This window comes from Cricetulus griseus (assembly GCF_003668045.3).
Source record: "Cricetulus griseus strain 17A/GY chromosome 1 unlocalized genomic scaffold, alternate assembly CriGri-PICRH-1.0 chr1_1, whole genome shotgun sequence".
Lineage (NCBI taxonomy): Eukaryota > Metazoa > Chordata > Mammalia > Rodentia > Cricetidae > Cricetulus > Cricetulus griseus.
Genome location: NW_023276807.1, coordinates 39,556,919 through 39,678,814, shown reverse-complemented (window position 1 = coordinate 39,678,814; position 121,896 = coordinate 39,556,919). Strand labels below are relative to the sequence as shown.

Here is a 121,896-nt window from a genome sequence, read left to right as displayed (position 1 = left end):
TCTCAGTCCAACCTGTTAGGCCTGACCTCTTTGGACCCAGTTCTAGAACCTTCCCTTTGGCTCTGTAGCTCCTCTGTTTAACAACTTCTCCTCCAGGTGAGTGCCAGCCACCAACAGTTTATTTGCATTTGAAAAATAAAACAATAACACTTCTTTTAGGGCACATTAAGGCAAAAATCAATAGTGTAGACCTAGATAAATAATTTGTTTTTAAAGGCTATGGCTGTGACAAGAACACATAGCTCACCGTTGCCCGCATAAATGTATTCTCTAGTTTATACACTAAGAGTTTGGGCTTGCTAAATGGTTAAGTGAAGAGGTCAGAAGGTTTAAACCAGGCAGGACAATTTTAAAGACTTCCTGTCTCCCTGTCTCCTCCTTCCGTTGGTCAGCACAATTGTAAACCAAAGTGTCAACTTTGTCATCTTCTAAGACTATAAACATCCACTCTTGGTGAATGTTTATATTTATAGAACATTCTACTAAAAACAACGAGGTTGTGTTTTCTCCCTTCCTGTTAACTCTAAGGTGTTAGAGAACCCAGCCTATCCAGAGGTAGTCAGTCTCTGGATTTTGTGGGGGTGAGCAGAAACGTTTTTTTAAAAATGGAGTGCTGTTCCTTTAAATCCTGCAAGTGAACTTGGCTTGGGAAGAGCAGCAGCTCAAGGTCCAGCCCCAGAAGAGAAAAGAGCTCCAGGCTCCCCATCCTCAGGGTTTGCAAGGGGACAGTGGTGCCAGCTGGCTCCTGCAGGCTCCTGGCATCATGGCAGTAAAGCTTGGGACCTTCCTGCTGGTGTTTGGGCTCAGTCTAGTTTGGCCAGCTTCTGCCCACCGGAAACTCCTGGTATTTCTCCTGGATGGTTTTCGCTCAGACTACATCAGCGAGGAGGTTCTGGCATCCTTGCCTGGCTTCAGAGAGATTGTGAACAGGGGAGTCAAAGTGGATTACTTGACCCCGGACTTCCCCAGCCTCTCCTATCCCAATTACTACACCCTAATGACCGGTGAGTACTACACATTCATTTCTTAGAGGGGAGGTTATGGCTATCTTCTGACACTGGGAATCTTAATGTTCAGATGTCCCTAGTCTCTTGGAACATCAAAGATAGGCAAGAGTCTATGGTCCTAGCTAAGTCTTTAATTTTGTCACAGTTGTGTTTTTCCACAAATGTCCTCCCAAGGAACTATTTCAGATTGTCTGTAAAGGTAAGAGACAACAGTAACAAAAGCTGAAAGTTGAGATTTTAAAAAGTTGTTATTGTTGTCTGTTTCACAGCTAAAATTCTAGATAGCATCACGTTTTCTAAGTTCAGGTATAGAAGATGGACAGGTCTCTGTGAATCTATAACCAGTCTCTCTGTCCCTTTACTGCTGTTTGGATTCTTGCAGACTAACTTATCAAGGTGTAAGACTGTGACAACTACTCTCAGGATCCCTCTGTGGGGAACTTTGTTTCTAGACAACTTGGAAGGGGCACTTTAACTTGGAAGGGGCACTTTAGGTCACACTCTTCGGTGCTCTTCAGCAATGCCACTCTCTGTTTTGACCTTTTGGGCCAGGTAACATGATACAGAGACAATCGTTTTTGTTGTGGAATTGAGATTGCCCAGCATCTATGAAATGGAGTGGGGGAATAGGCAAAAAGTAAGTACAAACCTTAATGAAGTAGATGGAATTGCAGCTGCTCTTTGGGAAGAGTGGATTTGGCTAAAGATGACCTCCTTTAACCTGGAATTGCCAGGACGCCAAAGCTGATTCCTGAAGGCTGAGCCTCTGTCTGTGTGATGATTCCTACAGCCTCTTCCTGCTCATGCAGCTGGGTTTCCATCTTCTGTTTACTTTATCTAACCTTGCAAAATCATCAAGAAGTGTTTCGAAAGTTTGGGTTTTTTTTACAACCAGCTATCCAGGGAGGCTATAAATACAGTCATTGGGGGACATCGCTGTGTGCTCTGAACTCAGGGAGAACTTTTTAAGTACATTCCCAGACAAGAGCTGAGAACTGTGATATCTCATTAAATAGCTTTACAGAACACCAAAGCCAAAGGAGTCTGAAAATATGGTATTGGCATTTTTAGCTATGTGTTCGGGCCATAGAAACAATCCAATAATTGATGGTAACAGTAAGGGGCTGAGGACACTGGGATTTCTGCCCTAGGTGCATGCAAAGTCACCATGAGCTGACTCCCCAAATTAAAGGAAATATGTACTTTGGATAATGAGAAATGAAGATATAGCAGAGAAAACAAAATCAGGCTGCATACAAGCAAGGAATCTGTTTGTCTGTCGCCGCCCCCCCCCACTCTGTCCCCTTAACATACAAACCAGTCTCTAAGATAAACAGTTAACAAAAGACTCTCTGGCCTCCCCTTGGCCTGCTTGTTCATGCTCACTTGCTTGCTCACTAGGAAACAGTTTGCAGGCTTCTGGGTTACACACAGATGTTATTGTGTGTCCCAGTCCAGTTCTGCATGGGGAGCTTCACACACACTGGCCAACCCCTCTCCACTTGTCTTTCCGAGCCTGCCGGGAGACACAATTCATAAGCTGCCACGTGCAGCTTTTTCAATAGCAGTGGAGAATGAACAAAATCCAGTTCATAAAGTCTGACTCCAGTAAGTAAAAGGGGACTATTGCAAACCCCACATGGACATGGAGCCAGTGACATGGACATTTGTTTTTCAGACCCACATGCCTGACATGGCACAAGGATGAATTTTCATGATGCCTCTGCCAAACAAACACACACCTTCTTTTCAGGCTATAGGTCTTTAGAGGATATGGGCTGAGTGATCCTATAAGCATGGTACAACCTCAGGCTGTGTGTCTTAGTATTCTCAAGAGAGAAAGCTAGCCCATGGGGAAAGGCTAACTCCAAGCACACAAAAGCTTCACCCTAATTTTGACGATGAAACTAGCCAGACAAGGAAACCACATACACCTTCTGTCTATAGATTTTCAGGTGGGAAATGCATTGTCTGATTTGAAAGTCTGCTTTTCTATGTTTTTAGAAGTGATATTAGATGTGGGTGTGGCCAGGCAGACTCAAGTTTATGTACAGATGTCTTCGAGTGTGACTCATCTTGCACCTGAGGAGTAAAGTCATGGTTTGGGGGAAGAAATTCCAGACCATGGAATCTACCTGTATCATTTTCACTGTCCTATAACTGACTGAAGAACAAATATAGACTATTTTTTCCACTTGATGTTGAGAAATTCCATTTGCGCTTATAAGGAAGAATATATCCATTGAGAATTCTATTTAAACATATGGTTTGAGCATTTGAGTTTCATAATGACGGTTTCATAAACCGTCAAAACTGTTAGGTAGATCATTTGGTACCAAAAGATAGGTGAATTTCTCAGAATTCGTGAGAGAAGCTGTTCTTGCTTCATAACATGGATTAGTGTGCAGAAGACCAAAAGCCCTTGATTTTAATTTCACGTAAGGAGGGATAATGGGTTATGGGAAGCAAAGCGCTGCTGGCCTTGGAGTTAGAAGAACTTACTTGGGGTCCTTGCAGGAAGAACAGTCTTCCGACAGCCCCCAGCATCTGTGTCCTTGGCTGTAGCATAAGATGAGATGAACAGCCAGATCCAGATCTCACCTGGGGTCCAGGTGCTGCTGGATGCAGACACGGAAGTGAGTGATGTATGGGAGTTCAAGATGTTAGGACTGGCCCTTGTCTGTTGTTTAGGTGTGGTGTGTCCCACAAGGCTTCCTGTGCTGGCGCTTGAACCTCAGTGTAGTTATGCTAAGAACTGCTGTGGAGGCTTTCAAAGGTAAGGAAGACCTGGAAGTCCATAGCTCACTGCAGGGACCTGATTCTGGGAGACATATTGTCAACAGTTTTCATGAAATCCATGAGTTCTCATAAGATTAACTTGTAGAGAATTGAGTCTGGCCCCTGAATGCTCTCTGGATTTCTAATGTGAGATAGGATTGATTTCTTCCACGTGCCTACTTGCTGTCATGCCAAGTGTTCACAAGACTTCAACAAGGACCAAATCAATGGAACCACCTAACCCAGGATTTACAGCCTCCAGGACTTTAAAGCAAACAAGCTATTTTTTTTTAAATAAAGTCCACAGCCTCAAACATTTCATGATAGCTACAAAGGTCAGATTAATACAACCTTCTAAGGAGGCTTTCATATAGACATTGACAAATGGCTGAGACTCCCTAGGGACAGGATGTTCTAGGGCGGTCAGTGGAATGCCATGGTAAATAAACTTATTTATAAGCAACTTTAGAGATTCTCTTGTCCCACCTAATGGGAAGAAGCCACCATGCTGGTTATCCAGCCCTCCACTACCACCCAAAGGTGTTTCCAACAGGACAATTGTGCACAAAATTCTGACAGTGATTCAGACGATCACCAGTTGACTGCTGTAATCACTGCATCTTAAAACAAGGTCTTTCACCAAGCATGTTTACGCTGAGGTTGAGAAGAGCCACTCAGAGTATAGATCCCTACCAATATTCTAAAACATATGGCAATGTGTTGTGAGCGCAGTTGTCTGTACTGCCCAAATTCTAGGAGGCATTCCAGCCCACACTGCTTCAGAATGTAACTTTGGTTGTAAATAAGGTCTTTAAAGGGTGACATGTTAACATGAAGAAGCGTCAGTGTAAGGCCCTGTCACACCATGACCAGTGTTCTTAAAAGAAAAGAAAGAAAAAAAGAAGGTTTTTTTTTTTTTTTCATCCAGGTAATGGTGGCACATTTTAATCCCAGCAGAGGTAGGTGGATCTCTGAGTTCAAAGTCAGCCTGGTCTACAGAGTGAGTTCCAGGACAGCCAGGGCTACACAGAAAAACCCTGTCTCAAAATGAAGAAAAGAAGGAGGGAGGAGAGGAGGAGAAGGAGGAGATACTAGGTATATGGTGTGTTTAGAGAAAAGGCAAGGTTATGACTCAGCAAGGAAAAGTTCAGTGAGAAACTGCAGAAGAAACCAAACTGTGAATGAGTTTACACTGTTTAAGCCACTCAGCCTGCAGTATTTTGCTAGGGTATTTATTCTGTTTGGGTGTGAGCTTGTTGGGGTGGGGGTGGGGGTGGGGAAACTGGACTAATTAAAACAGAAAGGATCCAGAAGTGGTTTCTTGACATGCTGCAAAGGTCAGAGTGGAGAATTTCCTGCTTCGAAATCTTTCTGTTGGGACTGAGCCATGTTTAACTCTGAAATCCTGATCTTCTTGCCTCAGCCCCCTTCCTTGCTATTGGAAATACAAGTGTGTACCTCTATGCCTGTCTAGGAGAAAGCCATGAGGCTTAGATGTGAGAGGGAGTAAACGGCCAGAAGCGTGGCTTACATGGCTGGATATGCCTTCCTGCATAACCTTTCTGAAGTTCAGTGTGTTTGGATGAAGTTAACGGTAGTTAAAATGCAGCCACAGTTTAATGTGTTTAGAGTGCATTCTGCTTGAATTCGTTTTGCTGGGGATCTTTCTGGAAATCAAGAGCTTCTTTGGCAGGCAAATTCACATTTGACTTGGTGATTTCTCACAAAATTAATGGAGGAAAAAAATAGAGCGACCTGTTCAATCCAGGTCATTGGTCAGAGGAAATGCTATCCAGAGTGACATAACATTGTTTCGCTAAGGCCAGTAAGTTTTAGAAACTCCTGGCTAAGAAGTTGAGGTAACCCAGAAATGCCCTCAGTATCTGCAAAGCCACTCTGGAATTTTAGCTTCATTTAAAAATTCTGCCAAAGATATGAAAATGTGCTGAAGTGATCGTTTCCACACTTAAAAACTGCAAATAAGAAGCAAGGAAGGGTAGGGATGAGTGTTTTGCTCTAACATTCTCAGAATGCTAGCAGGAGAGTGGACCAGAGGGTAAGGATCAGAGGCCAAGTTCGCCTGAGAGCCAGGACAAAGGTCTCTTCAGATGGATCCAGGAGGCAGCAAGAGTCTGAGTAATGGTGCTTTGTAAACCCTTTGTGGGAAGCACAGCAAAGACCAGGATGTTAACTGCCCTAATTAGTATCTGTGCCAGTGTGGTCCCTACCACACTCCCGGAAATTGCATGTGATTCAAATTCTTATCCGATATCAAGGACACAGCATTCTAGGGGTAACTTTCATACATGCTTCCATACACTTTATAGAAAATGACTGGTGTAAATTAAAACCAGCCATCACTCGGGCCAAAGGAAATCAGTATAGGGAGTACCTAACCATATTTTGAGAAAAGCACACATTTACAGGCATTTGCAGAATTCAGGCTGTTGGGGGGGATAGGGCGTGGGGTCCATACCCACAAACAGCACCAGAGAGAACGAGACGACATCCTTGGCTTCCTCTCTTCACTGTCCTAGAACTCAGCATTGACACAAGACCACTAACCCCAGGAGTTAACCTCCTCAGATTTAAATACCTCTCCTAGTAAGGCTCCTGTTCTTGCCCTCGTGTCCCTTTCTCTCACACCAACCCCTTAAGGTTCTGTTTTCACAAGTGGCATCCTAGAAATCCAGGCTCCATTTCTCACTTCAGTGCTCTGGCCCAAGACCAGTATTTGGCACACCTACTGCTCCCCCTCCTGGGCATCCATTTGGGTGCCCTCCGCTCTCTCTACTCTTTCTGTTCATCGACTCCTGATCCTTTCTCCTGGCTCCTCCTCACCTTCCTGATTTTTCTCTCTCAAAAGCCCGAGTCAGCTGCGCTTTCAGGGAACATCCCCAGGGTGTGTTTCTTCCACCTCCACTGCCAGCGCCTGCAGGAAACCACTCCAGTGGTTAGCAGGAACCACTTCCCTGCCCTGGCTCTTCTTCCTTCTGTGTCCTATAGTCACATGACCGAAACCGAGGAGTCTTTGGAAAACATGCGTCCATCAAGATTTCCAGGAGATTCCACTCTCACTCCAAGTAAAAGTCCTTACAAAAGTGGCCCCAACCTGCTCCTGTTTTAACTTGTCCCTCACCATCTTCCCCAGGCTGGTTCATTGTCATTTTGGTATCCTGCTGAACCAGCTGTGTACCCATCTCAAGACACATTGAACTGTCTGATTCTTCCTGCACCGTCAGAGTCCCAAGAGTGCCCTCTGCCTTTTCCGATTTCTTCTTCAAAGCCCTGGTAGCAGATGCACCTTAACCTGCACTGGAATAGATGACCCCTACTCCATGACTCTCTATCCTTTATCTTCTTCCATTTTAGTACAGCAACAATGTATTTCTATTATTTCTATCTTCCCAAAGAAAACTTGTTATAGTGAAGAAGCACTATCCCAATGACTCAGACATTCAGAACCTCAGAGTCAATGTTCCTAATAAGGAGAAAAAAAATTAAACTCATGATTGTATGAAAGCAATTAAGAGCCATGTAGGTGCACAGTGATGTCCAGTCATAGATCTCAAAATATACCTTTCAGCTTTGACTGTAAGGTTGGAGCTATAAGATGGTTACAGGGAGAATTTCCTGGAAGAAGGGGTTGTGCCAAAGAAAGGGATCAAAGAGAACATGATGTGGGTAGAAGATTCAACCAGAACCTAAGTAGCTATCACAGCCCGAAGGAGAATCTAGTTGCAGTTAAGATTGCTAAAGCCAAGGAAGCAGATGAAACAGCAAGACGCAGACTAAGGGAAAGAATCCAGAACCAATGCAGAGAATTACAAGAGAAAAGAAAGGCCTACTTTGGTATGGTCCTGGCTGTCAGACTTAGAGATGCAGCTGGCTACTTCAAGAGTCTTCAGGCTATTCTTGTATTCTTGGGTTCCAGTCTTTAGTACTCTGGTGGCCAATCTGCACATTCTAGCACCATGAGAAACTCCTTAGAATCTTAAAAACATGAGGCAGTGTTAGGAGACAACTTGTATTCACTATAGTGATATATTATTTATGATTTATTAAAGTTTGCATGAGAAGCATCCTTACTACACTTTTTTTTTCTGATAGAGTTGTTTTTGTCACTAACTTAAAACACACCTCATTGTAGGCGATGTTAATAGTGGGCTGTGACATTTTCACTTTTTAAAAGTATGTTTCTTTAATCTGAAGAACTAGAGTAAGCCTCAGTTTTTGTGCTGTTCAGTCACCCGGATCCTTAAGCTTAACTATGGTATCTAACCTCCACAGTTAGAACTAACAGATGTTTTCTTGGTCAATTTAGTATTTAAAATAGGATTATTTATTTTGTTCCTTCCCTGCTGTATCTCAGCCTTCAAGTGAAGTTGAACAAGATAGTTTGAAACACCTTAGGGATAAGCACACTTTCAAGAATGTTTTCTAGCCCTAAATTTTAAGATATTTGGGTACTGCATTTGGAATACACAAGCTACTAAGAGCATAATTTGGGGTTTAGGAAAGGGATGATTGAGGCCATTATGATGTGGGAGAATCAGCATCTTAAACACTGTAAACAGAATACTTTCTTCTGCCTGCTGTTTGTAAAAGCTCTCTGGGAAGATCTTTCACAAAGACCTTTTTTTTTTTTAAAGTAATTTGCCTACCTAATATAAGTGTTCTGAGACATGTATGTAAACCTCCAAAACCTGTTTGTCTGTGTATTTAGAAAATACACAAGAATCTTTATCAAACTTAAAATATAAACTTGTGAGCACAAAAAACAAACAAACAAACAAAAAACAACAACAACAAAAACAAAACAAAACAAAAAGTTTGCCTGAGGATTCAAAAAGCAAAGTCAGCCACAAGCCATAGAAGCCAGGTACATACCTTTAATCCCAGCAGTCAGAAGCTAGGAGGTAGTAGTACACACCTTTAATCCTAGGACTCAGGATTAAGAGGTAGATGGATCTCTGTGAGTTCAAGGCCACCCAAATCTACACAAGATTGATCCAGTACTAAAGAGAAACAGCTCACATAGAGGTTGTCTCAGCACCTGGGATCATATGCCTTTAACCCCAGCATTGAGATGTATATAAGACACAAGCAAGGTCAGTATCAAGCATTCACTCTCCAGCCACATTAAGAATAGGAATGCCCCAGCCCTTTTAGAGGTAAGAACTTTCTGGTAGTTTGGCTGCTTTGTTTCCCTGACCTTCAGGTTGAACCTCAATATTTGTCTCTTGGTCTTTCATTTTTCATATTACAATCTACTATATTACAATCTACTATGACATTCATGAGTTAAAATCTACCCAAATACCCCAGAATGTGACTTGTAGGAGAGAAGGTCCCTGAACTTAGATAAATGAAAAAGGCCATTAGAATAAACCCTAATCTAATATCACTTTTGTCTCTGCATGAAGGTAAGACAGTTCTAAAGGGAAGACTGTGGGAAAGCACAGAGAAGATGGCCATCTCAAACTTAATAGAGAAGCCTTAGAAGAATGAACCCTATTGAACCTGGGTCTTGGACTTCGGGCCTCCAATAGCTTACACAGAAAAGAACTCTTTCCTGTGTAAGCTACCCTACTGTGACTTTGTAAAGGAACCAAACAAGATTAACGCTTGGCTGTCAGTGGAAGAACTTAGGGTTTTCAGACAGGCGGTATCCACCCCCAATCTTACTTTGTGAGAATTTCTGCAGTATTTGAGTTTCCTAGGACTTCCATAACAATGACTACAAATAAAGGTGGCTTGCATCAACTGGTATTTATCTCCTCACAGTTTTTGTGGCCCAAAGTCTAAAATTGAAGCGTTGGCAAAGCTATGTTCTCTCTTTAGGTTCTAGGGTGAGTGTTGCTAGGGCCTTTCACTCAGCTTCCAGTACTGCCAGTCATCCCTGGTATTGTTTGGTCTGTGAGAGCTCCACCTCTATTGTCACATGGCTTTTACCTGTTTGTATCTGCTTCTTTTCTTATAAGGGCTCCAACCTTGTGGAATTGGACACTTCTCTGAAGACATCACAATAACCTGAAAGATAGTGATGTTTTGGTTGTCATCTCAGGTTACTGTAGAATCATCTGGGAAGAGGATCTCAATGAGGGATTGTCTACATTGAGTTGTGGGCATGTCTGTGGGAGGTTGTCTCAATTGCTAATGCCAACTGATGTGGGAACACCCAGCCTACTGTGGGTGACACCACTCTCTAGGCTACTGGGCTATACAAGAGAAGAGAAATTGACCTGAGTATAAGCAAGCAAGCATGTACATATTTATTTTTCTCTGATCTTAAGTTGAATGCGATGTGACTAGCTGTTTGAACTTGATTTCCTCAAAATGGTAGACTGTGACCTGGAGTTGTAAATGGAAACAAACTTTTTCTCTCTTAAGTTGTTTTTGGTCAGGGTATTTTATCACAGCAACAGAAGTGAAACTAGGACAAAGGCCTTTTTCATCTTCAAAGCAAGGCCACGTTTATTGGTACTGAAGCCTAGAATGTCAACATATATTTTTGAAAGATACCTATAACACATGGTATAATGGAAAGAGTTAGGAATTTGTTACAAAAAATACAATTTGTTTTTGTTACTTTTTATTCCTGTGAAGAAACACCATGAAAAAACAACTCTTATTTTAAAAAAATTAATTGGGAGCTTGCTTACAGTTTTAGAGGATTGTTCCATTCACCCCATCATGGTGGGGAGCATGGCATCATGTAGGCAGGCACGGTGCTGGAGCAGTAGCAGAAAGCTTTACTTTTACATCCTGATCCATAGGCAGCAGGGAGAGAGAAAGAGAGAGAGAAGCGAGAGAGAGAGAGAAAGAAAGAGAGAGAGAGAGAGAAAGAGAGACAGAGACAGAGACAGAGAGAGAGAGACAGACAGACAGACAGAGACAGAGTCAGAGACAGAGACATGATAGCTATGCACATTATACAAACTATCAGGAAGGTCAACCTAAGGTATGTTCCATTGCAAGTGAATGCAAACAGTACCAGAAACACAACACTTATTCCTCAGTCATGAACATGGCTTAAGGAATTAACTCTGTCTCAGCTTTTCTGCACACTGGGACCCAGGCTGAAGATCTCTTCTAGAAGAGACATGGTACTTGCATGGAAGAGAAAATAGTGAACAATGCAGTGTTTTTTAAAAATTTCTCTTAGAGATGGCACAAATCACTGATGCTCACATTTCAATGACTGAAGTAAATCACATTGCCAAGCTTGATGTCGATAGTGAGATATACAATCCTCCCATAAGAAGGGCCAGGGATTATTCTTAACTTTAAAACAATGTGCCACACATACATTTAAAATGATAGAGCTGCAGCCAGAAATGTGTAACTCTTATTGCATTTAACAAGCTTAGAAGAGAAGGGGATTTTGAAGATACCTAAGATATCAACAATTAATTTATGAGTGAAATAACAAAATAACAGGCTTGCTTAGTTACTCCCCTATTTCTGTGAAGAGATACCATGACCAAGGTAACTCCTATAAAAAGAAAAGCATTTTGTTGGCGACTTGTTTACCGTTTTAGAGGGTTAGTCCATGATCCTCATGGTGGGAAGCAGTCATGGAGCTGTAACTGAGAGCTTTACATCCTGATCCACAGACAGCAGGGATGGATTGATGGATGGATGGATGGATGGATGGATGGATGGATGGATGGATGGTAAGGGAGGGAGGGAGGGAGAGAGGACGGAGGGAGGGAGGGAGAGAGGGAGGGAAAGATGGAGAGATGGATGGATGGAGGGATGGACGGATGGAGGGATGGACGGACTTTGGGTCTGGCAACTACTAATCCTATCCTAGTTCTACTGAATGGTTGCCAAGCATTCAAACACGTGGACCTATGGGAACTGTTCTCACTGAAATTGCCACAGACCAAAACAAGAGTTATCTTAAAGCTGAAAACGGAGTAACTTAAATGAACAACACAAAGACATGTGCCCAGACCTGGGAAGAAGTGTTATTGGGAGTTTAAAGGATCTTGGCCATTTTCATAAAGAAACAGGGTGGGTGTAGAATTAAACATTGTAAGATAGGCAGAAATACTTTTAAGTAGGGAGTTAAATTTGAGCCAGATATTCAAAAAAAAACAAAAAACACCAATAAAGAGTTTTGATGGGGGAAGTGCTTCTGTCTATGTATTTGTCTTATTGGATGATAAAAAAGTACTGTTTGGCCAATGAGGCAGCAAGTTAGGCAGGACTAGGAGTCAAGGAGGATTCTGGGAAATGTAGTAAAGAAGTGGTGATCTACAAGAAGTGACATGGCAGGGAGACTCATAATATAAACAAGGGCAAGAAGGAAGTGGGCTCCTTCTTTTTTCCTCCAGAGTCACCATGTGATCCCGGGATGAGGACGACAATGGAAGGCATCCTAAATAAGATAAGTCTTATAAAATATATAGATTTATGATAATTAAGACTGAGCTAACAGATGAGAAATCCTAGTCATTGGCCAAGCAGCATTTGTACCTAATATAAGTATCTATGTATTATTTTGTCCATCCACGTGGTGGGCAGAACTCAAGCAGGTGGCGGAAAGATGTATCGTAACAGAGTTTGGCAATATAAAGGCCATGACATAGACCAAGAGAAACAAACATTGAAGAAGACAAGGAAAGAGGTTAAGCTCACCTGCCATTTAGGTGTGGGCTAGAGGGATACAGAGAGATGAGTTTGCAGATTGATGTTAAATTAAAAAACACCACGTGTGACTGGTGGAAGACTTAGAAAACCCAAGGAAGGATAATGCAATGAGCCCACCCCTAGTTTCCCCCAAGCATTTGAGCACCTATTCTTTGTGAAGAGGGAGACGTGAGTTTGAGGACTACCTTTGAGGAAGGATTTACTAACTGGCTGAGGGGTGGATGTAAGAGTTTATGGAAGGGGGGTTGCATGTTTCCAAGGCCAAGGCATGTTCTTGCTGCTTTCCATGCATCTGAGAGAGGAGTCCTCACAAACGCACATCTAACACCTAAGAGCATCTTTTCACATCTCAAAGTAAAGCCACAGTCTCTGTGATGGTCCCTGATGAAACTCTGGAAGCACACTGGGCAGCTGAAGTGTTGGGCAACAGAAGCACTAAAGAGTTCTAGCCAACTTTTGCCTTGAAGGGGAAAAAAGTGTTGTATGTATTTACAGAAGTAATGTCTCCTGGCACATCATTACTTAAGCTCCCATCAACGACCTCTCCACACTGAAGTGCCACTTTTCCAAAAGCATGTTTCTCTTGGCCACCATGGTGATGAGAGGGAGTTCTTACTATATAGCATTGCTCTGCTAGAAACCTACCCCCTGAAGGAGGGAGCGGTGGGATAGTGGGAAAAACCTTAAAACATGCTGAAAGCTTTTGATTACAATAACAGCAGGCCCTTTTTACTCCTAGAAAAGTCATCCAAATGGAGCCCTTGTGGTCTACAAACCATGGTACATCTAGCCCTGGTCTTGCTAGTTCCAGCCCATTTTTGATTGATAGGACCACATGCCTTTTCCTAGGGCTTCTGGGAGTTTGGTTAGACTGTTCTGTTTTCAGGACCAACTTCATCCTGAAATCCTGTGCCAAAAAATGGGTTTAAATGACTTGAAATTAATTTGGAGGGAGCCTGACTCAGCAAGTTCACATTTCTTTCAGAGACCCTTTACCAACACCTACTCACATTTCCGAGTCTCCTTGGGTGAATAGGGCCATTGTCTCCACAGTCTAAACAGGCAGGGACCTGGGACGGGTCCAAGGCTCAGGTCCTGTGGGTAGCATTTGACTCTGGCTGGACACTTTTCTTAACTGTAACTAACACATACCTTCAGCCATTTTGAGAACAAGAAGAGAAGTTCCAATAGTCAGGTCTTGGAGTGACTGTTGGCAGATATTGAGACAGAGAACTGCAAGTGCTGGGATTATAAATGGACTTGTGGTTTGGAATACTTCTGGTACTTTGGCCCTGGAAGAAGAAACTCCTCACTGGGTGTCTTTGAGAGGACATGTCTCTGTAGTTGCTCAGTCTGTGGAAAGATATGTAGTCATGAGAATGTATGCAAGTGCCCATAACAGGCACACAAACTGTGTGCTATGACTTGTGAATGGGTTGGACCAGGTCTACTTGCCAGTCACCTTCAGCTGTAAGTAGCCGTGTTCTAGTTAGAGTGACCCATATGGGACAAGTTTGTAGACCAGAGAGGGCCCAGGAATAGGATTTGAAGGCAAGTTCTTGTCCTGATCATGTCACAGTTAGCTGGGATTTTGGATAAGCCACACTATGTTGGTAGTCCTGTGTTGAAATGATTGTCAGCTGTGTATTAGTGACTACCGGGTGTGTGCTAAAGGTGTTGTAGATGTCAGAAATCTAGTAGTGAAACTCTAAGAAGAGTCCAAGGGCTACAGTGGGAGTCAGGGGTATGGGTGTGCTGGCTAATTTTATGCTAACTCTATACTGTCCAGGGTCATTTGGGGAGAAGAAACCTCAACTGAGAAAATGCCTCTACCAAATTAGTCTGTGTACAAGCCAGCAGGGAATTTTACAGATAAATAATTGATGTAGGAAGGGCCAAGCTTATGGAGGTGGTGCCACCCCAAGCAGGTTGTCCTGGGTTCTACAAGCAAATAACCTGAGCAAGCCATGTGGAGCAAGCCAATAAACACCGCTCTCCATGGCATCCACATCAGCTCCTGCTTCCAGGTTCTTGCCCTGACTTCCCTCAGGGATGCGGAACCATAAGCTGAGATAAACTCTCCTGCCCAAGTTGCATTTGGCCGTGGTGTTATTATCACAGCAATAGAAATTCTAACCAAGACAGGGGGATGGCAATACATGAGGCTTTGTTATGATTGCCACAACTTCACTTTGACTTACTTCATGCTTTTAAAGAAAGCTGTTTGCAGTATCTCACTGGCACTGATGGTCTATGTCAAGGATTCTGGACTGAGGAAATGGGGCAGCAACTGAAGTCCACATATCTATAGATGTAGTGATTGAGACACCCCCAGAGTTTGCTGAAGGGGCTTCTTCCAGATACTGCACACAAATCAAGCAAATAGACTCTTTGGCTCCATGGCATGTCAGGATTTCCATGGAAAACATGTCCATTTAAACGCTTGACTTTCACAGGTGGACCTGAGAAAACATTCTGCTTTAATGATTGAAGACAAAAATCTTAAATAAATGTCAATGTTTTAGAGACAACCGCAAATACTGTATTCTTCAATCACTTACTAGCATAGTCTGGGGGCCTAATCTGGGACACACTCCTCAGACCCCTGCCACCTGTACCTGGCTGTTCAAGACTGGTCTAGATTTCCCCAGCCACATTCAGCATCCCTAAAGGTAACATTCAGAAAGCGCTCTAGAAGGTCTCTTCTGTCTGAACAGAACAGGACACAGAGGCCAAGACTCCTGCCCAAGAGCTGGTTAAGAGGATGAACACAGTAAATGCAGGTGAACTAGGGACAGGGTTGGAACTCCTCTAAAATCATGGCTGGAAGCCTAGCAACCCAATGTCCATGCCCCCGCCCCAATCATTGCTGTGTGCTCTTGTATGGCTAACCATCCCTGGGTTGCTGTTATTTCTTTTCTCATTCCCAAGGCATGCAAATTGAGATTTGGGTAAGGAAGGATGTGGAACCCTCTAGAAGGCCATACACTGCTTAATGTTCAAGTCAGGGTTTTTCCCCCTGAAGCATTCATCAGTTCTTTGTGGTGTAAACTTCCAGGGTTCTTCTAGTTGAAATTCTTTATTCTGGAGAGAGCTCTCACAGTTTCATTTCATACCTGGTCCTGCACACCACGAAGCCTGCTTTACCTTTTTCCTGTATCAATAGCTTTCTTCCCTCCCTCTCTCCCTCCCTCTCTCCCACCCTCCTTCCTTCCTTTCCAGTCAATTTAGTGGAAGATGAAGCAATATTTCATCACAATTTTGATTTACATTTCCCTAATGACTATGGTATTGGATATCCTTCCATGTGCTTTTTGGATATTTGATAACTTCATGAGAGAAATGTCTATTTAAATCCTTTTAACCTTTTAAAAAGTTGGATTGTCTTTTTAAATTTTTAGCTGTAGGAGTTCATTATGTATTCGGGGTATAAATTTTTTATGAGATATATGATTTATAGCCCAGGTTGTGAGCTGTCTTTGGCTTTTTGGTAGAATATCTTGAAGTACAAGCTAAATGTGAATAAAAGTCTGACTTACCAGTTTTTTAAAAATCACCATTATACTTCATCATATTTGGGAAGTCATTGTCTAACCCCAAATCATGAAGATATCTCCTGTATTTCCTTCTAAGAGATTTTATATCTAACTCTTCTTAAGTTTGTGAGTAATTTTGAACTTAAAAAAGAAAGAAAACATATAATATGTGGTAGTTCTTTTTGTACCGGTTTTACAAAAATAATTTTGCCAAAAAGTAAAGGTAACCATTAAATTTTAGTCTTAGTTCTCAATTTTATTCCATATACACTTGTGGTGTGTGTGTGTGTGTGTGTGTGTGTGTGTGTGTGTGTGTGTATTCTTATTATGAATAAATGCCACATGGCTTTGCAATTGGTTTTAAGAATAGTATGTGTAAAGCTTCCAATTTTGTTCTTTTTTTTTTTTTTAGTTTTTTGACTGTTTTGAGTTTTCATATGAATTTAGAATGAGCTTGTCAGTTTACACCAAAAAGGGGGGTGCCAATCAGAATTCCAATGGGGTTGTGTTGAATTTGTTGATTGATTGGGAGGATATCGTAATAAATCTTCAGATTCATGAACATAGGATGTCTTTTCATTTCGTTCGAGTTTCCATCAACAATACTTGATAGTTTTCATTGTACTAGTTTTGCATTTTCTGTATTAAATATGCCTATATATTTTATTCTTTGGATGTTGTACATGGAATTATTTTCCTAATTTCATTTTTCTAGTATACAGAGTACATATGATCTAGTGTAGATGTTGTGTCCTTCTACCTTCATGAATTTTTAAATTAATTCAAACATTTGTAAAGTTGCTTAGCATTTTTGTATACAAGAACTTGTTTTCTACAAATAAAACAGGTACTTCTTCCGCTCTAGTATTGATCTTTATAGGCATCTGGGAAGTTACATGGGATCCTGTTAGAGGGCAAGGCAACCCCAGAGAAGACACGTGACTTGTCTGATATCATGTAGCCAAAGAGTAAGTACATCAGAGTTGGGACAGAGGACTCCACCACCCCTCTGCTACTTTTTACCATGCCACTTCCAGTGGGGACAGTTATTATTAGAGGACAATGGACAGCCTATGTTCTTCAGCAATCTGATTTCTTCCTTTGTTATAGGAAGACAGCTTTAGTCAAGCAAGGCACAGAATTTCCAGAACATAACCACACTCTGTGCCATGCTAAGTACTATATGCATTCAAATATGGCCCTTGTAGGAACCCTGTAGGGTAGTGGCAATCATTCTCACCTTACAGGTGGGGTAGCCTCAGCTCTGAGTTACAGAGTTACCTGTCCATGATCTCAGAGCCTATAAGTGGAAAAAACGAGGGCACAGAATCCTATCCTCCTCCCATGGCATCATGTGACTCTTCCTTCTTGGTTCCAAGAACAGGGTTTGCAGGACAACTCTGTTCTAAGCATCTCTCCTTCAGATAGAGATCTTGTAGCTGCCTGGTGCACACGACATCTGCCTTTCGGCACAGATATCCTCTACTGTGTGCACAGTACGAGTATCACTGCCTTTCTAAGCTCCCTCCAGACTAAGCAACCTCATGGCTCCCTACATTTTAAACCCCCTTTGTGTGTCTCAATGGACAATGTGAACAATAAGTGTGCCTGGTGTTGAGTATAAAGAGAGGATTCAACCTCAGACACTCAGCTACTTATTCCTAATAGCCAAGGCAGCACAATTGTGAAAAATGGTTTAGACAGGCCTCTTTTGATAATCCACATCTGGGACACTGACCCAGACCACCAATATGCAGCTTTAGGTTGGTTGCTTACTCTTGTACTTGACCTTGGGGACATGGGATGGCAGAGTCTCAGTCAGGGCAACTCTGGACTCCACTTCCCACTTAGCCTGCCTCATGCTCTCTGACACTTTGTAGAAACTCAATAAAATAATAAAGCCTCTTTGCTTAAAACCCACACTATTTATTTATTTATTTATTTATTTATTTATTTATTTAGTGTGTGTGTGTGTGTGTGTGTGTGTGTGTGTGTGTGTGTGTGTGTTTAGATTAGGACTCAGTTCCCCCCTTTCATCATATAGGTCATTTGTAACAGTTTTACCTCAAAGTGGTCTCTTCTTCAGCTGTTCTTTTTCTCACACCTAGTGGAAAGAAAGGTCTTGCTACCCATACATTAAAGCAATAATTTCAGTTGAAGGAAGTTCCAAAGGAATGTGGCAAAAGGCCACCTCGCCCAGCTGGGTGATTCTCTTTGCCCTCTTCTCTCCAGTGCCAGCCCACACTCAACCCAGGATGCATTCTGGGATCTCAAAGCAGGAATCGATGTCATTTAGCGCTTCGCTAACTCTTTCAAATGTCATAAATAGCAAAACAGGGAAGCCCCATGATTTACCTTTATAGAAAATTCCAGATTGGTGAGCAGCCCAGCACTCTGGAGCTTTCAAACTACTCTTTCATATTACCCAAGAGATTTCTCACTTTGGGAGTTTAAGCCATTTGAAATCCAGAGCCTGGGAAAATCCTCTGAAATTGCAGTTCCCTGAGGCGACGTGGTGTGAGGTAGAAGACATTCTGTGTTCGTTCAGCTCCAACTTCCAGGTGGTTAGTGGTCAGCAGGAGAGTACGAAATTTTTAATAACATGAAATAAGAAGCCAATACTTCTGCCAAAACAAGTTGCCTCATGTTTTACTTAGCTATACTGTATAATCTCTCAGTTGACTGCCAGATCCAGTGATGGACCCCCTCTATTCCTCCCTACCCACTTTCACAGGCAGTCTAGTCTAGGACTTCAAACCGGTTCCTTCTTTGCCTCTTGAAGAAGTTCTTGTGATGAGAGCCACGAAGGATCAGAAACAAGAGACATAGGTTCTTTTCTGGGCTATGGAGCTATGCAAATTTTGTTTTCTAAAAGAAATAGTCACTTCTGATGCACATTTATTTCCTAAACCAACGAGGGGAATGAAGTCCAAGGGGAACGTTCAAAGACTATTGCCAAGGCTCTTTTTATCTTGATCCTTTCTGGTCCATTTCCTTCTAGAAACTTCTGACTTTTGCTCATGCTAATATTAAAGAGGTTGCTGTTTGACATGTGAATATACCCTTCTTGTCTGTCACCACTACACTGAGCAGGAACATCATCAAATAATCCCCATAGCTGGCCATTTACTTTTAAGACATAAATTTAGTTTGAGTGCACCTCCTTCTACAGAAAATTCAAGTTATAATTTAAGAAAAGAGGGGATGAGTTCTGGCTTGAGGTAGAATTTGTGGGGTTAGAAACCTAGGCCAAAAATTTCTATTTAAAATCACATCCTTCATTATCAATTTCCTAGAGGAACAAAGTTGAATCCTATTTGGGGGCATCAAATAGGTCAGCTACCATCAACCCCAGTTCACTGTGGAATTACCCCCACTTAGAGTCATGTCTATGAATCAAGGGCTGATAGGAGAAGGATCCCTTGATGTACACACAAGGAATTATTTATTAATCAACCCCATCTACCTCCCTAGCACAGCAGAGCTGTTCAGTTTCTACTCTCAGCTCAACCCAAAACCACGTGGACACCCTGGTGAAACCACTCAATTCAAGACCAAGTAGACACCCTGATGGAACAACATGGAAAGTTCACGAAGTTAAGTTTTAAAAGAGTGGCAAATACATTTGCTTACTCTCTTATCTGTCATTTTGCCCCCCTAGAATCTTCTGTTTCTATTCAGTTTGAAGTGGCCTTGTCCCTAGGCCAGCATCTGACCTCTGTGTGTAAAGGAGAGCCCCTTCACCCCAGAAAGACACAAGAAAAGGGGAAAAGGTTGTTTTATTCATGGTCTAGGCAGTTAACATTTAATGTCACAATTGTGGACTTACAGAATCTTTATCTTAAAATACTCTTCCACCTATAAAATTACTCATATAGTTTTCTAAATCTTTTCTGTTAAGAACCACTTTTTCTTCAAACTTAATTGTTCCTAAATTTCAAACATCTAGAGCAATTAGAATCAGTTTTCTTTCTGTGTTTTTGGTTTGCTTTTGTTTAGGTTTTAAAATATTTATTATTTGTGAGTGCATGTATATATATTCCATGTCTTGCATGCAGAGGACTTTGGATAACTTTGTGAAATCAGTTTTTCTCTTTATGTAGTTTTGTTAAGGTCTCCAGGCTTGTACACCAAGCAACTTTACCAACTGAGCCATTTTGCTGGCCCTTAGTTAGGTTTTTGGAGACAAGGCCTCACTCTGTGGCCTTGGCTGGTCTTGAACTCATAACAACCCTCTTGCTTGAACCTCCCTAGTGCTGGGATTACAGGTATGCACCACCACATTTCATCTGGCAACATTTTCCCCACATAGTTTCTTCTAAACTTACTTAACTCTTCCATGAGCTGAGCATCTGTGGACCCCCAGCAGTTATTCTCAATAACTTCAGCCTACAGACTTGCAAGACAGATACAAGTTTGGGATGAGAGCTTCTAGCCTGTGCTGCCCAGGGACACTGCTACTGGCATGGTTCCTAGAACTTTAAATAAATCTGGGGTGGAGAGTGTGTGTGGAAATAGTAAAGAAATTACCTTCCTAGCCTAAAACACAAACCTAGGACAATATTTGATTTAACTAAGTAGAAACGAATTGATATTTTAAGAAAATGTTTGCTTTCTAAGTCTTGAAATTTACCCCACAGAAGCCAACCTGAGATAATATTTTCTTAAGGAAACACCATTAGGAAAGGCTTAAGACACAATGTCAACCTAGACCCAGCTTCCAGAATTGAAACATAAATGCATGACTAAAACCAAAAGACCACTGAGTTTGTTCCACCCATTCCTCATTACATTCTTTCCTGAGATGATTTTCTGTGAGTGTGGGCTGCTTTAAAGACAGAATAAGTGGTCTGTAATGAGACACTCCCACTCCTATGAATGACTGATTCTAGCATCCAATATCCAATTTTTATTAAAGAGTTCAATGCTCCATGGGAGCAGGGCATACAACATCTTGCTCAGCTTTGTATTCCAGCTTCTGGACAAGTCCTGACCAGTTCATTCATTCATTCATTCATTCATTCATTCATTCAATCATCCACCAATATCTTCGGAGTGCTTGCTATACCTACACAATGGGTGGTCATAATTCATTTATTCCAAAAGTATCCATTGCCTTCTACAGATCAAGAAATATATTATTTAAGCTCTGTGTATACAAACAAACCAAGCAGGGCTAAGTGTCTAGTTTCAAGGAGCTTATAATCTTATAAAATTCTAAAGACAAAAATTGTAATTTCAAGTGGTAATTTAGTCTGTGGGGGAAAGTTAAAAATGAGCAGTGACAGTGGGAATGACCAGAGAGAGGGTTTTACGAAGCATGCTTTGGAGATGCCTTGACGAGATTAATTTGTGAGCCAGGATTTGAGGGAGGGAAGAGAAGTAACCATGCAGCTTTCTGGAGCCAATGCATCACAAAGAGGGAACAGGAAAAGCAAAGGCTATCAGACAGGCACACCCTTGGGACAGTGGAAGGACAGTCAGCCAACAACCTAGCAGCTACAGCAACAAGGAATGCTGGGAGGACTGGGAGATGAAGTGTGAGGGGTAACAGGTATGGTGGCTATGACAACATGCTGCCCAGAGCACCTGCCATGGGAGGAAGACTTGATCGGCAGTCATTGCTGTTGTCCCCAGATCTGTCAGGCTAATGCTGAAAACTCACACCCACCAGACTGAACATGACCAGCCACTGAGAAAAGCAGATAACTAGTTCTGACCAGTTCCTCCGAAAAGTGACCGGCTTCAGGGTGCCCAGTGGACATTTCCTTAGAGCTGCCAGGCTCCTTTTACCCATCATCACTCCCTCCCTTGTCTCTTTTTAACAGATTTGACATCTTCCCGAGTGAGAGGCTGTTCCTGTCCACTCTCCCTTTATCGATGCAATGTGAATCTTGTATGGCTATGCTGTCTTGGTCTCTATTTCTCAAAGGACTTGACCTAAGGAGCAAGTCACAGCAGACTTTGAGTCTTATTTTGAGTAAGAGGAATAAGTGGGGCAGCAGGGTGGTAAAAATTTCATATTAGGAAGGTATCACATGAGACTAACCATGGAAACCTCTACCTATGACCCAGCAATTCTATCCCTGTATTATTCTCCAAAGCAGGGGCTGTCAATTGTCACACAGTGTGACATCAATTGTGACACAGTATGATATCGACTGTCACACAGTGTGACATGAATTCACACAAGTTAATGTACTCTTTTTATGTGTTCATTAATGAGATGCTATACTTTTCTTTCCCAGAATCTTCCACCCCCCAGTGCAGTAGCTTATGGGTCACAGCTGTTGTAGAGAGATGAGGTCACAGCTGCTGTAGATCTGCCCACTTTTCTGACACTATGGGTTTGACCTCCCTATCAGTTTAAGTGGCATTGGCTTTTTCTCTCTTCCCTCTTCCGTTCTCTTCCTCAGGATAGCTGCTAACATTTATAGCTCACCTAACTCTAATATGCTAACTATATACATCAATCATAAATTAAAAATATGTTGAGCTTAAAAATGCATTTGATACACGTACCCTAGAGAAGAACATCATGGCTTAGTCACAACATGCTAGAGGGTGTTTTTGTTTGATTTTCTGATTGTGTGATTGAAAGGGAACTTTGGCCTAAAAGTCCTCCCCAGCCTGTCTACTGTGGAGAGGACTGCATGTCACCAGTCTAGCAAAAGCCCAAAATTGATCGTGAGGTTTCTAGTGAATGCACCAGCAAGAAGTTGAAAGTTTGTAAACCGAACTGTTGTTTGCTTGGGGACCATCTTTATGTCATCTTGGGAGGCAGAAGCAGGCAGATCTCTGTAAGTTTGAATCCAGCATGGTTTACATAGTGAGTTTCATACAAGTTAGAGGCACATAGAGCTACAGGGCTCCAGGTTCGTGGCTGTTAGTTCATGCATCACCACAATTCCCCCATTTTTTCTATTTTTTCTTAGACTTAACATAAAGTCCTTTAGTTCTAGTGTGAGTTTGTGAAAGTCACAGCAACAAATTACCACAAGTTTTGTGTGTGTGTGCGTGTGTGTTTGTGTGTGTGTGTGTGTGTGTGTGTGTGTAGAGTGTATGTGTGTGTGTGCGTGGTGTGTGTGTGTGTATGTGTGTGTAGAGTGCGTACATTAAAACAATAGAAATTTCTCCTCTTGCAGTTTAGGCTAAGATGGCCAAAATCAAGGCTTGTTTCCCTCTAAGTGTGCCAAGGGAGACTGCTCTGTGTCTCCCATATCTCTTGTGCTGTCCGGGTTACATAGCATCCTTTGGTTTGTAGCCTTGTTGCTTCCCTGCCTGCCTCCATTTACACTAAGCCTTCTTCTTTCTGAGTGCCATTAGGACCCACTGGGTAACCTAGCCACCTATTATGATCCTGTCTTTTATTTTTTATGATCCTGTCTCTTTAAAAATTAGTTTTCATCCCATCGGTGCTGCTGCTTGCCTTTTATCCCAGCACGCAGAGGCAGAGAGGCAGAGGCAGAGGCAGAGGCAGAGGCAGAGGCAGAGGCAGAGGCAGAGGCAGAGGCAGAGGCAGAGGCAGAGGACGTCTGTAAGTTCAAAGCCAAACTGATCTACATGGTGAGGTTCAGTGTCAGCCAGGGCCACACAGTAATACCCTATCTCAAAAAAATAGTTTAAAAGTGTACAACGTTGAAGGTAATGGGAGACTTTCTCCATCTATCTCCATCGGACTGGACTGGTTTCTCTCTATCCATCTGGTCCCGGCAGCCACTTATGAAATAGAAACTTAATATATATTTATAATTGTTTGGTCATTGCCTTAGGCTTCTTACTGGCTAGCTCTCTTTTAATTATTAACCCATTACTATTAATCTGTGTATCACCACATGGCCTTGTCTTACCAGCAATGCGGAGTCTCTTGGCTCCCCAGAGACTATATAGCATCTACCTTTGTCTTTCTTTTCCCCGCCTCTTTGTTAAGAATTCCCACCTAGATAAATCCTGCCTATCCATTGGCCAAAACAGCTTTATTCATCAACCAATAAGAGAAACGCATAGTCACAGCGTACGGCAGAGTCCCCCATCAGCTGAGTTTCCTTTGACATTGTCATTCACACTTTATCCTCATCCTCCGTTCCTCCCTCCAAAACTTCTGATGTCCTGCCTCTTGCTGGTCCCTTTCCTCTCCCCAATGGCCTGCCTTCTGCGCTCATGTCACAATCATTTCGCTGCCTTCTTTTTGTCCTTTTATTTCTCCTCTTATGATTTCTTTTCTTGGCTGATGGTTCCTTCTAGCTTTACAATCTATACTCATACTCACACATACATATGCGTATAAAATTAAAATCTAGGGTCCTCATCTGTGAGTCAAAATGCGGAATCCCTGTCCCCACCGAGTCTGTTTACTGCTGCCTGCGAGTCTACAAGTGTGAGCCCATCTACTGGAGCATGGATAGCCTCCTATGGACCAAATCCCCGAGGAAAAGTGGCTGTCCTTCCCCCAGCACCCATCAATCACCAATATATCCTCCAACAAGGATGGAACTTCATGAGCCCTGCCTCCATGCATGCCGGGATCATCAGTGGCACTTCTACATAAACATTTCTAATGTGTCTGTCAATGGTGGAAAGTATCTATACTCACAGTATTCTAATTTAATCTGCTCCATTAACTCTGCAACAGCTGGCAGTTAAAGATGGCAGTGGTGAGACATGGTCTCTCTTTGGAGTTCAGAGCGTCCTCAAAGCCACAGTCTTCCTAAGTGCTGGGATTCTAGGCCTGTCCCATCACACCCTCAATGGCTGCCAATGGAAATATACACACTTCCATGTAGTCGTAGCTCCTAATACAGTCGGATACTGTCAGCCTGAATGACTGGTTTCATACCAATGGGAAGCATAAATACAAAAACCATATATGTCATGCTTTCATTTTTGATGCTATTATTAAATACTCTAACAAAAACTGACTTAGGAATGAAAGGACTGGCTGTAGCTCACAACTCCAAGTTGTAGACCATCACAATTAAAAAAAAAAAGTCTTGGAGACAGAAACTTAAAACAGCTAGTCATATTACACCCAAAGGCAAGCACAGAAAGAAACAGATGCATGCGTGTGTGTGACTAGCTTACTTTGTCTACTTTTGTACAGTTTAGGACCTAAATCCAGGGGATGGTACCATCTAAAATGGGTGGGCCTTACAGCACAACTGATTGTAATTGGGACAAACCTCACTGCCCTTAGGCCAACCAGATCTACAGATTCCCTCATTGAGACATTCTTTTCTGGGGTGACTCCAAGGTGATTCTGTATCAAGTTGACAGCTAAAATTAACCATTGCATAGTACACATATGCACATTTGTGCAGGAAAATGAGTGCAAATGGAAACATCATGTGAGTGATGTTTGTGACAACTGTATGTTGTCTCTCATATGTGGATCCTAAACTTTAATTTTTATGTCTGTGGGTGGGTGGGGGAATGTATAGGTCATGAAACTAGAAAGAGGAGCATGAAAGGAATAAAAAGAACGAAAGGAGAGAATAATATAATGTGTTATACGATAAAAGCAGAAAGGGGACTTTTGTGGTGCAAAAGGAACCAGCTGAGGTGGGTATTTACAGTTTTCTCTTATATTTTGATGTTTCACAGGCCCATGCTAACTTACCTTATAACTTCTTCAGTCACCTTGAAAACATTTTAGTCAACTCTATAGGCTATCTATTACCCATCAGTGCACGAGTATCAAGACATCAACACCTCTCCTCATAGCTGGGTGGCCCCATCTTGTTGGTTCCCAGGAGTACTCCGATCCTTGGTAAAGTCCTTCCACCTTATAGATCAGTGTGGAGTAAGTTATGCTCATGTGGCTCCATGGAGTGGTCAGACATCACAATTCTCACTTCCATGTCACAACGGCCTCTGTTCTCCTAAAGATCTGAGCAGACCACTCAACTTCTCGGTGATTCTTTCTGCTTATTGATTTTTAAAAGAACATAAGAATTGTGCCTACTGCAAGAGAGTTAGTGGGAAAATTATACAAATAATTCTGAGTGTTTTACTCACATGTATGTCTATGAACTATGTATGTGACTAATGTCCACAGGTCAGAATACGGCATAAGATCCCCTGGTACTGAAATTATGGATGGTTCGAAGCCACCATGTAGATGCTGGGAATTGAACCTAGGTCCTCCAGAAGAACAGCCAGCATTTTCAAGCACTAAGCTACGTCTCCAATGCCTGCCCTGGTCTTCCAATCCCCGCCCCTTTTCTTGTGAAGCACAGCTTCATTCTACAATTGGTGTGTGGGGGGTGCAGAATACCTTTGTTGTGAGAGAGACTCCTATTCTTCGATAGTCCCAACTGAAAACACATCTCAAGCTTCCTAGTTGTTATTGGATTTCCCATTTAGAGACTGTCTAGTATATAGACCATGTGTTGACAACTTGTAGACTCAAAGTCTAATGAGGATTTTGCTCCTTCCCAGTTGTGCGATGAAATGCTTTCCTCTGGAACAGTAGGCATAAATGAAACTTTTCTAATACTTAACATAGGCTCCTTGGTGGAGTAGGAAGGAAGAAATCAGAGATCTGAGTTCTCCATTTATGAAAACAATAGCTGTCATTGAGTCAGCGACCATTACATGGCAATTTGCATGAGTTGTGCCCCTGATCCTCAGAGAAATAACAGTATGCCATAAATGGTTATGCTAGTCAGGTTTTTGTTTGTTTGTTTGTTGTTGTTGTTGTTTTGTCAACTTGACACAAGCTGGAGTTATTTGGGAACTTCACTGGAGAAAATACTAAATACCCCCTCCATCAGATTCCCCGTAGATAACTCTGAAAGACATTTTCTAATGGTGGGTGTTGTGGAATAATCCTTCTGTACATTGTGAAGAGGTGTTGCCCTCATTGTTAATAAAAAGTTAATTGGCCAACAGCTAAGCAGGATTTTCAGGGCAGAGAGAATAATGGTAGGAAGAAGAAGGGCAGATTCAGGAGTCATGAGCAAGACACAAAGCAGAAACAGGAGGTGCAAGTTGAAAGAGAGATAAAGCCATGTGGCAGAATGTAGATGAACAGAAATGGGCTAATTTAAGTTGTAAGAGCTGGTTAGTAATAAGCCTGAGCTATGGGCCAAGCATTTATAGTTAAGTCTTTTGAGGTTATTTGGAAGTGGCTGCTGGGACACAGAAAAACTCTACCTACAGGATATGGGTGGAACAGTACCTTCACTGGGCAGGTGGCCCTGAGTTGCATAATAAATCAGGCTGAAGAAGCCATCCTTTATGGCTTCTGCTTCAGTTCCTGCCTCCGGGTTCCTATCCTGACTTCAATCAGTGATGGAGAGTGAGCTGAGAGATGTGGAGTGAAACAAACCCTTTCCTCCCCAGGTTGCTTTTGGTTGTTATGTTCTATCATAGCAGTAGAACCACCAAGACACTGGTTGCATACTGACTTTGAGAAGAGGAGTGGATATTAGTTTGTTCAAGCATGGAGATAGGTGCGGGCTTGAGGGTTTTTTGCACACCTAGGATCAGAGATTTGATGACTACCTCTGATGAACCAAAGAGAGAATTGGGAGATTTTTGAGGCTGGGGCAGATTGGGGTGTGGTCAGGACCCTAACCTGAGCACCATAGGGTGAGGAATGAGAAGGGTTCTGGGGAGCACAAAGCAAGGGGACCTGGAAAGTGTACCCAGAGGTTTTGTAGCAAGTGGATTGTTCAAGTCTTGCATGATGACTCATGCGTTGCTCAACAATGCTTTGGGTAAATCATTTCCTGTCAGTGCAGAGAAACAATGGTTTTGGCTTCAAACTCATCCTGGAGTGGAAAGGAGAAGGCAGCAGAGTTAGCAAATGCATTGATCACATATCCTTCCTTTCAGGATGAAAAAACTAGGAGCCATTTGAGGTGACCAGCAGGTCATTGGTGAGACTGGGGTGCACTGTGGATCTCCTTCAAAGTAAGGCTTGTGCAGTAACACACACTCTGTGACATGGTTCAAAGACCACGGTGAACATCAGTCTCCTCTCTCAGGTCTCCAAACTGTATAAACATGTAGAGCAGTGAGGTCAAGGGCAGAGACTTCATTTTTAAATTAACATTGAAAGACTTAGGGGAGGAGCTTGGTGCTAAGCAGGTAGGGCACTTACACAGTGTGTCTGAGGTTTTCATTCAGCCTCCAGCTCTACAAAACAAACAAAATGGTGTAAAATACTTCAAGATACCATGGGGCTTGAGGTTCAGGGTACATTATTTCTAATCCTGGCTTCATCACTTAATGATGGGGAAAGTGGTGATTATTTCTCTCAAGTCTTAGTTCTTAGTTAAATACCTGCTACAGAATGCTGCCATCAGGCAATAATTCTAGAAATCTCTCAGCACAGAGCTTGGCGGATAGTGCAAGTCGTCACTGTCACCCGTTATTATTAGGCGTGTCCCCAGCACATCGCATCGTGCATATTTCACTAGCTTGGAACAGGGTTGAAGCACTATGCCATATGTTGCTTTGGAGGTGATCAAGGGTTTGGTTGATTCTGTATTATTACCAAAAGAATCATCTAGGAATCTTCTGGAGGCTTCTGGTCTAGGAAGAGCTGTCTCTTTAGTCCATTCCCTTTAGCTGTTTCTCTGAAGTCCTGCCTCAGTTTCACTAGAGAATGACTCTTCCCATCTGTTTCCTTCAGGGTTCTGAAGACTGTAACCAGCAGGGTGCTCTATAATGGGTGACCAGCTCTGGCCCTCATGCATACTGCATACTGTCCTGGCATTTCCCACATTATCCCTGGATAGCACTTTCTGGTACTGTACTGTCAGACCCCCTGAAGCTGGGATCCTGTCACCTGCCCCTTCTTAGGTTTTTCACAGCACATGACACCATGCTTGAAAATAGTAAATAGCACAGTCATGGGAAAGTGTTTAAGCAATGTCTCTAACAACTTTTTGGATGTTGACTCTGCTTTTAGAGACAGAGTCCCAGGGGATGTAACCTAGTCCCTTAGCAGAAAACTCCAGGAACGTGTTCAAATCTTCAGATTTTGCCAAACGAATCCTTTGGGAAAATAGTAAAATCCTCGAGTAAATTGCCAAGTGCCAGCTGCATACGGACAAAAGATCTATGCTTTTAGCCTGGTGATGGTGGTGCGTGCCTTTAATCCCAGCAGAGGCACAAGCAGGCCAGCCTGGTTTACAGAGAAAGTTCTAGGACAGCCAGGGCTACACAGAGAAACCCTGCCTCCAAAATTAAAAAAAAAAAAAGGATCTGTGCCATTAAGATAAAGCTCAGTACGGTTATGAACATCAAATTCAGTCTTCTACCCCTAACGCTGTGCCTAATCTGTTTTAAAGGAAATGGAAGTCCACCTTTGCCTTGTATTAACTTGTTATCTCAGCAGCTTGCTGGTTTCTCTTGCTTCCTGTTTCACCTCGGAATCTCCAAATGTACCTAATACATGAGTCAGATAGCAAAAAAAAAAAAAAAGAAAGAAAGAAAGTCAGTGTGGGCTAATGAAGATGACTCAGTCTGTAAGTGCTTGACACTGAGTTTGACATTTTAAAAAGAAGCAGAAAAACATGACCGGGTCAGGTGATATTAAGGACTGTGGTCCGTCTTGCTGAATGCAACCATGTTTGACTCTCCCAACCCAATCCTGCAGTACAAAGACAGGCACAGACAAGAATGTCATGGCTCTTATAGATGTATGTTCAAGACAGGCCATGAAAAGGCTGACCACAAGGCTGGCAAGGCTCAGCAAGCTAGCATCTGGCTACCAAAGGAGTAGTGGAGATTCTTTTTAGCACCAGTAGAGGGCAGTGTCAGGTCAGGCATTTCTCATGTCTTAGCAGACACTGTCTCAGCTATGCTGAGCCTGCTGGTCAGAGTCTAGCTGGCATCTTGCTCACGGGTCTGTCCACAGTAAAGTGTAGGTGGTAACGCTTCTTCGATTTGTCTTCAGGGAGATTGGGAAGTAAATACCGTGTAAAAAACACACTGCCTAGAAAGATACCATCCTTCCAAGGTACCTCTTACAAGTGTACCCTGCTCAATAAGGCAATCTTTTAATGGGGGTATATCAGTGTACATTTACCATTGGCCTGTGTTACCCCAGGCCACTACCAACCATCATTTAACCTTGCTAGAAGGCATGATGATATATATCCATTTCTTAAATAAGCAATTGGGACTGTGGGGATAGGTCAATGGTAGAATTATTGCTTGTGCAAGGCCCTGGGTTACTCAGAAAAGACCTCTCAGATGGGAAACTGAAGGTTGGTAAAGCTCAGCCGGCTGGGTGAGGTCCCAGGACTAGTGAGTAACAGGGATAGGATTTCACTTCAGTCTATTGGCCTCCAAAAGTGTTGTGAGGACACAGCCAACTCACAGGTCCTGAACGCCAGTTATCATACTTCCTGGAGTCAACTCGGCTAACTTAAAACAACAAAAACTACCACCACCACCACCAACACACACGTGCATGCACATACACAGAGTCCACAGTCCCCTTTTTTGGTGGTATGGACCCCTTAAATTGAAATTATCAATGCAACAAAAAGACATTTCTCCTACCTATCAAAGTGCTGAATTGCTCATTGAGTTTAGTCTTCCAACCCTGAGGCAAAATATCTTTCAGCACAACACCCAGGAAACACAATACACCCATGTTATTAACCAGGTCCCACGTCCATTCCAAGTACATTTGTTTGTAGTTTGGTCATTGCTGATCACTGACTGGGACATGTAAGCTGTGGCTATAATGGGATATGATGCTGACATTAGCTACAGGGATGCTGTTAAGTCCTGACTACACAGAGAGAGGCTAGTCTGGTGTATGGGAGTTTCTGGCCTGAGGCTGTATGCTTAGCTAGGCCAGCATTATGTCAACTTAACAGAATCTAGCGTCAACAAAGTAAATGAATGATGCTGACAAAAATGAGCTTTCCACTGGCCAGTGAGATGGCCAAGTGGCTGAGAGTGTCTGCTGCCAAGCCTAGTGACTTGAATTCCGTCCCTGGAACTCACATGGTGGAAGGAGAGAACTGACTCCAGCAATTTGGCCTCTGACTGCCAAATGTGAGAGAGAGAGAGAGAGAGAGAGAGAGAGAGAGAGAGAGAGAGAGAGAGAGCACACACACACTAAAATACTTCAATGAACTTTGTTTTAAACTGTGTAGGGTGCAACAATCTGGGTCATAATTAAAGCTCTGTGTGCTTTTATTTTTAAAGGTATCTGAAGCCGAGTCATCCGAGACTTGCTTTGAAGCTGCAGGGCCAAGTTCCCTGCTGCAGGCTCCCAGGTGAAAGAACAATGAAACTAACACAAATCTGGGCGTGTGGGGACTGCCTTTCCCTTTAGCACACTGAAAACCCTCAATTCACAAGAAGCTTGTCAGTGTCTGTCCCAAATCATATGAAATAGCTAACCAAGGCTGGCCACTGTTTTGGTCACAGCTCCCTGAACATTAAAAGCAAATTAACAAAACAAACAATAGTCAATCTCACAGAATGATGAAACAACTACAGAGACACTAAGTGATGACAATTTTTATGTCCCCTAAAGTCTCCACCTCCAAAGAGATGATATTAATAGATAGAGAGTTTGGGGGTGAATAGGTGAGGAAGGCAAAGCCCTCAGATATGATTAGTGTTCTGATGAAAGAAAGAAAAAACCCCTACCACCCTGTCCTCTGTGTGAGGAAACCCCAAATCTGCTGCCTTCAGTCTTGGATTTCTCAGCCTCCATAACTATGAGAAATGGTATTTCTGCTGTTCAGTAAACAACAAACAAAACTTTTCTTCGGCTTGCTTCTCTCTACAGAAGGGGGAGAAGGTTTGGCTGTTTGGTTGGTTCACAATACTTGATTGAAGTCATTGTTAGTGTACACTCCTAAAAGAGCTGGCTTTGATCTATCAATGGCTAGCATTGAGGGTTACTCGGGTGACAATTTGGAATCTGATCATCCTTTTTGGAGATCACCCATGGACCAATTAAAAGCTTGACTGGAGACCATGGCTTGCATCCAAGACTTAACTCTGCCTTGTTCTTCGTTAATTAAATTCCCCCATCCTTACTACTGACTCCTGCCCTAGGCCAGACAGCTGGATAACTCCTTTTGACTCTAAGTCTCTTGTCTTAGGGAAGAAAAGGAACAGAAGAGAGGGCTCCCACCTCCTGTAGCCAGGCAGTATTGGAGGGATAGGAGCCTGGTGTCTCTGAGTCTCAAGTCACCATCTCCATAAGTCTGAGGAACTCTGGGGAACAAAGAGTAGCTGAGTACATTAGAAAGGAAGCTGGAACCTTACCACAGGGAAAGGTCAGTGGCGGGGTTTTAGGGTACAGGTATAGGCTGAGTTCCATCTATGGAAGGAAAGGTGATCAAAATGAGCTATTTCTCCTTCCAAACCCCATACAAGATATTTGGTTATTTGACAAGATACCAAAAGATACAAAGAAATCCTTTTTCACTTCCTTTTTTTTGTTTGTTTGCTTTTTGTTTGGTTGGTTTTTTTGTTTGTTTGCTTGTTTTTTTGAGACAGAGTTTCTCTCAAACTTAGAGAGCCTGTCCTAGCACTGGATCTGTAGCCCAGGCTGGCCTTGAACTCACAGAGATCCACCTGCTTTTGCCTCCCAAGTGCTGGGATTAAACCCACGTGCCACCATCACCTAGCAAAAAATCCTTTTTCACTTGTAATGAACTCAGCCACTCGAATTTGCACAGAGATGGAAGTGGATTTTATCGACTGGAAACTTATTTATTTAGTTATGTTTATTCTTCATAGGATACATCTCAACTGCAGTTTCTCCTCCCAGTTCCCCCGACACACTTCCCATCTCCCCCAGATATTGTTTCTCTTTGGTAAAGAGCAGGCCTCCCAGGGCTATCCACATAACATGCCTTAACAAGATACAATGAGACTAAGCACAAACCCTCTTATATCAAGGTTGGGCAAGGCATCGCAGTAGAAGGAAAGGGGTCCTAAGAGCAGACAAAAGAGTCAGAGACACCCCCATTCCCTAACTGTCAGGAGTGCCACAAGAGCAAGCTAACGACCACAACAGGGCAGAGCCGTGCAGGGACTCCATGATTGCCTGCGTGGTGTGACTTCAGTCTCCATGAGCCCTGCTTGGTTGATTCTGTGGGCCATGTTCTTCTGGTGTCCTCGACCTCTCTGGTTCCTACAGTTCGCCAGACTTCTTCTAGCTCTTTTCCCATCTCGATGTGCTGAGGACTGAATCCAGGACTTTATCATTGAGCTATCTCTAGGACTCCTTTGAGCTTTGATAAAAAACAAACTTTCCAAAAGTAGAAGTGTTCAAGGCAGAAGTCCAGAACTTTCATTTTTCTTCCTATGCCAGAAACAATTAGTTTTATTCCATATTTTCACTGTTAAGGAATTGTTTGACACTACCAGGCCCTCCAGAATCATAAAACAGTGCTCCCCCACACCGTGTCTGGTGACCTCAAAACTATGGGTGTGAATGTCTCCAGCAAGAAATCTCTTTTAACATTTTGGGTTTTTTTTTATTGCAGTTCTTACACTTCACACTCTAATCAAAGCCTGCTATCTCCTGCTATCTTGGACTTGCAAAATTTGTGACTCACTCTAGTCATGAGCCTGTCTGGCACACACATCAGTAGTCACTTTTAAAGAAGTACAAACTGTGAGTTTCCTATTTCAACTTAATCTTGCATGCTTTATGTGAAACTACTCCTTTACCTTTACCATACTAAACTTGATCTTCAAATAAGCTAAGAAAATAGGATAAATATTTCTCAACAGGGGTGATATGCAAAACAAATTTCAATTTGTAAGTTAAGTGCTTGGAGCAATGCGTGGTTAATTCTTTTACATGTCTTGGCTGAAAGGAAGTTATTTGAAAAGTTCCCTAACCTAAACAGAGTCTAACTTAATCCTTAGCCTCCCAAATGCTCAAGAACATGTGGTATGAGGGCTCCAATGTCTAAATTTCTGACTTGCAGAACACGTCCTTAAGCTGCCTGGCTTGGAATTGGATATATAAAGATATTTCTTGGCACCATGTCAGTTTAAGGGAATATGTATATATGACCAGTGTCTAAAATGCATTAACCTGAGACCCCAGATTTCGGAACTTTGGGAGCCTCTCTTTCCACAGCTGGACTCTTTCCAGAGGGAGAGGAGATCTGAGATCACCATCTCCTTTGTCAGCCAGAATCCCACCCTTAAGAGTTACTTCCAAGGATGCTAGAGGGGGGGTGGATAGTTGGTTGTGGGATAAGACAGTCTGTCTGGTATTCTGGAGTTCTGTGTGCCTCCATGTGGACAGCATGGTGTCTGAGACAATTGCTGTGCAGAGCCCCAAAGCTTGGGGGACTGGGCTTGAGGACTGGGTTCTGGTGCTGGCAAGCATGTTGAGTGAGACATTCATTTTTACCCCAATACTCTGCCCCCTCACTAGTTGTGTTGGCCCAACCACAGCACTCAGCCACAATGAGCCTTTACTTTTTCCACCTGAAAATCAAATGGCAGAAGTCTGTCAGTGTCTGAGAGCTATGCTGTAACGCCACAAGGCAAAAGCAACTAGAATGGGATACATTCAAGGTGGCCTGGGATTGGTAATTGCAGCTCTTTTTAAACTACCCACCAAACACCTGTCAAGCTCCATTTCCCACCCTCACCCCTCTCTCCGTCCTGCCTCCACTCTGTTAGAAACTTCACACCAACAGGGTCTCACTGCAGCCTCTGATCCCAAGATGCCCCAGGAAAACGGCTCATCTTTTGGATTTCAACTCTGGCCCTTGCACTCTAGCCTGATTTGTCCCCTTGAAGCTATCCATTGCTTGAGGGAGGTAGTTTCACAGATCCAGGAAAACCATACCACACCCTATTTTTCTGTGGGCCCATCAAGTGTGGACTGTGCTCAAAGACCTCCAGTGGATGCCTATCATAATAATGGACAGAATTAAACTGTGTGCATACTTTGCTACTTCCTACATAAAGACTTACAAGAAAGTGTAGTTTATAAACCAGGCACAGGAAGAGGCTAACAATCACAACTAATAAGAATGAGCAACTGTCACAACCTGCTGTAATGAAAGTCCTGTTGATGCGCTCTCTTGTGCTCGCTCTTGCCCTCCATCTCGTTTGCTCTTTCTCATTGCATTGTACTTTCAGTTTTCATGGATCCCTAGGAAGCTATTCTGAACTATTACTGGGGTGTATGATGAACTCTCACACCCACACTTTCTCTCTCACTCGTGACATGAGACATTGCTTCATTCGGGTTTCCTTGCTGTATGCACTACCTTCTTGTTACTCATTTAGTAGCCACGTTTTCCATCCACTTTTTTGTATCACCGTGCTTGTGTGAGAGTAACCCTTAGACTGGTGAGCAACTTAAAGCATATGGATCACTTATTTCTAGAATAGTCCATGTTTCTAGGCTGTGGTTTATCTTGAGTGGCTGAAACTGAGAAAAAGAAAACCTTTCACAAAGGAGGACAACTGTATTGAGTACTAATTCATACGCCATGGATCAAGTGTTGGGGGATCCGAGAGGAGAGGGGACACCTGAGGCCCCTTCCATTTCTGTCTGAGATGTGCCCAGTGGTACCCTAAACCTTACATGTCTGTGTCAGGGGATACACAGCCCATGTGGCCTCTGATATTTACCTAAGGACTTCTGTTAAAACTATCAATGCAAATTTCTTTTTAAAAGCCTTTGTATTCTGTTGTCCATGTGTGTCACTTCATCTTTTGCAGTGGGCCTATAGTCTATGGAAGGGGGTTTTGATAGATAGAGGAGGGTCCTTGATGATGACACCCTTTCCCTTGTCTTTAGCCCTGGGAGTTGGAAGTAACTCTCCCTGTGTTGTTTCACCACTGACTACTCTAGTCCTCTCCACTAAATAGCCCCAAATTAAATGGCACTATTTGTTTATTGCTGGGATCTTGAAGGAGTCCAGTTTTGGATCTATTTAGTGTGCTGGAACCACTTTGAGAGTTCTTCTCTTTTCAAAGCAAGTAAGCCACATTCTTATTTTCATCAGCGAGTGTAGTTTTAAAAAGCAATCATCTTTATTTTGTCCTAAGAAATAACCAGTGTCTCATCTCTTCATGCTTCTCTAAACACTGTCATCTTTGTGTGGCATGTGGGAGACCCTTCACCCATCAAGTCCAAGATTCCCCCTTTGGCCCTTCCAGACATACAGGCTGTATGTTCATGTATCTTGTGGTGCTTCTTTGGGATGCTCCTTAGTCCTGCTGTCACTACAGACAGGAAAAAGTAAAAAGATGCTCTTCAAAGCAACAAGGGAAATGATCAGAGAAAATGCAGGGATGCAGTTACACCTGACTTTTCAATAAGCGATAAGGAGTTCTTAGTATATCCCATACTATTTGGAATATATTTGGACATTTTTGTTATTGATGATTGAAGTAGGAAGACCCAGCCTTGGCTGTATAAGAGAGCAGGCTGAGCAAGCCAGGAAGCAGCACCTCTCCATGGCCTCTGCTTCAGTTCCTGCCTCCAGGTTCTTGCCCGTAGTTCTTGCCATAGCTCTCTTCAGTGACATATTGTGACATGGAAATTGACCTAAGTTGCTTTGGGCCAGTGTTCTATCACAACTGAGAAGCATTTGAGAATGTCGGAGTGGGTTTTCCCCAAAACCATGTAGCAGTATTCTTGCTCAAATTGGACTCCCCAAGAGGGAAACCTAAAGCCAGGTGTGGTTGAATAGAAGGCTCAGAGGACAAGGAGCCTGGTTAAAGTTCAGTCAAGAGAAAGTTTTTGTGACCACCAGTGACAGATACAGTGCCCAGAGTCTCTAATTTCCTGTGTCATGTGAAGGCTGTCCAATTTTGCACTGGTAGAAATATGGTACTTGGTGTGGGGCTGGAAAGCCTCTGGTGGTGCCATGGCACCAGAACACACTAAGTAAGACTGTGCATCGTTGCTGGAAAATATTGAAAACTGTGCTGTGGAAAGTTTCTCCTAGCGCACTGAGTCAATGTTCCAGATAACTAAGCCATAGCAAGGCTCTGCAGAAAGCACAAGCTGGAGAAAAATCAAGCCCCACAGATGTGTAAAAATAGATATGGGTCAGGCAGGAATATGGAGATGAGCACTCTGTAGGCTGTGAAGCTGGTACACTGTGTTTTGTTTTGTTCTGTTCTGTTTTCTCAGCTACTGCTTTCACCCCCGGCAATAAAATCACAAGAATGAGTTGAGAGAGAGAGAGAGAGAGAGAGAGAGAGAGAGAGAGAGAGAGAGAAGAGAGGGGGGGCTGGGTAAAGAAATGTTCTGAAGTCAGGGCTGAGGCTGCTCCAAGCACACACTGCCAGCCTTGCTGTGCTCATGGGAGCGAAGATGGCTGAGCTGGGGGAGAAGAGAGAGGGCAGGTGGGCTAGGGGTGTCCAGTCTCCTGCTGGCTTCCAGAAAGGCAGTTTTTCTGCAATAGAGAGCTGGCCCTGGGGACTGGCCTGGTACCTGCTTTTCAGCCTTTGAACAATAAGAGCAATCCACCAAACAAACAAAAAAATCCAACCTCTGAACATGAGTCTGGGGTAATTCTCTGTGAAATGTCTGGATCCCCCAGAAATGCTTTCCAGACTCTCCCCTCTCTCTCCCCTGCTTTCTTCCTTCTTCCTTCCCTGCCTCCCACCTCTCAATCCAGACACAATAACTCTACCATGTGCAAGGAACCGCTCTTAAGTTTTCAGCTATACAGCAGAGAGTAAAGAAGGGTGGGAGGGCTTGGGCAGATTCTGTGCACTGGGGATGGAGGTTAAGGAAAAGGGATTGCCTATGACTTAGGTTTCGGCGGTTGTTTGAAGTATGTTAGAGATTACTTTTGATTGTTTTGTGCTTCGTGGTACTCGGCATCTTCGGTAAAGTACCTTTGCAGTCGCCATTATCATGATTGGCTAATGGAAGCATGAACAAACAGCCTTAAGAAGATAAAGGAGTCTAAATTCATTGTTTTAAAGGAGGATATCACAAGCACTTTTCCAGGGCACAGGGGGAGGGGGATCCTTTATGTGCTTCAAGTTTCCTGAACTAGAAGTTTTGAATGAAGAACGAAGATGTTTCTACTTGAACTAGATGCCTTTCTCCTGAGCGACAGGGACATTGTTCATGGTCATGATCTGAAGGGAAGCTGCAGTCTGGTCCCCTTTCTAGCTTTTTGGGTCCCTGGAAGCTGGTCTTTTTTATGCAAAGACCCTCTGCTTGGTGTTAAATTAGAAACCACTTGAGGGCAAAGACCAGGCTCTCTTTGTTATCACAATATATAGTAGATAGGAACACGAGTGCGCACGTGTGTGTGTGTGTGTGTGTGTGTGTGTGTGTGTGTTAAATTCCTTAACCACGGAGAAATTGCTTGATGATTCTCTCTGCTCTGTTTCAGTTTTAAATTTTGTTAGTTCACAAGCAAAAGCTTATGCTTCAGCTTAGAGTACAAACTCTTTTCTTTAGCTCCTTGAGCTTTACGTTTAACGTTGGCTTGTTGTGTGTCTGGCTTTCTGTGATGAGAGACAAAACTTCCCCTTTTATAAACTTTGACTTTCAGTTTTTCAAAATTGTGCATAGTAGTTCCTCATTGTTTTGGTTTAAAAACAGGATTGAGAGGGGTGGGGAGACCATAGGAAACAACAGCAGCAAACAGAAAACACTACTCTGATTACACTAACTTATGCAGCTTGCTTAAGTCTGTCTCCTCACTTGCTCAGATTGCAGCAATTTTTGATGCCCTTGCCAAAGTTTGTGTTATTTTTAACTTAAAGATGCAACAGATTGCTCTAAAATAAATAATTTAATCTAGTGTTTCAAAGAGTCCCAGAGGTTGCAACTTTCAATCTGGTTTCTCCTCTGGAATGGAGGAGCTCTGTCCAGCCCTTGCTGTGGTACCTCACTCCATGTGGAGGAGTGTTTTCTTGCTTTTGTTTGTTTGTTTTGTTTGTTTGTTTGTTTTGTTTTCAACTGGAGTCTGTTTTGCACTATTTGGTTCCAAACATTATAGGGTGGATCATTGTTTACCACTGAAGCAGTAACCCAGTCTCTTCCAAGAAAGGGGAGAGTCATGTTCCTAGAATCTGGATCCTTGATCTTGTGGAAGGAGAATTGAAGGGATGCAGAACTGTCTCTGCAGTGAGAATCTAGGCCTCCTCTAACAAGAATCCACTCTTTCCAGGCTGATGCCTATGTAGACCTCAGGCTATGAAGAGATGGCCAAATTCTGCCCAAAGTACCTTCACTGTAGCTATAATTTTTTAGTATATGTGTAAGTGTGTGTGTGTGTGTGTGTGTGTGTGTGTGTGTGTGTGTGTGTGTGTGTGCCACTCACACAGAAGTCAGAGTACCTGAGGGTAGAGGATAGCTTGAGAGAATCAGTTCTCTCCTTCCACTATGAAGGTTCTGGAAATTGAACTCAGGTTGTCAAGCTTTGTGGTAAGCTCTTTTACATACTAAACCATCTCACCAGTCCCCTCAGTGTAACTTAAAACAGAACATTACACTGCTTTGGCTGGCCTCAAACCTGTTGGTGGCTATCTTGTTTGTCCTCATGACATTATCTATGAAAAAGAAGCCTCCATGGTGACAACAGAAAGAACAAGTTGTGGTACTTTCTCTCTTTCCTACATGAGAACAAAAAGCTCTTGCAATCAGATTAAATAAAGACTATAAACAAAGAATCAAGTGACCCTGTGCTACCTCATCCCTGCAGGCCGCCATTGTGAGGTCCACCAAATGATTGGGAACTACATGTGGGATTCCACAATCAACAAGTCATTTGACATTGGGGTCAACCGAGACAGCCTGATGCCCCTCTGGTGGAATGGATCAGAGCCGCTGTGGATCACGCTGATGAAGGCCAGGAGGAAGGTCTACATGTATTATTGGCCAGGTGAGTGTGCTGACCTCAGGCCTCTCCCTTCTTCCAAATCTCAAACACCATGGAGTCTGCCCAGGAAAATAAGGTAGAGTCCTCCAAAGACCACGCCCTGGTTGAAAGATGGGATTTCTACCTAAGAACTATGTTCTAAAGGCACATTAAAAATTTTAGGAATTTTAAATTTTTAAATTAAAGGTATATATTTTATATTAAGTGAATTCCCTCCTCTATCCCTCACTAACCCATTACCCCTCCTCTCTTACACTAACCCCCTTTTTTCACCTAGATAACTTCACTTCTATTTTTATTTGATATATACATATGATTTCATGTGACTACAAAAACTAGGGACCACGGATGAGAGAAAGCATGGTCTTTGTTTTTCCGAGGCTGGCTTACTTTACTTAATATAATTGTCCTCAGTTGCATCCATTTTACCACAGATGGCATAAAAGCCACCATGGATGTGTATGCTGGGTTTTCCTTATTGCCTCTGTTGTGGCACACCTACGTTGGTTCCATAATTTAGCCACTGTGAATCATGCTGCCAGGAACTGATGTGCAAGTGTTTCTAGGATAGGACTTAGAAGTCTTTGAATAAACAGTCAGAGTGGTGCAACTCTGTCATCTGGTAGCTCTAGTTCTAGCTTGTTGAGAAGCTCCCGTACTTACTTCCATGGAGGACCAAACTAGCTTACATATTCCCGCCAACAGAGCACAAGGATTCAGTTCTCTTTCATTTACATCTGTGCGAGCATTTGTTGTCATTTGTTTTCTTAGCGATTGCTATTCTGACTGGGATATGATGGAATGTTGGTGCATTTTTTATTTGTATTACAATAATACTTAATGAGGCTGACTTTTTCATATATTTGCATTTCTTCTTTTCTGAACTGTCTGTTTCTTTCACTATCCCATTTATTAAGCGGCTTGCTTGTTTCTTTGTTGCTTTATTTTTATTTCTTTGAGTTCTTTGTATATCCTGGATAGTAATCATCTACCAGATGTATACATGGTAAATATTTTCTATGTGCACATCTTTAAAAAGTCCTTTCTTGAGCTCTATAATATCAGCAGGTACAGTGTCATTTCCTGGTTCCCTTGCTCTGGTGTCACATGCATGAATTTCATGTGCAACGTTTTCAATGTGGAAAAGAAATCAACTTTAGTTTGCTCATTGACTTTGACAAAGGAGTTGAATATCATTTCTATACACTTTTTAAAGAAAGAATGTTTTTATTTATTTGAGAATTTCATCCAATATATTTTGAATTTCTATGCACATTTAACTTCCCCCACCGCATTAAAAATGGAAAAATCAAAGCACACACAACTGTTTGGTAATGGATTTCATGACACCTCTTACTGCTGACTCCTTTATACACCTAGGTAATTGGGAAGCAAAGATATTTCACTGTAATGAAGTAAGTAAAGCTACAACCTGTCTTGGCTACTGTGAAAGCCAGTGGATACTGGCATCCCTGTCCATTGAATAGCTTTCATGAAGAATGAGGAGACTTAGGGGCAGCCAAAGGCATTTGCCACCAAACTGGAAGAGTTCACTCTTTGGAACCCACATGTTGGAAGGAGAGAACAGACTCCAGTGAATTATCTACACATGTGTACACACATACACACACACACACACACACACACACACACACACACACACACACACACTAAATAAAAGTATGAGGGTATTCAATACTGACAAAATGATTGCTTTGCTACTGTGGATTCATTCTTTCAACAGGTGATGTGCAATATGTCTTTTCCAGGCACGTGGTTATGGTACTTTCCCCAACACTATAATACTGATTCTTGTCATTATGGAGCCAGCTATTGGTAAATGCCTAAAAGAAATGAAGGGATAAATGAGCACTAGCTGGGTGGGAGGCAGAGAAAAGCAGCAGAGATCTCACTTCACTGGCTTGGGCTGGAGGGTGGGAGGGCGGGAACAGCTGAGAGAATTGTGAAAGCCCAGTGGATTATGGGAGAGGCCTGCTGACAGGCATGGGGGAGAGGGGAGGGAAGGATGAGTAATCCAGAGCTGAGTCACACATGGCTTGCACTGAGGTTGTGGGCTTTCTACAAGAGCTTGGAAGATGCTGTCTGGAGGTGGCCACATGGAGAGTTACGCAGGGCACTCTGCAGATCTCAAAGCATCGCAGAACACAGACAGATGGAGCTTGCAGAAGGCAGCCCCACTGCCGAGCTGTGCTGGAATCCTGAAAGCTGTCACAGAGCAGGGACAAGCATCACAGGTAGGCTCATGAAGGCCAGCACATACAGTGTTAAGTCCAAATTGGGCAGAAGAACTTATTCTACCAACAGGGATAAGTTCAAAGTGACACTAGGGATTCTGTGCATAAACCATCAGTCACATGGGATGCTTTGCATCCAGATAAAGAGAATCAGTTACATTTGACATTACTGTGACCAAATATATCGACAGAAACTACTTTAGAGAGCAGGGGTTTATTTTTACTCCTGTTTTCAAAGGCTGAAGTCCACAGTCACTTGGCACCATGCACTTGAACAGAATAGTTCATGGAGCCTGCAGGAGAACTGTCATTCACATCACAGTGGACCAGGGAAGAGACAGCAAGACTACAATTGGAGGATAGACTGTAACTGCCAAAGGCCCACTCCTAGTGACCTACTATTGTCAGCTACGTCCTATCTCCTAAAGGTTCTGCAGCGTCCCCAAATAGTGCTATGGGAACAAGCATCCAAAGCACTAATTTATGGGGAACATTTGTGGCCCAAACTATAACATAAAAGCTTAGGGGTACTCCTCTATCTGAAATAGAGACCCAAGTGGGGCCATGAAGTTAGTTGTTATACTAAAAAGTGTAGGCCAATATAGGAAGACTTTTCTAAAGGGTCAAGTTCAGATCTAAGCTGGTTGTGGTGAGGTCTAAAACAGAAAGAAGACTTTGCTGCACATTAAGGTCACTTTTAGAAACATTATTATCAATAAATACAAGAGATTGCATGTATTGGCATGGGAGGACTATGACAACTGTCTGGTCATTGGCCTAAAGACCACCAAGATGAATACTGCCACAATACCATGTAGCCACCTTCCGTGGTATCTGACTGGCTTTGTTCTTTTTATTGTGTTGTTTTGAGAGACACCCCCTGCACAATTGGCACTCCCCCCCCACACACACACCAACATCCACATGCTCTGTTCATGATGTTAGGTATAGTCATAGAAGCCTCTATTATAGCAAGGTGGGAGGAAATCCTGAGAGGGGCAGTGGTCATATTCCAAAGCTCTTGCTGTTGTCTTACAGAGCATTGTTTTTCTTTCACCTGAAAGAATGTATATATATATATATATATATATATATATATATATATATATCTGAATATGTGATAATCTCAAAGGTAATTTTCCTGTACAATATTGTATTGGTCTCCTAGAACAGCTCTTTCAGGGTAAGAAGAGGCTATCACTCCTTTCAAGCCATAGTTCAGCAGCTAATAGTCATGGTAAAACTGCCTGATTAGCAGTTGTGGAGTGAATAATGAGAAGAAAAGAGGCTAAAATGGGGTTTCCTCTGTGGCCTACATGGAGGTTAGCCAAAGATCTGGATTGAAGTCTTGTGTAAATTAGATGAAAAGTCTCTTTTCTTAGACACTGTCAGGTCCTTCAAAAGTGAATACCCCGCTGAAGTTTTCTGAGTGTAGGCTGCCCACCCCAGGCTGCAATGTCCCAGTCCCCCTCATTCCTGCCAATAAAGGGCTGAGAGAGTCATGGTCACTGTTGTCTTTTTCCTCCCTGGTCCTTTCCAGCCTCAGACAATGACCTAACAAGTGCTCATTTGTCGCTACAAGATTAAGTGAAGTGCCATTTGTGTCTTCTAAACATGCCTGGATTTCATTTTTCTTCTTCCGTCTTCTGTTTCCTTTTCTACTCCCAATGGGACATTGGACAGACTTCTTGGTGAGGCCTGGACAATCTTCCTTGCTTCAGCGATCTGTGTTATGACACTTTGAGTCTTGCCATTAAGTCAATATTTAGACGTATAACTTAGAAATGGCAGTAGTTCAAGTCTTCCTGTCAGGTAGATAAAGCAACAGGGTAAAAAATTGAGCAGTGGGGAAGAGTCCACCTTCCCTCAGCCCAAATCTTAAGACATTTAGGATTTGTCAACAGAGCCTTCAAAGCCCTTCCCACTGGTGTCATTGAATCATACAGGGGAAACCATGCTCAGGAATAGTTGCAGGCTGAAATAAGCCAGGAGTAGTACAACTGGGATCCACCTATGCTCCAAAAATGGTAAGAACTAATTACATGGTGATCACAACCTTTATTTTTTTATGACAAGGAAGTTTTATTTTGAAAAGGAATCTTCGATTGATATTGCAGAACAACCCAAGGGTAGATGGTTGTCCTGAGCATGGAGTCAGGGAATTGGAGCAGGTGACAAGAGTATATGGGAAGAACAGTTTAGCTCCTCACATTGCCAGTCTGCCCTACACGGTGACAGCAGATTTTAAGTTTATTCTATAGTTGTCTATTAAGGGTTGGCATTCTGGTTCTGTGTCCTTTCATTTCGGATTTTACTATGTTAATTTTCAACAGCCTGCGATGCCAAGAAGACTTGAACAAAACCACCCATTTATCCTAGGATGAAGTTGGGTGTGCCTTGGCTCGATGCCACTGCCTCTTCCTGTTCTGTGCAGGTATTTGGACCAATAAATACTTTCCATGTAGAAAACCTCACATAGCTACCGGCCTTCTCTCCCTCCCTTTCTTGACAAAGGCTGAAGGTGGCTATTTACTCAGCTCATATCCAGTTTGGGCAGTTATAATCATAGTGATTCCATTGGAATCAGCAAGTGGAACATACTGGACACTGGTCAAGAGTTACGGATCATCTACAGCACCTTCCTCTATCCTGCCGTGCTGCGACCATGACACCCTTCTGTCAAGTTGACCTTAGATGTGTGTCTCTTGGGCACAGATAAAATTAAAAGCACCCATCACAAATAGAGTGAGCCAACATTATGACTCCATCATTGCCTGTGAGCACATGATGCCAAACATCTAGAGAATGCCTTAAGGTGTGATTCAAGAGACTGAGAGAGAAGAGGGTGGATGCGATGTGGAGGAGGCAAGAAGAAGTTTTGGCTCACAGTGTTATTCCACATCTCAGAAAGATTACTCTAGCTGCAAGTACACAATGGAATGATAAGTGGGGATGGACAATGAACAAAGTTATTGCACAGACTTAGGGGAGAGATGATCATAGCTCAAACTATAGACTTGGTATTAAGGCATTGCTACTTGAGAGACATATTTACAAATTAATTGCTAAAACTTTTTTCCATTTCTTATTTAAATTAGAAACAAGATAGTTTTATATGTCAATCCCAGTTCCCTCTCCCTCCCTTCCTCCCCTGCCCCCCACTAACACCCTACCTATCCCATACCCTTTCTGCTCCCCAGGGAGGGTGAGGCCTTCCATTGGGGGGGGGGTCTTCAGAGTCTGTCTTAGTCTTTGGGATAGGCCCTAGGCCTACCCCCCCATATGTCTAGGCTGAGAGAGTATCCCTCTATGTGGAATGGGCTCCCAAAGCCCTATGCTAGGGATAAGTACTGATCTACTACAAGTGTCCCCATAGATTTCCGAGGCCTCCTCATTGACACCCATGTTCATGGGGTCTGGATCAGTCCTATGCTGGTTTCCCAGCTATCAGTCTGGGAACCAAGAGCTCTGCCATGTTCAGGACATAATTGCTAAGTCTTAATAGTGGATTGGATTTGGGGTTGAGGCATCAGTCAGAGATAGGCATGACACTAAGTTACTGGCTTATAGAACTGTCTAGATGGTGATTCTCTGCTGAATTTAAAAGAATGACTTGGAGGCAAAGGAGCTTTGCCTCTAAGTTTACTCTGAGATGTCAACTGACAGGTTTGGAGCTCAAACAAGAGAGTTGGGGATCCATTTGTTGGCATGGTAGAAATCAGTTGAGCCCTGAGTATAATGACATCCACCCCAGGAGAGACTAAAGCAATTCAGATTGTTCCAACTAATTTCAAGCATGGCCCTGAGAAATTTTCATTTTTAGTGAATCAGAAAGAGGAAGGTGAAGCTGAAAGGAAACCAAAAGGGTTATGTGGCTTGAGAAGCAAGGGAAGAGAACAGACATGAAAAGAATAGTAGAGGAAAGAGTGATGCCATTCTCATCTGATAGGATTGGGACTGTTTCTCTGACAAGGTGATACCAACTAAAACGTCTTTACAGACACATGTACCAAGACCGAATGGACAAATGACTTCAAGAGAGGAGTGGGAATCATTGTTGGTCAAGGTCACTGAACACTATAGAGTTGCAAACAGAACATGTAATTAACTGCTGTTATATCACGGTAAGACTGAACGTCATAGCTGTTAAGATTCGCCAACATTTCCAGATTAGATTAAAGAAATACCCACAATCATAATCTCAGGATTAAAGGATATAGAAAGATATGTATGTATGTATGAAAAACAGCAGTTGCCATCAGGTGAAATTATGAAGGTTCATGTGCTTTTTACTTGTCACTATTTCCTTGACTTTTCTTTTAGAATTGATGCTTTGAGTTTATATTTAAAAGCATTTACAGTTATTCTAACTAACTTGTAAATATTCTAAACATTTTTCCTCATCATTAATCATCCTCCAGGAACTTGTACATTTACACTGTAATGGGCATTGCCTGTGATCTATAGAGGATTGCAAACACACGGGAAGGTGAATATAGGTTAACTGTAAGCAACTCACCAGTTTTTGGTAGGGTCCTGAGAAAGTATTGTGCAATCTGGACAAGGCCTTTTCTTTTGCACCCAAATAATGACACAAAGACATATTATACTTTTGAATGCTCAGTCTAATTTAGGGACATTTCTGACTAGTTCTTATAACTTAACCTGTTTCTCTTCATCTACATTTCACCACAGGGCTTATTGCTTTTATTTCTGTATATCTGTCTTTCACTGCTTCTCTATGTCTGTCTGTCTGGCAGGCGTCTGCCTGGCTTTCTGGCCCTGGGCGTGTCCCTCGTTCTCTCCTCCTTCTCTCATTCTTCTTCTCCTCTTGAACCTAGATTTCTTTTCCTATTTATTCTCTATGCACCCCAGCTCCTCCTATCTCGCTCCTGTCTAGCTATTGGGTGTTCAGCTTTTTATTAGACCAAATAGGTGCCTTAGGCAGGCAAGGTGAAACAGATACAACACATCTTTACACAATTAGACACACATCCTTACATCATTAAACAAATGAAGGATAAACAAATGTAACACACTTTTACACAGTTAAAGTAATGTTCTGCAGCATAAACAAATGTAACATATCTTTGCCTAGTTAAAATAGTCTTCTACAACACTATCCTAAAGGGAACAGGAACTTATCTCCTATAGAAACTGTGTGTCAATTATACATAAAACTGATTTGATCTGATTTGTGTACTGATCAAATTATTTTCAACAGCATTGCTTTTCTCTAAATGTTTTTCAACTAAATTATATACCACTCTATATCCCTGAGTGATTCACTTGGCCTCAAGGGATCTCCAGTAAGAATTGTCTCCATGTGTTGGAGGACATCTACCAAAGGTCTTCCATCTGCATTCACTGCCCTCAGTTGTCATAGTTATGCCTTAGGGACTTGCATGTTGGAAATGCAGGGGAGAGCTTGGAGTGAGTTGGTAAAAAACATATCTCTAAAAAGGGAATTTGGAATCTCCTGGGTATACCATTTGTTAATGTACTCGTTTGATGGCTTCTTTCTTGTGGGATCTGTGTTCCTGATGCATGGATTACAGACTGACTGTGCTATGTATAGCCCTACTACCAAGCAGCATAGAGTCCCATAATTTCACCAGGTGTGCAAAAAGTAATCAGTCCACCACATGACCTACCCAGTGCAGACCAGCTGCAGAGCTGGCTCACATCTCTGAAGCGTTGTGTGGCCACCTTTTTCCGAAATGAACCGAGTGCTTCAACAGGAATGGACAACAAAGCAAGTGCTTTGTTTTCATGTGGAAGAAAACATGAAGGGAAAATGGGAGATGGTATAATGGAAGGAAATGAATAAAGAAAGAGAACAGCAAACTGAAGAAAGAGAAGCTGGAAATGAAAATGAAAACAAGAAGAAATGGAGTTAGGAGTCAAGAAAGCCAAAAACAAGGCTTTGGATGACTGAACATCCAAAACGGGAGATGGTTTCACAGGGGCCTGTTACTATCATTATTTTGTGACAGCCTATGGGATGCTATAGGCTCACCCTTAGGCCTAACGGTCTTCTTCTGATACCCTCTAGAATCCAGATGGAAAGCTCTGAGCCTCCCAGCACTCATACAACCTCCTCTCTGCTACTCTAGCATCCTTTGCTCATACCTAACCTGACCAGGAGATACCCAGTAATGCTGCTGCTATAGTATCCCAGGCCATACAATATTCAATCGCCATGCCTGCATGCTGGTCTAAGTTGAAGGGAGAACTAGCAAGGGAATTGCAGGCTTTGAGGTTGATCCGGGAAGGAATCTGCATGCTGCAAGACCTGCATCATCCTCAGAGCTTGATAGCTTCTTCCCAGACTTACATCTGGGTTCCAGGCATTGAACCAGCTTGTGAATTTGTGAGTTCAAGATTCATTCTCACCTGGATTTCATCTGGCTCAGAGCACATGCTAATGTTATGTTGGGGCTCAGGAGCACAGTAGGTCTGCTGCCCCATCTCCATTGGTACCCGAGAAAAGGCACTGAACTACTGTGAGTGCCAGGCTCCCTTAGGTACTCAAGTAATAATTTCTCTTCCTGGAGGGGTTTCTGTGAAGGATTCTAGGAAAATGTCTCCTTGTCCATCTTGCTTCATAGCTCATGGAATGGCTGAGAGAATTGACACTCAGAGAACATACAACCAGGGAGTAAGCAAGTCAAGCCATCATCCATTCTATCTCGCTCCAAATCCTTAGCAAATTGCCATGAGCTGGTACTTGAGATCTAGCCATGTCTGGTGACGGCTGTGCTCTCCTGGAGCACCCCCAGTCTTCCCAACGTGCCTGCTCAGCTACCAAGGCTTGGACAGAGAATGGCCGATTCTTTACTAGCAAAGTAAAGAAAGGGGCTCAAAGTCGGTATTTCTTATATTACAGATTTCTTATATTACAGACAGAGTCTTGAGGTCCTGAATCCATTCTGCATGGTCTGCTCTCTGCCTGGACCTGTGACATGCTTTATAAGTGTTAAACAAATAATGGTGGACTATTGAGCAGGGGGGTGATCCAGAGAGCCTTGAGCTGTTTCTGTTCTAATTCCTAGTCCAATTCCACAGGCTACCAGGACCATTTTTCCTCCAGCCAGACTTTTGTGTGCAGAACTGTGTCCCCTCTCTACATGTTCCTCCTGTGATTCTAAGAGTTCCCTGCATTTATTGGGAAACCAAGAGGAGGAGTTTTCTTTTCAAAACAGCAAAACCAGGACAGTCAGCCATAGGTAAAGTGCCTGTCACACAAGCATGAGTACCTAAGTTTAGATTCCCCAGCACCCAGAGAACAAGCCAGCTTTGGTGGTGTGTGCCTGTATTCCCAGGGCTGGGAAGGCAAAGACAGACAGGTCCCTAGAGCTTGCTAGTCAGTCTAGCCTAATCGCTAAGCTCCAGGATCAATGAGAGACCCTGTCTCAAAAATACAGTGGAGAGCAATTGAAGAAGGCATCTGATGTGACCTCTGACCTACACATACAGGCATACTCCCCAGCAAACATACATACACACTCTAAGTAAGGCAGAGGAGGGGGTCCTCAAAGGGCCACAGGGATAACCCTCTCTCCCCACCCCAGCTGTTCCTGAAAGTGGCTCGGAGCACCCGAGAAGCCTGAGACACCATCAGACATGGGGATAGGGGCAGTTTGCAAGGTCTCCAAGGACACAGACTGAATGGGGAGGGATGGGAAGGAATCTCTCAGTAGGGGACAGAGAGCCAGTAACCCGGATGTGCAAGAAAAGGCTTCCCTGCATGTTATATCCTAAGTCTGCTCTTCTTCAAAGGTCTCCTTAGGGAGGGAGACTGGTCAGGATCACCACATAGCGCAGGAAGTCCAGATGGCTTCCCTGGTGGAGAGGAGTCAAGCAGTCCTTTAACAGTCCTAGGAGTTAAATATTCTTGAAGCACTTGCCTCAGATATGAAGATGCCATTTCCAGTGCACATGCCAAGGGGCCTCCATGAATCACAACTCTAGTAGAAGTCACTCCATCTTCATCTAGTTCCCCTTGGGAGGACGATAGTCCCTGACTGGTCTAGAGCATTTTCCCCTCATCTAAAGCTAACTCTGACCTATCTGGTCTACTAGGCAGAGCCTTGGCCCTGTGGAGCTCACTTTCCCTGTAACCTTGGCTTCCTGTTAGTCACCTTTTATCCCTAGTAAGTCTCTTTCTGTCAAGATTCTGAACTCAAGTGTCACAGATGAGCTGTTCCTCATCTGGTTGGTCCTCCTTAGCCTGTTCACACTTTGTACACAAGGCCAGTCTGCCTTGACACAGCCAGACTCCTTACCCCTGATATCAGAAGAAACCTACAATGGTTCTGGTCTTCTGGGGCTAGGCCAACCCTGGGGAAAGGGTGTCTGAGATCAAAGGCCATGCTTCCCTCCAAAGACTTGTTCCCACAAGCTCCTGTACCTCAGATGTGTTTTCCTGGAAAAGGTTGCATGTTTCTCTGAGAGTTAATTGGCTTAGCCGCTTTAATAAGCTCTCTTGAGACATGTATTCAACAGTTGCACACCTGTCTCACATCACATAAAATGCAGCTCACAGGAGTTATTGTTACAAGATGTGTCAAAGTTGGCAAGCGGGAACTCCACTTGGAAGGCGAGAACTGTGCTCTAGGAAGCTGGGAGAATGTGATGTTTCTGGGTTCGGGTTGGTGGTCCTTGGAGAGAGTTGCTAGGAAGCAAGGCACATGGAAGAAAACAGTGTGCAAGCCAGAAAAGCACCAGAACCAGGATATCAGATGGTTAGCCCACAGAGAGACACTGGGACACTCTGAGGATTCTGTTTTCACAGCTTTGAAAGAACAGGGTTTGAGGAAAGCCTGTTGGATATTGCTTTGAAATGGTTCCTTCCACAAGGATGCCGTGTCTGCATGATGCATTGTCCACACTGGCTTTCCATATTAATTTTGATAGTTTATTTTGAACAATGAGGTCTTGTTTTGAAAAAATATAAGTATATTAAAATAATCTTCTGATAGATGAAACTTAAGAAGAACTGCCTTAAAATATTTAGTACAAAAGTGCACAAACATAGTGGTGGCCCATGGTACTTGCTCCTTCTATTTATTTTCTTATCAAAACACTTAATAGGTCCTAAGAAACAATACAAGGTGCAACTACTCAGCAAGAAGCAAGGCTCTAATATGAAAAAGAGTAGGTCTTGGTGAATGAACCTTACTTCAGGGCAATTCCTATCAAAGTTCACCAGTAATAACGAGGAAAGATGGAATAAAAGGAAAAAGCATGTCCTCAAGGTTGTCATGAAAACAAAACCTGACTTCTAGATCATGCCTTAGCCATGACATTCCTTCCCTGCAGACCACTGAGGCAACAGTCTAAAACGTCATACTTCCCTCAGACATACTTGGGTGACCTGCAGGGACCTCGGTGTACCAAATTTAATGTTCTCTGAAACCATGAAGCAGGCCTGGAGGTAGCAGCCTGGAAATTGAGAAATGCTCGCCCACTCCCAGATCACAGAGTGCGCTGTGGACTCCTGATTAGAGAGCTATCCACGCAACACCCCCTTCCAGTCTGCTGATTCCTATCAGACAAAGACCAAAGAAAACAAAACAAAGCACCCACACAAATCCACCTAGGAGTAATTAACTCTGCTCTCTCTGAAACTACCGAGTCCGTGTACTCCATGTTCCATTACACGGCCATTGTCTTTTTCTCACTGGCTTTCCTTTGTTACTCTTATATTCATTCGTGGCTTTTAGCATCTCCAATAAGGTGCAATGTTTTTCCTTTTGAGATTTCACCCAGGAAAGACCATGATGGACTGACAGAGAAGAAGAATTTACTTGCCCCAGACTTGTCCAGTTGGCTACTTCTCCACTCCATTCTGTGAGGCATGTGGAGATATAAGCTTTCATCCAAATTGATGGCACCCTCAAGACTTGCATTCAGAACATCTCTCAATTGAGATAGGACTTCTTGCTCCATTGTCTGGATCTCTGACCCTGAACAGACAGTGAATGAGAATGCTCTGTCGGGCCTGTGGTGATGGTTATTTCTCTCTCTGCTTTACAGAACTTGGGTTTTGAATGACTTCAAGGTGGACTGTCAGTCATAACCCATTTCTCATCACCAGCTCCCAAAACTACTTTATGTTCTGTTGTTTTCTGGACATTACACCTTGGTACTGTGACTTTCTTTCCCCAGTTTAAAGATCTTCAAACTGGGTTCCAAATTATCTCCAAGAATAAGATTAGTTTTGATGGAATAGTTTATAGAACTCCCTAAGTTTTATATTTGGTATTAAAATTATTCTGACTGGTATATGCCTTTTTCTTACTTTTCATAACTAAGATACCCCTCACCCAGAATCTCCATAAGGCACATTGTGCTATCCTGATAGTACATAAAAAGTTCCAGTCCCAAACTGATACACGGTTCAAATTCTGGTGTATTTGGAATGTAATTGGGTAGAAATCGACAAATGTGAAAGGCTTCATGAACACAAAGTTGAATTTTGAATGATCTTTGTCCCTCATTATACTATGGATGAGGTGGTCTAAGAGACATCCATAAGTAATAGTGCATGTTTTCCATAGGAACATAACAGACAGAGCATTGTATCATATCTGTAAGTGTTCATAAACAGTGTGCAACATCCAATAAGAAATAAAATAAATTTTGACTCCCATTCCTGAGCAAGGACAAATAAATTAGACAACTCAACTCTGCAAGCAACCCAGACATTAGTCACACACATCAAAAGAACCATGCCAGAAGAACAACGTGGATGTTCACTAGTCAACTAGAACTTTTTTTTTTTAAAGAGATAGTTCCAGGACTGAAGATAGTCACACAAGTCAAATGTGGGGAGGTCAAAGGGTGAGAGACAGAAAACAATGTAAAGGACACATGAGGTATAGTGACGAGGTGCAGGAAAGGGCAAACAATGGAAAAGATGCGATATTTGAGAGAAATGATTAAGAAAAATCATTTTTTACTTAAATCATTTAAACTAACAAGTGACCCTAAACACACAATATAAGAGGGATATGACTGTCATCCCAGCTCAGGAAGCCAAGGCAGGAGAATCACAAGTTGAAGGCCTGTTTGGGCTATGTCGTAGTTTCATTTCTGTTTCTGTGGTAAACTACCACAGTCAAAAGCAACATGGTGGGATGGGCATACAATTCCAATATAGTCCATCTATGAGAGGAAGTCAAAGGAGGAACACAAAGCAGCAAGTCCATCCACAGTCAAGATCAGAGAGAGAATACAGGCATGCCCACCTTCCGCACTCTTGTATAGCTCAGGGCCCAGCTCATGAAATGGTGCTACCCACATTCAGGTGTGTTGTTCTCTCTCAATCCTCACAGGTATGCTTGCCCCAAGGCCAAGTCAATTCAAATAATTCCTTGTTAAAACTCTAGATGATTCTGAGTTACAATAAATTGGTATTTAAAACTAGCCATCACAGGCTACACAGGGAGTTGAAGGCACTCAGGCAGATCCTGTTTCAAAACAAAATGAAAATAAGGAAGTGCCAGGGAAAAGCACTAGAACCAGGAAGGCCCTGGATCCAATTCCCAGTACCACACAGAGAGAGGGCTGTTCTATGAATGATGGGAAAGTTGAGATGAACTTCAGAATTGTTGAAAACTAGAGACAATGAAGAAAGCTTGACATTGGCCAGAGAACATGTTCAAAGAACAACAACAGGAGTGACAGCCATCATTCCAGCATAAGTGTTGGGATTCAGGGAGACAGTGGTAGCCTCAAAATGATGAAAGAAAGCAACCATTAACTGAAAATTCCATACCCTCTGAAAATACCCTTCCAAATCAAAGCTACAAGAGGGACTTCAAAGGAGCAAAAGCCAGAGAATCTGAGCTGAAGAAATGGCTCAGCAGGTAAAGGTACTTGTCACCACCAAACATGATGACCTGGGCTCAATCCCTGGAACCCACATGGAGAAAGGAAACTGACTCCTGTAGGTCGTATTCTGACCACCACATACATGTTACAGCATGTTCCCATGCCAACACACACACTAAAATTTAAAATTAAAAATGGAATTTTCTGCCAGCACATCTAAAGGACAGGGATATTAAGTTCCTCAGACAGGAAGAAGGTGACCTCATATGGAAGCAAGGAAATGTTGGAAGCAATGAAGGACACCAGAAAGGGAAGTATGTAGGTAAACACAAATTTAAAAAGTATTATAATCTTTTTATTAAAAGCCTGTGTAGAGTTAAGATTCATGGAGACAGAAGGAAGAGGTTTTTATGTTTAAAATTAGCCTATCTTTATGCTGTTTGGGAAGCTAAAGAAATGAAAACTTACAGCAAATGCTAATGAGAAAATATTTTATTTTTTAATCTTCCTCAGGGCACTTTGCAAGGAATATATAAATAGCAGGCTAATAGAAGAAGGAGAATGATATAACAATAATACTTGCTAATTCATTGGAAATCAAGAAAAGGAAGACAAACCATTAATGTGTGATGGGTACAAGGCAGTCAAATGCCAAATGCTTAATACAAAGATACATGAGACTATACTAACTATAAGTTTACTAAGAATTTATTAAGTGTTGTAATTAATTTGAATTACTGCATTGTGTTAAGTTTGGAGGTGGTAAAGCTAGTGTTCAACAACAGAATTCACACTGGAGAGAAGGGGGCTGGAAAAGGGTGTGAGAAGGTGTCTGCAAAAGACAGCGGCATTCTGCTTCCTAATGAGAGGCTCACAGTTCACCCACTTTGTAAGAACTCAGTTATCTGTACATTTAGAATTTATCACATTTCAGAGTTTATATTAAACTTTTTTTGTTCTGTTTGTGGGTATTTTTGCTTATTAAAAAATTAATTTTCTCATCCAAACATATTAAGCATTGAGCAAATTCCCCCTAATATACTCTACTTCATCTTCACACCCCTCACCCTCTTACCAGCCCTTTTATTTATACTTCTAAGGCAAACACACATGCACACATGGTTTGCCTAGGAGTTTGTCCAAATCCTGTTTGTCTTTTCAAAAGAACAACTCTTCATCCTACTCATTCTTTCGTTTATTTTTCTTTCTAATTCTGTTCGTTTCTGCTCTGATCTTATCTTTTGACCTTCTACATACTCTTGGTTTGTCTTCCTTTTGTGTTTTCAGGCCCTAATGGGTGTCATTATGTTATTGCTAGAAGTTTTTTAAGTGTCAGCACTCGTAGTTGTAAACTACCCTGGCAGGACTCCTTCCACCATTTCCCCCAGGTTCTGGTATGATGTTTCCATTTTCATTCTAGTCTAGGATTTAAATTTTCCTTCTTGATCTTTTTGTCAACCAACAATTCATCATTTAACAGTGTGTTGCTTGATCTCCATTAACTTATGTATTTTCTATCATTTCTCATGCTGATGACATACAGACTTATTCCATTTTGAACAGATAGAAGGACCGTTATTTCACTTTTCCTTCATCTTGAAGACTTGTTTTGTGCTCCATGGCATCATTTATTTTAAAGACAGTGCCATCCACTGCCGAGATGATGTGTACTCTGAAGTATTTGCATAGAATGTTCTGTTGGTGTCTGTTAGGTTCACTCAATCTGTGGTATCATTTAACTCTGATGTTTCTCTGTTTTGGCTGGAATAATTATTTTTTCTGACTAATTTTGCTTTGGAGTCTATTTTGTCAGATATTAGAACAATAACACCTTTCAGGGTGGCCTTGGGGGAGTTTCTCTGCTTGAAAAATATGTTTTCCATACTTTCATGTTAAGGGGGCAACCACCTTAGATATCGAGATGTGTTTCTCAGGGGCAACATACTGCTGAGTCTTACTTCCCTTATCCAATCTGCTAGTATGTGTCCTTGATTGGGAGTTGATATTAATATCCAGAGTTACTATTGACATATGTGTATTAATTAATTTTTGTCATTTTTTTTGTTTTGTGGGTTTTTTTCTGTTTTCCTATTCTTCATTTACTTAACTACTTCCATGACATGGTTTATCTTTTTCTGGAGTTTCATGGGTATAGGTACCTTTCTCTTCAGGCTGAAGGAATCTTTCTAATGACTTCTCTGGAGCCAGCTTCATGCCCATGAACTCTTTAGTCTGTTTCTAATCTTATAAAATTTTTCTTTCTCCTTCTGTTATGACCACTAGCTTTATGGAGTATAGTAGTCTGGGTTGGCACTGGCTGGCTGTCAGAACTTGAAACACATTGTTCTCCCCGCCTCTGGGAACTTCATGAAGTAGCTGCTACCCTGGTGAGTCTGGTTTCATATGTGAGTTGGTTGCTTCTCTCCTGCAGTATTCAATGTATTTCCTTTGTCTTGTACTTTTCATGTTTTAACTTTATGACATGGAGTTTCCTTTCCTGGCCTTATGTATTTGTTGAGCGTAGTGCCTCTTGTACTTGAGCATCTCTTAGATTTGGAAAATTTTATGTTGTGATTATATTGAAATGTTTTTTAGGTTTCTTAGTATTATTTTTTAAAAAAACTTTTTATTAATTTATTTTTTACATTCCAATCCCAGTTCCCCCTCTCTCTTTTCCTCCTGTTCCCCCTACTTACCTCCTTCTCCCATCTGCTCCTCGGAGAGGGTAAGGCCTCTTCTAAGTAGTCTACTAAGTCTGTCCCATCATCTAGTTAAGGTAAGACCAAGGCACCTCTCCACCCCCACACCCTGGTGTCTAGGCTGGGCAAGGTGTCTCTCCATATAGAATGGGTTCCACTAAGTCAGTTTGTACATTGGTGTTAGATATTGGACCCACTGCCAGTGGCCTCATATATTGTCTCAGTCACACCATTGTCACCTATATTAAGGAAGTCTAGTTCAGTCTTATACAGGTTCCCCATTTGTCAGATCTGAGTCAGTGATCTCTCACTAGCTTGGGTCAGCTGATTCTGTGGGTTTCCTCATCATGGTCTTGACTCTTTTGTTCATATTATCACTCCTCCCTCACTTCAACCATTGGAGGTTGGTCCAATGATTAGTTGTGGATTTCTGCATTTGCTTCCGTCTGTTTCTGGAGGGTTCTAGCTTCTCTGGGGTTGTGGATAGGAGGCTGGGTATCTTTGGTTTATGTCTAGTATCCACTCATGAGTGAGTACATACTGTATTTGCCTTTCTGGCTTTGGGTTACCTCACTCAGGATGGCTGTTTCTAGTTCTGTCCATTTGCTGGCGAATTTTAGGATGTCATTGGTTCTTATTGCTGAGTAGCATTCCATTGTGAAAATATACCACATTTTCTTTATCAGTTCTTCAGTTGAGGGGCATCTAGGTTGTTTCCAAGATCTGAAATGTTTTATATCCCATTTTCATGAAAATGTTTTCCTCTCTCCGTTCTCATGATTCATAGATTTGGTCTTCTCATGGTGGCCTATAAATCTCATGTTTTTTAAAGCATGTTTTTTGTTGGTGGTGGTGGTGGTGGATTTTTGTTTGTTTTGTTGTTATTGTGTTTTGTTGGTTGGTTGGTTTTTCTAGACAAAGTTCTCCATATAACAGCCCTGGCATTTGCTTTGTAGACCAGGCTGGCCTTGAACTCACAGAGATCCACCTGCCTCTGCCTCCTGAGTGCTGGAATTAAAGGATTGTGCCACCACCTTCTAGCTTAAAGCATGTTTTTATTAATTTATTTTTGTTACTGATAAAAGGTTCTAATTCCTCTCACTTGTCTTCAAGCCCTAGTGTTCTGTCTTCCCTGTGATCCATTCTATTATTAAACTTTCTACTAAACTTTTTATTTACTTATGGAAATTTTTCATTTCCACCATTTCAGTTTGGTTTTTCCTCAGTATTTCTCTCTTAATTGAATTCCATTTCCACATCCTGTTTTGACTTATTTTTTTTTAGATGTTTGCATACTCTCTTAGAATTCATTCAGGAGTTCATTTATCTCCTCTTTCACTTCTTTGAACATTATTTATAAGCATTCTTTTGAATTCTTTGCCTAGAATTTTACATCTTTCTCCTTGGGAGGCCATTACTGTGGAGTTGGTAATTTTGGAGACATGTTGTCTCGGTTATTCATGTTTCTTGTGTTTTTGCCTGTGGACTTTCACATTTGGAGTTAAATCATTAGTTACACTTTTTCATGTAAGTCATCCTTGTTCTATCAGTGGGGATGTTTACAATGTTCAAGAGGGACTGAGTGGTAGCACGGTTGAGGTATCATTTTCCTTGTGTTCAGGGCATCAGACTTGATCGACCTAAGATTTGCTACAATGATTTAGGCATAAAATAGCTCTGTGGATACAATTAAATGGCTCATGCTAAAAAACAAAAGTTGTCCATATATAGTAAGGCATAAATGAGTATTAAGGTAAAAGGGGAATATAAGGGCTGGAAGGATGGGGGCAGGAGTACTAATAGTGAGAGAAAAAGATGCTTGCTTCTGGGTCTGAGGTAGACAAGTGGGCCTGATAAGAGATCAATGGGCTCTGAGAAACAAGGTCAGTTATGGCAGGATGGCTGGCTAACTTCCATCAGACTTTTCCTATCTCGGAAACACATGCTAGGCTCTGTGATTACATACCCTTGCTTTTAATAAGTTGCTTCTAATATAGCTAACTCCAAAGAACTAAGTTGTATGTAAGGGTAGTTTCTAACATGCTGGAGCCCTTTCAAGAAGGAGGCCTCATTTTCTCATAGATGAATGCATAACCAAGCACACTGCAGTTGCTTCTTGGCAACTGTGAGAATAAGTAGAGCTGAGTGTAATTAACGGCACTGGTGACACCTGCCCAGGCCAGAGGGTGGTAACACTGGCGAAGTGCACAACAGCTGGGAGACAGTCTAGGTCAAATCTGGAGTCAGTGATGGACAGAGGGAGCTTCAACTACCTTCAACTCTGTGGACAGAATGTGAACATCACATGATCATTTCCATGGTTTGGCCAGGGGGACAGGCATAGAATATGTGGGACCTCTTTTGACTTGGTCCCAGAGAAGTAACCAACTCAACAGAAATTACCACATCCTTTGCCCAGTTTATGCTATTGCTCCATAAAACCCCCAAACACAGGAAATTCAAGGGCTTTTTTCCTCCTTTGGGAACCCCTTCCAACTCTTGGGAGTTTCTTCTTTTCCTTAATTTCTCATTTTCCTGTAATAATTTTTAATAAGTCCTTCCTCTGCTTTGTAATGCTCCAACAAGAGTGTCAATTTTTGAATAAGGCAATGAGCTAAGAGCCACTATCTCAGGTTAATCTTTGATGATTATGAGTTTTAGGTTCTTAGATCATACAGAATTGGGTTATAAAAGGTTTCATCACTCTAAAAGATTCTGCATCATAATCACTATCATAGGGTAAGCCCACCATGGAAAGATATTAATAATGAAACAAAAAGCAGTCCCCCATGAAGCCCCAACCATTTTAGAAAATAAAGGGGAAATGGCTGTAGTATGTACACTGATACGTGTGTATAATGAAAAGGTGAGTGTCGGGAGAGGAGGAGCAGTGTAAGACTAATAATTAGTATTGGATTGCTAGAGGGAAAGCAGGGGAAGTGAATGGAAATAGAACCAGAAACAGTAGGGCTACCATGGAAGAGGAGAAATGAGACAGTCTGGGCTAAAGATAGACAGAAAAAAGACGGGTAAGAATTGCCATCAGGCAACATACTACAGTCTCAGCTCTCAGGAAGCTCAGGCACAGACCTCCACCTACCAAGCCAGTCCATGCTCTTTGAGAGAAGAAAATAAAAAGGAAAGAATAGAGAGGGAAAGGAGGGGAGGGCAAAAGAGGGAAGGGCAGAGGGAGGAGAGGAGGGGGGAGAGGAGGGAAAGGGATAACTGCTACATTGGCATTGGATATTAAATAAAGGAGCCACAGTTTTGAAAGAAAAGAGATTTTGAGGGGATATAGACAGATATGCATGCTGTCTGGCCTAATTGCTGGATTCAGTCTTAAGACACCTGCCACTCCTTCCCTGAACCCTCAGGAGTCTTTTTAATTCTCAGGAGTTCCTTTGTGATAATGGGCCTATTCTTGACTCTAAATCTTCCTTTGGGAGAAGAGTTGCAGATGGCCATTCTGTCAGAAGCCTGGCTTCCTTTTTATTTTTTTCTAAGACAAGGTCTCTGTGTGCAGCTCTGGTTGCCTTGGAACTTGCTCTGTAGACCAGGCTGGCCTGGAACCCACAGAGATCCACCTGCCTCTGCCTCCCAAGTGCTGAGATTTGTAGGCAGAAGTTTCCTGTCCCAACCACCCAGTCCTAAATAACCACTTGGAGGCTTATATTAATTATGAATGATTGGCCAGTAGCTCAGGCTTATTACTAACTAGCTCTCACATTTTATGTTAACCCATATTCCTTATTAATGCTCTGCCATGTGGCAGTACCTTTAAAAGCATGGTACATTCATCTCCTGCTCCTTCTGTGTCTGGCTGGTGACTCCTGACTCTACCCTTCTTCTTCCCATCATTCTTAGTTTGGTTGTCCTGCCTATACTTCCTGCCTGACCATCAGCCAATCAGTATTTTATTAAACCAATTCAAGTAACAGATCTTTACAGTGTACAAGAGGATTATCCCACAGCAGGGATTAAAGGTGTGCACCACACCAGGCTTGTCAGAAGCCTGATTTCCAATACTGGGTACTTCCTGTTGTTGGGACTGCAGCTTGGAGCTTGTGTTGGAGTTTGGGGGCAGATTCTGTCTCATCAGATTCCAGCTCACTAGTCCCGCATTCTGGTTCAGTTTCTTCCTGCAGTCTAGCATTATGCTTCTAGCCAGGATGCAGTGAACAGTCTAAGTAACGCTTGCTCTGGGTTTTCCAAGAATGAGAATCACAATGTGTCTTAGGCTGCAGAGCCACGGATGCTGCAGAGGACTGTTGAAAATGGCATCTCGTTGATGCCCTGTTGAGTGCCCAGTGCCGAGGGCCGAGGGCCGAGCACCAAATGCCAGGTGCTCAGCACTGGAAGAGGGTTTTCAAAATGACATCTTCTGATGCCAGGACTGTGTTAGATCCACCCTCATTTTCATCCCCTCTGGTCCTTGCTGGTGGCCCAGGCTCATGGTGGGAGAGGCGAGCTTCCCAGACAAAACCAACACCTCCAGGATAAACTCTAAACCCTCTTTCTTTGCAAAATTCCTCGTCTTACTTTGCTCTTTCAGCTAGAAATATTTGCGTGTCACCACCACTTTTGATAGCTGCTATTGGCTGGCCATTAGGCCCGCACTCCACACGGCGCAGGCTAGTGTGACTCCATCGGGACACCTGAGACTGTGGCTACTATGGGGAGGGTCCAAGTGAAACTTCAACAGAATTCACTCCTGGCTAACTACACACACTAAAATGGAAAATGGCTAATTTTAAAAAGTAACAAATTCAAATATTGGTAAGAGGGGAGCAATGACATCTCAGGAAGTGCTGATGGGAGCAAAGCCATACTGTAATAGCCAGTTCTAACGGTTTTGTTCATGACATATCCCAACAGGAATGCAATCCTGAATGAACCAAAATGCACATGTGAAAATATTTATGTCTGCATAATCCATACCATTTAAAAACTGGCAAGGAAACAAGTGGGCAGCAGCTGTACAATGGATAAATACAGCAGTCACATAATGGAATTTTTCTGTTCTAATTGGTATATTAGGAAGAAATTGGAAAGTTATCACTAAAACATCAGCTTTTGGCTTATTATGACAAACAGAACAGACACTTGTTTTACAAACGTGTGGTTCATTTGAATGAATCATATGAAAATATTTAGGGTATCTAAATCCCCTTTATATCACCAATTAGGAAGTGTCTGTTATAAATTAGAGAACAGGCTGAGAGTGGGCAACAAAGGGACTTGTTTGGATCACGAGAGAAGTATAGCAGGAATTTTGGATGCTTATTATTGTGGTTTTCCAAGTGCATACCCCGGGACTTTCTGCTTTGCTTTAGTATATTGACTTTGGAATCTCTGTGCTTCTTCTGTCATTCTTTACAAGATGGCTGCGTGAGTCCGGGATTCTAGCTTCACAATCTACATTCTATGCCAGAGGAGGGGCAGAGCCGCACAGTACCATTTTAATCTTCCATAAGGAAGCAAGGCTCCCCACCTCGTGCTCCTAAGTAGACCTCAGCAACAGGACTGGGTCACATGACCATGCCCTCCTGAAGATGCAGCTTCCAAGAGCTTTCATCCTGGAATTAAAGATGGGCTGAGAGAGAGAGGTTCCTTGTCGTTTCCATTTGAATCACTGCAAAAATTGTTTATCAAGGCAGCCACAACGATGTGTTCCCACGGCCACTGTATTCTGTTTATTTCCCCTCTTTTGTTAGACATAAATGTGCTTTTGGGCTTTAGGACTTTGTATTCTTATAATATGTCCCTAGAAGTGGTTATTTAGGCAGACCAGGAGTATAACAACAAATGGTCACAAACAGATGAAAGTGACTCAAGACTCCACTCTGAGATGCATGCTTCACAGAGCATCCTGTCCCATGATTTTAGCTACGTGTCAACTGCTATATGAAAACAGTAATTGCAAGAGTCAAGAAAGAAATGATTACTGAGCTTTAATATATACAGTACTTGTGAGATTAAAAATCTCATGATGTCCTACTCTGTCCCTCTCAGGATAAGTATCACCCCTTTGCCTATCATACCAAGCCATCTTGGTCACCAGATAGGCTGTTGAAGTATCTCAGTGCTTGTACTCATTTAACTTATTTTAGTTGATAAAGAAGCCAAAATATAGCCAGGTGTTCGTGGCACACGCCTTTATTTCCAACACTCAGGAGGCAGAGGCAGGCAGATCGCTGTGAGTTCGAGACTGGCCTGGTCTCCAGAGCCAGGATAGGCTCCAAAGCTACACAGAGAAACCCTGTCTCAAAAAACAAAAACAAAACAAAACAAAACAAAAAAAAGAGGCCAAACATAAGAGTAGTGGTATGAGATATAGGTGGGAGAAAACCTAGGAAGTACTTCCTTTAAATGAAAAGGATACTTTTAGAGACCATAGTCCATTTTACTATAGGATATTGTTATAATGGTTTATTTTATTTATTTTTTATGTCCTGTCTATGTTTTTTATCTCTTACCATGACTAATTTAAAGATTAAACATCATAGGAATATCTATCTGTCTGTCTATCATCTGACATCTATCGTCTGTCTACTATATATCAATCTATCTGTCATCTATCTACCTGTCTATCTGTCTACATGTCTGTCTTCTATCAGTCACCTATCTATCTATCTGTCTCTCTATCATCTATCATAATCTATCTACAGTACCACTGAAGACAGAATGTATCTTGAGGAATGTGGTGTTAGACAGTCTCGTTGTGTGAACATCATACAATGTACACAAACTACAATATCACTGACAATATAATCTTATATAAATGGCCTATTGACCAATTTTGAGTGAGGGTTTACGTAAAGGTTTTTATGCTCTCTGTGATTTCTGGTATCCACAGAGGTCTGGTGTCCTCTGGATAAGAGTGTGCATTGCTCCAAACCAGGTCATAACCCATGGTGAGCAGTAATGTAAACTTGGGGCTTGCCAATCAACTTAAAAAAAAATACTCATATAGAATAGAATAGCATAAAGGTATTAATGCCCAACCCGGCGTTAGTGGCTCTTGCCTTTAATCCTAGCACTTGGGGGCCAGAGGCAGGTGACTCTCTAAGAGTTCGAGGCCAGCCTGGTCTACAGAATGAGTTCCAGGACAGGCTCCAAAGCAATACAAAGAAACCCTGTCTCGAAAAACCAAAGGGAAAAAAAAAGATTAATGCCCATTTCTCATAGTTTGGTGACACTTTTGTTTCTACTGTGAATGTTCCATACTACTGCACTATGTCATAGAATAAAATTTTTATAAGGGTATGTGTGTGATGGGCATACGTGTATGCATGTTCACACATGTGTGCATGCGTGTATCTGGAAGCTGGAGGCTGACATCAGGAGTCTTCCTCAGTTTCTCTCTACTTTTTTCTTTGAGGCAGTGTCTCCCAGTTGGCCCTAAAGCTCTTCAATACGGTTAGTTAATCTAGCCACTTACTCCAGGCCTCTCCTGTCTCCACTTCTGACTATCTGAATTAAAGGCAGGCTGCCATGACCGTCTGGTGGTTATGTGGGTGCTGGAGATGTGAACTCAGGTCTTTGCACTTGGTGTGGCCCATCTCCCAGCCCAGCAAAAAGTTTAGTAAAGACTGTCTTATAGAAACTCTTGGGCATACCTCCTGAATTCTAAACTTATTTACTTCTATTTTTTATTTGATGAAAAGAATGTTGAGAGCAATGAATTACAGTAGCGAGGAGAACAGTCTTGATTTTCTTCTGGCCTAAGTGAAAATGTGTCCCTTGAAGTCGTGAAGTATAGTATTTTCACTGTTGTTAATAACTAGCCTGTCAGTGAAGTTTTCACTCCCTCTGTGCGTCAATTTACATAACAGTTTTCTCTCAAATTTGTAAGTGGTTAGGTTTATTTTTAGTTAACTATTATGATGGCTAGCCACAAACATTGAATAGCCAATCACCAAGAATGAATTTAACTCCCGATCCTACTGCTTCAGTCTTCCAAGTACTAGGATTGCAGATAGGAGTCATCATGACAGACTATTCATTGTATCTCAAACTAATTTCCACTAAGGTCAAAGTCTTGTACTTGCATTACCAAAATGTTTGTATGTGCATGTACATGACACGTGCAATAGCCTAAACACATAAATGTGTGTGTGGAGTCATGGCTCCTTCTTGCTCTTCATACCTTCCATGTTTTTCTTTAAAACCAAAATCCTCAGTTTTGTTCTTTTTTGTCATTATTGCTTCTTGAATCCCTCCTCATTTATTTTTTTTTACTCTTATGGACTTTGATATTTGGTTAAAAATTTGATGCTTTATTTTTCTTCTTTCAACGATTTAGTAGTTATTTATGCAACATGCCTTTGCATGTCTTTTAGAGCAATGTCTAGCATGAGATATATCATAATTAACCTTTCCCTTCATCTGTAATTATAACCAAAACACTTTCCTTCCTTCCCTGGCACTCTCCCCAGTTTTTGTTGAAATTCAAAGTTTTAGATTTAGATTATCATATTTAAAGATTTTTAAGTATACACATCATTTTAAATAAAATACTTTCATATGTAAAATCTTATGAGTAAGATTTTTCTTGGACTTAATTATACTTTACTATTTCACAGTTTAGTGCTATTTATTAGCTTATGGCTCTGAAACTATGGATTATGGTTTATGAGGGTTCTGTCCATGGCTTCTTGCTCCCATTCTCTCAGGAACAGCGTGGTGATGGTGAGAAGATATGGCAGAAAAGCATTTCAACTTCTGGTGACTGAAAGTAGATGGATAGGAAGGGGCAGGATAAGGAGACCCCAACAACCTGCCCTCAGTGACCTACTTCCTTCTTTTAGACCTCACCATCTAGAAGTTCTAGAACCTCCCCAAACATTTCATAAACCTTCGGAGGGAGGAATAGCTCACATTTAACCCATACCACCTAGGGACAATATATGAACTGGTTGTATCATTGTTCTAAGAATTGCCTATCCCTGTAATGAAACTTTCTCTGCCCATCAGCCAGTTCCTAAACAATAACATGGAGATTTACTATTACTTATGAAAGCTTAGCCTTAGCTTAGGCTTGTTTTTAACTAGCTCTTATAACTTAAAATAACCCATTTATAGTAATCTATATTCTGTCACATACCACCCCTCCTGCTTCTTCATTGTCTCCTGGCATCTCTTGTGCTCATAGATTCATCTCCTACTTCCTCTTTCTCTGCCTAGAAGTCCTGCTTATACCTCCTGCTTAGCTATTGGCCATTTAGCTCTTTATTAAACCAATCAGCAATATATCTTTATGTAGTGTACAAGTATACCACAATCCTATTTTCATTTGTCATTCTATAGAATTCTGTTTTGCCTGATGTATAATCGCAGGGCACTCAGTGTAGAGTCTGTGCACTTCAGTGGAATTTATCTGTATTCTCCTATCACTCCCAAAGACTTTTGTAAGATGCTACTTCCATGGTCCTCAACTAAGAAATATCCATTACAGGAGTGTGTGTGTGTGTGTGTGTGTGTGTGTGTGTGTGTGTGTGTGTGTGTGTGTTTCATCCTATTATATTTTATAGGTACTTCATTTTTGTGGAAGCTAATCAATGGCACCATGTTCTAAAACTTCATGTGATTGTGATCATTTTCAGAAATACAAAGTTTTAAACTAAAAGACATGCTTTTACAAACAATGCTATATTGCATTAAACTATAGTATGACGTACATGCAACTTTTATAGGCATAAGAAAGACAAAAGTGCATGTATCTTGCCTTATGGTGATGTTTTCTTTATTACCATGGTCTGGAACTAAATCTACAATATCTCTGGGATATCCTTTCATAATTTTTAAGACAAAAATATATATCTCCACTTCTCTACATATTGCCTGTACTTACTACAGAAGTCTAGATATAATTAACCAGAAAAAAAAACTAGCTTGTATCCTATTTTAACCTAGGCCAAGAGTTAATTTTTTTGGGTGAAAGATATTACTACTTCAGTGTTAAGCCCAGATTAATTTTAATGAAAGTGTCAAGAGAACACATGCTTGATAATTTTAGCAAATATACTCATTATTGATTATATAACAGTTTAAAAAACCAAACTGTGGTTTGTACTAACCTTACAGGAACAAAAACTATGCCATTTATTCATGTAAGAGAATGACCAAAATCTCATTACTTCAAAACCCCCCATTCCCAAATATTGAAATTGTGAAAAGCAGACAACCTGGCTGCACTGCAGATAGCAGCTGAACTATGAAAGGGTGCATGATATCCTCTGCTGCGTTTCTGGCCCTAAGCAAAGGGTGCATACACAGAACAAAATGGCTTTGATGCTGCAATCAAAACTTACAAATAACTATTGACAGACAAAACATAGGTATCCAAGGTAACTAGCAGTCAATATTCCCCTTGCATTTTTTAATATTCTAGAAACCATGAGCAGATTCATTCCTGGGCCACACCACCTATTTATCTCCTTAGTAAGCATGTCCAGGGAAGGAGAACTGCCTACCTCTTGGTCCTCTCTCATTTGTCTCAGATAAACCTTACCCTCCCTGAACCCATGATCTCAGGCAGACATAGACAGGGTCTCCCACAAACTATTCCAATTAAATGATGGTATACTAATGAAGGGAGTCTTCCTAGGAGTTGTTCTGCTATCTTTTGCATCTGCTGGAGCCACCCAGCAGATGTACCCAAAAGTAACTGCCAACCTCTTTCCTGGCAGATGTCTTCCTCCCCCACATTCTACATCTCCCACTTTTACTCACTTTCTTGGAAGTCATTTCCCCCAGGCTGTAAGCAAGAGCCACTCTGGTGTCCTGATTTCCCTAGTCTAGCATTTCATGGCTCTTAACTGTTTAGAAGTTCTCTGAACTCTGGCTCACTCTGCTTTCTTTGCCTTGGTACCCACCCTACCCCCACTCCTACTCCAGCACCCATAGCCTTGGCTATGTCTCTAACACTTGAGTCAGGGAGAGGGTGGCAGGCAAGGCTTTAAGGAGGAAAACTAATACTCCTTACAGAGTTCCTACACCACCCCAGATGTGGGCACCTCACACCAGACCTCATGCAGCACACTGTTTTTCTCTTTCCCATAAGACTAGACTTTGGACTGCTTTGAGAAGTGATTCATTTTTTGTTTCCTCTGCCTGAACAGAGACACTAGCTCATAGTGAGTGCTAATAAATATTTGCTCAACAAATGTAAACCAAGACTGGCTCACCCCTCTTCTGCTCTGTGTTCTGATATTCTGAGGACAACTACTTGTGCTTGTCTAGGAGTCTGGGGCAGAAAACTTGACCATATTCACATCCAGATTTTGATTTTTGTATTGCATTCTGGGAGAGGGAAGGCCAGCTCAAAACCATCGCTTTAACGGAGTGAAATTGGCTTGCTGCTACAACTCTATAGTCTAGTTAGCCTTTATCACAGGATAGTGCAATATTTATTTTATAGTTCTCTGGCTACAAGATACTATCCAACAGTGTCTCTTGAATACACAAGGGGACATCAGACTAGAAGATGGCAGTTATGGAAAATCTAGAGAAATAAAATTAATTGAGATATTTTGGTATACTAATGGATATTTATTTTGTTTCTATTGTCTAACTTGTGGCAGTTTCTGTCATGGGACTCAAGTATTACATTGGAATGGCATTTAAGAAACTACTCCAGTGTAACAAAAAATATAATTAAATATGTTACCTACCAGGAATAAATTATTTTAGTTTATGAAAAGGTACAAAAATATTGTGACTGGTGTTTGTTTTATGGAATAGGCTCACAACCCTACTTCAAGTATTAGAGATAATAACTATTTTCCATATTTTTTCTTGTTAGGCTGTGAAGTTGAGATTCTTGGTGTCAGACCAACTTACTGCTTAGAATATAAAACCGTCCCAACCGATATCAACTTTGCCAATGCAGTCAGCGATGCTCTTGACTCATTAAAGTAAGTGTCCAAAATTTTTAGCCATAATATTGTTCTTCCTTGTTTTTTAAAGACACACACACTCACAGGGAGAGAGAGAGAGAGAGAGAGAGAGAGAGAGAGAGAGAGAGAGAGAGACTGTATGTGTGTACACAAACACACACAATGGAACAATGGATGTAGGTGTTTGCAGAGAGCAGAAGAGTTAGGTCACATGCAACTGGAGTTGCAGGCAGTTGTGAGATGAGCAACTGGATGACATCACCTCCAAGTAACCTAAGAATCTCCTTGGCAATGGGGTCTTCCTCATGGTTTAAGATTCCTTCAGTACAGAGATGACTGATGACAGATGCCAAGCTTTCACTTCCTTTTCTGCCCACTTCAGATCGAGTGGTTGCCACTCCCACATGATTATCAAAGGAGAAAACAGGACCCAATCCCATGCCGATTTTCAGACCATTCTACCTGTGTGAAACCTATAAAGGGGGTCTTTAGGTCACAGAATGGTTTAGCATGATTGACATGCTATGGAGAAAATGGCTTCAAAATATTAAACATCAAGAAGAAAGAAACTTATTCATGCCATTTGATTCTGGAGGCATTTAGAAGGGGCAGCGTTAACTTAAGCAAATGTTCTTCATACAGTTTATATATTCTATATGTTGTATATATTATAAGATGATGTCTGCTACCTCATCTGCTTTTTTCCCCTTGCCCACGGGGCTGGGGAGTCATGAGCATGAAGAGCTGATATATAGTGTTGTTGTCTGGTTAACACAAAGCAGACTGCCACAGTATGCATGGCAGATGAATAATGTTGAGACTTCAGAATTGCTCTATGTCTACTCGGTGCTGCTTCAGATGTGTTCCAAACCCCAAAGCTATCCATCCCTATATCCTACTGCCATGAGAGATATAAGATTATAATTGTCTCATAAATACCTCCAAGTAGTCTGCATATCTCTCATATTTATCTTGTGTCTGGAACTGAATGGACTCTCCCTGTACCCAACCCAGTGGTCACAGCAGAATATCAAGGAGTACCATGAGAGCCCCAGGCTAGTGCTTGTCATTTTGAGCAGACATTCTTATTTTCACAACACCAGAATGCTGAAGGAATCAAAATTGGGCTCTGTTTCCTTTAGAGAAGTAGTGTCTGAAGGCGGGGTTTAAATGAGTCCACCAGACCCAAGATAAATGATAGATAGGTGTTTATTAGGGAAGCACTTACACAGATAAGTGCAAAAACCACCTCGGTCTTCCTGCTCCAGAAGATGTGGTCTCTGCCCTTCCGATGCTCTCCACAACCCAAGGGAGTGTGAGTCAGCCCCTCCCCTACCTTATAATGGGTCACATCTGCACCTGAAATCATGCCCAAAGGGTGTGGCCACCACTACAAGTTCACTGGCAAGGCAAGATGCCACTACAATTGTCTTTGTGGGGGTTTTTTGCCTTTTGTTTTCTTTGTCAAGCAACGTGACAAAAATAATAGGACTCTGGGAGATGCATCTCTTCTTGGAAACGGGAGATTTTCTGATTGTTGCTATAGTTCCTGGTGGTTGTATTTGGTAAAGGGATTGGGCTCCTTGAGAAGAATTAAAAAAAAAAAAAAGGCCACAAAGAACTGCAAGTCCATAGAGTTGGCCTCAAGCTAGGCGTCCATGTGGTATGGTATGGTGCTCCACACTGCCCAACTCAATACCATTCACATGGTAGGTAGTCTAGGCGCATGGCCTTGAACTCCATGGATCCATGTTGCTCAACCGTCCTAATGCTGCAACCCTTTAACACAGTTCCTTACGGTATGGTGATCTCCAACCATAGCATCATTTCATTGCTACTTCATAACTGTAGTTTTGCTACTGTTATGACTCGTAATATAAAATATCTGATATGCGAACTCTGAACGGGTTATGATGACAGGTTGAGAACTGCTGCCATGGACTGTCATTCACACAGTCTGCAATCTAGATGGGTCTGGATTTTCACAGTATGGATCTGGGCAGGATTGAACAAGGCTAATGCAATTGTCCTGGGGGAGTGTGTCTTCATATTGCCAAAGTTAAAAGTGCAGCTAGAAACAGCCCCTTTACACAGTAGGTAGAACGATCATTTCTGACATGACCCAAGTTCCTTCTGTTCATGCACTAACAAAGAAGAGTGGAGATGCGGACTCCTGCTCATCATCTCTAAGCTAGGTAGTAGAGAAAGGAAAGGCCAGATGACACTGCCTGGGGAAGGTACTGGGGATGACCTGGGTCCTCCCCCAGGAAGAAAAGGAAGCACTTTCAACTCTAATTTCCTTCTTACAAAGCAGACTAAAGACTAATGTTTGTAAGTCAATACTTTTATTCAAACAGAAACCAAATCTGTCCTCTTCAGGAAATGAAGTGGTTGACAGTCTTAGCCAGATTAGAACAATCTAGAGCACTCAAGATCACTCTGCATGTAGGAGCTTGTGCATGAACTTGTTCATATGGCACAGAATCTGATTCTTGTGGTAGGGGTGTTTAGGCAAAGCTGTGGAGTGATTTAGCTTTCCATCAGATAACTCTGCCTGGCCCAACAAGTCCAGACTCTGGGATTCTTTTGGTTTTCTCTATCTCAAATTCCTCATTCTAATTTGAGGAGTATTTGGAAATTTCCACACACAAGTGTTCACACACACACACACACACACACACACACACACTGCTTTTGAGTCTGTATTGTTCACATGGGGACAAATATGACAGAACTTAAGAGAAATCATTAAGACCTTGACTGTACATTCTTACCCATGGACATTTCTTACCCAGGAGTCCAGGCAGATCAAGAGGTTTTGCATGTCCAGACAGGAAGGAATAAGCCAGCACTTGTGTTTGATTTGGACATTGCCTTGCATTGCCATGTCTCTGTAAGATGCTACCTTAGAATTTAGATGACATTTTTGCATAGAAACAGAAAGAGATGAAAGGAAAGATGTCATTTTAGAATCAATACATTGGGATCAAGAGCTTTATTTACATGAACCTATTTTGCTCTTTATCCACCATGCTACATAGGTGTTCTCCCCACCTGTCCTTGTTTGGTTTTCTGTTGCTATAATAAACCCCAGGACTACAAGCAACTTGCAGAGGAAAGGGTTTGTTTTATTCTACAGTTATCATCCATCATCATAAGAGGTCTAGGCAGGAACTCAAATAGCATCCTGGATGCAGGAACTGAAGCAGAGACCACAGAGGAACATTACTTACTGGCATGTTTTTCACTTGCTCAGCTACCTTTCTTGTATAGCCCAAGCCCACATACTAGGGATGGTACCATCTATAGCGGCTGGGGCTTTCCAATATCAATTAGCAATCAAGAAAATGGCTTATAGACGTGACTATAGGCCAATCTGATCTCTTCAAATCAGGTTCCCTTCTTACAGATATGTCTCCATCTGTGTCAAGTTGACAGGTTTTAATTATGACACCATCATACAAAAACATCACTGACTCTTGAAGGTTAACTCCTGTCTCTTGATCTCACAAGCTCTTAGGATAGACAGTCAGCACCCACCTCTTTTGATGGAGGACTAGGTAGAACAGGCTTCCAGAGCCTCCCCTATATGTGAAGTGACTGAAAAAAAAAAAGGCTCCTTAATCCTATAACCCTGTCCATGCTCCCATCTCCAAGGTGCCTTGGCTGAAGAACCAGTGAGGTAGAGGAAGTTGAAAAGCATCCTCTCTGAGGCCATCCTGGGGCTGGGGATTTTGCAGGTTGGAGGAGTGTGGTTCTTTGGATAAGAAAGCCCCCATAGGCTCATATATTTGGCCTCCAAGTGGATGAACTGCTTCGGGGAGGGATTAGGAGATATTACATTGTTGGTAGGAGTATGTCACTGGGTGTGGGCTTTGGGGTTTCAAAAGACACTACTCCCTGTCTTTGTTTCTCTGTCTCTGTCTGTCTGTCTGTCTGTCTGTCTGTCTGTCTCTCTCTCTCTCTCTCTCTCTCTCTCTCTCTCTCCCTCTCGCTCTAGCTCTCTCGGTCCTTCTCTCCCTCCCTCGGTTCCTCCCTCCCTCTGTCTGCTGCCTGTAGATAAGATGGAAACTCTCAGCTATTGCTCAAGTGCCATGACTGCCGTCTGCTGACATGTTTCCTGCCATGATGATCATAGACTCAGCCTCTGAAACTGTAAGCAAGCCCCGAAGTAAATACTGTTATAAGCTGCCTTGACCATGGTGTCTTTTCATAGCAATATTACCATAACTAAGTGAAGGGTTCCTGTTGAAATGGAGAAGTGTTCCAGACACACTGTGGCCTATGGGCTGAAGATGGATGCCCCAACATTATAGAGGAACTTTGGGTGACTGTCCAGGTAGCGAGATGTCCCATCAATTCTAGAGTTCATATATTATCCTTCTGTGGTCTTTGATAGAGTTGAAGACAGATAGTTATGGTTATAGTTTTCTTCAGTTATTATAAAAGATAAGTTATCCTTCTTTTTATTTAGACAGAAAAGAGGAGATGATGGGGGAAGTGCTTCTGTGTGTTTATCTTACTGGGTGATAAATAAAATACTGTTTGGCCAATGAGGCAGCAAGTTAGGCAGGATTAGGAGTCAAAGAGAATTCTGGGAAATGTAGTAGAGAAGTGGTGATCCAGGCTGGAAATGACATAGCAAGGAGACTCGTATTTAAGCAAGGAGAAACAGGAAGTGTCTCCTTTCCCCTTCGCCTCCTCGAGTGGCCAGATGTGAGCCACCAGCAAGAGAGGTTGCCAGTGGAAGGCATCCTCTATAAGATAAGTCTTATAAAATATATAGATTTATGATAATTAAGACTGAGCTAACAGATGAGAAATCCTAGTCATTGGCCAAGCAGCTTTGTACCTAATATGTCTCTGTATTATTTTATCTATCCACGCAGCAGGCAGAACTCAGGTGGCTGGAAGAGACTGCCCACGTGGAAGTAGGGCTCGGACAGCTTTGGCAGAAAGATTTATAGTAACAACTAAGAAAGAAGGAATACAGCTTTGTGTATTCAGCGGCATCTGGCCCCGCTCACTGGTGCTTTTTGAGCTCTGTCATCATACGGATACAGCAGACAGTGCCCCTGCACACCATGCCACGCCCCCCCACATCCAAAATGCAAAGCAGTTCATGGTCCATGTCACTTGATTTGTCTTTTTGGAAATTCTGTTTGCAGGTGGTTCATGGTTCGGTGAGAAAAAAAAGTATCTGGTGTTAAAGACTAGATAGACTTAAAGAATAGTTTGTGGAGGAAGAGAAGAGAGACCAACATGGTACCAAGCAGATTGCTCATGCAACCTGGTCAAGGAAGCTGGAGAATCCAAGCCTGGTAGTGCAAGCCCATAATCCCAGCTATGCTGAGACAGAAGGCTCACAGGTACAAGTCCTGTCTGGACCACAGAGTGAGCTCAAAGCCTATCTGGAAAACCTAGTGAGACCCTGTCCCAAAATAAAAAGTAAGGTTTTGGAAGTCGATTAGTGATTAAGTACTTGCCAATCATCCTGAATGAGGTCCGAGGTCAATGCTGAGAACTGGAAAGAACAACAACACACAAACAAATAGCACAGAAAAGCAAAGAAAGAAGCCACTGGGTGGCACCAACAGTGGACACAAGCTAACGATATTGTGGAATTCAGAACCATTGGATACAGCTCCAGAGGATCTTCTGTGGCAATCCTGAATCTCAGAACCCCAGTCACAGTTGTTGTTAACAAAGGAATAGATGAACGACAAGAGAATTCCTGCCACCTGGGAAAGGAAGCCAGGTCAAGTGTCTTGGCTGGGTCCCTGCTTGGTCTCTCTGTCTCTCTGTCTCTCTGTCTCTCTGTCTCTGTCTCTCTGTCTCTGTCTCTCTCTGTCTCTCTGTCTCTGTGTCTCTGTCTCTGTCTCTCTCTCTCTCTCTCTCTCTCTCTCTCTCTCTCTCTCTCCCTCTCTCTCTCTCGACTAAGAATGGAGAAGCTTGCTGCTGCTGCTGCTGCTGCTGCTCAGTAGGGATTAAATTCTCCTCCCTGCTAAACCTGTACACTCTCAGGCAAAGTGATGAAGGCACAACCAAAAGGAAGCATTTCTTGTCCCTCCCTCCCTCCCTCCCTCCCTCCTCCCTCGTCCTCCCTCCCTCACTCCCTCCCAGTCTCCCTCCCTTCCTTTCTTTCTTTTTCCTGTGTCCACTCAGCTCATTTAGCATCCAAATGGCAGTGCGTTAGTTACTTTTCTGTTATGTAATAAACACCATGGCCAAGGCAACTTACAGAAGAAAGTGTTTATTTGGGCTTATGGGTCCATACAGTTAGAGTCCATAATGGCAGACCCAGTATGGCAGCAGGCAGCAGGCAGCAGGCTTGGTGGCTGAAGTAGAAAGCTGAGGGCCAAGAGTGCACATTTCAACCATTGACATGAAGCAGAGAGAGAGAGAGAGAGAGAGAGTAGACTGAAAATGGGTGACACACTTCCTCCACCCACCACCTAAACCTCCCTAGACAGCGCCATCAGCTGGGAACATGGGTTCAAATGCATGAGACTACAGGGGACATTTCTCATTCAAATCACTGCAGGTGGGTTTCCCAGACAAGGAAACTGGACTGTAGAGACAGTTTTGCCATTCATCTGAGACATCTTCTTTATTGAGAAGCCAGGATATGAAACCATATTTGTGCTCCTGTCAAAAGCTAGTTTTCGCAATTAAACCTGCCATGTAGTACTACTCCATTATTTATGAGAATTCTGCCAAGGTTCAAATCGATTTACTACTACAGGGGTGGGAATAACAAGGTGGTAGAAGGAGAATATGAGAAACACATAGCTAAGAACAAAGGAAGCTGGAGAGAGATAAGATGTGGGTTTTGACATATGCAGAAATGCCAGTAACATTGAGAATAATCAAACTACAATTTCAGGGTTGTTTTCCCCATCAGAAAATTCAGATTTTATTTGGTCAGTTTTCTGGCAGCTAATCGCTACGTTTGCAAACTCTGAAAGATAGCCATGAATGAAGTCTGGTGACTTTTAAGCAAGCATATTGGACAGTGTTCCAAGATGATGCTGAAGGCACACACTATCATTTCAGGGCCCTTCTTTCAAAACATTAAATCATCTTTCTTAACAGTCAATAGCTAACCATACCTTTAAATTGCTTCCATTTCCCTCTGCCCAGTTCTTCTCTCTTCCCAACCTACTTCAGTAAGAAAAATGCATATGACATTATGAACTTTTTATATTGCAAAGCAATCTAGACAGAATTATAAGGTGATAGAAGACTTGGGTGTACCTGAAACCCTAGGGCTGGAGCCCCCTGCAGCTTTCTGGGAACTGGATTTGATGGCCACATGTCCTTCTGGCAAGGTTCCTGAACCCCAAAGCTGTAAATGGCCAATAACAGACATGCAGGCATTTCCATCCAACTTGCCTCACCCAACCCCATAACAAATGAGCTGACCTGTGATATAGACCAGACCCACATCGGAAACAGCTGGCTACCAAGAATTTATCTGCTAAACGCCAAACAGGCAAGAACTGTCAGCCCCGAGGGACTTCAGTCCCTAATGAATCAATGAAACCTTAACACAGAAACCTATCACGTGTGCATTCCCTGTAACACAAGCATCCCAAATCAAGTGTTCCTGGCATCTAAGCTTGGCAGCTTCCTGATACAATGCCATCAGGTAAATTGTGACACTGTCCAGCTTTCTGACCACATGGAGGTTTTCAGATGTGATAAACAGCCTTGGAGAAAGCAGCCTACGCAACAGTGCGCTACAGTGCTGCAGTACAGCGGGTATTAAAATGAAGAGAGCTGGGTGTATTTCATTAAACTCCAATGCCACAGTAAACCTCACATTGTTAAGTCACCAATGTGTTAAGTGGGATTTTCCACCGCATCTAGGGCCCATGCTGGAAGTGTGGACACCTAAACAGATGATGCAGTGCACGAAACAGCACATCTGGAATGCCTAAGAGGCCAGTACATAAAGCAGATAAATGCAGGGGCTTATCTCCAGGACAGGTTTTATGGAAGCTGCCATTGTGTTCAGATGTAGTGTTGCAGGAAGAGCCCAGAGCCCTCCCAGTCATGGACTGTCAGAGAGTTTCGGCATATGGATGGAAATCATACTGCCTAGGACTGACTTCTCCCCCACCCCCCTACACACTCACCGGGCCCTAGAGGGACCTTTTGTGCCTGACCATGTATAGATGCCCAGGAGGTTTGAATGAGTCATTCTCACACCAGGAAGTCAGAATAATGATCATACCACTTGTGAGAAAGAAATCTAAATACTAACATAACCCAATCCATACTGTGGAGGAGGGTAGTAATGGGGCTTACTAATGAAGGGTCAATTTGTTTTGTTCTAAAATGAGAAAAGAATATCTGATGAATGATGTCACTTTACTTGAAACCAGTGTTTCCTCAGAGCTGTTAATGAGGTGCACTCCCAGAGAGCTCAGAAGAAAATAATCGGCATCACTAAAGGGTATGGGGCCAGAAAGAAGGGGTGCCAAACAAAGAATTTTCCGGAATCTCTTTCCTAGTTTTCAAGATGGAGTGGATGTGGATGGACTTTCAAAGGCCCGGTTTACATTTCCAAGTTCCAGCTGAGTCTCAGAAATCTGCCAGGGAGTGGGAAACTTCTAGAACCCTCTGAAGTCTACTTCTTCATGTGTAATGCTCTTTTGTGAGAACACTTGTACCTATTGGTCTGGAAACAACGTTAACCCATAGACACAGAGCACCTAGATGACAATGATGGTGTCTCCTCCTAGTATCACCTTGTTTATGTGGACATGTGGGTTTTGACTGGCCTCCTGGGAAGGTCTGCCTGGGGCTTCTCACACCTTTACAGAGGGGTCGGTGGGTCATAAGGGAGCAAGCTGCCAGAGGTCTCCTTCAACTGTGGCTGTCTCACTCTGTTCCCTCCAGGAGTGGCCGAGCTGACCTAGCAGCCATATACCATGAGCGTATTGATGTGGAAGGCCACCACTATGGCCCCTCGTCACCCCAGCGAAAAGATGCCCTCAAAGCTGTGGACACTGTACTGAAGTATATGATCCAGTGGATCCAGGTGACCCAAAGCAAGGGCAGCTGATCTGGCATTTTCTCCAGTCATTTCTTGTCATCTCCATGACTGCTACTCCTTCATACTTCCTCCAAAAATTTGTTTACTAGGCCAGTGTGAGGCTCTCTTTTCTTCACAAAGTACTTTTTAGGGTGCCAAGAGACTTCTTTTTCCATGGATAGCCAGTGGGATTTAACTCATCTAATATGTATTATTGCCTCGCTTGACTAGAGAGCTGGGCTGCTTCTTAGTACTATTAGTAAGTTTATTGACCAGCTTACCCTGGACATGGGGGTTAAAGGTGGGTTCAACTTTAGTGGTCTCCATTCTCCTCTAATCAATAGCTTAAAAGCACCTCTTTACAAGAATGTTTGCATGAAAGGACATTTATCCAGTCAATGTGGTGACTTCTTGTGCCCACCCCACAGGAACGAGGCCTGCAGGATGACCTAAATGTCATCATTTTCTCAGACCATGGGATGACAGACATCTTCTGGATGGATAAAGTGATTGAGTTGAGCAAGTACATCAGCCTGGATGACCTGCAGCAAGTGAAGGACCGAGGGCCTGTTGTGAGCCTGTGGCCAGTCCCTGGAAAACACTCTGAGGCAAGACACACCATGATGGAGGGGAGGTGACAGGAGCCCATTGGCCCCTAGTTTGTGCTTTGTCTTCTTCCTAGAGTTTTCTTAACGAATGATGTAACAGGGTTAGGTGCACAGATTTTGGGATCAGGTGACTGAGTTTGCCATTCATTGACCAAGTGACCTTTATGAAGGTCATTCATTTTCTATTCATGTTTTACTCTGTAATGGTATCTACCTCCACTGAATTTAATAAAAATTAAATGAGACAAAGGATGCTCTATACTTTGCAAATGCCTGGCACATGTCAACATGCCCTTATTAAGGCTATTTTATTAGTGGACAAACTACTGAGGGGGTGCCAGAGTCAGACTCTTCAGAATGAAGCTGCCGCTCTGATCTGCATCTGATTCCTTTTCACCAGGGGGCTGGGGATATAAAGTTGACAAAAGAAGACAGCATAGGCCACGTGTGTGCAGTGGTCAGCCCCTGACTTCCCGGCCACACCTCTTAGGTTCTGATCCCAGCTCTGTTATCAACTGTGTGCAAGGCAATGACATGTCTAGCCCCTCTGCCTTCTACACATGAGAATGGCAGTGAGTGCTGTCCTAAAATCCACGGGAGTACGCAGAAGCAGGCTGAGATCACGGTAAAGACTATGCACGTGCCACTCAGGAAGACCACCACCAAAGAGAAGGTTCCTAGGAGGGTGTGGTCAAGTTTCCATAGGGTGCAGATGAGGAACAAAATTCCCTTTCAGGAGCTCAGTACCTACACAGGCATGGTCACAGGTATGCAGGATTACTCCCTACAAATACCCTATGTTCACACTCTCAAAAAGCAATATTTAGGAATGGCATTGGGTGGTAAGAAGGAGAAATGGGTGACACTTTTGGCTAACAACTTAGTGCTCATGTTGCTTCATCACCTCCCAGTGCATGGATGCAGCATTTGTCCACTCCCAGCGGAGCTGACATGGGCCAGGAAGCATCTATGTTTCTTAGGGAAGGGAACAATACCAGCCGCAGGGGAGCCAGGAGGAGCCTGGGAGCTGCTGCCTTCATTCAGCCTCATGGCAACAGAACAGTTGCCTATGAACAGTCGTCATTAGCCAAAGGGTCCTGGTGGAAGCCAAAGTCTAGTCCTTTGGCCCACAGGCAGCCCCACCACCACCTTGCTTGCCTTCATTTGAGGTCTCTTGTCAACAATACCACTGCTGTCAGTCTTTCCACATTCACCAGGGAAATGTACCCTTTTTGTTTTCTTGAGCTCCATAGCTAGGAAATGAAGTTTACACAGCGTCCCAGCAACTCCCTAAATATGAAAACGGAAAGAATATGTTAGACGTTGGCAGGTTCTTGGGAAGCAACTCTGTCTTCCTGGCAAGGAAGATCATCTTTGTCTCCAATTTGGCACTTAGGCATGTGACACCTCCAGAATGCTTGGGCATCAACACTCAGGAGCTGGGAAGAGCATCTTCCAGCAGGATGCGCATCCCAAGCCTTGCCAGCAGCCAATAGCAGTTGGTAATGGTTCAAAAGTGGGGGCCATGTTTGGTGACAGTTGTGTCATGTGATGGATGCAGCAGTCTGCAAGACCTGATGTATGTCAGAAGATTTTTCACTTATTCAAAATAATTCTGCATTCTGCATACATCATTTTTAATCAAATAGTGGAGATTAATTCATGGAGCTATGAACACCTTTCTATTCAGCAGCCCAAAGACTATTTTTATGACTAAGGAAAACATATGTGATTTGGCTAACAGCCAGCAAACTAGCATCAGCAGGTTGATTTTAATTTTAGCCACAAATATGTGAGCTTCTGCTAAACATTGGAAGTGTATATAGACTTTACATCTTCATTATGGAATTGGCAATATGGTTAATAAACAATTACTATTGGAATATAAAAATAAATTAACAAAAAAGAGAAAAAAACAATTTCTAGTCCTTTTAAGAATCATGTATGGGTAGGACATAATCTCAGTGTCAAGTTAAAGAGCACATACGTTTTCTCTGATTTTGGTGATAGTTAATGTCAGCCAGGCCACTTTCACAATTGCTACTCAATTTTAGTGCATAGAATTTTGACAAATAAGTTTAGTAATGTATTCACCAGCCACTGAATATTTACAAAAGAATATATAAATATACACAATAAAATAAAATACGTTATCTTTTACTGTGTAAGCAGTATAGAATAATGTTGCAGTGGTCACCTCAAATTTGATAGAAGCAGAATGTTGGCATGACCTATGACATTTTCTGAAAGTCCTTTCCAGACCCATGAGCTTTCTACCCTCTCAGAAAAACCACTAAAAAGTAGCCATTTATCATATGGTTGTGTGGTTACTTGAGTTTTATATGATATGAATCTCTGTGGTGTTTTCTACCATTTACATTAAATTTGCTCTGTTTGAGATCCTTGAGTCTTCTACATGTCTTTGCAGATGTGATGTGTCTGTCTTTACTATGCTTTACAGTGTCTTGCCCCAGAACTGCAACAGGATTTCTTTATCTCCACCCCATTATCTCTTTGCTCTGCCTCTTCTGCTATGTGTCCAGGCTACTCTCTGAATACATCTAAAGGTGCACACACAGAGCTTTTCATCATGTTCCTAGGGGTCCATCTCTTATGTCAGAGAGCATATGGATCTTTAGCCTAGGTAAAGCCAGCTTGATTTACAAGCTATACAAAAGTCTCTCATTGCACACACCTTTAATCCCAGCACTGGGGTGGCAGAGACAGGCTGAGCTCTGTGAGTTCAAGGCCAGCCTGATCTACATCGTGAGTTCCAAGCCAGTTAGAGCTACATAGTAAGCCTATCTCAAAATAAAACAAAAACAAAAAAGAAGTGTCTTATTTTAATGTAGCTAAACTCTGTCTCTCTCCCTCCCCCTACCCTCCATGTATGTGTGCAATCTCCTATCTCACAGATCTAACATGAGTGTTCAAACAGCTCATTTTTGGCTTTCTTTGCAGATATATCACAAACTCAGCACAGTGGAACACATGACTGTGTATGAGAAAGAAGCGATACCCAGCAGGTTCCATTACAAGAAAGGGAAATTTGTCTCTCCTTTGACTTTGGTGGCCGATGAAGGGTGGTTCATAACAGAGGTAATTATAAAATCTATGACATTCCCCTCATTGTTCAAACTCTATTCACAGCCCACAGGTAAGTAACAATTACTGAGATCTTTTCTCTAGGAGTCCTTTGTCACAGTGCTTCCTTGTTTAGCAAATCAAAAGACTGGACCGGATGTCTAGGTGAACACAAGCTTCAAGCAGGAACCCAGAGTCGAGATTTAGACTTTGTGGCTCCAGATACTCTGTTTTGTAATAAATTGGCCTTAACTCGATTACTCAAGCTTCCACACAACCTGTTAGCTTAAAGCAGAACAATTACTGTGATCTGAAGCCATTGCTCTAGGGCAGCGGAAAGCCAGGCGAGCCCTGTGTTGCTTTCACCAGGAGAGAAATGTTTAGAAAACAGAACTGCATGGACCCAGGCCCCCCAAATTACCAGCTGGCTTTTTTTTTTTTTTACAGCCAAGATTTTCTTTCACTTTTGGCTGGAGCCCTAATTTGCCTCAGGCCTGCCTGACTTCCTCCTCCTTGTCCTCCTGGGCTGTAGGCTCAGGAGAATTCATGTATGACCCTTATGAATGGCCTACCTTCCAGATGAATCTATGACCACACTGAGAATACAATTCCTTCCGGAAGAGAGCATTCCTTTGACATGAGTTCGGGAATGGGCTGTGCTTGGATCAGACTGCATGGTGAAAGGAGTAGTAAGTGGCTGAAGTCAGTGATGTCTAGGACACAAGACCAATAGATAACTAGAGGCCACAGGCTCCTCATCAATGGATGTAGGCATTTGGCAAGTGAGGGGATGGCAAACCAGCAGGGCATGAAATCATAGGACTCTGTAACTGAAAGACCCCCGAAGAGGTACTTTCGTAGAGGGAGACCCACACCCAGGAATCAGCGAGGCCACGAACTTGGATGCAAAAACAAGAGGCTTTATTGGAGATGCGGGTACCCGGGGCGACTTAGCTTCTGTGTGGCTAAGCGCGCCGAGCCAAGGGAAAGGGGTCCTTATATAGGGAAAAAGGCGCAAGCTAGGAGCAGGGATTCTATTGGATAATTCTAATGAGGCATTGTACAGAGCTATTCCCATTGGTCAATGTATATGAGGCGCTATACAGGGTTATTCAAATGAGGCAAAGTACAGAGTTATTCAAATGAGGTGAAACACAGAGTCTTTCAAATGAGGCGAAATACAGAATCATTTCTATTGGATGGTTCAAATGAGACACAGAGCCATTCCAGATCAGCATATTCTCAAGGTCTGGTGTCTGGTACAACAGACTCAATTCCCCCTCCCTCCGCGTCCAGATGGCTGACCTTGGGGGCGGAGACCTTGGGACGGAGTGTTTCTCATCGGGCGGGGCTCAGGGGCAGGGCTCCAGGCCGGCTCCTTGGTGTTCGTTCTCGTGCCGGCCCACCTGGTGCTCGCCCTCGTGCCGGCCCACCTGGTGCTCGCCCTCGTGCCGGCCCACCTGGTGCTCGTTGCTCGGCCCCAGCCTACCTGGTGCTCGTTCTCGGGCCTGCCCATCTGGTGCTCGTTGCTCGGCCCCAGCCCCGAGGCGCGGTGCCAGGCGGGGCGGGCCGGGGGCGCGAGCCCTGCCGGGGTGAAGGCTTGGGAGGCCCCGGCAGCTTCGGGGCAGGGGGCTCAGGGGCATTTCGAGCGGGTCTTTCAGTAACATGAACTCCAGTTACTGAGCAAGACTGAGTCATTCCTGTGTATTCATAGAGAGAAATGTTAAGTCACCATGAACTGAAAGCAAGGTAGATCTGCTTGAAACCACTGGCAACAGAAGGCAGAGGCCAGTCAGGCTCTACTTAGACTGAATCCATCCTCCTGTGTCATGTTGTTTACAGGGTCTCTAAGATGGAAACAGAGAGAGATGACAAGCTCTAGGCCCACCTGGTCTCCATAGGAAATCTTTATAAAAAATAACTAGAGACAAAAAGGGTTTTCAGAGAATGCTTCCAAGACCACCACTTCCAGGAACTAAAATGTGACTCTAGTTTATCATCCTGTTTGGAGTGCACATGCACTGAGAGCGAATATTTTGAACTATGACCTTGCCATGTATCATCATTCCGGCCCCACCTCCCTCCATCACACAAAAAGCAATACAAAATGATAATGAAAATACAATCAGTTTTATCCATGCCACATATGGGGTCTGTAATATACAAAAACAAACATTTCTCAGCCCTTTGTGGTGCACAGTCAACCTTGTAAGAGGCCCACTGACATCAATCAGTCCATCAAGAAAGACCTCCAGAGTCACAGCAAAGAACCTACTTGCTTTGTTTGATTTTGTTTTGAAACATCTTTCATTTTCTAAAAGTCTCCTGAAGTTGTTCCGAAGCCCTGGAGGTCAATCTATTGTGAGGATTAATCCATAGTAGGGCACCACACTGTGTTAGCATGACCGTGTGCATCTCTCATTGGCTTTCTTATGTTTAGTTCAAGTGCTGAAGGGCCGAGAGGTTACAGCATGGAAGGTAGGGAGACTGAGGCTCTCAGGCTTTGGAGTAATTTGGGGTGATTTGGTAGAAGCAACTAGAGGGATGGCAAAACCAGAGATCACCATGGAGAGGATGGACAACTAGTGAGATGCCATCACAGTCCCAGTGGGAGATGCTTTGGGTCCCCACAGTGGTGGACAGGTACTATGATGCCATTCCAGCTAGGTGGGGGTGGGGAGACTTCCTCCATTTTGGCAGAGGTTCTTCCCATAAAGGAAATATGGTACCCTATTGTAGTACATTCAGGAAAAAGATGTCTGTCTTCTTGAGTGATGAAAACAATACCAGGAGACCTGAAGGTACTGGTTAAAATGTGTTGGGTTATAAGCCATGAGCTATTTGCCTTTCTATTTTTATTTGTGGCTTCTTGAAACAAAGTATTGCTATGTTTTCCATATAGCTTTATTGGGAGTTTACTATATAGCTCCAGCTGGACTCAAATTTACTACTCTCTTGCCTCAGCCTCCTGGGTGTTTAGATTATGGCATGTACTGCCAAGCCTGTGTCAAAGTCACAGATCACTTGAACAATGACTTCAAAAATGATTTGCCATCACATTTAACTGGAGATCAGCTCCATAGCTGCTTAATGCAGAAACTGATGAAATCAAGTCCCGATGGAGCCTAATGGAATTCTGCTTTCCTCCTCAAGATCACAAAATAGTTGCTGCATCTCCAAGCTGCACATTCATTCAAAATGCCCCAAAGCAGGAAAGAAATGATGTGACTTTTCACTGCACACCACCTACTATTGTGGGATAGGGGTATATATTTCAAAACTAGAGGTAGAAGCGGGTATGTGGGACCATGAGACTATGGAATGCATGTGGGGAAGGCCTTTCTGTAAAAAAAGGTAGGTAATTGATGAGGGAAGTGCTTCTGTGTATGTGTTTGCCTTAATGGTTGGTAAAGTACTGTTGGCCAATAGGAAAACAAGATAGGTGTGACTAGGAGTCAAGGAGGATTCTGGGAAATGTAGTAGAGATCAAGCAGGAAGTGACAGAGCAGGCAGACTCATATATAAGCAAGGACAAGAAGGAAGTCGTCCCCTCTCTCTCTTCCTCCTGCTCTCAGCTCTGGAGTCACCATGTGATCCCAGGAAGACAGGATGCTTCTGCAGGCATCTGATAAGTTAAGTCTTATAAAATATATAGATTTATGATAATTAAGACGGAGCTAGCAGATGAGAAATCCTAGTCATTGGCCAAGCAGCATTTGTACCTAACATAAGTCTCTGTGTTACTTGGGACCATAACGTGGTGGCAGGCGAAAAGCACTAATGTGGCAGCAGGGCTCAGGCAGCTTGGAGTAAAGACTTATTGTTACAGAAGGTAATTATGAAGACAGGGTCTTAAAAGAAACCCATATAACCAAGAAGTTCTTGTAGTGCGGTTTCTTTAAGGACACTGAAAATCTGCTCCTGTCTAGAAACCATTAGCAACTTCCCTTAGGTCTCATGAACCAACTGGTTGATGTGACTAGAAAATTCCTGCCTGGGGTTAGATTTGCTTCTGAGATGTACTGCACTGCCTTATAAGGAACCACAGTCACAGCATCAAAGAGATGCAGAAGCTGGGGTTAAAAGACAGGGCCTCCAAGCAAAACATCGAAGAAGAGGGCATAGGGCATGGCACATCAGGAGACCAGTAATCCACTCTAGAAAGCCTGGGACAGCCTGAAAAAGTCTCTGCCTGTCCCAACTTTGAGTCCCACTCATCTCCGCACACTCACTCAGTGGAGTCATGCTTCCTTGAATGAAACTGGAAATTAGTATTTTATGTTATATGGTTATGTACATCATATTATATATTACTTTTGTGTGTATCACCCACACTAATTTAAGTTATTAAAAACTGAGAGTCAGCCAGTCAGCAAGGATGTCCAGGTATTTCATGATGTGGGCTTAAGAACAAAGAAAACCTCATTTAAAAAAGGGAATCCACACCATGGACAACTACACGAACAGTTTTTAAAATATATAATTAGGGCTGAGGGTGTAGCTCAGCTTGTAAACTGCTTGCCCTATCATGCAAGCCTTGGGTTCCGTCCCCAACACCACATAAACTGGCTTTTGTGGCACACACCAGCAATCCCAGCACACAGAGGTGGAAGCAGGAGGAGACCAGAAGTTCAAGGTCATCCTTGACCATATAGGAAGCTTCAGGCCTGCCTCAGATGCATGGGATCTTGTCTGGAAAGAAAGAAAGGCAGGGGAGGAAGAAAGGGAAGGAGGGAAGGAGGAAGGAAGGGAAAAAAAGAAAAACTTCAAGAGGGAGACTTGAGGTATTAAAGGTAGGTAAAACAGAACATGGTGGTACTTGCCTTTAATCCCAGCACTCCAGAGGCAGATCTCTGTGAGTTTGAAGCCAGCCTGTTCTACAGTGAGTTCCAGGACAACAAGGGCTTTGATAAGGTCTTTTGAGCTTAGCCTCTGTCCAGGAAGGGTATATACTATAGTGTAGTAGAGTCACAGTCCATGTGAGCAGATTGGACAGACTAATAAATACCTAGACTGTTGCATTGATTACTTACTCTAAGACTATTTGCTTTATAGGTTGGTAAGCAATTACCAAGGGAAGGAGGGCTATTTCAAGACTTCAGCTAACTCTTAATAGCTCTAGAAATATTTCAACCAGGGAAGGCAATGAGTGTGGTAAATCTAACTTTAGTGAGCCCCAGAATGAATAGGACATGCCAGCTCACCCAGCCCCCAGCCAGCTTTCAAGAGCCAATTTCTGTGACTTGTCTTGGAAAGTGTCTACTGAGCTGAAAAAAAGCAAGCTGGGGCAAGAGCCTTGAAAGGGACTATGAAGCATGTTGCTTTATGCTCATCATTCCTGTCCCTATGTCAGTTAAACAAGTGGGAAAGCACAGGCCCAGGCATCTACAGGAGGCCAATATTTGTCTATAGAGGAAAGACTTGCTTTGAAAACTACTAAAGGGTATGACACACCAGGCTCAATTCTAAAGCCTGTGGCTAAATGGCAGTTAGGCCCAAGTCCAAAATAGTTGAGGAAATCAAGACAATCTGGGAACCATGGATTCTGAGTGGTTATGGCAGCTAGAGTGGTATTGTCCAGGCTCAACTAATTGAGCTCCAGGAAGTCAGATGTAGAACGCTAGAGCAGCTTGCTCTCCACAGTGACTGGGGTCACATACGGGAAACTGTTTTGGAGTGCACGCCTCCCCCAACTCTCCTCAAAATGATTCAACAAATGTGATCCCAGGAAAGAGAAAGAATGATCCCTGGCCCACCTAGTGCTCCTTCCCAGCACTTCACTCTACCCTGGCTCCTCTTGATCCCTGCTAACTATGCTATCTACCATTTTCGAGGTCAGGGATCAAGCTGCAGGTGGCAGGAGACTCTCCAAGGTCAAGTCAGGGCACCAAGGCTGAGTAGTTAAATCCTGCTAAGACAAAAACAGAGTGACTGTTAGGATAGCTCTTGGGAATGGCATGTGGTGAACACATACTCAAGTTTAAGACCACTGTTCCCCAGGGGCTCCTAGAAACCTGAAATGGGAAGACACCCTGCCTAACACTTTTAAAAAGCAGTGGTACAAAAGCTAAGCCAATGGGGCTATGTGGCCTTCCCTCAGATACCAAAAAAAGCCTCATTTCACACAGGTCACTGATAACAAACCAAAGCAATAATTCCATGAACCAGTGGTACTGACAGGAGCATTTGCCACCTGTTTCACAGCCCAGGTGACTCAAGGCAACTGCGTGCCTGGAAAGCCCAGTTTGAGTAACAACTCATAGACAATGCATCCATGGAGTTCTGTGGATGACCTGCAGACAGCTGCACCACTCCCCTACCTCAACAACCTCCTCTGGCCAGCAGCTATCACCTGCTTCTGTAAGCAACTGTCAAGAGGGCTTTAGTGAATCCTCCAACTCTCTGAGCTTCTTACCCATGTAAGTGGAGGTAGAGTCTTGAGTCTTACAAGCCCAATCTTCCCTCCTGGAAGAAATGCTTTGAGTTGGAGGCAATGGCTACAGAACACGTGATGAACAGGAGAAAGCACAACTCCTTCTCAACCCTAGCACAGATCCAAGACTGGCAAAGCGCCCTCAGCTCACAGGTGTTTTCATCAGTGCCTCCCCACGACTGGGACATTGTTGCTCCTCCTTCTCATTCTGAGTTAACACTGTGTAACTCTGGTTTCCCTCTCTTTGGAGGAGGGAGATACCTGTGAAAAGCATGACCTATGAAAAGATAGTACGTTAACTTTGTATTAGAGTTCTAATTCACCTTAAATAGGTTTCACATTTTATTAATATTAATTAAATTTCTATAACAACCTCCCCAACCCCCCCCACCAAGATTTTTTTGAAATAACTTAAAGAGAAAAACATTTATACTCTCAGTGGTTTTGTTAGTCTGCTTTCTGTTACTGTGACTGAATTGATCCACTAGAAAAGACAAAAAAGAATTTACTTGGCTCAGGGTTCCATGATTAATTGATCCTATGTGGGGCCAACACTTCACACCATGGTGGGAGCACATGGCAGAGGAGGCCCATCCACTTTTTTGGTCCTTGTGAAGCAAAGAGAGAAGGAAAGGGGCAAGGTCCAAACATCGCCTTCAAAGTCAATCTTCCAATGAGCCAACTTCCTCCCCCTAGAGCCCGCCTCTTAAAGGTTCTGTCAGTTGCCTATGGTACCATAGGAAGTCAAGCCCTTAACACTTCGGGCTTTTGGGGATATTCCAGATCCAAATCCAAATAATAACAGTGGTGGAAGAGGGACAATGGTAAACACATAGCAACCAGGTACTCCTCAGGCACCAGCCAACAAGAATGGAGCCCAGTTAGAGAAAGCGGACTGCCTGGATAGTTCATTGGGTCAAAGCTGATTTTATGCTTGATTATACCATCCCTGAAGCTTTGCAGCCTTTCTGGGAAGGGCTTCTCAAACTGTACGAAGAGCCACATGGAAAACACATGATCTGATCTTGAGACAGTGGTCAATAAAAACAAATCCTGTCTTCAGGAAATTATGAATTACTATTTAACGGTGCTGGATGAATGGCTTCTAGGGTTTCCATGCTCCAATAGGAGGGAGATCAAGCTCAAACACACCCTGACCTACAGAATGCAAGCATCCAAGAGTGGACTGTAAGACATGCTCAGGGTAGTCTATGCCCAGCCTGGCTTCTGAGCCACCAGCATGAACAGTGAGTGTTTCCACCACAGCTGTGACCTCTATGGAAAAAAAGACAAGCAGGCATCAACCAAGGGGAGGATACAGTGAAGTCCCACTACAGGCCCTTTGGCCAGAGACAGCATCCATTCTAGTGACATGTCCACATCTCCAGAAGTCATTCTGTGATTCAGGGCAGGACACAAAGGCCAGATGCCACACACTGCCTTCCTGTCTCCTCAGAGTTATGCTTCCCTGAGACTCAGCAATCTATCAGGAGACATGGGAGCCAACAGGTGAGAGTCAGACATTTTAATGTACTCCAGACACACAATGGTAGGTGAGTAAAATGAGCCCAGCAGAGCAAGAAGCCTTCCTGTGTGGAAACAGGAAACAATGGATCCACACTGCTCAGACTGCTTCCTCCTTTTCCCATCCTGCCTACCTCTACTCTCGCTCCCATCCTGACACCTCTGGCCACTCTTTTAGTTCACTGCAGATTAACACAAGGAGTCCTGGATGGTGGAATGTAAAGCAACAGTCCCCAGGAAGGCCTGAACAAACCTCACCTACTGACTCTGACTTGAATGTCACTTTTCCTCATTAACACCAAGGATGGTTGAAACAAAGCTCTGATCTAGAAACTGCAACTCTTACCATTTTTCCCTCTGGCACCCCAAATGCAAGTCTGGTGCATCATAGGTGCCATGGTGGTGGGCTGGGAATGGAGCACAGGCACAAATCGATGGAAGAAGTCGAATCCAAATCCAAAGCCTTCATCCATTTTTCCCAGGGTTCCATTGTATGGTGCTGTCAACTTCTAGTTCCTTTCCATTGGAAACGATCAGAATGTTGAGTAGTGTATGAAGGAACGAACACCTGGGAGCCTTCCTGTCCATTGCATCAACTCACGTGCATGGCAGGGCCTTGGTAGGTGCCATAAGTGCTGGAAAGGTCACAAGATGTGAAGATCATTGAATTCTGCACATAGTGCTAAATGCAGATCCATCAACTTGCGATGCTTTGCCTGGGTCTGGTCCAGTTTTAAAACTGAAGTCTTGACTCTCTCAAGTCCTAATGGCAGCTAACTGGGACAGCTGGTGACTTTCATGGGCTGGCACGTCCCTAGGCGAGAGTAGAAAGCCCTATGACTTTGCACTCTGGCTGTTGCTTTCTTCTGGTCTTCTCCCATATGAGGTGAGTGATATAAAAGTCCTTCACTTCTGGGAGCATCCTTAGGGTCAGACCTTGCACCAGCAGTGTCCCCCAGGTCCTGCCATGGAGGAGAAGCTGTAGGATATCTGTTCCTCTTGATTGCCGTCTCCTCATTGTAGCCCCGTCTCCTGCAACCATGCATATCTCTCTCTCTCTCTCTCTCTCTCTCTCTATATATATATATATTATATATATATATATATATATATATATATATATCACACACACACACACACACACACACACACACACACACACACACACGTTTTTTCACCTTTGGACAGATCTAAATGGTCTGGTTACTTTTCCAGCATGTCACTAGGTGGCACTGTGTGGCAGTCCACAGTAGGGGTCTGGACAGGGTCAGCTTTTCAACCAGGAGCCAGAAAACCCCAAAGCTAGAATTTCCCATTCTGTTCTGAAAGAGCTGTGTCACACCCTTTGAACTGTATAGCTCCTCATGTGTGCAGCAAGAAGAGGATGCTAGTACAGTACGAAGATGCCAAAAGCATCATTTTAAACTAAAAGTGTGTTTACAGATCACCTGGTCCACCAATTTACTTTAAAAGAATTCATCCCTCCTAACATGACCAGCTCATTATTATTATTTGTATCTGTGAAAATAGCCATTGGGGTTTTTTACCTCTCTGGGGCAACTTGCCACTTTAATAAACAGTATTGATTTATCTTTGCTTGGACAATTCTCCAATTACCTTCAGGACTGAGATTACCATTGTATTTATTTGTGCAATAAGAAATGGTAGCCTTGTAGACTGTAGTTCTTCATTCCCCTTGACTGTGGGGAACAGACATACTACAGGGTTCATCGACAGTGAGGTTTAAAGAATCAAATCGTTCCATTTAGGGCTTCCAGCCTCCCTGCCTTGAAGACAGGAAGTGGGAAAAGCAACAAAATAAGTTAGCTGATGAAGCTAAATTGGAATGTGTTGTGAGCCTCACTACAGCCAGCTAAAACACACACACACAAAGGCAGCATGAAAAGCTAGCAATGCAGTAAAAGTATGTCCATGAAAAAAATACAAGCTACAGCTGCGGAGGTGGGGGGCAGGGGGAGAGACACGATGGAAAGCCAGGAAACAGAGAGTCAATGAAAACGCACCCTTTAGAAAGCAGACAAGCTCAGGAGCGATTTATGGGGTGAGAATGGATGAGTATGCAATGTGTTATGGCTGAGGAAGCAGAGGAGCCTGAAACCTCACAGCCAGAGTGCCTCACCCCACAGCTAGTGGCATCTGGTGACCAGACCAGCCATTTGCTGAGCACCTACTGTGTGCCAAGTATTTAACACATAGTCATCTCTGCCTCTCAAACTCCACAAGGTGAGTGCTCAGCATCTCTACATTCAACGGGGAAAGTGAATTCAGAGAAGTGATGTAATTTCTACTTGGGATCAGAGAACTGGAGAGGGGAAAACTAACTTCAACTCCATAGCCAATCCAAGTGCAAACTCTCCTCTCTCTACCCCACATGATGGGTAAAGACTTGGGACATGAAAAGACTCTTCATGGTCCAGTTTCACCAGGAGCACTGTGGCTTCTGGATGGTAGAATATGTATGATGACTGACAGGAAGACATGAGTTCCAGTTCTGGCACAGCACTGCCTCTTGTTAGCTGTGTGACACTGAGACTTTCACTTAACCTCCCTGTGCTGTAGTGTTTTTAATTATGAATGATAAAAGGTAGGGTTGTTCACAGTAGGATATTGTGATGATTGCAAACATCATTGCTTGGCTCAGTAAATACACAATACTGAAAGACCCCTGCCCCTTAGCTCTTAAGTTTGCCTCCTCCTCCGGTCGGCAGCTGATGGGGCGCGGCGGATGCCTCGCTCCTGCGCCTCCCCGATCTCCACCCCTGCCGGCCTCCACTTCCCCCGCCACCGCATGTCCGGCCGCCGGTTCCCTCCAAAGCTGGTCCACCCCGGCGGGGCCCCCCGAGCCCCCTGCCTGCCCGCCTGGCAGCGCGCCCCGGGGCTGGGGCCGAGCAAGGAGCCCGAGAGGAGGCCCGAGGGCGAGCACCAGGTGGGCCGGCCGGGGCCCCGCCCCCGCGCCCCCCGCCCGATGGGGAACACTCCGTCCCAAGGTCTCCGCCCCCAAGGTCAGCCATCTGGACGCGGAGGGGGGAATTGAGTCTGTTGTACCAGACACCAGACCTTGAGAATATGCTGGTCTGGAATGGCTCTGTGCCTCACTTGAACCGTCCAATAGAAATGACTCTGTATTTCACCTCATTTGAATGACTCTCTACTTCGCCTCATTTGAATAACCCTGAGTAGCACCTCATTTACATTGACCAATGGGAATAGCTCTGTACTGCGCCTCATTTGAATTATCCAATAGAATCCCTGCTTCTCGCTTGCGCTTTTTGCTATATAAGGACCCCTCTCCCTTGGCTCAGCGCGCTTGGCCTCACAGAAGCTAAGTCGCCCCGGGTACCCGTGTCTCCAATAAAGCCTCTTGCTATTTGCATCCAAGTTCGTGGTCTCGCTGATTCTTGGGTACGGGTCTCCTTCTACGAAAGTACCTCTTCGGGGGTCTTTCAATACCAGTATTAGCTTTGGAGCTCAACCTAGAAATGACCAGAGATTGTGCCATTTTGATACTACTCTTCATTTGAAATACTTGCAGTGATGAATTCTCATCAGGGAGATGATTGGACTGTCAAAAGTACAAGGTCTGGCCGGTCAGTAGTGGTGCATGCCTTTAATCCCAGCACTTGGGAGGTAGAGGCAGGCGGATCTCTGTGAGTTCGAGACCAGCCTGGTCTACAAGAGTTCGAGACTGGTCTACAAGAGGTAGTTCCAGGACAGCCTTCAAAGCCACAGAGAAACCCTGTCTCGAAAAACCAAGTAAATAAATAAATAAATAAATAAATAAGTACAAGGTCTGTCTACAAAAAATGGCTAGGGTTGTGTTTGACCTGCTGGGGGCTCTTGAGGACCCAAAAAAAGCCTTAAGCTCCTTTTTCACCACAACTGAACACCTGCAGGCCAAGAAAATATAGTCTAGAAATTGACAAGGAAATGGCTGCCCTGACAGCCTTCCCTGGGTGGAGAGGAGTTGAAGGAAATGAAGACACAGAGGACTTTGGGAGCCATCTTCAAATGGCTAAATACAGGGAGCAGAGGTGAATGAGTACAGTGTTGTCTCAAGAGTAGAGCTGGAAAAAGAATGCCCTGGAGTGTGCTATGGAAGGGGCACTGGGAGGGGCTAAGTGAACCCCTTGGGGCTCTGGTTGCTTTGCTACAAAGTGAGTTGACTCTATCTGTACACATCGTATTTCCAAACAACATTCAATATCTCGGTACCTGAACATCCAATTTTACCCTCACACAAATGCCTGGAGTTTAGAGCAGACATCACAGGCTAAGGAGTTCAGTCCTGCAAGATTCCACTCACTTGCCAGGTGCAAGCTCTGGGTCCCCAGGCTACCAACACTTATGCCTGATTTGGCTGGGGTTCTCACCCTCTGCCTCGGCTCATGAGAATGGATCCTAGGGCTCAGGAAAGTGCTACACTTGTGCCTACAATTTTGTTATGAGGGACGTAACTGGGAACAACCATGTAGACCCAAATGGATGGGAGGTGAAGAACACAAAGCTTTTATTCATTGGAAGGTATCTGAACCACACTTGGCAGGGTTGTATCTGGGGAATCGTTTTGTGGGGATGAGATACTGTATTGGTTACATGACAGGATTCAAAAGCCAGCAACCTCACTCTCTCCAGTGGTTGGGGAACAGGAACAAATACTCAAACCTTCTACTCAGGAGGCTGTTCCTTGGGTGACCAGCCCCTCCTGAGCCTATCTAGTCCCCCAGTCTAATGGTTATCTCTGCATAGACTCTGGTAGGGGAGGGAGGGATCATCAGGGAAAAAGCCCCTCTTGTCATCTAGGAAATTCCAAGGCTTTTAGGAGCTCTGTGGCAGGAACCTGGGATAAAGAGTGAATCAGCTTTTATACCACAGACAGGTTCTAACAACCCTATCTCTAACATGCTGTGTCTAGTGGGTCCAAACATTATTACACAATGAGATTCATCTCTGGGTAAGAAGATAACACCTTAACCAGAGATGTTTAGGAGGCTGCTGCCAAGGGTTGGAGCTACCTGAGGTAGGAAGTGGCCTAACTGAAGCTGTTCAACCCCAGTCTCAGTGATACTGATAAGTAAATCTCTACACTGTAGTCAGTTTGCCACTAGTTGTAATTGTCCAGGGGCAATATAAAATCATTGCCTTTCTTGATTTCAGAATCGAGAGATGCTTCCGTTTTGGATGAACAGCACTGGCAAGCGGGAAGGCTGGCAGCGTGGATGGCATGGATATGACAATGAACTCATGGACATGAGAGGCATCTTCCTGGCCTTCGGACCTGGTAGGCAAGGAGATGACTGGACACTCGTAGGCAGCATTCCAAGGAAGCAGCTCTAATAGGGACTAACGACACTCTTTCATAGCTGGAGCAGTTTCTTTATGGACCCTCTTTATGAGCCAAGATAAGCAAATCCAGCCGCTCTCCGTGAAACATCTTTGGCTGGCTTCCTTTCAGATGCTTCTTTGGTTTGGCAATTGTGGCCAAATACTTTTCCTTGTAAATTTTAAATCCTGAGTATAGTGCCGAAAATGTATTCCACATGTCTGTGATTCATTTTTTACTTAATTCATCAAGACATTTTTTTCACAACTATCTGATGTCCAGAAAAGCTTATCAAACTCCAGTTTACTGACAGCTTCGGGTCTCAGGGTTGACACTATTGCTTCCTGGACTCTGACTCTTAAGTAGTCCTGCTTTGTCTAGAATATCCAGCCCTGTGGGGGTCCACTTAGAGTCTAGCTAGAAACTAGGATGTAATCCAGGACAGGCAGGCTCAGAAATGACCTTGAGATTAACTTTGAGAATGAGCCAGAATGACGAGAGATATTTGTATGACAGTAAAATTTGCTGAGCTTTTCTTGATCAGATTATATTCCAAAGGTCTGGAAGAAAAGACAAATGAAGAGAGTCTCTTTGGTCATTGACTTAATTGATAGGGCATTATGAATCTGCACACTGGAAAAATTTACCGAGTAGTCTAACAAGCAGTTTGCTAGAAACATGTCATGAAAGAAAGACATCAAGGGGTGAGTGAGAAGGGAGTAGTCACTCCAACAGCTATGAAGCATCAGGCGACCCCCTCACAGCTAACCTTTCCACTTCTGTCTACTCCTTTATTAATTATTCTCCCCTGACATCTGTATTCCTAAGGCATATTTCTGCATGTTGATAAACTCAAGGATGTCCGCTCTTTCATTTCCAATTGCGTGTGACCTCTGCTCTGCTCATCTGAGTATTGAGACCAGCCATGTTAATTCTCTCTTCTTATTTTGTCTGTCTCCATTTACTTCACTTACCACAAAAGAGCTGTTAAGATCCTAAGCTTGGAAAAACCATTGGTGACCCCCATATGACCCCACATATGATTCTCAAATCCCAAAGTCAGTATCGGAATCAGTGACAGCAAACATTTATAGAGCTCTGGCTGAATTCCCATCACAGGTCCAGGAGACCAGAGGATGTCTGAGTACATTGCCATTGGCCAATGAAAGCTAGGGAAGCTCCCTGTTGACCAAGCCCAGGACTTGTGGAGCCTCAGTGCAGGAGGAATTAAGAATGGGGCTTTTGAAACTATGTTGAGGTCTGTTGTAGATCAGAAAAAAGACGTTCCAAGGTCATGGATTTCATTTGGGAGAATGTCAGTCAGTCATCAGGATATTCAGTCAAAAGTATCAGCGCTTTTTTCCCCCAGAAAACGGAAGGAAGGTCAAGAATGCTGAACAGTTGTCTGTTGGACTGTATATGAGCAGCAAGTCTCATGTGTGTTTTAAAGCACAAGCCGATCTAGCCCCACATGAAAAGTTCTAAATGAAATACCCAGCACTAAGCTAACTTGGAGTTAAATTCACCAGGGATGTTTTGTCCATTAATAGAAGGCTCTGTCATCAGCTCCTTTCAAATGGAAAGCCCCCAGTATTTTACAGACAGAAAGACATCCCCTGATGAAAATGGACTGGCTAATTGCAAAATGTTTCCTTGAGAGCCTCTCACAAACCGTCACATTCCTGCTCCAATTCTCATGAAAGATTAAATAGCTTTACACGCTGACTGTTTACTCAGAAGAAAATTTAAGAGCCAGCCCCTTAATAGCTATCTAGCTGCACTTGCAGATAAAGGTGCATACCTACTGATTGATTGAGCTTCTTGCTTAGGGAGGAAGCTGGGCATTATTGCAGCTGCCCAGATACCAACCTTCTAAGCCACTAAGTCTGGCCCAGAGAGAAAGGAAAACAACCACCGTTCTGTAGTTAAGGCCGGTTTCTAATTTCAACCACCTGGTTTTGTCCTGGAGAACCCTGTATTCAGGATGACATGGCAGGAGCAGGAATCAATGAGTGATGAGTGGTCACAAGCCAGCAAGCCTGTTTCAGTGCTAAAGCCGAAGGTGGCTGGGCACAGCATGAGCCTACAAGGCCTTCTCTTATCAGTAGATGAATTTTAATACCCAAATGTAATGCCCATGTTTAAGCTTGTAGGGGTTACTTAGATCCAAATCTAGGTTCAAAATGTTATCTTGAGCTAGTGGAATTTGTTGGAAGCCTTCTAAATCAGACTAGGTGTTGTTCATCTACCGGGGAGTTTTCTAAAAGTTTGCATGTCTTTGGCTTGAGCTCAAAATTCCATGCCTTTAGAACAGAAAGCCATGAAATACATCAGAGAGAGATCTGTATTCTCCTTCTGAACAGGCATAGGCATTGAACACAATTTTGCATTTTCAGTCATATTTCAAATATGATCATCATCTCTAAGATTTTTGTCAGAATTTCATCTCCACTGTTTTTTCTGTCTTTGAAACATGGATTTTTGAAAGGTCAGAGGACACTTTGCCACTCCCCTACTCCAGCTGATGATTTGGCTTCATGTGATAAGCAGTGTGACACTCACATCCAGGTCACATGGCAAGTCCTCAGGAGAGGACTTTCATAATTATGCTTTCATAATCTTTGGACAGTCTTTCCATTGATCTCTTAGGTTGTGGTGGGTTCATGTGAGGGCACTGTGTCACCACCACCCCCATCCAGTTACATACTTTGCCTTGACATTGAGAAAGGCCTCTTTTGTATTTTCCTGTGCAGCTATGATCTCATTTTTTAAAACTAGTTTTTACTTTAAAGCAATTCAGATCCTTATTCTCCCTTCTTCACAAGAAAATAAACCCTCCAAGCCATTTATAAGGTGAATATTTTTAACCCCAATTTTTTCCTTGCTGCCACTTAGTATACTTATTTATTGATAATAATGGCTGTTGTGTCTGGCATTGTGATTTAGGTGCCATTTCCCACACCCTGTAGAGTGCCGGTGTCTCTTCACACCAAATTCACTCTTTAATTCTCCAAAATTAGTAAAATCCATTTCTTAAAAGGTTTCTCTAGATCTCATATGCTTGCCAGGGGATTTTGTCTATAATCTCCTCCCATAATTATAATTCCAGGGATAGAATTGGTATCAGTACTGTACTTCCCAGAAGTTATTTCTGAGACGTTGTTTGTGTCTTTTAAAATTAAGTATCTGATCATTTTTATCAGAACACATGAAATGATTCTTTTCTGAGATAGAAAGACCCAGTTGGCACCTCTCAAGTCCCCTGTATCTCCTTTGAAAATCTAAGACGAACATTAAAAACACAGGCCTCTGTTGATGGATCAAAACTCAACTCTAAACTCAGTCTTAACGTAGCTTAGGCTATTTTGTTAGATATATTGTTTTGGGCCCAAAAGCAAAGTTGCTTGTTATTGTATTCAGAGTGTCACTGTCTAAGGCAGTGCTTCTCAACCTATGGGTCGTGACCCCTTTGGGAGTCTAATGACCCTTTCATGGGGATCTGTTCTCCTAAGACCATAGGAAAACACAGATAGTTACATTACAATTCATAGCAGCAGCAAAGTTACAGTAATAAAGTAGCAATGAGAATAATTTTATGGTCAGGGGTCACCACAACATGAAGAACTATATTAAAGGGTCACAGCACGAGGAAGGTGGAGAACCAGGGGTCTAAAGGAAAAGGGCTCCCTATTCATCATCTGTCCCACAGGGACGTAACAGGCACACGGGTCCTATTGTTTTAGAGGGCTACCTGGATAATAATGCTGTGCATGACCAGCCCCTGCTTTACACACCTATGCTTAATGCCCTCTGCTGGCACAGGATTTGGGTAGAGGCACAAGGTCACTTAAAGTCTTCTTGAAATCTCAACTCCAATACGTTTTCTCATTTTCCCTATGGCCACAAGCAATGTTCAGTTAATTCTCTAAAAATACTGAGAACAACACTGCCATTGCTGGTGAGCTATCCGTCTCCAGGAGATGATACAGCTTCATGGGCCATATACAACTGTGGCTTTGGGATGACAGGAAGAGAGAGACATTCTTGAGTTGTTACAGGTACTTTGGAAAGCACCCAAGGTATCAGCTCTGGTTAGCGAGACGTTCTAGAAGATATCCAGGACGTTTTCAAAGAGCAAAATAGTTTATCTTTTTGACCACCCTGGTTCCCCAGTGCTCTAAACAAAAGGAACAGCTTAGTGGGTCTGTTGGCCTCTGCCGGAATGCTACATTGTAACAGAAGCATAAGAAGCTTAAGCATAAAGAAGTCTGTCTGCTAACTTGTCTTTTGGAGACTCTCATCTCTGTATTCCATGGAAGATACACATGGACTTTTTTATTAATTATGAAAGTTCAGCCTTAGCTTAGGCTTGTCCCACTAGCTTGTATAGCTTAAACTAACCCATATGTTTTTTATTAATTTATGTTCTACCACATGGCTTTTGCCACTCTCCCAGTCTGTGTGTCCATCTTATTCTGCATCTCGATGGCATCTCCTGCTTTCCTTGACTCCTCCTCCCCTTTCCTCTCCCCAGAAATCCCAACTAGCTTCCCTGCCTAGCTATTGGCCATTTAGCTCTTTATTAAACCAGTCAGAAGGCACCTTAGGCAGAGGCACATCTTTACAGTGTAAACAAATATTCCACAATAGAATGTTTGTTCCTTCACTGCCTATAACTGCCCACATATGCTTCCTCATTTATAATCACTTGGCCACAGGCATTGACAGAGCTGATTTTCCCTGGGCCTGAGCAGAATTTCTCCATCTTTAAGACAACCTTCCTTTTCTGAGTGACCAATCATGACCATCTCCCTGTCTGTTTTTGCCTTTTAGATTTCAAGTCCAACTTCAGAGCTGCTCCAATTAGATCTGTGGACGTCTACAACATTATGTGCAATGTAGCAGGCATCACCCCACTGCCCAACAATGGGTCCTGGTCCAGGGTGGAATGCATGCTGAAGGGTCAGACCAGCTCAGCTCCATCTGTCCCGCTGAACTGCTATGCACTGGCCTTGATTCTCCTCTTATACTTTGCCTAGCTTGTCATATTGCTCATTCCAAAACACTGTTCCCATATGGCCAACCTCCAATATGGGGCAGTTTTCATTTTCTTTATGAATAATAGCTTTATTAACACAATCAAGGTCGTTAAATTTGTAAATATATTATTCTTGAATATATACACAAAGTCCCTTCTTTTAAAAAAGAGAAATTCTTAAACTGTTTTACCTAAAAATTTGACATTTTTATCTTTTCATTCCCGTCACTACATAGTTTTCTCCTTTCTTCGCACATCTTTGATGAAGATGAACAGTGTGAGCAGTAGTCTGCCCCAGCATCAGTCAAACATTAAATGGATATCCTATAGTCATCCTGGGTCCCTCTCATCCTGCCTTGCCCTGTCAATTAGGCCCTCTGTGTCCTGTCTACATTCAAGGGCTCATACTTGGGATCTGCAGCCACAATTCTTCAGTCTATTCTGTTCCAGAAAGAGGGGGTCTAGCTACAGGAAAGCAACATGTGCCATCTGTTTCTGTCCTGGTGCATGGCGTGTTTCATGACACAGTCTCAGAAAGCACACAGGCCAGTAGAGATCACCAGTCAAACAATTAAAGGATCAAAAACAACTAGACAACTCATAGAACTGGCGGAAACCATGATTTCCTCTCTCAAAATCTGAGCACGCAATAGCTTCATCAATTTCATCGAAGGGTTCTATGAGACTTAATACACAATCTCTCATGGTATAAAGCCTTGTGAACCACAGGCCCTGAACACTGATGCATTCCGATCATCTGCCTACTTGATTCAGCTGCCTATGACCACTTACTTCCCTCAGACACTGCCACTCTTTAGCTCTTGAGTCAGGGCACAAAGCAGGTGAATACTGGCTATGTCAGTATAGGCTTAGAAAGGAAGAGATGTCTCAGTGATAATAAGAACATTAGAAATCTTAACCCAGCTGGGCAGTGATAATGCACACCTTTAATCCCAGCACTCCAGAGGCAGAGGCGGGTGAATCTCTGTGAGTTCCAGGCCAGCCTGGTCTCCATAGTGAACTCCAGGACAGCCAGGACTACACAGTGAAACCCTGTCTCAAAAAGAAAAGAAAAGAAATCTTAACTCATTCCTAAGAATAGTGACATATCAAACACAAGTTTCATATTTCAGGAGTCCAGAAGAGGACTATAAAAAGAGCTGATTATATTTTTTTATGGTGAGGGAGCAAGACACATTCAACAGAATGCATTTTGAATTTTGAACTTGAACATTTTCTCAGTCTAGTATTATGCAGTGTGGCACCGTCTCACGAGGCTGGCCAGATGCAGCAGCAAGCCACAGCACCCAACCAGCCACAGGATCCTGGGTGGAAACACACAATATCCTAGAGCACCATGTGTTGCTAAACTGTGAAGATCTGTAGGGTGGTGTATTAAATTCGTTTTGACTAAATAATATTTCTAATTTATGACAGGTTTATTGGGAGCGACCCCATCATAAATTGAGGAGATTATTAATCTTGTTGCTTTGTATTCAAAATGAGTTGGCACTAAATGAGTCACTAAAAGTAACACTGTGTTAGGGAAAGACAAAACATCAGATCTCAGAGGGAGGAAGCCTTTGTTTGGTGTTTGGCTTAGAAAAAGAAAAGGACTCCCCCACAGCACCCAGGTTTGGTAAAGATGGAGTTGCTACAGTGCCTTGAATCAAGAGAGCAAAAGATCACTGCTTGAAAATGTCGTGTTTATCCTCACAAAAGATTTCTAAGGATTTATGTAATGTGTTTTTAAAGCTCCAACAAACCATGGAATCAACTGGAAAGGAGGGGAATCAGCTTTTGTTGTGTGGTTGAAAGCAAATTAGTACTTTCAGAACACTGATAGGAGCTGTGGAAACAGACATCTATTGTTCAAAGTTTTCTTTTCCCCTAAAGAATGGTGTTTTGTTGAATTCCAGGAAGCTGGCTTGACTGCCTTTACAGAAGAAGGGTTTCTGAGAGACATTCAAGTGATTAAATTAAAAGTGAATCATTAAAATCAAGAGGGGATAATAAGAGTGTACACAATATGGCCTTTTTCTTTCTTCGTCTATTCTGTCCTCTCCTTCACTCATCCTTAAAAACCCTTAAGTTATATAACAAAATTTCAGAGCTCTGTCTCATAAAGTATAATTTCTACATAAGAAATGTTGAATGAAAGAATGAGAATAAGTAGAGGTCAGTAATAAACTAATGCATATATTCTGATGACAATAATTAGTTGGCAGAATTTTACCTCCTTTTAGTTTTGCCTTGAAACCTAATTATCTTCCCCAGTTAAAATCTCCCACCCACTATTAACCCTGTCTAGCCTCAGAGATGAGATGAGATACAGTATGTTCATGGTGCTATGGCTGTAGACTTTGCTTTTTCTAAATGTGATGTGTTCTGTAAAAGTAAAATGTTCTGGGAATATGCACACACATCACTCCTCCTGAACTTTTCTGTGACTTTAGAGCTAATCCCAGGAGGGAGATAACCAAGTAGACCTACCACTGAGAAATGAAAGGGATGTTCTTCAAATTAAAGATGAGACTAAGGGCTACTTTCTCTGCCCATGTGCCTCATCTCCAGAATCCAATTTAATTAAGTTCTAAAGACCTAACCATAAACTACAATAGGTCCAGGGAATTCTCCCAAGCCTAGAAGAGTCTTAAATTATAAAGGCGCAATTCTCTACACTTTTAAAGAGACTCTGGAAATCCATATTGGCTCTGAGTTCAGCCACAGAGAGCACCTAACAAACTCTTCCACAGTTGCAGGGATAGGGCCTCAGACAACTCTTGTAAGTCGTAATAATGAAAGTTTGGGTTCACTCCAAGGAAACATGGGTTTGGATTCAATCCTTGGGATATCTGAATCCCCAGAGAGCTGTTTCATAATTAGCCAGTTTCTCCAGGGATCATCAGCTGACATTGGCCACTGACCAACCCCATTTGGGTCAAGCTTCCATCCTTCCAAAACTAAGGGGGTGGTCAGGTCTGAAAGTTCTTGAGGAGGAAAGAGCAATAGCAAAGTCAGCTGCTGCACACCCTTCCTTGTGGTTCTAGGAATCCCAACGGTGCTATCAAACCAACTTGGACATTGTTCAAGACACACAGATCTTTTGTGGAATTTTCTGTTTTGAGTTTGTGTAACTGTCAAGAGATTTCCAAGTGTGATTTGCATTTTACCTTTTTAAGCAACTTGTGATGGACCAAAGTCAGCTACTATAAATTATTTGCTATATTAAGGAGGGCATAAGCAATGCCCACTGGTTATTAAGCATTTGAAACTTGATGTGGAGTTTACACTAAGGAGAATATGTGTGGCTTGGAAATCATAAAATAGTACCTGGTACAATATCTTAAATGTTTACATTTTGAATGAAACAAAAAGAATAAATATCAACAGGAAAATTTAAACTCCTGATATTCTCTCTTTCTTGTCTGTGGTTGCTCCAATTAAGTGAATTTTGCACATTTGGCTCACTGTTTTTTCTTATTTCCCAGTTGACAATGTCATTACACTATAATTCATGGACTAAATGTATTCTATCACAGGTTTATAATTTAGATGAGAGGAAGAAACAAAATGAGGGTGGGAATGTGTCTTAGGGGTTTTATTGATGTGAGAGAAACCGTGACCACAGAAACTATTACAAAAAAAAAAAAAAAAAAAACAAAACATTTAATTGAGAGGGCTTGCTTACAGTTTCAGAGGTTCCATGGTCGGGTGCTTGGCATCGGGCAGGCAGACATGGTGATGGAAGCGAGAGTGCTACATCTTGCAGGCAACAGGAAGTCAACTGATTGTCACACTGAGTGAAGCTTGAGGAAAAGACTTCAAAGTCCACCCCCACAGTGACACACTTCCTCCAACAAGGCCACACCTCCTAATAGTGCCACTCCCTTTGGGGGGCATTTTATTTCAAACTATCACAGAAGGGAAGGAGAGAAGAGGGTAGGAGATTGAATTTAAAATGCATTCAGCATATCAATTTTCCTTTCAAAATGTAGTATTTTATTAATTCTTTGAGAGTTTCATATATGCATGCAATGTACCTTAATCCTAACCACCACCTACTCTGACTCAATTCCTCCAAATTTACCCTTATATGCCCTACCTCTTCAAACTTCATCATCTCTTTTTTCTTTTTCATTTTTTTAAACCCATTGAGTCCAATTGTGCTGCCCATATACTCACAGGTGTGGTTGATCTATCACCAGGTGTCATTCCTTTGAAGAAAAATGACTCTCCTGCCCCTAGAAGCCAAGCTCCTTGGCAGGGAGTGGGGACTTGTGAGCCCTCTCCTTTCCACAGAATACTAACTTTTAATGATATAGTATCTTTATCGAGACTGAATTCACTTACTGCACCACTCACCTGTTTGAAGTGCATAATTAATTCTGTAGCTTTTCAGGTACTCACAAAGTTATGTGACAAGTTTTGTCTACATAGCTCCATACCCATTAGTGGTTAGCATCCATTCTCTACCCATTTCCTGTTTTAGTTAAGGCTTTTATTGTTACAAAACACCTTGAGAAAAAGTAATGTGAAGAGGAAAGGGTTTATTTATTTTTATACTTTCAGCTAATAGCCCAACACGGAGGAAGTAGAGCTAGAACACAAGGCAGGAACCTGGAAACAGAAACTAAAGCATAAGGGGGGGGGCAATGCTGCTTTTGGATTGCTCACCCTACTTTCTTACACATCACAGAACCACCTGTCCAGGGGTGGGAACATTACAGTGGGCAGTGGCAACATCACTCATTAATCAAGAAAATGCCCAACAGACTTCCTACAGGCCAATTAAGGCATTTTCTCAATTGAAATTCTTCTTCCAAAATGACTTTGTCTTGAGTCAAGCTGGCACAAAACCAACCTACATACTGTCAAACACTAAACTAATTTCTGTGTCAACAGCTTTGTCAATTTTGGATATTTAATAAACAGACTTTGTGGATAGCTTCTTTCACTAAACATAATGTTTTAAAGATTGTGGGTTGAATCCATACTTCATTCGTTTATAAGTAACATCCGGTTGTGTGGGTAGGTACAATTTTATCTATTTATGTATCCACTGATCAGCATGTTATTTTTTTCCTCACTGTTTAGACATAAGCAACACTGCTCTGAATATTCATATATATGTTTTGTATTCGCATATTTTCAGTACCTCAGGAATATACCTAATGTTACAAACTTGTGAGGAACTGCCATATTGTTTTCTGAATTGACTTCTCTGTTTCACATTCCTACCAATCATGTATGGCTTTCTCTGCACCCTAGCTGGCACTTTTAATTACCAATCCTTTGGGATTATAGACATCCAAATGAGTGCTACATCTCACTGTGCTTATATTTGTGCCTCCGAAATGATGCAACATAGTATTTTTGTGTGCCCATTAGAAAAATGTCTACTCAAATCTTGTGTTCATTTTTCCATTGAATTATCTCTTTTGTATTATGTTGTAAGTATAACTAATTTCCTATCAGATATTGTTTATAAGCCCTTGTTTTTATATTTTTGGTGTATGAAACCCATCTCTATCCAACTGTACCATTCAAATGTACCCAATACTTCCCAGAGCACCCTTACAGTTTCATAAAAACAAAACAAAATGACAATCAGTAAGCCCTACAGGTGTCTTGTCCCCAACACTCCCAAGGGCTTTCCTTTACAATCATGCAATGGCCTCTTTTCACTTTTCCCAAGGACCTTCCATCAAGAGGCTTTCTAAAATGCAACTGAGATCAGACCATTGCCCTGCTCTTACTCCTCAGTGGCTTCCCACTGTTTTAAGTCAATGCTTTTAGTGTGGTTTATCTGTGTGGCCTGGATCTGCCTGCCTGCTTGATCAGTGAGTGTGCATGAAATTCACTTGATTTTTATTGCACTTTCCACTCTCTTTAATCTACCCTTCCATCTTACCCCTACCCCACTTTATAAAGCCTTGGACTCTATTTGAATGTAATCTCCAACATTGTCATATAGCCTGTAGTAACCCGTCTTTTCAGGGCTTCAGTCGGATCCAGCTGACTTGCCCAGTCCATACCTGAGAGGGGGAGTATGGATTGAGAAATAGCAGGAAAAGATACTAAGAAAGAGACAGAGACACAGAATAGAGTCAGGAGGGCAATCCAGTGAATACTGAATGCCCCAAGTTTATTCTTCAACATTCTTAAATACCCCATTCAAAAAGGCAAAAGACTTCTTTATCAAGATACAAAGAAGAAACAGACTTTCTTCCTTGATTCTCCAAACATTTGGTAACCACGCCTTAAACTAAATTTCTCCTTATCTGGCCTTAAGGGTTAAGAGTAACCACACCTCAGAGCAAGGCTCTTGTTATTTAAATAAGACATCTAGGACCAAGACCACACATCCTACAGAAGCCACACCTTAGAACTTTATTTAGGTCTTAATGATTTTAACCTGCTGTTGATAAATTGAAAGCATAAATCATTGATTTGTTCAGAGAAGATTCTGTGGTGGCTTTCTTATCTCTCCATATCAGCCTCTCCGACAGTGACAGGCATGTCCTAGGTCATCAAACTCTGGGAGAATGGATGCATACAGTTTCTAGAAAAGAGATCTATCTGCAGCTGTGTAACTTGAGTGGGCACTGGTCCAGCTGGCTCTACATGGCACGAGTCCCCCCAGAAGAGATTTGAACTGGTAGAAAAACAATAGCAAAATCCCCCACCCTTCACTGGCGGATGGACTATCTTCCCCAAAAGATACCTTATCCTCAATAGGATACCTCTGAAATGTGAGTTAATTTGGAACTAAGGTTTTGCAGATGTTATCAATTTAATTAGCCATCTTGGTTTAGGGTGGCCTAATCCAATGACAGGTATACTTCTACAGAGAGGTAAATTGGTGTTCAGAGATAAAGTGCTTAGTTGGTAACAGAGACAGAGACTAGATGCAGCTGTAAGGCACAGCTGGCCACAGATTACCAGCAAACTCAGAAGTTAGTTAGGAAACAGGAAGGGAGGATTCTGCAGTAGACCTTTCAGGGGGTCATGGTTCTTCTACCATCTTGACTTCAGATTTCTGGCGTCCAGATCTGTGAGAATGCATTCCCACTGTCCTAAGCACTCCCGTTTGTAAGGTAGTTTGTCACTGCAGCTGGAAGAAATTAACATGACTTTCAAATTGCCTCAGGTCAAACCAGCTCATCATTTTCCTCAGCCCCGTCCTTCCTCTAAGACACTGGGATGTGTTCTGGGGCTAGAGGCACGGAAACATCTGGGTATTGTTTTCATTGAACTTATACCACAGCCATTGCATTCTTCCATGCTTGGGCAGAATGAATTCTAGATTTCGTGGTACTAACCACCCTGGTTGCTAAGAGAAATGAAGAGAAACTCGAAGCAAACAAAAGGGACACAGTAGGACACACCAGCACAAGGTCTAAAGGCTGGAAGCCGGAAGCCCAGCTAGTGGATTTAGGTGGCGTGTGTCTGCTACTTCCTTTGGTATCTAACTCTTGCCATTTTCTGTGCACCTGGTTGACTTTTCACCTTGCCTAGATAATTCCCTCTGTAAAACAAAGGTGACTGTACAGCTTGCATTCTTAAACAGCACGCTTGCCTTTCTCACTCCTACAGAATTAAAATACAAATTTCACCTCCATAAATTTCCACAATTTATCTTCTCCCTACAGGTCTTCAAGTTCCAACCTAATTCTGCAGTTGATCCTTGGGTATGCCATTCTCAACTCTCTTGCTCTGTCCTTAGGTTAGGCTCTGGGTGTTTCTTCTTGCTCTGTTTAGCAAATTCTTTCTCTTTCTTCAAATCCTTGATTCAAGGAGTGGAGAATATAGCTCAGTGGTAGAGAGCTTGCTTACTATGCAGAAGGCTCTGGGTTCAATTCCCACCACAGCATAAGCAGAAAAGAAAGTGAAATTCTAGATTCCTGAGTCCCTTATGCTTTTATATTCTTTTTATTGTTGTGTTTATTACGAAGCAAGCCGCACTGTCTTATAATCATTGGTTTTCCCAAACTAGGCTGTAAGCTACAAAGAATGATGACATAGAGTCTTTTCATGTTGGGGTTGGTTTCTCCTCAGCACTCAGCAAAAGTCTGCCACAAAATAGTTGGCAACTTCCATGGAACTTTGAAGAAGAATGTTGGTTAGCAGAGGCCAAGGCACGGATTGAGTGGGCCAAGTCTAGTCAATATGTGCTAAAAATAGGCAGGAGTAAGATGCTGGTGTGCTAGCACATAGTAGGATGACACAGAGAGCTGTACTGTACTGAGAACATCATGAAGCATAAAGAAAGAATTTTGAAGTAGAAGCAGACACCCGCAGCTAAACCTTGAACTGAACTGGAATCCAGATGCAGAGAAGCAGGATGATGAGCAAAGGGGTCCAGACCAGGCTGGTGAAACCCACAGAAACAGGTGACCTGAACAAGGGAGAGCTCTTGGTCTCCAGACTGATAGCTGGGAAACCAGCATGGGACTGATCCAGACCCCCTGAAAGTGGGTGTTGGTGAGGAGACCTTGGAAATCTATGGGACCTCTTATAGTGGATCAGTACTTAATGCTACCATAGGAATGGACTTTAGGAGCCCATCCCACATGGAGGGATACTCCCTGAGCCTAGACACAAGGGGGTTGGCCTAGGCCCTATCCCAAAGGATATGACAAACTTTGAAGAACCCCTATGGAAGGCCTCACCCCCTGGGGAGCAGAAAGTGTATGGGATAAGTAGGGTGTTAGTTTGGGGGGGGCAGGGGAGGAGGAGAGGGAGAGGGACCTGGGATTGACATGTAAAATGATTTTCTTTCTAATAAAAAGAAAAAATAAAAAAACAAAAAAAAGAATTTTGACTTTTCATCATCAAGAAATGATCAATGTTGGATCAGAGAAACATGCTTATCGTGGTTTAAACGCTACCCTGTGGATGCGCGCATTGAAAGACAGTGCCCTGTTTATTTGTGTAATCTTTTTATTTGGTTAGAAACAAATGACAAGTGACAGTAGTTGTCTTCTGAATGAGTGGACCGACAGATGGATACACTGTGAGGGGACTCTGGATGGAGGGTGATCTGAGTTTGGACAAAACCTCCTCAGAGAAGTGGTAGGCTGGAGAAGCCAAATGTTGGAAGTAGCTGGGTTTGAGAAATGACAAGTGGTGTGACGAAGAACACAGAGGGCAGGGGTTTCTTTCTTAGTATTTTAGCAGCTCCCCCTCATTAGTCATGTAAAGGAAGTGGAAGAGTGGGAGAGAGAGGAAGAAGTGATAAATTAGCCCTGTCTTCACCATATTTAACTCAACTTTTCAACAAGTCTCTGGTACAAGGCTATACCTCTGTTTTCCCCAGGCCTTAGAAGAAACAATGGGAAGGAACCCACGGTCCTGATCATGCAAGAGTTTGTATACAGAGAGGCTCCTAATTGCCATCTCCTTTCTTCCAAATCTCAGAGGGTGGGGTTTACCTTTGATTCCTTCAGTAGCTAGGGGTCTGGGGGTGATAGCTTGCACCCTCTTGGCTGTCCTGCCCCACTGCTGGTTAGCTAAGTCTGTGGACGTCAGTCAGAAGAGTAGGAAGCTAAACTTCCAGCCTGTGCTTTCTTCCAGTAGTTGGGGATGAACTTCAGAAAGACATGGGGCTAAGTTAGGTCAGGAGAACAAAAAAAAGAAGGAAACCACTGGGCTGTTTTTAAACTGAAGGGGGGAGGGAAGCCAATTCTAGAAGCGCATCGTAGTCCAGCGATTTCCACAGTGTGAACCCAGGATGAAGCTCCAATAAACAAGTAAGTACCATTTGCTAGTAGACTCCAGGAGCTGCACACAGCGGCAGAGGGCTTCTGGGAGAATTCAGCTTTCCAGAATCCAGGTGGCTCTGTGCATCTGAAACTCTAAAACTAGCAAAGACTCTACACACTCTCTCTTGCTCACCACAGACAGCTGAGGAGCTTGGCAGCTGAAGGACTTGCTTGAGGTCACATAGCTAAGAAAGGGATCTGGGCTAGTACTGAACTCTGAGAATGAAAGGATGCCTTGTGGGGTGGCCTTAAACTGTCCCAACCCCACCAATCCACTGGCTTTCCCACAAGCCACCTCCCCAATGATGATGTTGGAGAGGTGCGATATCTGAATGTTAGTGTCCCTCTCAAATTTGTATGTTGGAACCTGTATTAGTTACTTTTACGTTGCTGTGATGGAGTAACATAACCAAGGCCACAACTATGAAGGAGTTTATTGTAGCTTACAGTTCAGAGGGGTAAGACTGCACCATGGCTGAGAGATTAGTGACAGTGAGCAGCAGGTCTGGCGACAGGAACAGGGGGCTCCTATCTTCATCAGCAAGCAGAAAGCAGAGAGGGCAAACTGGAAGCAGGGCAAAGTTCTCAAAGCTGCACCCCAGTGACATATTTTCTTCAGTAAGACCATTCCTCCTAAACCTCCCCAAACAGCACCACCAACTGGGGACCAAGTGTTCAAACACTGGACCTAATTGGGATGGGGGCCATTTCTCATTTAAACCACCATAGAACCTAATACCAACATGAGGGTATTAAGAAGTTGGTCCTTCAGGAAATGATTTTGATCATGAGTATTTTCCTCATGAGGGGATTAGTGACTTTTTAAAGAGTTGCCATCCACCATATTAGGATACAAAAAAAAAAAAAAAAAAAAAAGGCATCACCAAATAACAAATCTGCTGTTGCCTTGATGTTAGACTCCCTGTTTCCAGATCTGGGAGTGATAGTAATATCCTTTAAAATTGACCTAAAGTTTTAATAGCTACCCCAAAACACCAAGAGGGTAAGCAAATAGCTCCAGATACCAAACATACCCTTAGCATAACCCCAACCAAGCAGTCGCCCATGTTTCCCTATATCATTTTTTTTGGTACCCAAAGATTTATTGGCCTTCATATTAGTGCCTGAAAGTAAGTACCTTTTATGTGTGGCATTATATAATTACAACAAATTGAAACTTTAAATTTATTTCCCAACAATGGGAATTGACCCTAACTAAGATCTTGTGCATGCCAGGCTAATAATCTACCAAATTAAAAATTTTTTATTTGAGTCATTGACCTTCAGAACTGGATGTCAAAAATTAACCGAGGGAATTATTCCAAAGCACGGATGACCAGACTCCAGTCTGCAAGAGACTGAAATCGTCTAGAGAGCGTCCAGGTGTTATTAGTGGTCTAAAATCTCTCAGGTAGTTCTAATGTCAAACAGGAACAAAAGTACTGCTACAGGGGAAGAAATGAAAAAGGAAAACTAGTAAAAACTATATCCTTCTAAGACTGATGACAGAACATTATTAACTGATACACTTTAAATATTAAAATCTGCGTCTAGCAGAGACATGTTAATAGGCTGCCAGTTACAGAGTACGTGGTAATAGCCAAGTAAGTGTTCTTATTTAGGAACTCATCACAATAAAGATGAACACTCTCCCCAGTGTAAAACAGAGGCTACCCAAGCCTTCCTCCAAGGACAGTTAGCACATTGACCTAGTCAGAGGTGTCCACTGGCCACACACAAAAACACCTCATTGGTATACACAAAGCCAAAGTTTTGGTGAGTGACAGCTGGGCTTGTTCTGGGTTGCAAGATGTGACTGAAAATTTGTCTTTGGGAGAAATTCTATCACACAATTTTTAACTCATCAGTTGAACTAAGAAAGTTAAATCCATGGCCTGGTTGTATAGCTCAATAGTTGGGCACTTACTGGTACAGCACACTCAAGTCCTGGGTTCTATTCCTAATGCTGCATTTTAAAAAATCTAGTAAATTAAATTAGCATCGCCTAGACTAGGCCCAGTGGAGACCAGACAAATATATAGGGGCTATAAAACTTTTAAATCCAACTGTATGAAGAGTTAAGCAAAATTTAGCTAAATTGATTCTTAAATAGCAAAAAGACCAAAATAAAAATAAATACAGTAAACATAATAAATATTAAATGTCCCTAGCCATCAAAAAATCCATATGAAGCAAAGGAGAAACTCATCAATGTCCCCAATCCACAGATGGGTAAAGGACATAGGTGACTGTGTATAAATACTTAAGGGACAGTTTTTATAGTACATCTTTATGAGTGACCAAAATCGTAAGCAAGTATGAGTTCTCTATAAAATTGGCAAAAGTTATTTTAATAGTTGTGGCAGAGGCAGCAGGGCTATTGCCCCACAGAAACTTAGCAACTTGTAAGGATGCATCAGAAAGGAAAACATGACCCCATTAAATTATGTCCTCTGTTAATAACAACTTGGCCTTGAAAAGTCACCGTCACCTTAAAATGTCTTTACAAGTACTCATTAAGTAATCCATGAACATATTTTCTATGTTAAATAGCGTGAAAGAGATAATATAATAATAATGATAATACAGTAACCCCATATTTTTTCAGTCCTTTTAATCTGAAATGATAACAGTATTTTTCTAATATTGATCTCCAAATTCTGTCCACACACTATATGCTTATGCCAACATAGCTTAGGTTTCTCGTCAGTAACAGCTGTCTTCTCCGGCATACTGAATCCATCTTTTCCTCTCACTGTCGCCATTTTACAATTTTTAGTAATGCTAATCAGTACTTTAGAAAGCACAGTTGTGCCAGCATTGCTCACCTTGCCCTGATTATCTCCTCCACCACTACATGAGTTTTTCCTGATTTAACAGCTCATCTGTTTTGTTCATTCTTAGAGTTGAAACACACTGATTTAATAATTTCCAAATGGTCTTTCCCATGTACCATATGTGAAAATGTGCGGTTACTTCTGTCATGAGATATGCTTTACCAGAAAAAAAAAAAAAACCTCCACATCACAAAGTTTATGTAGAGAAAATGAGGTTCAAGGAGATCTCAAACCTGGAACAATTTTATAATCAAAACAGTGCCCAAAATAATGATTGGCACTTTTGAACATCACCTGGATCACCCAAATGGGTAGCTTAGTATGGCTGGAGTTTGCTTTAAAGGTACAAGATTAACATTAAGACTCCACTACAGACAGGGGTGGAGTTCTGAACCCAGGAGGAAGAGCAACTATCCATAAACTAAGAGCTGGGTAAAGCTAATGATGTACCTGGTTAAGCAGCAGCCTCAGGTTCAAAGCTCCTTTTATGGATTTCTCACAATACAGTTATGTAACTAGAGGCCTTTGGGAAGATGAGAATGATCTCTCAAGCTTCACATTAAAAGTATTGGTCTGGGGACGTTGAGTCAGCTGGGTGGGTAAAGCCACCAGTCTAACCAAACCTGAGTTTGGTCCCTGGAACTCACACAGTAGAAGGAGAGAACATACTTACACAGATTGTCTTCTGACTTCAACATGTATGTCACCCCTAATGAATAAATAAATGTAATAATTTTAATTGGTCTGCAGATTTAATAATGCATAGACAGCTTCACAATAAAAGTAGGTGTCAAAGTATCCCCAAGAGCTACAGGACACAAGTGGCAATTGCATGACTATTGGAAGAAAGCACCTGCGTTCAGGAGGCCAGCATGATGTCAGTTCTGTGGGAGAAGAACAGATGAAAGCAAAGGACATGTGACAGGCCCAGAAATGAAGGCTTGGACACTGAGAAGGAGAGAAAGCAACCATTTGCAGAAAAACAACTGACACCGCAGGGGCCTTTACTGGCCCCACAGAGAACAAATTCAGAGGCTCACAGAAAATCCTGAAGGCTGGGATATTGGAGGATGTGGCTCCTAGGGAAAGCAAGTGCTTACAGAAGGCTGCCCTCTTAGAATTTCTGCAACTAACCAGGCCCTGCTGAGTGAGAAGAAAAAGCCCCAAATTCAGGTAAATCTGCTGGGAGGTGACTCAAAATAAAGGGAGAAAGTGATAATAAAGATGAGGGAAAGAGAATGTCCTGGTAGCAGGAAAGAGGCCCCAGAACACTTAGAAGGTGAGCTGCCATATTGAAAACTTGGAACACTTAGAAGGCGAACAGCTAAACACTCCTGGTATCTTTAAACAGGAAGGTAAATAACTCAAAATAGCTTCAAGAAGTCCCTAAAACTGACCAGATTCACTAGGTCCCTCCCTGACAGAGTAAGTGATACACGTTGAGAGTTCCCCTCAGACAAAATGCTCGAAGAGGAAAATCCACAGCAGAGAAACAGTCTTACAGAAATGAAAACATGCCAGAAAAACCTGCTTAAAAAACAAATTGAAACTATTCATTACTGTTTCAAGATAAGATAAAATACATTAAAACATCATACTGTACAAGGTGGAAAAGAACAATATAATTCAAGTAGTAAAAATATAGAAAGGTTTATAGTCAATAAAGAATAAGAGATAAAGAAAAACAATTGCAGATACAAAGTCTAGAAGAGATGGAAAATAAAAATCAATAACCTCAATGGATACCACTTTAGTAAAAATAAAGGATATTAGGAATCTAAGAACCCAAACACAAATAAAAAGATCAGATATTAAAGCCATTTTATTAGCAGCTTGTTAGTTTCTTCTTTTCATTGTTAACTAACTTTTGTAATGCTCCTTTAATTTATTAATTTATTAATTTTTGCCGTTGAAGAAAAACATGCCGTAGCTTAAACACTTGGTTTTCACAAATCTCCATTACAATCAAAGATTTAGTTGAGAAGCACAAAGTTAGTTTATAAACTTATCGTCAGTTTTATCTTCATAACACATTTTTTCTCATTGCCATTTTTCTACCTACTAAAAAATTTACAGTAATTAGCTAGAAACACTTTTATGTGATCAATGACAGTTGAATCAAGCATGGTGGTACATGTCAATAATCCTGTAGCACTCATGTACGTACGCATCCAGTTATGCCAGCACCATTTGTTGAAGATGTTCTCTTTGTTCCAGCGTATATATTTGGGTTGTTTGTCAAAAATCAGATATTCATAGGTGTGTGGGTTAATATTAGGGTTTTCAACTCTATTCCATTAGTCTACCTGTCTATCTTTGTGCCAATACCATGCTGTTTTCAGGACTATAGCTCTGTAAGAGACCTTGAAGTCAGGCATGGTGATGCCTTCAGAAGTTCCTCTACTGTACAGGATTGTTTTGGCTATCCTGGGTCTTTTGTTTCTCCATATAAAGTTGAGAATTATTCTTTCCAGGTCAGTGAAGACTTGTGTTGGGATTTTGATGGAGATTGCATTGAATCTGTAGATTGCTTTTGGCAAGATTGCCATTTTTGCTATGTTGATCCTGCCTATCCAAGAGCATTGGAGATCTTTCCATTTTCTGGTATCTTCTTTAATTTCTTTCTTTAGAGACTCAAAATTCTTATGGTACAGGCCTTTCACTTTTTTGTTAGTGTTACTGCAAGGTATTTTATGTTGTTTGTGGCAATTGTAAAGGGTGATGTTTCTCTGATTTCTTTCTCCACCAATGTGTCATCGTATATAGTAGGGCTACAGATTTTTTTTTTTGAGTTAATCTTGTATCCTGCCACTTTGCTGAAGGTGTTTATCAGCTGTAGGAGTTCCCTGGTAGAGTTTTTCAGGTCACTTATGTAGACTATCATATCATCTGCAAATAATGAGAGTTTGACTTCTTCCTTTCCTAGTTGTATTCCCTTGATCTCTTTTTGCTGTCTTATTGCTCTAGCTAGAACTTCAAGGACAATATTGAAGAGGTATGGAGAGAGTGGACAGCCTTGTCTTGTCCCTGATTTTAGAGGAATTGCATTGAGTTTCTCTCCATTTAATTTGATGTTGGTTGTTGCCTTGCTGTATATTGCTTTTATTATGTTTTCCTTAATTTCTCCAAGACCTTTATCATGAAGGGGTGTTGGATTTTGTCAAAGGCTTTTTTGGCATCTAGTGAGATGATCATGTGATTTTTTTTCCTCAGACTGTTTATGTTTATATGGTGGATTACATTGATGGATTTTCATATGTTGAACCATCCTTGCATCCCTGGGATGAAGCCTGCTTGATCATGGTGGATGATTTCTCTGATATGTTCTTGGATTCGATTTGCCAGTGTTTTATTGAGAATTTTTGCATCAATGTTCATGAGGGATATTGGTCTGTAGTTCTCTTTCTTAGTTGTGTTTTTGTGTGGCTTGGGTATCAAGGTTATTGAAGCCTCATAAAAAGAGTTTGGCAATGACCCTTCTGCTTCTATTGTGTGGAATACTTTGAGGAGAATTAGTATTAGCTGTACCTTGAATTTCTGGTAGAATTCAGCACTGAAGCCATTTGGCCCTGAGCTTTTTTTGTTTGGGAGACTTCTGATGACTGCTTCAATTTCATTAGGGGTTATAGGTCTATTTAAGTTGCTTATCTGTTCTTGATTTAATTTTGGTAAGTGAAATCTGTCCAGAAAATTGTCCATTTCCTTTAGATTTTGGAATTTTGAGGAATATAGGTTTCAAAGTATGACCTGATGATTATCTGGATTTCCTCTGTGCCTGTTGTTATGTCCCCCTTTTCATTCCTGATTTTATTAATTTGCATGTTCACTCTTTGTTGTTTGGTAAGTTTGGATAAAGGTTTGTCTATCTTGTTGATTTTCTCGAAGAACCAGCTCTTTGTTATATTGATTCTTTGTATTGTTCTCCTAGTTTCCATTTTATTATTTGATTATTTTTGATTATTTGATTATTTCCTAGCGTCTGCTCTTCCAGGGTGTATTGGTTTCTTTGTGTTCTAAAGCTTTCAGTTGTGCTGTTAATTCTCTAGTGTGATTATTCTCCTGTTTCTTCATGTGGGCACTTCGTGCTATGAACTTTCCTCTTAGCACTGCTTTCAAAGTATCCCATATGTTTGGATATGTTGTGTCCACATTCTCATTGAATTCTAGGAAATCTTTAATTTCTTTTTTTATTTCTTCCTGGACCCATGAATTGTGCAATTGGGTGTTACTTAATTTCCATGAGTTTTTAGTTTTTCTGTAATTCATGTTGTTGAATTCTAACTTTAAAGCATGGTGGTCTGATAAGATACAGGGGGTTATTCCAATTTTTTTGTACCTGTTGAGGTTTGCTATGTTGTAGTCAATTTTAGAGAAGGTTCCATGTGGCTCTGAGAAGAAGGTAAATTGTTTTGTATTTGGATGGAATGTTCTATAAATATCTGTTAAGTCCAATTGTGCCATAACTTCTATTAGTTCTTTTGTTTCTTTGTTAAGTTTCTGTCTGGTGTTCCTGTCCAGTGGTGAGAGTGGGGTGTTGAAATCTCCCACTATAAGAGTGTGTGGTTTTATGTGTGGTTTGAGTTTTAGTAATGTTTCTTTTACAAACGTGGATGCCTTTGTATTTGGGGCATAAATGTTCAGAATTGAGACTTCATCCTGATGGATTTCTCCTTTGATGAGTAGGAAGTGACCTCCTTCATCTCTTTTGATTGATTTTAGTTTAAATTCCAATTTGTTGGATATTAGGATTGCTACCCCCACTTGTTTCTTGGGTCCATTTGATTGGAAGATCTTTCCCCAACCTTTAATTCTTAGGTACCGTCTGTCTTTGAAGTTGAGGTGTGTTTCTTGTATGCAGCAGAAGGAAGGATTCTGTGTTCTTATCTATTCTGCTAATCTGTGTCTTTTTAAAGGGGAGTTAAGACCATTAATGTTGATGGATATTAATGACCATTGATTGTTCATTCTTGTTTGTTTTTGATTTGGTGATTTGGTGATTTCGAGATTATGTGTGGGATTCTATCCCTTTTTCCTTTTGGCTGTTGGTAAAGTGGGGTTATCTATTGCCCATATTTTTCTTCCTTGGGTGCAGTTTTCCTTCCAGAACTTTCTGTAGGCTGGAATGGTGGATATGTATTGTTTGAATCTGGTTTTGTCATAGAATATCTTGTTTTCTCCATCTATATTGATTGAAAGCTTTGCTGTGTATAGTAGTCTGAGCTGGCATCCATGGTCTCTTAGTGTAGGTAGAATATCTATCCGGGACCTTCTGGCTTTCAGAGTTTCCATGGAAAAGTCAGGTGTGATTCTGATAGGTTTGCCTTTATAGGTTACTTGACCTTTTTCCTTTGCTGCTCTTAATATTTTCTCTTTGTTCTGTATGTTTTGTGTTTTGATTATCATGTGGTGAGGAGACTTTTTTTTGGTTCAGTCTATTTGGTGTTCTGTAGGCTTCTTGTATTTTCATTGGCATGTCTTTCTTTAGGTTGGGAAAGTTTTCTTCTATGATTTTGTTGAATATGTTTTCTGCGCCTTTGAGTTGGATTTCTTCACCTTCTTCTATACCTATCATTCTTAGGTTTGGTCTTTTCACGGTATCCCATATTTCCTGGATATTTTGTGTTAGGGATTTGATGGACTTAAGATTTTTTTTTTTTTTTTTGGTTGATGAGTCTATTTCAGCTAGTGTGTCTTCAACTCCTGAGATTATCTCTTCCATCTCTTGTATTCTGTTGATTATGCTTACATCTGTCATTCCTAATTGTTTACTCAGCTTTTCTATTTCCAGTTTTCCCTCAGATTGTGCTTTCTTTATTGTCTTTATTTCAGTTTTTAGGTCATGAACTGTTTCCTTGAGAGATTTGTTGATATCTTGTATTTTTTGGTTTGTTTTTTCTTCCATTTCTTTAAGGAATTTTCTCATGTCCTCTTTGAGGTCCTCTTTGAGGTCTTCTATCATTTTCCTGAAGATGTTTTGAAGGTCATTGTCTTCTGGTTCATCTGCATTGTGATGTTCAGGTTGTATGGTTCCTAGTCTCCGGTGGTGTCATATTGGGTTTTCTGTTGTTGAATGTGCTTTTACCTTGTCCTCTTCTCATCTTTTCTTCCGGTGGGTGTAGCAGGAGTCTCTTGCTCTCCTAGTGGGTGTGGGACCAAGGTTCCCTTCTGGTAGATGCAAACAGATCCAATACTCTGATGTCTGTCCTCTTCTCCTGGAAGAAGGTGGCACTGTTACGGGGGCCTTGGCACTGCTGGGGGGAGGGGTGTTGGGTCCCGCTGCGTCGGTGGATGGAGTCGGAACTGTCACAGGGGCCTCTGGAGTGTCAGGTTTGTCTGATTCTGCCGCCAAGTTGCGATCTGATGAGCAGATTCCTGGCGTCAGATGACTCTGAGCAATGCCGCCAAATGGGAACCAGAAACAGCCCCTGGCCTACCTGGGCCAGCGGATGGAGGCAGAACTGCCACCAGGGCCTTGTGTCAAATCCCGCCACCGAATTCGGATCCAGCGCGGAGATCACTGGCATCAGATGACTGAGCAGTGACCAGATATTTTTATTTTTAAATATATATATTTTCTAACTCAGTTCACAAAAAAAGACCTAGGACAAACTTTACACTGTTAGCATTCCTGGTGTCTGACCTGTGGTTTCCTTTAAATGAAACTAGGACTTTTGGAAGAAAGACTGATTTCAAATCATTTGTCATTTCAAATGCATTTTTAAAAAATGAAAGAGAAATAAAGAGAGAGAGAGAAAGAGAAAGAAAAAAGAAAGAAAGAAAGCAGGAACCTAGAGAAAATACACCTAAAGAGTTGTGGTTTATAGCTAGTTTAAAATTTCCTTTTTAAGCTTTCATTTTTATTTTATTCATTTATTTATTTTTGTTTTGAGACAGGGTTTCTCTGCGTAGCTTTGTAGACCAGGCTGGCCTCAAACTCACAGAGATCTGCCTGCTTCTGCCTCCCGAGTGCTGGGATTAAAGGCGAGTGCCACCACTGCCCAACGAAGTTTTTTGTTTCCTTTTGTTTTTTGTTTTTATTTTTGTTTTTGTTCTTTTTGCTTTCAATATTTTAAGCAGTTTCTTCAGTGAATCTGTTTAAAGGAAATAAGACCTTTAAACTAAAAAGATGGAGAATAGGCGTGTATTACGAAAACACTCATGTAAAAATAAATGTATTAAAGTATATCTTTGGAAACATCATCAGTCATAAAACAGCGATTTGAAATATTCTTTAAAGAAATGCTTCTCTGGGGGAGCTAGGTACACGTGCATCTCTCTTGGCATAAAGATTCTTCAAGTCTATAGGCAGAAATGGCCTTGGGACCAAGTTAAGAAATTACAGCCCGACACCCACTGTGTGAGACATGAAACCCTCCCTGAGCCTGCTGCAGCCTGGGAATGAATCATACTGTCAGCTCCGTTGGGGAGCAAGGGCACAAGGAAGGGGCGAGGCCTCAGCTTTCTTTTCAAATGCGCGTCACTCGGCTCCTGCTCGGGGATTTGGGAGCAATAGATAAATGTGTTCCAGAAGACACAGTGTTCTGAATAAGGATGAAGTGGAAGAACGTACCTCCCACCTGAAGTCTCCCATGACAACCACCGAGTAATCCTACCTTCCCTCTTCATCTGGACAGGAAATGGGCAACCCACAGTGTCTGCAGTAAAATGTTTTCACCAGAAGTACTTCCAAGTGGGTTTCAACGACCACAACAGATGGCAGTGGCCAGAGACGTGGAAGGACAGGTGAACTGTGGAGAGACGATGCGATTTTACTCTACCTTACACCCAAATTCTCTTTCCAAGTCAACGACCCAGGAGCTCACTTTCCTTCCTATAAAACAAAGCCATTCTCACTTGTTATCTCTTTTTCGGGAGTGCAATTAAGATTAAGGAGAAGATGTTTATAAATAACTTTAAACCCCCCCCCCCCGAGTGAAAGGCAGATGTATAAGTGTGAAGTATTGTGTATGGAGAGCTATCTCAGAATTCTCAAAAATAGAGGGAAGGGGGTTCAAAAAGAGATTTCAACGCCGTTGCTGCTGGTGTTATGTAGGTCTCTGGCTGCAAGTGACTGAAAGACCGGCAATTATAAAATGTAGGGCAGTGGCGGATCCTCAGCCTTCCGAGAAGGTCCTGTCCGCCGCATCTGCATGTGAGTGTGCATTGGCTAGCGCTGGAAGCACAGCAAGGACTGAACGTGAAAATCCAGGAGTCCGGTCATGGAGAAACACTTAAAGTTATCTGAGAGTCCAGCGAGGGCTCTCAAACTGAGAATTTACAAGGGGACAGGGGTGTGGACTCAAGCTGTTTCTCTCGGCCTCACCTACTGAAACTCAGGTCAGTTGGACTGGAGTGCTGCCCAGAAATCTGCATTCTAATAAGCTCAGTTTTATTTGCCCCACGCTAGAAGAACCAGTTTAAACATTACAGTCTGAAGGTCCGTAGTGAATTGACAAATCACTTGCAGAAGGCTGGGAAGTGAATTTGAACCCTAGTTCTAAGTTTTGACAGAGAATGGATAGTAGGTAAAATATAATAACAGAAGGTAGAGAAAACTAGGCTTCCTGGAACAGACTGTGCCTGGTTGCTACACAGTCATTTATGTACCCAGAACACCAGATGTAGACTATCAGAGGCTATGCACTTGGGTGAAATAAATAAATTTTCCACATTCAGGCTAACAGTGTATTCTGTAGACACATGTGGCTAGTAAACATGTAAAACACCACTAATTAGATATACAGTTACACTGCTGTATTATGTAACATTTTATATAATATTTGACATATATTTTAATATAATGCACATTACTTCATATTTTATATTGGCTATATGTTGAGATGAAAAATTTTGAAATTCTTTTTTTTGAGCTATTAAAAATTAAATCCACCCATTTTTTTGGTAAGCATATCAAACTGAAGATTTTTAATTAGTTATGTGATTTGTGTTATATTTCTGTCGGATAGTTCTGTTCTAGATCAGCATACTGTCCGAGTCTTGTTTTAGAAGATTCTTGATCTTGGAGTGTCCTCTGGTTAATACTAGTGTGCCAAGATCTGTCTTCACTGTTATCATAGCAAGGTGACCTCATTGTCACAGGTCCTCAAGAGAGATAAAGAGTATGCGGGTCTGGTCTAACTCATTCATCAGTACAGACAGCCTGCCAAATACAAACTCTCCTACAATACAGGCGAGTCAAAGGGTGGGAGCTGCTTAATAACTGGACAGATAATAAAAACCCGCCAGTATTCGAAGCTCCTGATAACTCTATACTGTATCGTGGTCTCCAGCTCTCCGCCACTGTCTTGTCCCTTCCTAGTCCCAACGCAGAAAGGGTAGGATGGAGAGGGATACCGAGATAGAGTGAACTGATTGGAGCAAGTTTGAACCATTTGGTTTTCTCCTGCAGACCTTGTGTCTGGCACAAACTTCCTCTATCCTACCTACCTGCAGTACCTTCAAAAGACATTTTTGAAAAGTGTTTCTTTAACTCAGGGTATCAAAATCACTGTTTAGGTTCTTTTAATGACTGGCCTAGATACAGAAAGAGATGCAATTAAAGGATTAGCAAGCTTCCCTTTAAATGACAAGAACAAGTGGGGATACGCTTGTGGGTTATTGACAGTATGGCAAATTTTACACCTAGAGAAGAGAGCGAGAAAAGAGCTTCTCACTTTGTTCACTACGCTAGAACTGAAAATAAACTCCCA

General features: G+C 42.4%; 1 protein-coding gene across 1 annotated transcript; it reads left to right on the top strand.

Moving 5' to 3' along the window:
• Positions 1 to 491: 491 nt before the first annotated feature.
• On the top strand, positions 492 to 102,986 carry Enpp6 (ectonucleotide pyrophosphatase/phosphodiesterase 6). The gene is made up of 8 exons (XM_027391077.2): positions 492 to 1,004; positions 39,640 to 39,819; positions 68,418 to 68,529; positions 77,419 to 77,560; positions 77,983 to 78,162; positions 81,124 to 81,261; positions 94,379 to 94,502; positions 99,378 to 102,986. Exons 1-8 carry the CDS (start codon positions 764 to 766, stop codon positions 99,581 to 99,583), a joined length of 1,323 nt encoding a protein of 440 aa, XP_027246878.1. The 5' UTR covers positions 492 to 763; the 3' UTR covers positions 99,584 to 102,986.
• The last annotated feature ends 18,910 nt before the right edge of the window (positions 102,987 to 121,896 follow it).

What these genes read in the sequence shown, in the direction of transcription:
- Enpp6 (XM_027391077.2), top strand. Translation starts at nt 764, where the DNA reads ATGGCAGTAAAGCTTGGGACCTTCCTGCTGGTGTTTGGGCTCAGTCTA. An exon ending in GATGCTCTTGACTCATTAAA is followed by an intron (nt 68,530 to 77,418) that starts GTAAGTGTCCAA and finishes TGTTCCCTCCAG; the next exon opens with GAGTGGCCGAGCTGACCTAG. An exon ending in ATATGATCCAGTGGATCCAG is followed by an intron (nt 77,561 to 77,982) that starts GTGACCCAAAGC and finishes CCCACCCCACAG; the next exon opens with GAACGAGGCCTGCAGGATGA.